Below are 144,179 nucleotides of genomic sequence, written 5' to 3'. Positions count from 1 at the left end.
TTCCACGTCTTCATAAAAGCTTTCGACTTCCTGGTCATCATGACTGCATGTAGGGGCATAGACTTGTACCACCTTCAATTTGTACCTCTTATTAAGTTTCACAACAAGACCTGCCACCCTCTCGTTAATGCTATAGAATTCCTGTATGTTACCAGCTATTTCCTTATTAATCAGGAATCCGACTCCTAGTTCTCGCCGCTCCGCTAAGCCCTGGTAACACAGTACATGCCCGCTTTTTAGCACTGTATATGCTTCTTTTGTCCTCCTAACCTCACTGAGCCCTATTATATCCCATTTACTACCCTCTAATTCCTCCAATAATACTGCTAGACTCGCCTCACTAGATAGCGTTCTAACGTTAAACGTTGTCAGGTTCAGATTCCAATGGCGGCCTGTCCGGAGCCAGGTATTCTTAGCACCCTCTGCAGCGTTACAGATCTGACTGCCGCCGTGGTCAGTTGCTTCGCGGCTGCTGGGGACTGAGGGCCGGGGTTTGATTGTTGTATTCATATAGGAGGTTGTGGCCAAGTACTGCACCAGGGTGGCCAATCCTGCTCTGGTGAGAGAGTGCTCTGGTGAGTTTGTGCAAAAAAAAAATTTATTATACGCAAATAAATCCTTGCTCCCCGAGCAGCTCGGAGTTGCAAGTGCCAGAGCGATTAGCAAGCAGCCACTTTCAGAACTTTCGGAACGAGGCAGTAGCCGGCTATTCAGGAACAAAAATAAGTTCTATTCGATATAATAATGCGTCTTTAACATGTGCACATCATTTTGACGCGGTGAGTTTTCGGGGTTTTGTGACGTCGCGTGACAGGCAGGTGAAGTCGGTGCAGCCTGAAAACACTTGAACAATGGCAGCGGGCTAATGGTGAAAAATTCGTCGAATCAGAAATAATTATTTTTGTTTCGTTTGTTCTAATCATGCATAATCGGTGTGCATATATTATACCAAATGGGGCGTTTTCGTAGTTTTTGTGACGTCACGTGAAAGACAGGCGAAGTGGGGGTATCGTTGAGGGCTGATCGCATGATTAGAATAGACAAGTTCGGAATAGCTTTACGTTATAGGTCCCCTTTCTATGCGCAATGGTAGAAAGTTATCCTTGCCAGCTAACTTTCGCGGAGGTTATCACCGTAAAAGGTGAAGTTTCTTTGTGGATCTTATCAGGAGCACTTAGAAAATAGGCACAGGCCGTAGGCAGCACAGAGCGACAAAGTATATATATATATATATATATATATATTCCACTTCGCTTCTCTGAGAGGCAGGCCATGTGTCGAGTGAGCTCCTGAACAACACTTTGAAATGGGGTGAACGTGGTTGAAAGCATAGATCCAGAATTTCGGTGAAGTACGACGTGATGATAAAGCATTTCTCTCACATTTAGCACTAAATCGCCAATAATCTTTTTCACGACTTTTACAAGTGTTATAACGACGCCGATGGTGCACGCACAGACTTGTTTGTAAAAGGCGTTATGTTGGTTTGCCGAAAGTACTAGACCATCTGCAGGGCTAAACAGCGCGTGGGCTATGATGTCACGAGTATTAAATGAGAGCCTGTGTGTTTATCTCTCTTGCGCGCACAAAGCTTGGACCCAATTTACAAGAGTACAAGATATTGTTATGCTCAAACAATGGCGTGTGCTTAAAAAATAAGCTCGGTTGTGATGCATACAGGGATTTAACTGTGGCATATAAATATGTCCTGTACATCAATCCTTATTCCGAAGGCTCCCGGCTACTGGCCTTGTTTGAACTGACCCTGTTCCTTTCGTTAGCCCAGCATAGTTGACGAAATTGAGCAAGTCTTTTATATATGAACCCAATCAGTACACCCGTACACTCTATGCACCAATGTCTTGGCTGAGATTCATTGAGTGGAACCTCTTGTGACAAGAAACTAAGTTGATTGATTGATTGATTGATTGATTGACTGACTGATTGATTGATTGATTGATTGATTGATTGATTGATTGATTGATTGATTGATTGATTGATTGATTGATTGATTGATTGATTGATTGATTGATTGATAAATCGATCGCGATATTGGGCTATCACTGCTGAGTACCATTTCATTTGCCAACCGTGATGACAGCCAAGCAATACTTACTTTAACCCGCTTCATCTTCCGATAACTGCAATGGCAGCTCCTGCCATTGCAGCTACCGCAAGAATGCTGAGAAAGAAGTCTTGTTTTCATGGCAGCTTTTTTTACAGCGAAAGTGTTTGAGGATAGGGTTCTGTGAAATTGTCATGTGTGCGAGCAAAAGCTATCGTCATCAGCAATGACTCGCGTCAATGCTCGCGCGTTCATCGTCTTCTTCCACAGCTGGCTCGTTGGCGCCCCGCGGCTTAACAGCACGTACGCGCTCGTACCACTGCTCGCATGTTCATCCTCTTCTTAAGTAGCTGCTCCGTTACCGCTCGTCATTCCATCGTTCACATAATTCCCCTTGCGCTCGTGCCACTCCTCGCGCTTTCGTCTCTTCTTCCAAAGCTGGCTCCGATGCCGCTCATCATGCCAGCGTCCGCTGTTAAAAACGGCCCGCTGAGATGCATGTTTTGCCAGCCAGTTGCGACAGCAGCGGCAACCTCGTCTCGGAACGCCACCGTTACGCTCTAGCCTCGTCGCCATTGTGACTAAACGGGATCGGCGGACCAACTATGGTTACTGAGCACACGGGAACGTCTCCTGAGACCCCTTCCCACGCGCCGGCCAAGACGCCAGACAATGGGCAGCGGCGGAGGCCACTGTGCAAGGTCCGCTCTGGAATTTATAGGTGCCGGCTGGTGTCGGGCGTGACCACCTATGGGGACGCAGGACAATGGACAACACGACGGCCGCGTTGCGAGGGTCGGCTCCGAGTGCAGTTAAAGTCGTACGTGTGTGTGTAAACCGTCCCGCGGAGAGGCGGCTTGTTTACGATGGCGTCGAACGTTTTGCCTCACCTAGGGATCTAGGGAACACGAAGTGTTTAAAAACCGCTGTTGTGCGGCTGCTCAACACTCTCTCTCAAGCAGTCATGTTAGACTGATGGACTCTCTCAAGCAGTCGTGTTAGACTGGTACTTTTCTAAGCAGTCATGCTAGACTGATGTAGATACTGTAAATAAACCCATATTCCTCGTTCTCGATTAGAAGCAGCCCTTCCCTTCATCAACGTCCTCAGCGTGGATAAGTTGAAGAACGGCATGGGCCAGCTACCTCCAAATTCATGCCGGACTCCAACCTTGACAACGGGTTATGAGCGATGGGATTGAGCCCCCAACCATAACACCCCATACTGCCCCTCACGCTCGTGCTCGCGCCTTCGTTATCGTATCCTTCCAGAGCTAGCTCTGACGGCTCTCATCATGCTAGTATTCCGATACTGTTTCTCCTTCTGCGAAGGCGCTGACAGCACTAGCCCACTACCAGTCAGTGCGGTGCCTCAGTATATCGCGAAATGAAAACATGAATGTGTATAACGAATGTATAACACGAATTAACGTGAATGCATGAAAGTAAATGGGTATGCCTACCTTTCGTCACGATGACCACCGATTAGACAATAAATGAGTTCGCACCTTTGTTCAAAATTCTTTGTCACCGCTTTGTCGTCTGCTACCCAGCTTCGCTGATCCTCCAGCTTCACAGAGTAGAATGGCTAACTATTTTTTTAGCCAGAGCAGTCTACTCGCCAGCACACAAATCGCTCAACAAGCGACAAGAAGAAGCTTGGAGGCAACTTCAGACGAACACTTACCCCAACCCCGTAGCCTATCACGCCCCGACCAATACCTTAATACATTTAACCATTGTAAGAAAAAAAGCGGATTACTTCCACATTGTGTGGTCGTGCCCAGCGGAAAATCACACAAATCACGAAATAAGTAATACCGAGCAGTGGGAAGCCGTGTTGCTCAGCTCCGACCCTGACCTGAAGACCAAGGTCATCAAGAGAGTTGAAGAAGCCGGCTGGGCCCAGGGGCTCGTGGCTGCCTAACCACAAGGTCACCTGTCAATGCCTTGTGGATGGATGGATGGAGTAACTTTAGAGAAAGGTCCTGCGAGCTACGGGGCGCAAGGTCCCATAGAGCGGGCTACTCCCACGTTGGGACCGGGAGTTGTAACTCCCTGGCCGCATCGTGGGCTCGCTGGACGGCCCAGAGCTGCTCCGCCAGGTCCGTGCTGCGTAATGCGTCTTGTAGCCTGGCGGAGTCTTGATCCTTGTTTGCGTGGGTCCGACCACACGGCCAGAGCAAGTGATGTACGTCTAGTGTTCTATGGCAATTTTCGCAATATGATGTTTTGTATAGGTCAGGCATGTAGTGGTGGAGTCTGTTCTGCGTGGGGTACGTGTTTGTTTGAAGCATTCTGAACGTCAGGGCTTGAGGCCTGGTGAGCTTATTGTGAGGTGTGCTGTATATTCTGCGGTCTAGATAAAAGTGCTTTATGATCTCGTTATATGTGGAGGGAGGGTCCCGATTCTCGCTGGGATGGTCACGACCAGAATAGGGGGCGTCGCGGAAGGTTAGGTCTCGCGCGCTCCTGTGAGCCATCTCATTGAGATTGCGAGGGGCGTCCTCGATATCTCCGAGGTGTGTCGGGAACCAGCAGATGGTGTGATGCTGCAGCGTTGCGGATCTATTGATTATTTGTAGTGCTTGTCTTGCAACTGCTCCTTTCTGAAAGGCTTTGATGGCCGAGCGTGAATCGCTGTAGACGTGGGTGGTAGTCGGGTCTGTGAGCGCGAGTGCAATGGCAACCTGTTCTGCTATCTCGGACTTGTGGGTCTTGACTGTGAGAGCGTTTCTCACTTGACCTTGCTTATTGATCGTGGTGGCAACGAAGGCTTTCCTGGTTGGGTACTGTGCCGCGTCAACGAAACAGGCTAGGATCTTCTTATCACGTATTTCGCGCAGGATGAACGATTTACTCATTCACTCCTTTATGTTTCACACGTTAGTTTGTCTTACAACGTACTACAATTTCTCGCTGCCAGCGTCCGTGCCATCGTCATAAAATTGAGAGAAAGGGAGCGAGTAAGACTATAAGATTGATGTATTTTGTTTTGATTTATCATCTTTCTTGCTTTTTGTTCGAGTTTGTTGCCGTCATTCTTTTTCTTTTTCCTCATGCGCGATTCTTTTTCGCAGCTCCACCGTAGTGGGTAAGTGCCAATAATTACGAAGAAGAACAAGAGCTCAAAAGATGGCATTAACACAAAAGGGTCGGCACAAATCTAGCGAAATTCTAAGGTAAGTGCTCTCGACAGAAGCGCGCTATATTATCATGGAGTATCTGGTGTCATAGCTGTAACGAACGTACATTCTTATCAGCGCCTACAAAGCTTATAGCATCTCATGCAGAGAACTTTTAATGTGTTCACGTAATACCTCGCATTGACGTCGTGCTTGGCCGAATTGTGCGCAAGCAGAGCACTGTTCCCGTAGCCGCGGAACATTTTTGATTTTCTTTAACTTTCACCACATTGCTCTATCTCAAACGGTAGAAGTTTTGTTTCTCTCAATATGGTATACTGCCTAGAGCTGCACATACACATATTTCATGTATGGCTGTTGGTAAGGCTGCACCAAATTAAAGCAGGGCGACAGACGTTTAGAAGTTCTTCGTCTGACAGAATATGGACTTCGTCGTAAAAAGTTAATGTACCTGCCATGTGATCTTCGTGTACACGTTGGCGCCGGTGACCGGCGTGCAAACACTGAGTAGATTAGTCCTGATGAAATCATGCCTCTTATTTAAATAATATGAAACAATTCATTCAACTCCTGCTTTTTTTTCGTGTATGGGAGATGCTTTCAATTTTAACAACGATTGTTAGAACGACAGAATTATTTCCTATTAAGAGACCACGTCTTTCGATCGTGATTTCAGTCAATTTTTTCCCAGTGAACCGCTGCACAGTGCATTTCCACCAAAGTTCTCTCGACGGTATTTTTTTTTCTTTTCTTTCCAGAACTAGCCCAGTCACAATGCAAATACTCAGGGAATCGGAGCTCCAGTTCTCCGTGGACATGTACGCACAGCTGCAATCCCAAAACAGAAACTGTGAGAACATCGTGTTCTCCCCATTCAGCATTGCCGTAGCCCTTACCATGACCCTTGCCGGCGCCCGAAACAACACCGCCGAACAACTCGCCACCCTCCTGCGCGTCAGAGACCACCAGGAGAAGGTTCACGACCTCTACGCGAAATTTCTCAACAAGCTCTCCAAATTCGCCCCGCACGTCGAGTTCCACGTGGCAAACCGGATGTACGGCGACCAACAATTTCCGGTGCGAAAGAGCTACCGATCGCACTTGGAGAACTCGTACGGCGCCACTATCAGGTCCGTCGACTTTGGGAAAGACTCCGACGCGGTTCGAGTCGAAGCGAACGCATGGGTCTCGGAACAAACCGCATCTAAAATTCAGGAGCTGCTACCAGCTGGAAGCGTCTGTGCTGCTACTGCGCTGATCTTGCTGAACGCTATTTACTTTAAGGGCTTCTGGAGGTCACCCTTCGAGGAAGCCCACACGGCACCTCGCGACTTCCACCTCGACTCAAAGAACACCGTGCAAGTGGACACAATGTTCCAGGAATGCGAGAGTTACAAAATAGGCAGCTCCAAGGACCTCAGGGCCCGAGCTCTGGAGATGCCTTACCGAGGTGGCAAGGTGTCCATGGTGATCCTACTTCCAGACGACGTGGAAGGCTTACCATTTCTAGAAAAGCGTATTTCGTCGGAGAGACTCCATACGCTTCTCGGAAGCCTCCAGACGAACAACAGTGTCCAGCTTAGTGTCCCCAAATTCAAGCTCGAGCGTAGCCTCGTGCTCAACGACGTTCTCAAGGCCCTCGGTGTCGTGGACTTGTTTACGCCGGAGGTCGCTGACCTGTCGGGTATCTTCGAGGACGGCAAACCAGCAGTCTCCGGCGCAGTCCACAAGACGTTCCTACAGGTTGACGAAGATGGCACAGAAGCTGCTGCTGCTACAGGAGTGGTCATTCAGCTTCTCTCCGCTGTCATAAACCTGCGGCCGACATACTTTACAGTCGACCATCCTTTCATGTTCATAATCAAGACTAACGAGCCAGATATAATTATCTTTGTTGGCTCAGTGAGGAAACCGTGAAACGTGCAGCGAAGCGTGTTAGCGCACGCTTTTTCTTGATAATTCAAAAAATTCGGCATTTTTCTTTCCTTAGGTTGAGAGTGCTAACTATATAAATTTTCCGGACTCAGATAAATACTACTAATAAAATTGAATTGCCCTTGCAGTCTTTTATAAATCTGTGTCCGCCTTTTGCCGTCGTTAAATTTTCGATGATTGTTGATGTGTTTCACGGTGCGGCATTCGTAATGAAAGACAGTTTTCGTAGATATACTCAGGTTCACGTTAAATAATACCAGGTGGTTCAAGTTATTCCAGAACCATCCACCACGGCGTCCTTCATAGCCCACTGTGAAGTATTTTGGACGTTAAAGGCCCAGAATTGGAATTCGTGTCGTTTTCGCTTGGTTTGATTAACGCGCTGTCGTACAGCCTTGGTACATGAGAACATGCCTGTGCACCATAGCTCATTACGAATGTTACCATTCGAGCGTGGGGCGCGATCTCATTACTGTTTCTTGAAAGGGCAATTTCTGTACACAAAAATTTAAAATTGCGCTAGCTGCCCAGTGCCCTCAGGCACCACTTAAGCAGGAGAAGCCGCCAGGCAGCGCAGCAGTGGGTCTGTTAAGGGCCCCGAAACTGTACAACTGAAGCGAGGTACTCGGCTTTAATGGAGTTCTCGCCGAAGAGCCCCGCTACGAGAGGTTGCGAACTTTTGCAATGGAGGCCCAAGGTGTTGACTAACACCTCATTGTATTCGTCCGTGAAGCGATGCCCACCCCACCTTCTTCTCCAGTACAATATTGAGATCTATGTTCGAAGCCACCGTCACTCACTCCCTGAGTGAATTAGGGTTGCAGGCATTTTCTTACTAAATGCCAGATATGCACTCTGAAGTCGCGATTGCAATTGATTTGATAACTGCTATTCAGTTCCCAAGTTCGCTTGTTCTTTAGGGCATTAAGACGTTCTGTGTTCGCAATTAATTTGTATAAATCATGTCATTTTAACAGCATAAATAAATATTAGCTCTTTCGAGAATATTGATGTTTCGAAATCTTGGTCTTATTTTGGGCAATATCATCGTCATTTGTAACTGTATTTATTACTGCAAACGCCGTCGTTTATAGTGCTCTAAAAATATATTTTGCGGCATCTCTCCTATCTGAGGTGTTGCTTTGTGAAGTTAAACACGGCGTATGAATCTGTGAGCCACAGTTCATGTGGTTGCCTGCTTATTATAGGGACTAAGAAGTCGAAGAAAATAGGGGTTCACTAAATTTCATTTGGCTATTAAAGCGATGCCTGTCTTGGACACTGGAAATTACCTTTAAAATATACTGTAGGATCTAAGCCGAGAAGGCGTAAGGATAGAGTAGAGAATAACGTGAGGAAGACAAACGTGATGTTCAATAGGCTGGGAAGGGAACTACAATTTATGCTTGGCAGTCAGCCTCTTGAATCTGTGCAAAGGCACATTTATCTATGCCAATTACTCTAAGAAGAATAAGAATGGCTGATAAGAATAACTCATCATGAGAAGCAAGTTTACAGAAGAATAGAAATGGGTTGGAGCGCATACGACTGGCATCAGCAAATCAAAACCGGCAGCTTACCATTATCGTTGAAAAAAAACAAAGCGTACAATCATCGCACCGTAACTCAGAACATCTTCATCATCTGCACCCCCAGCGAGCGTAACGCAAGAGCATACGCCACGGTGCAACAGATCCGCATGAAAGATACTACGTATGGGTCACAGTGTACCCGTTCCCACCCGATAATACCTGCAAAGGAGTAGTCCGAGGCATTGACCTCGAGCTGAACGACTCCCAACTCCGAGAACTGATCGTCACGAAACGCAACCACAACGCCTTGGAGGTGAAGAGAATCAAGAACACCACAGCCGTGACAATCCTTTTCCAAGGAATGCAAGTACCAAGTTACATCTACTGCGCAGCAAGCATTGCTCGATGTACTCTCTTTCGCACACACACGGAAGTTTGCTATAACTGTGGCAACATCGGTCACCGCGCGGATGTCTGTCCTAACCCCAACAACACGTGGTGCTGGAAGTGCGGCCTCAAAACGCCACCAGAAAATCACCAGTGTACCCCTCACTGCACCCTGTGCGGCGGAACACACCCCACCGCCGACAAGGACTGCAAGCGCAAGTTTCAAGTTCCTTACACGTGCGACAACGACGCCGCCGCAGACGGAACCGATGCGGCCGCCGCCGCTCATGAGGACCGAGCGGCGCCAGCCACCACGACTTGAGCGCCACCTCGGGAATTTCCGTAGCGGCCACAAGGAGTCGCTCTGTCACGTCGAGCTTGGTGACGCAACCCACCGCCCCGTTTATTAAATAATGGGGTTTTACGTGCCAAAACCCCTTTCTGATTATGAGGCACGGCGTAGTGGAGGACTCCGGAAATTTCGACCCCCTGGAGTTCCTTAACGCGCCCACCGCCCCATTCCAAAGGGTATGCTCATAACATCCATCCATCCATCAATCCACCCGAGCGCTGCAGCACCCTCTACAGCAGCCGCTCCCGCTCCGGGGTGCCCCCTACATCCGGCCACACCGGACTGACGTGGGCCGACCGAGTACGAGGGAAGCAACACCAGCAGCAGCAAGAGGACGTCTCATCTACCAAACAGGTAACGCGGTCTTTATTGCCCGAGCATAAGAGCGAGATATTCACAGCCCTACTATAGGAACTAGCGGGTCTCCGAGCCACAATACAAGTGCTTTCGGCGCAGCTTAACGACGCGAAATAGCAGATTCAAACCCTTAAAACTCCCAAGATACAAACGTAACAGTAAGCAAAGCCAAACGCAAACCTCCTCCGTTCCCAGAGACGGAAGAACGGAGTGATGCACCGCAAGACACCCTAGGCAACATTCTGCGCCTCACGCGAGAGAACCTAGAAAGTATTCATGCCCTAGCGAATCGTGTATAGGTGGTCAAAAACAAGGTCGCCATAAAAATTTAAAACAAAGATAGTCAGCCACAACAGATGGACACGACGACGCACCCTTCGTCACCAATAAATCCCCTGCAAAAACCATCATGGCTAACACGACACGGGATACTTTAGAAATCTGGCAGTGGAATTGCGCTAGCTAAGCGAAACTCAAATCCTCGCTGCAACAGTACCTCAAATTAAACCCAAAAACCTGCACGTAATACTATTACAAGAAACTGTATATGAAACCCTCACGCCTTCAGGGTACAGCTCCGTCTCCCAAAGAGGAAGGGACGCCAGGAGAGGCATCGCGACGCTCGTTAATAGAAAATTCGCGCACGTTGTTCATGACGTCCTACCGAAAAACAGTAGCATCGAGGCGATCCTGATCGAGCTCTTATCTAACCGACTTTTAAAACAAAACGTTTTTGTACTAAACGTCCACAACTCCCCAGCGCACTACAAACAATCCTTCCACACGATCCTTACTAGAGCCACATCATTGGCACGAAACTCACCGCTCATTATCGCAGCTGACTTCAACACGCCCCACCCGTTGTGAGGTTACCCCATGCCTAGTGACAGCAACCTCTCGCGCGCAATGGACGACCTGTCCCTCACCCTGGTGACGGACCACAGGTTCCCCACCAGATTGGGTACGTCGACGCAACGCGATACTACGCCGGACATCACGTTACTCCGAAATGTAGCAAACTGCACATGGACGAACATGCAAGAGAACCGGGCAGCGATCACTTCGTCATACGCACAGAAATAACAAACACGACGGTCCCACCCTGATCGTTCACCCTCACAGACTGAGATACCTTCCATAAGTTACGGAAGGAAGACACGAACGCGTACGACTCATTCGCGGAATTGCTCTCTGCGATAAAGGCCGACGTAACTAGAGCCACGAAAACCATACAAATGGAACTGGAGGTCCCAAGGGTTGACCCTCACCTCGCACACTTACTCGAGGTCACGGCTTCAACACTTACGCGATGGAGAAAGGAACGTCTCAACAGACGCCTGCGCAAACGCATCGCGATCCTCAACTGAGGCATCGACCAATACTCTATTGAACTCACAAGACTCCAATGGCACGAACTCTGTTCGGCGGTCGACGGCCGCATGCGGACCGGAGGTAAGTGGAACCTCCTGAAACGCATGTTAGACGACATCCAAACAAAGGATAATCAAAGCGACGCGCTAGACCGACTTCTACACTCACATAAATAGAAATGGGAAACGGAAGAGTCCTTCCTGGAAGAAATTGCCAAAATATCTTCCGCTAGGCGACCCTCACTCCAACGATTACCCGAGCATAAAGTACGAAACCACTCCCGAACTAGACGCTGCCTTCACGGAACCAGAAGTCCGAGAGGCGCTACACAACCTAACAGCAGGTCGGCCTCAGGACCCTACGGGGTAACCAACCGAATGTTACGTAACTTAGACGACCAAGCCATTACATTACTCACAAAAGGCATCACCCACGTGTGAGAAACAGGGGAGGTACCAACGCAATGGCGCACTGCCACGGTGGTCCTCATCCCAAAACCCGGCAAACCACTTAGCCTGGACAATTTACACCCCATCTCCCTTACTTCATGCGTGGGTAAAGTAGCCGAGCACGTCATTCAAAACCGAGCGTCACGCTACAATGAGGAACATGAACTCCTCCCACACAACATGTTAGGGTTTCGAGCCTACCTATCCACCCAAGATGTCATGTTACTCCTAAAGAGAGATCTTCGGCGTTAAAACAAGAGACGTTCGAGGCATCCTCGCCCTAGATCTCACGAAAACATTCTACACCGTCTCGCACCGCTTCGTACTGGAGTCTGTGGCAGGCCTCTGGCTCGGCCCGAGATTTCACTAGAACGTACGCTCCTTCCTAAAAGCCAGAGAAGCCCGACTGCGAGTCTCAAAACTTAAGTCGGGCCCCTACACGTTCGGCTCCGTCGGAACACCGCAAGGCTCAGTCATCTCTTCATTACTATTTAACATGGTGATGATGGGACTCACAGAAAAACTGCGAGACATCCCGAACGTAAACTGCGCTCTATACGCAGACGACATCACCATCTGGAGCACGGGAGGTTCTTTGGCAGACATGGAGCAGGCATTACAGTCTGCCCTAGATGCCACGGAAGAGTACCTACTAGACGCTGGAATGAAACTATCCTCCAAGAAATAGGAACTCTTACTATTTCGCAAGTCTTGCCAAGGAGTGCGCTACCTAACGCCTCTCGACGAACTTCCGATCGCACTACACACAAGAAATGGACAACAGATTCCACGAGTCAACCACATACGCATTCTTGGGCTCCTAATAGAAGCCACCGGATGCCACGGACACACGAGCAAACACTTAACCGCCAAAACCAAAAACATGATCAGACTGATCCACAGACTCTCGGGGCGCAGGAAGGGTCTCAGCGATGATAACCTTCTGCGCGTATACCATGCGTTCCTTGCGAGCCACATTAATGAAGTCGCCTCTGCCCACAACCTGACGAAAATGGAAAAGACGAAACTAAACACACTCATGCGCAAGAGCATCAACCAGGTCTTGGGCATTCCGCAAAGACCAAGTACAGCAAAGGTTGATCAGCTCGGCTTGCACAATATCGACGAAGTGATCGAGGCCATGACTATGGCGCAAATACTCCGCCTATCCTAGTCCAAAGCCGGTAGACTAATCCTAAACGAAACTAATGCCTCCCCATCTCCCTATCTCGAGCACGCGGTTACCCTACCGAGCGAAATTAGACAACTACAAAGTCTCACCGTTTCCAAGAAACATCCACCCACAACACAACGTTGGTAGCCGCCGGGCCCGCGCCCACGCGATTTTCGACCGCACCGACGTGGGTCGTGAAGCCACCGTATTTGTGGACGCGGCCCAGTACGGCAACAAATCCACTGTCGCAATAGCAGTCGTGGACGGCAACGGAACGTTACTACCATCCGCATCGGATAAAACGACCACCAGCGCTAAAGCAGGAGAGATAGCCGTAGCCATCACCATGGCAGACCCCACATGTATTCACGGACTCGCATGCCGCAATTCGGGCCTACGAAAGTGGCAACGTATCTAAAGAAGTAGCGCGTATACTACTAGCGAGCTCAAAAGAAAGCAAACGATGCCTCTCCTGGTTCCCCGCTCACATGGGGAAAGACATTCACCCGCAAAAACCAAACCTCAATAAAACGGCCCACGACCGTGCGCGAGAACTTGCCCGCCGCCACGGTCAAACGGCCTCCGAGGGGCTGGACATTCAGTTTAATGACCCGCTACTCATTTACCAAGAAATCACCTCACACTATCGAAAAGGCAGAATCAAATAACCGCTCCCGCACGCCAAATTCGAACGCGCGCAGGAGGCCGCGCTTCGAATGCTACAAACGGATTTGTATGTGTCACGAGGCCTACTAAGTCACTACAACTCAGACATCCCGGCAAATTGCCCACACTACGCAGAACGTTATTGTTCACTCTCGCACATGTTATAGCAATGTACCGCCTTACCAAAGGGCCCTTTCTCCAGTGAGCCCAAATGGGAAGAAGCCCTCAAAAGCCCGGACCTCAAACTCCGACTCAAAGTCGTCCAGAAGGCCCAAGAACTGGCGGAGCGTCACCCCGTTCCCGTCCCGACTTGGGCATCGCCTGCGGTTTCGGTCCGAGGAGCTCCCCGCGTGGGATCTCCAACGGCCTAAAACTCCTGAGGACCTCAATGAAGTGCTTCACTGACTGACAATCATCGCATTCTACCTGTGCTAACATATGGGGCAGGAACGTTTAGGTAAACAAGAAAAATTTAGAAGAGGTTAAGGGCCTACAGGAAGCAATATAACAAAAAATATAAGGCATAGCCTTAAGAGAAAGGAAGACTGCGCTTTGGAATAGATAGCAAACGGAGGTAGCCGATTTTCTAGTTGACATTAAGCTGAAAGAATGGATATTCGCAGGTTCTGTAATGCGTAGGGTAGATAACCGGTGGGTCATTATAGTTACAGAATGGATGCCAAGGGAAGGGAAGTGCAGTCGAGGGCGGCAGTGAATTAGGTGGTGTCATGAAGTTGGGAAATTTGCAGGCATAAGACGGGGTCGGCTGGTGCAACACAGGAGTAATTGGGGATCATTGAGAGAGGCCTTCGTCCTGCAGTAAACATAATGTAAATGATGATTATCATAATGGTTATCATAATGATGGCTTATTCATTTAATACATATTTGCCACCCTTAAAGGTGTGAAAACAACCGCTCGAAGAAAAAATTCCACGGAAGCTTTTTCTCACGCTTTATGCGTTCCAACTTCGTACTGATATACTGATATCTCTATCACCCCTGTCATCATCAGGAACGGAAGACAAAATGGACAATTCAAAATATCAAGCCGATATATTTTTCAGTTATAATATTTATTGTTACTAATCCCTCTCTCTCGATTTCAGTTAATTCTTCATTTATTCTCTGTGGCCCCCTGCTTCGCCAATCTCCAGTAGTGGGTAAGTGTCATTCATTGGTAAAGAGAAGAAGAGTGCTAAAGATGGCACAAACGCAGGAAGATCGAGGGAAATCTGCTGACAGCTCAAGGTGAGCTCTATCGACGGAATTTCAGGCTATAGCCTCGAAGTGGCTTCTTAACTTATAGTAGACATCAATTGTTTGCTTAGCTCCGGCAAAGGCCATCGCATCTCGTGAAAAAAAATCCCAGTGTGTCAATGTACTCATTGGCATTACCGTCTGTTCGCCAAATCATGCGTAAACAGAGAACTCCGGGACGAAACCAGAACATTCGACTACTGAACGACTCATTCCGTTCCTCTCTCCCCTACCCCAGATTCTTGGTTTCTTTGAAAACGGTGAGAAGCGGCGAGTCAAACTCACTGAATTTCTACTATGCCGTTCGTGAAGATGGCCCAGAAGTTGAGAGAAGAGATACCGTCCCATTAAATAATACGTCCTTTGCAAGAACGTAGTCTTCTTCATAGAAAAAGAAAGTCATATCATCATATAATTACCGTTTTCACACTTTGACGCTTACGATCACTGTTCATATACATTACGTACGTGCCCCCAAGTGAGTTCTACAAAATTTAAAATTCATATTTCAAAACTTAGAACGAATTATACACATGCATCACTGATTTTTCTCTCTGGAAAATCACTTTAATTATAACAATATTTATTTCAGAGACACAATTATGTCTTTTATAGTAATCAACTGCCATCGAACAAGGGCTGCAGCCAACGTTTCAACAAGGTAGCTTGTCTTCAAGAAGACATGTCTTCTACAAGTCACCTAGTGGAAATTCCACTCGCAGGAATCACTTAGTCGAACAATGTTCATCCCTTTGTCTCGAGTTTACTGTGAACTGCTGTCTTATCAAAAATTTTGCATTGAGATACCGGGTGTTTTACTTGTGCTATGAGTCAATTCGTTCTCAGTCACCGTCTGCGAACCGCGCAGAGGAATTCCTTCAGTGGCTTTTCGCCGTTCTTGTTTCTGTCGTCCTCAGGTCTATCCCAGCCACGGCGCAAATCCTCAACGAATCGGTACTCAAGTTCTCGGTGGAGATGTATACGCAACTGCAGTCCCAAAACGACAGCGGCGAGAACCTCATCTTTTCGCCTTTCGGCATCGCTGTAGCACTTACCATGGCCCTCACCGGCGCTCGCAATAACACCGCCGAGGAACTCGCCAGCCTGCTGCACGTCAGAGACCAGCAAGACAAAGGTTGCGACCACTTTCCGGAATTTCTCAATCGCCTCTCCCGATTTGCCCCGGAGGTCGAGTTCTACGTGGCCAATCGGATTTACAGCGGCCAACAGTTTACAGTCCAGAGCAGCTATCGTTCGCGCCTCGAGAACTCGTACGGCGCAACTATCAGATCCGTCGACTTCGAGAAAGGTCACGAAGCGGTTCGGCTCGAAGCGAACGCGTGGGTCTCGCAACGGACCGCATCCAAGATTCGGGACCTGCTTCCGCCCGGAAGCGTCGACGCCGGAACTGCGCTAATCCTACTGAACGCTGTTTACTTCAAGGGGTTCTGGAAGTCACCCTTCAGAGCAGCCAACACGGCCCCACGCAACTTTCACCTCGACTCCAGGAACACCGTTCGGGTGGACACCATGTTCCAGCACAGCGAGAGCTACAGGCTGGGCAGTTCCAACGAACTCAGGGCGCGAGCTCTGGAGATCCCGTACAGAGGCGGCACGATGTCGATGGTCATACTGCTTCCGGACGGAATAGAAGGCCTGCCATTTCTGGAGAGGCAGCTTTCGTGGGAGCGACTGAGCTCTCTACTCAGATGCCTCAAGAGAAGCAACAACGTCCAGGTCAGCCTTCCCAAGCTCAAGCTTGAGCAGCGCCACGTCCTCAACGACGTTCTCAAGGCGCTTGGTGCCGTGGACCTGTTTACGCCGGGCGTCGCTGACCTTTCGGGGATGTTTGAGGACGCCAGGCCGGCGATCTCTGACATCGTCCACAAGACGTTCCTCCAGGTCGACGAGGAAGGCACGGAAGCTGTGACTGCCGCAGCCATAATGCTGTGCTCCACCCTCAGGAAATGGCGGCCAGCATACTTCGCCGTGGATCATCCTTTCATGTTCATAATCAAGAGCAAAGAGCCCGATGTTATTCTCTTCATTGGCTCGGTGCGGCGGCCGTAAAAGCCCGCCCAGGCTACTCGCAATAAATACCCGTTTTGTAATTAGTAAAATTACGTTTTTCTTTTTGATTCCTTCGGTCCGAAAACCCATATCATACTTTCCAGATTCTTCTATAAAGTGGACCATCCCTTCTAATCACACTATTTTCTGCCTTTACAGACTCCCATAAACCGCATCCGCGTTCTGACATCTTAACATTTTTCGGTGCTTGTCGACGCGTCCCACGGAGTCCCGTTCTCGAAAGGAAAGTGGGGTAACTACCGCCTTACTCGATCGATGTGCTCTTCAAGCTATTGGCTTTTCTAAATCGTAAGCGGGAGGTTGGTAGCCTCTAAAATATGGTTTCATACGAAGCTCATCAGGCAAGCGTAAAGCGAGATTTGATGACTACTTTGTTAGAGGGTGCTTTCAGCACGTAGTAAGTTGTAGTGTAATATCAAGGTCTAAATGGCATTGCCTCAGTTGCTGAAATCGCCGAAGACATCCTGCTCAGCGCATGTATTATAGATTGTCACGCAGTGTTAAGAAATCGCGATTAAGCTTATGCTCATCATTCTTCGTAATTCAGTACTTTTGTTCGCTTGTTCCTAAGAGCATTTAATTATTCTGTGTTCTCAGCTAGTTCATGTTATTATGCAATTTGCACGGCTTAAATAAATATTTATACGCTCGAATATTCCGCCCACTCAACCTCTGCGTTATATTGAATAATATAAATCCTGATGGGTAATTATATTTATTATTCCAGACATTTGATTTTTTTATAAAGTCCGAATCTCTTTCTACAGTAACTTTTGTGCCTCAGGTGCGGCTTTGAGAGGGTAAAACGTGCCAATGGATCAGTCAGCTGCCCTTTCTGTGGATGGTGTTGTGGTGCCCCAGTCGTAGTAGGAGCTGCGTAGACGCATGTTGAGGTAGTCCCAGCGCTGCCTTTAGTGCCGTACGGAGAAGGGTGTCAATCTGGTGCATCTCAGTCTGAGTCAGGTTATGATAGGGAACGTGGTAGGTTAATCGGCTAATTATGAGGGCTTGCACAATTCGGAGTACGTCTTTTTCTTGGAATCCTTGTCGGTGGTTTGTAATGTGCTTTATCATGTGCGTTACCTGGGTAAGTTGTTGGCGGAGCATGTGGGGTATGTGTGGCCTTTTCGTTGTGTTGTATGTGAAGGCCTAGTACACGTAGTCTGTCTACCCTTGGAATAACGTTGCCATTGAGATGCAATGTGATGGCTGGTGGAATATCGGCCTTATTGGGTTTTTTTTTTAGTACAAGCAGGAGTTCCGACTTCACAGCTGCGCAGGTGAGTCCTCCGGCTGTTGCATACCTTGTACTATATTTACTGCTTCCTGTAGTGCGTCTTGAATGGCGCCGTCTGACCCTGTGGTCACCTGGATTGTAGGTCATCTTAACAGCCAATTGCAACGTCTGCAATGAATAATGCAAGGGTGCCACATTCTATCCCGACTAGGATACCAAACACCAAGAAAACCACAACAGGAAAACCGCACACTTCTTGCGCTTAGCATTCGCAACAAAATTCACGTGGCCCCAATTCCCCGTAATATGCACCCTGACCGTCATAAAGGTCGACGAAAGGCAAGAGCACAAGCTTTGGCTCGACTCTTTGGCGATGGCACATCGAACACACCGGTCCTATACACCGACGTGGCCCGCTACCCACAGAAACATGCCCTATGTCTAGACGTACTAGAAAGTACAGACATTCTGAGGGCTTCGGCCACGCTCAACACTGTGGCCAGTGGCACGGTGGAAGAGGCTGCTATCGCCCTAGCCATCGCACACGCTTCAACCATGCCGGTACCGGATGGACCCATCACAGTGGTCACTGATTCACAGGACGCCTGCAGCACTTTGGCACAAGGGAGGGTGACACCCTACACACACCGCATCCTTACATCATTACACTCCACAGCGTTACACAGGGTGCGTATCGCCTGGACACCTGGACACGCTTCTCTCCATGGTAATGCACACGCTAATGCGGTTGCCCGAAAGCTCGCTAACCCGCGCCATTGGAAGAGTTGTCCAACCCAGACGACGCACCGACAGAACCACTGAACTACACTGAAACTCTACAATACTACAGAGATACCAGGAGACACTTTCCTCCACCACATAATTCCCTTAACCGAGAAGATGCCGTCGCGTGGCGACAGCTTCATTTCCCTGCCTCTTTTATCGTCACCTCTTCCAACCCACCCAATATCCCTCATACTGTCCCTATTGTGGAGCAAAGCCGACAGTATATCATTGCACCTGGAAGTGCCCACACCCTCTGGCTTACTCCCCTACTCCTTCACCTTCACCTTCCTCCTGGGAGACTGCGCTGACCAGCTCAGACCCGCAAGAGCAGCGACGGCTGATCCGGCGGGCACGCGAAGTGGCGCGAGCCAATGGGGCCCTGAAACTAAGGGCTCCAGCCTAAGAGGAAGTCGAGCCACCTCATTAGAAATAAATGTTTCTCTCTCTCTCTCTCTCTCTCTCTCTCTCTCTCTCTCTCTCTCTCTCTCTCTCTCTCTCTCTCTCTCTCTCTCTCTCTCTCTCTCTCTCTCTCTCTCTCTCTCTCTCTCTCTCTCTTTTCTGTGCTTTATTGTTCGTTGTAGAGAAAGTCGAAAATCAGTGCACCGGCCTTGCCTAACTTTATTAGGATATTATTAAATAAATTTATTTTATAATTACCTGCTTCTTAACAAATCGTCCTCGTGGTCATTTCTCGGGAAGCATAAAAAAATTTGACTCATACCACTTTTCCTAGGTCTAGAATATTCTTTTTACTTTTCTTATCAAGGACGCGAAATTGTGAGTTGCGTCTTCGTCTAACCTTCGACTGTCTGCTTTCGTTTTTTGTTTAGCATCAGCAATTTTGTTGCTGTTGCGAAGATACTTTAAGTGTGCGTTATTTCCACAAATACGATATAGAGTATCGCGGCGACAATGTTGGCGAAAAAAAAAAAAAACTCCTCGCGGCAGCTTGACCTGCTTTGGCCATTTTAAACAGACGGCCGCAACGTGTACATCACTCTTTCGCGATCGTGTCTGCGAAGTACCACAGCCTGCTGCGCTCCCTCCCCCGCGAAAACAACAGAAATTTCAAACCGAATGCCACGCGCCCTCCCTCTCGAGCAAGCTGCAACCCTAGCCAGAGAGTCGAGGCCACACATGCCAAAAAAAAAACAAATAATAATAATTGAAACAGATATTCCGGTAAAACGATCTTCAGACGGAGTTTTACAGTTTTCAGCGCAAAAGCTTTAAATGGTGCCTGCAGATCGTTTTACCGGAATATCTGTTTCAATTATTATTATTTGTTTTTTTGGCATGTGGTGGCCTCGACTCTCTGGCTAGGGTTGCAGCTTGCTCGAGAGGGAGGGCGCGTGGCATTCGGTTTGAAATTTCCGTTGTTTTCGCGGGGGAGGGAGCGCAGCAGGCTGTGGTACTTCGCAGACACGATCGCGAAAGAGTGATGTACACGTTGCGGCCGTCTGTTTAAAATGGCCAAAGCAGGTCAAGCTGCCGCGAGGAGGTTTTTTTTTTTTCGCCAACATTCTCGCCGCGATACTCTATATCGTATTTTGGAAATAACGCACACTTAAAGTATCTTCGCAACAGCAACAAAATTGCTGAGGCTAAACAAAAAACGAAAGCAGACAGTCGAAGGTTAGACGAAGACGCAACTCACAATTTCGCGTCCTTGATAAGAAAAGTAAAAAGAATATTCTAGACCTAGGAAAAGTGGTGCGAGTCAAATTTTTTTATGCTTCCCCAGAAATGACCCCGAGGACGATTTGTTAAGAAGCAGGTAATTATAAAATAAATTTATTTAATAATATCCTAATAAAGTTAGGCAAGGCCGGTGCACTGATTGTGAGAGGCCCTATAATAAGTTTATAGGCAAAACAAAGCTTGGTATATTACATTGGGCATGAGAGAAAGAAATATGAATGTACAAATGAGAAGAACGCCGTAATATATATTGAAATGAAATAATTTAGCGTGAAGAAATAAGGACTAAAGAACCACAAAATATTTTATTTTTCGAAATTTGTCAAGACAACCGCTTTTGTGCCCCCAATTAAGCTGCAAATTGCAATAAAGGCGTCCCTGTGGCTGAATCCCGGCCAAGAGACGCCCCAACGGAGAGGACATGACAGCGGTACATCATCATCATCATCATTAACATCATCATCATCATTTGACGTGTATAGAGTGGAAGAAGAAGATGCGGGACCGATCGGCCGCGGCAAAGCAGGACTTGGGCCGCGAACACTCCATGGCCGCGCCGTGGCAGGAAGCCGCCGCCGCCGCCTGGCACCAGCCACAGCAGCCGGCCGCCGTCGTGTCGTCCACGCTGCAGAGCGGCGACGACCGCGACGGCGTCAGCGCAGCCGACAACGACCGAGTCAGCAGGGTGTCCACGGTGGCGCAGGCCGGCAGCGAGTACCGCGTGCTGCCTTCCACGACCGAGAGCGCGCAGGTGAAGCCACCGCGTCTCTCTGTTTTTTTTTTTCTTTTGCCGAAGATTCGATGACACCCTTCGGGCTCTCCCTGGCAAGCGAGCGTGACGGAATTTGGCCTTGTGCGTGTACAAAGCGGCGCCCTGGCTCTCCTCTGATTCGAACGTTGCTTCTAACGCCGCAGAGCGTCAAGGTTGAAGCCACTGAAGAATGATCTTGCGATACTTACGTGCCCCTCGTGTATGTGCATCGTTGATGTCGTAGAGTATACCTGACTGCGCTCATCCGAGCGTCTTTATTGATGTCGTCTGCAGGGCTGAACGTGGGTCCCCAGAATATCCCTCTTTATGGACAGCGTTAACAGTCAAAAAAGAAAAATGTTACCATCAAAAAATTATCGTGCCATAGAAAATAAATAAAGGTGTCGGCTGTAAGTGATCCTCCTCTGATTGAAGAGCTCCAGAGCGTCATTGGTGCTTTCAAAGTGCAATGAGATCATATCGTTTTCACCTCTATTTTTCCCGTTGTTTACTTCGGTTGTTTCTCTTTTGTTTTGTTTTCTTTTTGTTGTTTTTTGCATCACCATAGTGCATGTTTCTCTTTTCAAGCTTAGTTCACCTGGTTGGTCGTTGATGTTTTGTTGTAGGTCTGAAAGTAAATGTGTTTCTTATAAGTAAGGCTGTCCTATCCCGAAATTTCTTTGTTAGTACGCGGCCCTTCCCAGCCCCCTGCCCCTTTCTCCTATTCCCCGTTCACGGCCAAGTGGCTACTCCGGCTTCTCTTGAAAAATGTATCTCACTGCGCCACTGCCTATCACACTGCTTTCTGCTTTGTAATGCGGCGATTCCAAAGCCAGTCACGACCATCTCAACGTGTTTTTTTTTTTCTTTTCGTTGGCCTGCACTCGAGTGCATCCGATTTTGATTTTACGTTGAACGAACCTCCAGGGGATGTCGCTGCGTTCGGACTCTAGCGCGACACAAAACGCGAGACGCGGCCACGGTCACAAAGGCGGCCACCAAAAACGACGCCGGAACGTGGACAAGGGCGTCGAAGCTGCCATAGACGCCCCAGGTGAGTATTAGAGCTGCCGGCGCCACTAATGATTACTCGCCGGGACAGTTGAGCGCCTATGGCGTTGCGCTGCTAAGCCTGAGGTCGCGGGATCGAATCCCGGCCGCGGCGGCGGCATTTCGATGCGGCCGAAGTGCAGAAGAGCCCAAGTGCCGGGCATTGAGAGCACGTTCAATAACCCCCTGATGGTCAGAATTAATCCGGAGATCCCCACTACTGCATGCCTCATACAATCATATCGTGGTTATGGTACGTAAAACGGCCGAATTTAAGTTGTTTTTTCAACTAATTATTCGGATTGCAAGCTCCTTCGTGTAAACCCTAGTCGTCCCTTCAGAATATCTGCCCCTTTCATCCTCAAACACCCTGCTCAAACACACACCCCACGCTACTTTCCAGGGCTTGCTCTTTTTGGATAGCGATTGTTTACTAATAGTGCAAGTGCGAGAAATTGACAACACACGAGCGGGAGCACACAGAACGTTCAAGCGCTGGTTCACCGCGCGTACTCGATGAGCTTTCCCGTTAGACGCCTTGCCAACTTCCGCCTGATTTTCGCTGGCCACTCGGAGAAATGGCCACCCAGCCAATTACTCTTATTCAATGTCTTAAGTACCGTACTTGCCTCCATAATTTTGACTTCCAAAACTTCCAGCCAGGCTTAACGTGTCCGAGGGATGGCATGAGTCTGCAGCTTTTCCAGCTTGCGCAATTAATAAACAGTTAAACGCTAATGCGAACCAGCTAGCGCCCCTCAGGACGTTCCACTCAAATATACGTTTCGGTTCGTGGTAAACGCCACCACGAATATCCGCTGTAGCCTACGACAAGTCGTCTTGTCGAAGCACTGACCCATGTGAAGCATCCGGTGACTCGCGTTTTTGCGTATTTCTCGCGAATGCCCCATCCTCTAAAAGCCACTTCTTCTACGGTGAAACGCTATGATCAGGACAATCGCACCTTTCTGTTGCTTCCTTCGACACATACCAGGTATGGAGAAACGCCCGTGATGCGAAGCATGTGAAGCGATCACTCGCCAAACATAATGCGGACTGCGCCTTGCACCCTTTCGCGCGGTGTTTGTTGCAGGAAACATTAGTACATGCGCGCGAGACATATACGTCTTAGTATGAAGCGAACTGTGAGTCGTATTCGTTCGTGGAAGTCACGCTCCCCATCTGAAAAGTGGAAAGACACGGCTTTATTTTTTTTTTCTTATCTATCCTGCTGAGCGCTATATAACAAGACTAATGGAGACGAAGCGGGGGGGGGGGGGATAAACTGTAAGAGTCTACCTAGTGGAGTGTCCATTTCGGCCAGTGCTGATTGGATGCAGCTGTACGAACGAGGAGGAGACAAGCGGCCCCAGCCAATCAGCAGCGGCCGAAATGGACAGTCCACTAGGCGGACTCCTACAGAATACCTCCCCAGATGCGCGCAATGGTTTTCAATGATTGTCAATACTGGTTGCAGAAGTAGAAACCTTAATTCAGGACCGTCTCGGCAACTGGGTCGGCTAGCCGCCAGAATACCGATAAGGCGCTGACGTCAGCCATATCTAGTACACAACTATGCAAGTTTAGCGGTTGTCAGACAATCGTAGCAATGGCGCTGTGCAATCGCGGACTCCAGGTGCAATGTTATCCGCTACTGAAGGGTCGGCGGAATGACTGAGAGGTGGAATTTCCGGCTGGCGTTTTCCTACGGAGTACGAATGCTCGCTATACGATGAGGATTCTTTTCTGTGCTTCAGCTGCGAATGTTTTGTAAAGGATTTCCGGATTCCAGCGACGCACACCAGCGGACGTCAAAACGATCAGGGGAATGAGGTCGTAACAGCGATCGCTGTAGAAAAAAATCATCGTAGGCAAGCGCTAGTGTCAAGCCGGCTCGCACGCCACATCGAACGGTGATACGATGCCTGTTTTAAAGGAAATGTTGGGGCGTTCGCCGAAGCCACCTCCCCTCTTCCCCTCCGCTTACAACTTATCAGGACATGTAGCTATTTTACGAGGTTCAATGGGCTTTATCCTACCACACAAGACAGGGGAGGTGCAACTATGATGCGAGCGTAGCTAGAGACTATATCACCGGGTGAAGTCAAGGCTACCAGAAATAACTCGGAAGATGTACAAGCATGCGCGATGTCTAATTTTAAGTCGTCAATGTGCCAAAGCAGAGAACGAGAGAGGAAGGGAACGAAGCCAGCGGAGGTTCGCTTGCCGAAGCAAGCAGCATTCTCCCTCACGCCCACTCAGAATTTCTTCCTCGTGTTCCTATTATTATTAAAGCTAAACTTTGTTTGCGAGCCATCCCGGACTTTCCTGACCGTGGCTACCGCACGCTATTGCTGCTGCTCGAGATTAGTCGCCGAATAGCTCACACTCGGATGGATGGATGAATGCTATGAGTGTCCCCTTCGGAACAGGGCGGTGGGTCGCGCCACCAAGCTCTTGTTATTATTTTGCCTAATGCCCTACTTATCCTTAAAAAAACACAAAATTTCCATCACCAAACTTTCTGAACACCTATCGGGAACTTTGTCCTTGTGCGCCTCCGTTGTTTGTATTCTCCCCTGCTGTTCTTCCACCAAACTTCCAAACGCCTCTTACTAATCTCTGTCGTGGGCATGGTTACTTTCCCTTTGCTCTCGCTGAACCGAAGGGATTCAAGGAGGCCAGAACTACCTGAATCTACCGCTGGGCAGATATCTACACATTCTAATAAAACATGCTCCATCGTTTTTCTATCTTTACCGCAGCTATCACACGATTCTTCTTTCTTGCTGCACCTCGCTTTAAAAATTCCCCTTCTAAGGCATCCTGATCTCGCTTCGAAAAGTAGTAAGCGTCCCTTTGAGTTATCGTAAATCATTTCTTTTCTAATTTTGTTTTTTTTTTTCTTAAGTAGTTACTCATAGCAGTTTTTTTTTTTCATTGCCGCCAACCATGAGATTGCCTCAGTCTCTCTGACTTTGCGCTTGACGTTCTTTGTTGCCATGCCACTTGCTATACAGCTGGCACACTTGCTGATAAGCACCGTAGTTCTTTTCCTTAAATAATTTTAATAAATAAGTAATTTTACTGTGAGCTTTCCTCACTTGAAAACTTGTCCAGCCCACATCACCCTGCACAGCTTCATTTGTAGACCTCCTGTGAATGCCCAAGTCGAGGTGTCCCACTGATCTTTGGTTGCCATCGAGTCTTGATTGTACCCCTGACTTCAAGCAAACAACCACATTTCCAAATGTAAGTCCTGGAACCATTACATCTTTCCACATACCCGGGAGCACCTCGTACCTATTGTATCCCCATAGCGCTCTGTGTTTCATTATGGCCGCATTTGTCTTCCCCTTTGCTGGTATTGTTCCTTCCGGTGTTTCCATAGATGTATTGCCTTCGTTTATTTATATATCAAGGTATTTATATTCTGTTACCCGAGGTATTTCCTGGCCCTGTATCTCCACTGTTTGTTCACTGTTCTCATTGAGTACCATAACACCTGATTTTCTAACACTAAATTTCAAACCTAAATTGTTGCCTTCCTGTCCACAGATATTAACCAGAAGCTCCATATCACTTTGCTTGATTAGCTAGCAACACAATACCATCCACATAAAACAAACCAGGAAGCTGCTGCTCTATTATTGTGCCGGCCTGCTTGTATAAGAGATTAAACCCGATATTGCTCCAGCAGCTTTTCGGTTTCTTTTTTTTTTTTCTTCGCTACGAGCATGTTGCTTCTTTTTTCGTATTTCTGTCGCAATTACACTTAGAAACTCAACATATTCTCACTCTGGTTGGCCATTTTCCAAGTACTTTCTCCACTCTAGTGGTTGCATGTGTTATTTGTTCAGCGTTCAACTTTGGACTGTCCTATTGTTGGCTCCTTGCTCTCTTTTCCAATTACATATCCCATTTTCAAAAATATGCGCTTAGCGTCACTCCCTATGCTGCTATACGCTTCCTCTTCAATTACCATTCCTCTCAACTTATCACTCGGCTGCGGAACGACGGCGCCGTCTAGGAGCGATGGATCACACTACATCGCCCGCAGCAGTGGACGGTAGAGGGGGCAAGCCGACCTGCGCATACGGTTCGTTGACCGTTGGTGGAGAGGATTAGCGGGCCGCGACACGGAAAGCCACGAGTAGACGGGAGAGAGGTCACCAGAGGAGATGGCCTCACGTTGCGCATGCCTTGTGCCGCTTGGCAACCGCATGGACGGTCTCATCTGCGCCTCCAAGGGGAGGTCGGGTACTCCGAATCAATGGTGCAGAAATAGCCAGCTTGCCTCTATCAAGCCCTATAACGTTACTTGCGTTCAAAGGTGCACTTCATTGCAGACTTCACTCGTTCCGGGCATTCTTCAGTCAGGCGACAAGGTGCGCGTGAACAATGCCTCGTAAGCTTCGCTCTACATATGCTCGAACAGGACCGACTGGATCTGCTGCGTTTTTGCTGTAATAATTCATTTTCTTCTTCTAAAGTCCTCTACGCATCTTTTCTCGACTGTGCCAACAGCCACGAACAAGCTTAACGTGAAAAACCCCTGCTCCACGACCGTGTTCTGCGCCGTCCTGCTCCTGCCGCTGGTGCTGCTGGGCGTGTCGCTGACTTTGCTCGCGGTGCGAGGCGGCGGTGCCAGGCGCGCGGCCCAGGCGTTCGTCGGCATCTCAAACACGCTGCACGGTCTCTGCGTAGAGGGCGCCGACGACGACCGCAGTCGCAGCGCCCTCTGTCGCGAGACCCTGAAACGACTGTCGCACTCCATGAAGGCGGACGCCGACCCCTGCGACGACTTCTACGAGCACGTCTGCGGCAACTGGAAGCCCCGGTGAGGCGCGGCGGGTGCCAGTGTAGATTGCCAGTTCTCGGCGACAATCGGCTGGCGCCACGGTGGCCGGCAATTTCTGAACCGACGGTATGCGCTTGGGGATCGCTGTGTCGCCGAGTGCTGTCCCAGTGCGTTCCACTAGCATTCGCTTTCGTTTGCATACCACAATGCCTCAGCTAGGTGTCCTCAGAGTCCACCGGTGGTTCAAAGAAGTGCCGGCCGCCATGCGGGCTGGCTATTGCGTTTGGATTGCTAAGCATCCTACGTACAGGGACTCTCTATGCACGATTTCATTCGCCATGTGACTGATTCTGAGATTTACAAGGGCGAGTGAGTGTTTCAGTATTACAACCATGAAGTATATACAAAAGGATCATTACAAAGCACAATTAAAAGCCAACAGACAATGAAGACCGTGAGCACAATGAAGACGCTGGTATAATCTTAGAATCGTTCACTAAAACTAACATAAACTTAACCGAGTGGAGAAGGCTGTTCGCTTTATTTACAATCATTTCGGACTCACCTCAATAACACATTTACTAGAAAGATGTAAACTTGAACCCTCAGTGCAAAGAAATCGTAAGCTCCGACTAAAATTCTTGTAGCAAATAAATAAAGGGTACCATAAAACTGACATCGCAAAGATTATCCCCTTTCCTTCCGGATAAACCACAAGGCAGACACACCAGTTGATTATAACCCTTTTTCGAAACAAAAGCAACTGTTTTAAATATTCCCTTTCTCCACGAGCTGTCAATGGTTGGAATAGCGTAACAAAGATTCAAGTCCTACAACCTTTGTGTCACATTTATCGTAATGAATGCTCTTTTCCTTTTTGTACATGACACTCAACGGTGTTGCTTCCGTGCCATTACTTTTGTTTTGTTGAGTTGCTATAATATGTACTTACTTTGCGACGTGATCTATTTATAACTTCGGCGCTATAAAGTAAAATTATTCCAATTAGGTTTTGGTCCAATCTCCTGACGTCAGATCTACGTAACCTCCGACGTAAGCACCGGGCGGTGACTCGCAGCGTTGTTTGACCTGCCAAATCAAACGCTATCCTCGTTTATAGGAGGTAACTTTTGTTTGATTTCAAAGCAAATAGTAATGTGTACTTCAACAGGTTTTTCAGATCTAATTGACTGACAAGAGGCCAGGAATACGCTGAAGTGGAGAGGATTTCAGTGCGGCCGAGCTAGCGCAGTTCAAGTAGATAACCGGATGATGAGCGAAATGCCGGCGTGTGGGATTGGACTGCTTCCCCTTTCTTGGCTCGCGGTGGCTGTTAGAAAACCGCAGCGGTTTGCAAAAGCTGGCTAAAAATATCACTAAGACGGATCCTCGGTGAAGAAGCGTTGGTAGAACGATGTTGTATATGTGTCGAAAGGGCTCGACGAGCATATACTGCGGCGTAAAAATGTTTATTACGCACAAATAAATTCGTTCTCCCCGGCCGCTTCAAGCAGCCAGTGCCAGAGCGATCGGTGGTCTGCCATCTTTTATTCCTTTCGGAATGGGGCAGCATAAAGTTTCTTACAATAATTATCAGACGGAACTGTGGCGCTGTAGTCGATAAGCCGCCATTGGAATTATGGAATGTAGATGGATTTGTCTGATCTTCGTGCTTGCAGATTCAGACGTTCTTGTGGCTTTGTTCACGGGAAAAAATGTTCCAAAAGCCAGGGGAACTCATACTTCAAAGGGGCCCAAGAAAATTTGTAGAATCATAGTTCATCCGTCGTAATCAATCTTCATGCAATTCTAACCGTAGCCCCCTGCCGGATGTCTACGGCACTATCATACATAAATAGGATGTATTTCTCATTTGTTGTCATTTGTGTACTGACGATGCCACCCGCCTAGGTGGCGAAACGTCTAGGTTTTTGTTATTTTATGGTTGAGTAAAGGCAGTGAAAACAACACGTTGAAGTAGGCTTTGTTTATTACGCTTTATCTGCCCTTGTTGCAATGTCCTAAAGTTTAGAGCTATTTGTAGTTTCCTATGTGCTGAATACTTTGTGACCACGCACAATCGCCACTACTTGCGCCTGTTGAGCTAATTGAGGGGGCGAAATCGAAACGCACCTAGCCTCTCAACACACAGGGTAGTCCACAAGAAATACATAAGGGCATTTTGTGCCGGTTGTTGATGCAGGAGTCCGTGGTGTTATCCAGGTCTGACCCCAGAGCCCCCTTCTGTTCAGTATATATATATGGAAACCATGTGCCTAGCGATCATTGAAAATCGCAGTATTCCCGGCTTCAGATTTGAAGCATCCGAAGTTGGAATTTTGTCCTGTTAGGATGACGTCGCAGTATGTTGTACAAATAAAGAAATTGTAGCTGCACTTATCGCAGTAGTGAATGACGCACCTCTTTATACGACAGGTCCTAAACGGGTTCTTGTTTTCCCGCGACACATGCGATCTTTTCTTACGGCTAACGGGCGCGTTACCTGGCTATGTCGCATGCACAGGGAATATGTTCGCTTCTCCCTGTGGTTTTATCAGGGAGGTTAATTTAAGTATGCGGTTCTTGTTTGTTACATTCTCGAATGAAAACCTTTTTTTCAGTGAAACGTAAAGAACTATACAAAGATGTATGTGATGTAGTTCACTCTGTTCCACTGTACAGGGTCATATGCAGTGGAGGCCAAGGGGATGACGTTCTTAAGCGGGTAAAAAGAATGGAACTAACAAGAGGGACGAAGTCTTTATTTTTTAAACTTCACACTGGTATACTGCCTGTCAAAACCTTTTTAGAAGACCGCGATTTTTACTTACCTCGGGGGTCACATTGCTTCATCTGTAAGACCCGCCGTGGTTGCTCAGTGGATATGGTGTTAGGCTGCTGAGCACGAAGTCACGGTATCGAATCCGGGCCACAGCGGCCGCATTTCGATGGGGGCGAAATGTGAAAACACCCGTGTACTTATATTTAGGTGCACGTTAAAGAACCCCAGCTGATCGAAATTTTCCAAGTCCTCCACTACGGCGTGCCTCATAATCAGAAAGTGGTGTTGGCACGTAAAACCCCATAATTTAATTTTTCATCTGTAAGAAACAGAAACTATAGATCATGCATTTCTACATTGTTGGGACAGGGTATACTTTTGGGATGTACTTCAGAGGACCATTAAGAAAGACAGGATATTAGGTACCTACCTATGGAGAACAAAGGTGGACTGCCGTTTGACCTTAATATGCTAATTGACCTTCACTGCCTATGGCGCTACAGCACGGCGGGGTATCATTGCGAGCCGGATGCTCGGCCCGCACGAGCGTGTTTTCGAGTATCCATGTCCAGATTTGTAGAAATTTAGAAAGCAGAGTGTGTAGCGGAGTGATTGTCGAGTGTGGAACCCTTGAAAGCGCTCAAATAATCTGAAAATAGTCAGTCCAGTACTACCGACACTTGGTGTTGAAAACTTGTTGTTTTATCTTGTTTCCACCCCCCAACTACTAGTTTTTGTTTGACGTAATATTGCAAAGCACGCAATGAAGAAAGAAAGGGCGCCCGTGGCATAATGGTTTGAATATCAAGCTTCTGTGACAGAGGCCCTGTGTTCGAATCCTGCCATCGTACAATCTTATTAGTAATTGTTTATTTTTTACGCGGTACATTCTTGAAGATGACGCGTTTTCGAAGTCACGAAACCATTTGAAGCCATAACGACTAAGTTTAGGCAAACACATGCACCAACCATCATTCCCATGCTTGCAGAATCCGCCCCGCTTGCAGCTCCCGTAGACACTAACGCCAGACATCCCTCTAGCGGAAATCGTCTGAAAGTGTATGCGGGGCAGGCTCCGGCTATTCCGAAAGAAGTTTTGTTCGATACATTAATGCACCTTTACTGCGTACACGTCATCTTGACGCGGTTAGTTTTCGTGGTTTTGTGGCGTCTCGTGAGAAAAAGGCGAAGTGGGCGCTGCCCGAAAACATTTCACCGATAGCGGAGGGCTAAAGGCGGAAAAGCGGTGTAATCGGACATAATTATTTTTCTCTTGTTCGGCCTAATCATGCATAATCAATGTGCACACGTCATATCGTATGGGGAGTTTTCGTGACGTCGCGCCACAGACAGGCCAAGTGGGGGTGCCCGAAAAACTTTTGACCAGTCGTGGAGGGCTGATTGCAGAAGTGGGATAAAGACTGTTTGGAATAGATTTACGTCAAAGCACCTCTATTATAACCTATTTATGTATTTGCCACCCTGCTAGAATATCGAATGGGTATTGCAGTATATATAAACAAAGAATGAATGAATAAATAAATAAATGAGTAACATTGCTGTATTGTTCGCGGCATTTTAATGGCTGATTCTGATATTTCTTATTGATATTTTCCCCGATGTGTCAAGCAGACTTGTATAGGTAGGCTTACTCAAGAACAATTAGAAGCCGACAAACAATAAAACAATTGAAAGTATTTCCTTAGAACGGCTCTACTGATGGTCCTTACTAATGGTTGGTACTAATGGTTACTACAACGGTAATTAATTAACAAATAGTTAGCTATTTGGTAGGAGGTATAGCTAGCACTAAAACATAGATAACATCCACCTGAACAAGCAATTAGGAACAACCGTTACTACTAATAATAATAATAACTAAAACCACATTACAGGCCAACACAGATAGATAGATAGATAGATAGATAGATAGATAGATAGATAGATAGATAGATAGATAGATAGATAGACAGACAGACAGACAGACAGACAGACAGACAGACAGACAGACAGACAGACAGACAGAGAGACAGACAGACAGACAGACAGACAGATAGATAGATAGATAGATAGATAGATAGATAGATAGATAGATAGATAGATAGACAGACAGACAGACAGACAGACAGACAGACAGACAGACAGACAGACAGACAGATAGATAGATAGATAGATAGATAGATAGATAGATAGATAGATAGATAGATAGATAGATAGATAGATAGATAGATAGATAGATAGATAGATAGATAGATAGATAGATAGATAGATAGATAGATAGATAGATAGATAGATAGATAGATGTGCGCCACACACACACAGGTACCCCAACCGGCCGTCATACCTGAAGGAGCACCTGGAGTCATTCAACATGCTCGTCCACGAGACACTGCTCAGCCTGGCTACCAGCGCTCCTCCGCACTGGGTTGTGCGACTAGCAGCAGCCGTCCACCAGATGGCGGTCTTCCACAACAGCTGCTACGCGATGGCCACGGGTCACAGTCGGGGCGGCGACGCCGCGGACGTTGCCTCGGCACTCGGCGAGGACGTCAGCTCGTGGGTCCACGTGGTCTCGCACGAAGCCCTCCTCCACCTCGCAGTGAGAACAGCCCAGGACACTGGTCTGCCCTCGTTTCTCAGGTACGCTCAGATTCATTAGATCGTACAATAACTAAGGGATGAGGCTGTCGTGACTTTAAGTTAATTTGTTGCACAAATGTCTTGTTGTATTCCCTTGAGGCTTGATCAGTGCGCCTGTACTATGTAGACCCTTGCATATGAAAGTTTTGTGTTCTCGTTTGCACTCTATGGTATCCCGAACATCCGGGCAACTGAGCCGAAAGTAATAATAGGGGGGCATGACTTCTATCTTGCCAGAATTAAGTCCGAATTGTTATAACGCCTATGTGTAGCTATATCATCTCTTCATATGGGCTAAAAATATGTCACTACCCAAGAAAGGCGAAACATTCCACCAATCTCGAACGCAGCATTCGAGTTTCTCTTGACAATAAAGCACAGGGATTTTCTCGTCCATAGCTATTTAATGACCTATTCCTTCTTCCTTTTCCAATCTTTATTACTTTCGTTCTGTTCTCGTTCACGTAATTATCCAGCGTCACCAAGGGACGAGGTACTAAGTACATAGACGTAGGCGAGACCCTGCAGTCCACCCTTCGTTTTCCACACAAGGTCAGCGAGTTCCTGGTGCAAACACTGACAGCGTTCAAAGTGAATTTCAAATTCCACTTCTACCGGCTCTTCGAGGTGGATAAAGACATGACCAGGATATTGGAGTCGTCAGAGAAAAAAGTGCGGTAAGCATGCTATCGCCCAATTGGTCTACTTAGCAAATGACTTTGTTGCGTGCTATGGATAGTACAGAAGCACTCAAGCGGCTCATAACGCTTTGGCGCTTGTGGGCGTCGAAACTAAATCTTGCAAGCACCGAGCTTCGTCTGCAGTGCTGCAGTACAGCTTCCACTGCAACAAAAAACAACTCTTCGTCAATGCTCTGCGGACGTTTGCAATCATCGTGGAGCACTCACTCTTCGGAATAGTGTGTCGTGTTATGTTTATTGGTAAATAAGCGGTAGTGTGCGTTGACTTCCTGTAAGAACTTGCAGTTTTGCCAACAATTCTAAGATATGCGCTAATATTCAGCTCTCCAGATGTGAGCGTGGGTTTCGCGAAACTCTCGCGCACTTAGAACCACGACGAAAAAACAGACGAAAGTCAAATTTTGAAGTTGATTTTTGACAAACAAACAGCTCCTGAACAACAAAAATGATCGCATGACGAGCATGTGTTTTCTTTCAGGCTGAGAACTAAGAGCAGCTGGTGTTCGCCAATATAAACTGACCAGGCAAAAAAATATAGAATGTATACGCGATTATTCTAAACAACCGCGCGAAGGGTCACTCCTTGCGTATTTTCTGAACTTCTGAATAAGCTCCCTGCATCCCTGGAGAGCACGTTCTTCATTTTATTAATGGCATCTCTATTAATCAAATCATCCTCAAATAAAAGTCAATACCCATCTTATCTGCTGGTGTTTCAATAAACATTGATTTCGTTTGATTGACCTCGCTATAAACCGAAGTTCTGTTCATTTTAAAAAAAAAACATGTGGAACGAAGGACAATACGAAGCAAGAGGACAGAACAAATGCACCTGCTTTGTCTTGCCACTCGTGTTCCACGCCTTTTCGCCTGGACCACCATCAACTCGCCGAGTTTTCCACTATTTTTGGTGCTCTTCCGTCTGTTACTTCGTCGTTGTTCAGCGGCTGTGTCAAGCAAATGGTAACCTGAAACATGGAACAGTACTACGTAGAGAACACTTACCCACTTCAATGTGCACATCCTCTACCATCAAAAATGAGTGGGCCTGTTAACATGAAAACCATAGGGCAGTGTAGTTGAACCAAGGAGTTTGTTAAGAAAGCTTCATCCCTTCCACCCGCCGTGGCAACTTAGCGGCTAAGGTCGACCACTTGCTGCTAGGCAAGTGGTCGCGGGATCGAATCCGGGCCACGGCGGCCGCATTTCGATGGGGGCGAAATGCGAAAACACCCGTGTACTTATATTTGGGTGCCCGTTCACAACCTCAGGTGGTCCACACTATTCCGGAGTCCCCCACTACGGCGTGCCTCATAATCAGACCGTGGTTTTGGCACGTAAAACCCCATAATAAATGAAATCTTCCCTTCTACCTTCTTTCGAAATAGGTTCAAAATATATTGACCATTTGCGACAACATAACTTATCTTAAAGGCTCGCATGTAGCGGTGCCTAATGTAGGCCCCTGAAGCGACAGTATATATTTCACAGTGTAGAAGCATAAATAAAGCACAAGATGGCGAAGAGTACCCATTTTTATTAGCATAGAAGTAAAACCGTGCACTTCTGGCACGTTATAATGCATGGATGAGCTTAAGCCGGCACGTACACACTAAACTAAATGTTCTTCAGCGCATGCGGGCACATCCATTATCGCGCATTAAAGGCGCTTAGCCTAACTTATATTTACTGAAGTTCGCAGTGCGCGCTGTGTATGTCCTCGTCGTATTGCGCAGTTAGTTTTCTCGATCAAGTGCCAACGCACAAGACACCGGGTCCTTCTTGACATTGTATAACCTATCATTTTCCATCGCTGCTTTCTGCCCGCAGTATGACGACGCGACGGGAATCCATCCGCCCGTCAATGCGCATCCCTCCGACGACGGATGCTCTTCGTTCGCTTGGAAATACGACCAGCCAGATCTTGGACAACTTCCGGGGCGACCCCGCAGCAATCGCCGCCATTGGCAGGCTGCGATCAGAACCTCTGTCCACTGCGGGTCTTTACGCTCTCAGCGTGCTGCTGGCGCAGGTTCGGAATGACGGTGTGTTTGACGCGTTATGTGTTGACCCGGGCGCTGTCAGTTGCTCCACGTTTGCTCTGAAAGAAAGCAGCGACTTCCCGTGGCACAGCCAGGGGTAGCACACCCGGCCACGTGCACCCACTCCCACACTACCCCCCTTTTCTCAGAAATTAGTGTTAGTACGAGGTCTGCCCAACGCTTCCCGCCTACCCCGTTACATTCCCCTTCTTGGATTGAGCGCGAGCACCGCTTTCCCCAACCTTCCCTCCCCCACCCCCAAAAGAACCGTCTTGATATGCCACTGGCGACTTCCCCACTGATGTGAGGCAATTAGCCAAGCGCCCTATTTCGATGGGCGATGGCACGAATCTGTGTAACTGAATGACCAGCGGAGTTTCAAAGAAACGATTTTTCCCAACAAGAAACACAACTAACAATCAAAATTTGTCCTTAATTAGTATATGAAAAACGCCCCTTTAGGAATGTACTTGAGCTCAGTACTTCTCTACTGCAAGGTAAAGACTTCATGAGCGCTTTTGCTATTTGCCTACACAATATAAAGCTAAATTTTTAGAAAACGACGGAAATTGTGTTGCGCATCCCCAAGGTTTCCAACTCGGCATCCTAAACTCTGCATGTGACCACGTTCCCGTTAAATATAACACAGAAAAGAGCGAGAATTTCATCAGAAGGTCCCCATCATTTGCACTCCGGCTCCTTAATCTGAGCATGTGACCGCATTCCTGTTAAATATAATACAGAATAAAGCGAGAAATTGAACGCTTTGAGCGGCTGTTGAAGGGCGAGAATTGAGGGGAGGACAATTTCTTTCTCTATCGATGAGAGTTTTGTCCCACATTGAGGTTTTTATTTATTACGATAATAATTTCCACAGTCAGACACCATGTTCTAACATACACTTCAATTCAATTCACTTCAATTTCACTTCACCTGATTTTTCATGTTGGACATGTAAATTCCATGCAACGTAGTTTGGTTTTGCTCATTGACATGACCTCATTGACATGGTGCTACTTTTCCCGTTCTGGCGTTTTCTTTACAAACGAATCCATACACATGCTCCAATTCCAGAAGGAATACGGCCCTTGGAAACGATCCCCGTTTTCGTGTGCTTGTTCTCCGCGTTCATCCGCGCGTTAACTGCGTCACGGAACAAAGGTTTCCAATTTTCCACTAAAGCAACGGAATCGCGCAGGTGATTAAGTACCGCCTGCTGCTCCGAGAGCTGTACGTTCCGAACCGGTCCGACAACGTTCGCTGGTGCCTGCAACTGACGGCCGAGCACTTCGGGGCCCTCTACGCCGAGTGGGTGGCGCGCAAGTTCCAGAAGCACGAAGCCGTGGCCACGGTTCGGGGCCTGTTCGCCGACATCCGGGTGCTGCTGATGCGAGACAACCGCGTCAACCGGGGCGTGCTCGTCGACGTGGGTCACTTGAAGAGGACGGAGTTGTTGTTTTATGGTACTTCACGTGGCTGCACACGTCTAGTCAGAGTTCCCCGTCGGGGGTGTTCGATGAGCCGCAACATCTCTTACTCGATAGCTTGTCTGGGCGAGCGTGGTAGTGAAATGCGTAGATTGTAGTCATGGCGCGAGTAAAAAAAAAATAGTGGGGTGTATCGTCTTAGCAAGCCTTCGCCCAATACTTTATTCTCTTTGTCATTAGTACCTGGCATGCAGTATTTATGAATATATTCATGTTAGAAAGCGCTGCCTTGCCTTTTACCTGATTCAGGCACGTTTTAATGCTTAAAAGCTTGTTTTTATACGGCTATCTGCTTTCTGGCCTAATTTTGTTCTCGATAAGAGAAAGCAAGTTCTCAAACATAACATCAGCGGGTTCAGCTGCCAATTCTGTGCAGGCTGGCAGCGCTGACTAAGCAGCATACAATAATAACGTCATTCGACATTCAGGTGCGACCCTTACGTTGTGACCCGCAGGGCAAGACAATATGAAGGCAATAGTCCCGCCAGCGCCGCAGTTTCACGCCCGGCTGGGCGACGCCTTCCTCCCCAACCTGGCCATCGCGCTCCGCAGTCGCGTGGGCCGACGTCCCAGCGACGATCGCTCGGCCGACTACGTCCTCTCCGGTTACCTGGGCTACGACGGCGACTCGTTCGTCGTGACGCCCGCCTACCTGTCGGGACACGGGGTGCTGGCGCTGCGCGTGGACGAGGTGGACGTGTTCTACCCGACAGTGGCGGCGCTGATGCTGCGAGCCATCTACGAGGACTCCGCCTTCTACTCGCCCTCCTCGCTGACGAACTACACGGAGGAGTGCTTCAGCGAGTCCGTGTCCTTCGCGCTGGGAAGACACGTGGCGCCCCACGCGGTGGGTTGCACAACTGTTCTGACGCGAGAGACGTGTAGAAAAAGCACGGTGTTGAACAATGTACATACATACATACATACATACATACATACATACATACATACATACATACATACATACATACATACATACATACATACATACATACATACATACATACATACATACATACATACATACATGCATGCATGCATGCATGCATGCATGCATGCATGCATGCATACATACATACATACATACATACATACATACATACATACATACATACATACATACATACATACATACATACATACATACATAACGAGATGTTTTCACTAAAAAAATTATGGGGTTTTACGTGCCAAAACCACTTTCTGATTATGAGGCACGCCGTAGCGGAGGACTCCGGAAATTTCGACCACCTGGGGTTCTTTAACGTGCACCTAAATCTAAGTACACGGGTGTTTTCGCATTTCGGCCCGATCGAAATACGGCCGACGTGGCCATGTTTTCACTAGATCTGCATAGTAAAATTCCGCGGTGGTTACGCTGGGACGCAAATTGAAACACGTCGACTCGTGCAATTGTTCTGCGAGAGTCAAGATGAGCCCGAAGTGTCTGTTTGGATGGGCCGAGGAGACTTGGAATGCACGTGTGTGTGAGTCCAACTAAGCCTGAGGAGATGTAAATTTGTGTTGATCAACTTGGATCAAAGTGGAGATCTAAGTGGAAACGAATCCAAGTGGGTGCAAGTCCGCGTCGGAGTTGGAGTCAGATTGAGCAGGAGTGTCAGTATGAATAAAGCCCCACTCAGTCCTAGAGATTACGAGTGAGTCGAGGTAATTCCAAGAGAGGGTCAGTGTTTGTCTGAACGAGTTCAACTAGGTGTGAGCGTTAATGAGTCCAGGTGTGTTGGAGTGAGCGTGAGCTTGAAGCCGAGTAACAGCGAATTATAACCCGCGTGAGTATGAGCGAGGTCAAGTACCTCCAAATCACACGTGTTTCCGTGTATATTAAAGAAAACTGCATTTATGCATAACACAACGTGTCCTCGAGTGATTCTGACCGTGCGTTAACACACGGTGTTCGTGGAAACCAGTAAGCCGGATTGAAAGCATATTTAGAGACTTCAACCTATTAAATAAAGTTTTACGGTATAACGTTACAGTATATATACACTAAACGCTGTCAGCAAATCTTTCCCAATAAATTTCTAAGTGATGCATCGATCGATGCACCAGATTTAATACAACTGGGTGACTAACAGTGCCGATCAAGCTAAAAACTAGCATTTATGTATTTATCATCCACGCATACATATGTCGAGACCTCAGTTCGAGTCCTGGCGCCTGCAAAGCAAACCAATGTTCTGGATTGTCAGCATTGAGGGATTAAACTGAAGGTTGCTCTTCACGGTATCGCGCAAAAAAAAAAAATAAAGTGCAATTATACCCAAAAGGAACAGAAATGTTAACTGGAACGACACTGCGCGTGCAGAGGTGACAGGTACGTATAGGTCTCACGACGCTATTTTACTTTCACAGAAACAAAAAAAGAATGAGTCTTGATGGAGTATCGCAATAAACACTGGCGAGGTTCGCCGCCGTCCCCAGGTCCTGCCGTTCATGGGGAGTCGCTGGGCGACGTTCTTCGCGTCGTTCCTGGCGCGACGCAGGGCGGCCGACGTTCAACGCCGATTGGGCGACCGCGGCCGCGCGCACCTCTACTTCCGGCTCGCCTGCTTCCTCGGATGCGGAGACGCCGCGTTGCGGGACACCTGCAACGACGTGGCCTACTCGAGCGATGACCTGGCGCTCTCGCTGGGCTGCCGCCGGGAGCGGAGCGTCAAGTGCGACTGCGGCCGCCTGGACAACTGCGAGACTCATGTGCCGCGAGCGTAAAGAGAGAGAGAGGGAGAGAGAGAATTCTGAACATAAACTCACAGCGCAAACGCCTAAGACGAACCGCGAAAGGAAGATATGACACACCTTTTGTGGTTCGTCTTATAGGTACTCGCGCTGTAAGTTTAAGTTCACAATTATGTAACAACTAAGCCCGAATGAAAGTGTTCGAGAAATAGAAGACGGGAAATTTCTGGCAGGGAGGTCAACCAGAAGCACGTCCGGTTTGCTACCCTGCGCTGGGGGAAGGGGGCCGCTGGCGAGGCGATCGCCCGTTAAGCGAAGGCGACGCCGTGTATAAGGGCGCTCGCTATACGGCGACCGTTCGGATGGCGCGCGAAATAAATAACGCGACGTTCTCGCTGATGGGATTCTGTGCGCAAGGACGACGGTCGCTTCGATGGAGTTGGAGATTTTTCACGCAGCGTCAACGCAGCGTCGTCACAATGACAGGCGACAGCGGCAAACATGCCCTGTGAGTAGAAGAAAAAAAAAAGGGGGGGGGGGGTTAAAGAAGCATGTCAAGTCCTGTGTATTTAAATGTAATTGTGCATAAATTGCCGAGACTTTTGATTTCTTAAATCCAGACCGCATTGTATGGATACACTTAACTCTGGATTTTTGGGTGTGATTGAGCTACACCCAGACAAAGTTTCCGGAAGGCACTGGGCCAACAGCCCGCTTTCAGACGGTGAAGTCTGGACATCTTATCCAAAAACTCTGAATTCATGTCCTTCGCAAAGGTGTCACGACCGTCTCAGCCTATCCGGCATCCAGGAAAGCAATCTGATGCGAAGACTTATCTATTCGCCGATGACCACGAGGCCTACGAGGGGAAGGGAACAAAGTAACGCGAGCTACATATCGTGGAGTCTAGATTCACTTTCTGTATGTAGGACCGTCGTCAGAATAACGCTTATCGAGTCATTGCGCGGGCTTTTGTTGGATTACGGTGACAAGAAAGAAGTGAGCCACGAGTAAATGACAAAATGTGCAGCCTACCAAGAAAAGTGTCACTTTTCGCTCGAAGGTGAAGCACTGAAAGCGATGGCAAAGTTTAGGGTCACGCTCATTGCTTTTCGGGTAGCTTTGCGTGATGAGGAACAAGCCAGCAGCGCTGCAAGCAAAGCACCTCAACCCGTCGTGGCTGCTTAGCGACTTCGGTGATGTCCTGCTAAGAACGAGGTCGCGGGATCAAATCACGGCCGCGGCGGCCGCATTTCTACCGGGTATATTTCTGTAGTCCCTCGAGAACATTACGCTTCCCACTGATCAGAAAATCGGGAGGGTGGCTCCACTCCATAAGTCTGGTAACAAACACTCGCCTTTAAGTTATTGCCCCATTTCTCTTAATAGCATTCCACGCAAAACCTTCCAGTGCAGCCTGTTTTCAAATCTTGTTTCTTTAATTGAATCGAACTGGTTGGCTGGTAATAACTTTATCGAATTCTCCTGCAGATTTTTGGCGATCCGGGCGCAGGTCTCCCACGACGGGACGTCGATGGATGGATGGATGGAAGCCAAAAGCGTCCCCTTTGAAACGGGGTGATGGCAGTTGCCACCGTGCTCAGCTTTTTATTTTTGTTTAACTGTGTTGTAAGTTATTAAAATTCGCCATTTTCTTTAAATACGTCTTTCTGCACTTTTAACCTTATGTCACCTCTGTTTTTGAGCCACCAATCTTCCAATCGCTGTTTGCGAATTTCCACCGCATATTTATTTGCATGACTATTGTTGTCTCTAAACCCTAGGCCGTCAGGAATCTTGACTGTGCCCGCATCGACATCGGGATGGATACCATCACATTTTAGTATGAGGTGTTCTATTGTTTCTACAGATTTACCACACACAGTAAATGTATCTTCTTCTTCGTTAAATTTCTTTTTATAGCTGCGCGTTCTAAGACATCCTGACATAGATTCAAAGAGTAGAGAACTGCCTCTTGCGTTATCATAAAACGTTTCCTGCCTGATCTGCTGTTTCCAGTATCGATATAGTTCCACACTATGCTTCTTTTCCATTGAAGTTATACAATTTTTACCTTCCGCGTTGTTAACCTGTCGTTTAATGCTCTGTCTTTCTGCGTCCTCGTGTCTGGCATGCTTACTGGTTAGCTTCCTAGTTCTTTTCCGCCATTGTGAGTCAATGCTCTTTCTGTAAAGGTATTTAAATACCGTAGCTGCCCACCTGTTATCGTCCAATTTGCTCAGGCGTTTTTCGTATAGGATTTTACTATGAGCTTTCTGTGCTTCGAACGATGCCCAGCCCATATCCCCCTGTACTGCCTCGTTTGTTATTTTCCCCGTGGGCACCTAGTGCTAATCTTCCAACAGCTCTCTGATTTACTTCTAGTTTCTACTGAACTTCTGCCCTGAAGCACAGGACCGCATTCCCGAAACTAAGGCCCGGCACCATTATTCATTTCCAAATACCTCTCAATACTTCATACTTGTTATACCCTCGCAATGCCCTATGCTTCGTTATCCCGGCATCTCTTCGCCATTTTGCTATGAGAGACTGTTCGTGTTTTTCCGCGTACATCTGCCCTTTGTATATCAATACCCTGAGACATTTGTATTCGGCCACTCGGGGTATTTCATGGCCTTGTATTGTAAGCTCCTGATCAGTTGCAGCGTTGAAAAACATCCCACCGGACTTAGCTGCGCGACAAATGAAACCTAGACTGTCTCTTTCGTCTCCACATTAATTAACCAGAGTTTGCAAATCTTCCTAGCTATCTGCTAACAGTACAATATCGTCCGCATACATTAAAGCAGGTAGCCTTTGCTCAACAACCTTTGCGCCTAATCTGTACGACAGATTATACCCTAGATTGCTTCCTTGTAGCCTTCTTTCCATACTGATCATATAAAACATAAACAGAAGCGGTGATAGAGGACAACCTTGCCTTAATCCCTTGTGTACCTCGACAGTTGTCGTACTCTTAATTCCTTCCCAGGTTATTTCAACATTATTTTCTCGATATATTTCCTGTAGGAAATCAATCACCTCATGATCGATACCTTCATCTTTTAATATGTTCCACAGCAGTTTCCTGTTCACGTTGTCGTATGCACCGCTTATGTCCAGGAAGGCTAAATACAGAGGTCTATTTTCCGCCTTAGCTATTTCTATGCACTGGGTAAGCACGAACAGGCTATCATCTAAGCGCCTACCACTTCTGAACCCGTTTTGAAGTTCTCCAAGTATTCTATTACTTTCTACCCATGACTGCATTTTTAATTTCACCGCCTGCATCGCCAGCCTATATATAACTGATGGTAACGTAATTGGTCGGAAGGATTTTATGTTCGTCTTATCGCCTTTCCCTCTATAAATCAAATTCATTTTACTCTGTTTCCAGCTGTGCGGAATTTGCTTATTTGTTATGACTGCATCCAATGCTTTTATCAGCGTTTCCTTGCTTCTTGGGCCAAGTTCATTAATTAACTTGATTGGAATTTCGTCTACCCCTGCGGATGTGCATTTTGGAACATTTGCTTCCGCCTTTTTTCCAGTTAAGATTGGTCAGTTCTAAGCTGTTTTCTATTGTGCTATCCTGCGTTGCTCCCTCATTTGGGGCGATTGCCCTATCGCTTTTCCTAAATGACTCAGCTATAACTGAACCAATGTAGTTCACAGCGTCATCTTCCTATAAACATTTTCCCTCATGGTGAATCTGTTCCTGCTTTCTGTGATTCGCTTTACCCAGCCAGCTTATATGGTTGCAGAATTTTCTTGACACCCCTTTAGTTGCATCGCGAACTTCAGCCAGCCAGCGATCAGAGGACTGCTTTATTTTAGCCTGGTCGAGGACTTGCACATGTTGTTTGTTTTGTCGATAAGATTCGATTCCCACTTTTGGCCTATTTCCTCTTCAGATAACTGCGCCCTCTTTGCTCCTCTGCGTTCCCGCGATATCAGCCGACGTTGTTCGATGGCCTCCCTAATTTCCTTATTCCACCAAATTCGTGGCTTCCTCTTTCCTCTCCAGTGGTTCACTCCTTTTACTTCTTTTATTTTTGCACTAATCAGTAGTTCTAACTGACTATAATCACACTTTTCCATGGGATGCTTCTTTATTGTTTTCTCTATGCCGCCCGCTATTTGCGCTATTTGTTCGTCATTTAATTTTGCGTACTCTTTTTGACTTCCCTGCGTTTCTCTTTTGAGAGAGTCGAGATCTTGTCTCAGCGCCGCCTCGTGGGCCTGCTGGATGGCCCACCGTTGGCCGCCGAGGTCGAAGCTGCGCAGAGCGCGGCCCACCTCAGCGATAGGGTACCGGAGTTTAACTCGTTCGTGCGCTGGGCGTTGCATACCCAGAGGGTGTGTGTGAGTGCAGCTTTGTCCTATTTGCGTATATCGCCTTTACAACGCGGTTTTCGCCAGACATTCTCATGCGAAACTCAACTAGTATGCTTCACTCTCCGCCTTCATGCTGACCTCGGTCGTTCTTCTTTAGCTGACTGTACATGCTTAGATTTTTCAAAAGCCTTAGATACAGTATGCCGTGAGCTACTTTTGTATAAGTTGCAGTCACTAAATTTTGATTCCAAACTGCTTGCGTGGCTTGAATGTCTTTTTTTTTTACTAAATCATTCCCAGTTTGTATCTGTTAATAACACTCAATCTCCTCCGAGTCCTGTTTCCTCGGTTGTACCACAAGGATAGGTACTTGGCCCTCCCCTCATTCTAATCTACATTGACAACTTACTTTGCTGCGTTTCTTCCCATATCAACTTTTCTGCAGATGACTGTGTAATATTTCAAGAAGTAACCCGTCCTAACCATACTGCTATTCTACAGTCAGACCTCGATGCTGTGTCCGCTTGGTACAAGACTTGGCGCATGGAATTAAACACTGAAAAAATGCGAAGTTATGCGTGTGACTCGATCTGCTAATACAACGGTTTCATATCATCGTGACAGATTTCCTCTCGAAGTAGTCTCGTCACATACATATATATCTTGGCCTCATTATATCCCCAAAGCTAACCTGGAATGATCGCACTGGATCTATAATCGCCAGCGCCAACAAAACACTTGCATATCTTAGCCGGAATTTCACTGACTTCGGCTCTGGCTCCGCCAAAACCGAAGTCAGTGGACCGTCACGGTGCATACCTCCCACGCGCGAACGGCGCATGCGCCCTATGATAGCACTACAGTACGATGACGCCGACGTGAAAGTTGACGGCGCGAATGTGCCTCAAGTGTCCGCACCATTTGCTGTTGCGATAAACAGAGATAATCGGTATCGTTATTATCGGAAAGGAACGAGCACAATCCGCCATCGAGGGCATGTGCCATAGTATGGAAATCAGCATCATCATCCTCACCCCCACCACCACCATCAGACACCTCCTTCTGAAGAGAAGGATCACGCAGCTTCGCTCGCCACGCATTAAGACCATTCCATCCGGAAGTAGAAAATATAAAGGAAGACCAATTGTTCTTTAACACATACAGAAGCTCTTCGGCTATGTTCAGGTCTTCCTAAATTCGTTGCTAATAATGTGTTATACCAGGAAGCGCGCCTCCTACCTTCTCTTCGCACGAGATTCCGCATGCTTATAGCTAAAACCTACTTAAGAACTTATAATTCTCGTTTACGACGTACACAATATGTATTTATTACTGAGCCAAATGAATTTTTTGATAGCACGTGGCCACGGTTGCGTACTCCACGAGCTGTATTTGTGCAGGCACAATTAGCACCGTCGAATCTTCGCCTTAGGGAAATCATTCCGTCTGATGGGTCCACGTTGCGGCTCAAAATTGAATTTGCAGACATTTTTAGCAATAACGCAAAATTGCTGCCCCCAACATATTCGAATGCCCTTTTGCAAGACTATTTGGGCCATTTCCCAATACACGTAATAGCGACTGATGCTTCTTCGCGTGAAGGGAAGGTAGGCGTGGGAATCTACTCACCATCCCTCGAGTGGTCTTTTTCACTACGCCTGCCAGAATACACGTCAATTTTTCAGGCCGAACTTCTGGCAATAGTTCTTCCTTAGCGAAAGTTACCCCTTCTTGTTACAAAAGCTTTATTCGCACGCATTCTCGTTCTGTATGCAGCACGTTTAACGCTTCTACAAATTCGACAGACTTGAACACGTTTTATACATTAGCTCGCCACACCTAAGTTTAATTCATTTAGTATGAGTACCAGGCCACGACACCTTTATCTTATAATGGAATAGCCGATTCTTTAGCACGAGCTTCTTTAAACGGACCCTTCATATATGTGCTGCCGGCAACTGCGCACATCACTGCAGCTAGATAAAGGCAGTTTTCTTTGGCCGAAAATAAAAAAAGCCTCTCACTAGTAACATCTACGGACTTTATGCATCTAAATGATTCTTGGAACCGACAATGGTGTCCCAACGGGCCATTCGAAGTATCATTTACAAGGTTTCGTTGCCGTATTCCACCACTACTTGCACAGATGTGGTCTGGCGGTAGGCCCTTTATGCTATTTCTGCAATCAGGCGGAATCTATCGATCAATCTTTATTGTCGTGTCGGCTGTTTTCTAGAAACCGAAAACGACGTTTATCAGTTTCGCTTCGACATTTAGCACCTTTATGCAGTACTGTTATACTCTCACTTGGAACAACCGTATTAGGATACAGTCACAGAAACGTTTGCCGAGCCGTCTATAATTGCCTCTGTGACACAAAAATACTGCCTTATATATGTTTATCGTTTCCCACGATTGATTTATTTCTCCTTCAATAAACTATACATTTAGAAAACTCAAAGAGGAAAAACACAAATTCACAGTTATAATATAACTAATATTATTATTGAAAGCTTAACTTGCTCAATTTTACGTCTATCTTTTACTTAATGCAATTTATTAATAAGTTCGTGTTACTCTCCCTATCTAGGCAAGGCTCCACTACCTTATTATACCCTACTTTATTTGATTTATTATAGGTTTAGTTCTCATCTTCGATTTTTCATTCATTTTCCTTTTACTTACTTATTTATTAACTAAGTTATCAGATTTTTTTCAATCATATTACCGCCCGGCTCGTGGCCTATCCGCCAGAGTGGGCTTGTGCCACTAACTGAGGCTTCATCATCGTCACCATTCAGTGTGGCCAATTCCCCTCGCAGGTACGAGCCATGTTTTGAGGCAACAAGAAGAAGAACAAGAAGAAGACCGAGGACAGCCTTGAAGCCATATGCGTCAGCATGCCCGACGGAATGGCCAAGAAGAAGCGACATAAGTCTTCTTCCGTTGCGGCAGACGTCACCGCGAAAAGCAGCCGCAAGAACGCCGTCGGTCTCGCCGCAGGCACTAATGACCCCAGCGGAGTGGGCAGCTACGGCACATCGACGGCCTCTTCACCACCTGCACCGCAGGCCAGACCGCACGCCGGACCCTTAGCCGCGCTACCGGGGACAACGGATACCGCAGGCGCCGGCCTGGTGGACAGCCGCCACCCGTCCGCGTTTTCCTCGCCGCTATCACCGACCACCGGCAAACTAGAAAACAGCCCCTCCGGCACACGGCAGCCGTGCACGGTGGGTGCCCCGACCTCGGCCCCTCAGTTCCCCGGCGCCGTGACGCCGCTCGATCACGTCGTCGTCTACGGCCACGGCAAGTTCCAGTGGATCATCCTGTTCTGCACGCAGCTGGCCGTGTTCTGCACCGTGGTCCAAGCCCTGGCCATGCTGAGTCTGGCGCGACCCGTCGACCATTGGTGCAAGCCGCCGGCCGCCTACGCCAACCTGCCGCCCGACATGTGGAAGAACAGCAGCATCCCCGTCGAGGAGGACGGCTCGCACAGCCGCTGCCTGCGCTACGAACCGCCGTTCGCGCCGTACGAGCGAGGCGTCGACCCGTCGACGAAGGTTCCCTGCAACGCCGGCTGGGAATACGACGTAAGCACCCGTCAGTCGCGCATTGAAGCGAAGGAACGCCCGTTTCGTGTGATCCTAATGAGCACGCGTTCGGGCTGAGCGTTAAAGTTTGTACTTTGTGCGACGGATCTATGCTGACTAAGCAAATGTGTAAATGATTATGGGACTGACTTCTTCCCAGATTTTTACATCTAAGTAAAAAAAGCAATTAAGTCCATAAGTTCGCGTATAACAGAGTCACTCTTTTTTCCCACGTTGCTAATCCATGCCGCGCAGCATCGTACCAGATAATATAGCTTAATGCGACCGATACTTCGGTTTCTTGATATTGCACAGCTCACAATTAACTAAGTCGACTTCTATAGATGGGAGGCTGCACCGTAATGAGGTGAAATATGTGCGGCAAAATACTCAAATCCCCTTGGCAATCGCGTGTGTTCGGAGAACAGCCCGTGACAGGTTCTCCAGCGTTTCGCATGCACAAGCGTTCTCCTCGAAAGCGCGAATGCATGTAGGGCAGCACCCTCGGCTATTGGTTGTTGAGAAGGCAGCGCAAGGATGCATGCACTGCGAGGGCACGGGCATTTTGTATATGCAACTTACACAAAGCAATAACTTCGAATTTTGAAGACTGCATCTCCATACCGTCTCGTCGAAAACGAAAGAAGCCTTTCACGAAAAATATGCCCAACTGTTCGACAATATTGTGTCTCTTCCAACGCTCCAAAGTGACGCCCACATTGACCATCAAAATTGCTCATTTATTTTCTACTGCAGCACCCATCCCGCACACGAGTTCACTAACAGTAGAAAAAGTTATACTTAGTGCGTTTCTGCTGGTTCGTAAAGCATCTTGTCTGAAGCCTTTCGCGTGTCATGTGTGCTTCCGAGATGTATATTTAAGCGAAACTTCACTTAGGACAGCCAGTTATACTTACTCTTTCCACTGGTTCATGCTACCATGTTGGAAGACTATCTCTTTTCGAAAAAAGCGACCATTTGCGGCCATTTCCGACAGGTCGCTTTGTGACCGCTGTCAATCACCGGTGTGAATGAGCCTTAAGTCCTAGCACACAGCCTCCAAGATTTTTCAACGCATCGGCCGCAGCCCTGGCGGTGCCTCATCTCGGAGGTCATGCCAAGGAGCCGCGCGCTCTAGGTCCTGCGGCACTTCCGGTATTGGTGGAGTTTTGTTGTTGTTTCTCTTTTTGTTTCTTTTTAACTCTGGACATCGAAAAAAGCCTACTTTGCAAGTTTGTCGCGATGTTTCCGCTCCTGTTTCAAACGTTAAATCTTTCACGAAAGGTCTATATATCTACACTAATTTAAAACTAGGCTTTTTATTTACATTGTCCCAAATTTTGTTGCAGTTGGCCTGTAAGTGAAGCGGCGCTTAGAAACATAGCACATATACAGAGATGGCAAGCGCTGGTTTTTTTTTACTGGTTACACCTGTTCACGACCAGTGTCCTTACTGTCCTGTTGTCCTTTCTCTGGTCTACGGAATCTCATTTTTTTTTCCTGGAACGCTAGAAATGTCTGAGACGTCCTTGTTCCAACTAGCCCAGCTTTTCGCATCAAGTTTTCTTCATAGTTATCACATCGAACTATTCTGCATTTCAGCATTCAAAATTCAAATGCTCTGTTCGCTAATGTGTGTGATCAAACGACATTAATATGCGTTTCACTCCACCTCGGCATGAAATGTTCCTTAGAATTCGCGAGAGCAAGTTAAAATAGGGGCGCACACTCGTCATTCATGGTAAGGAGCACTGATCGCACCATTCGAGCTGGATCCCACTCACTCGATACGATGCTCTGAGAGGATATTTTCCCCTCGTGAACAATGAATTACGTTTGTGCTTAGTTTGTCCGTAGTATACTTCAAGACAATTTTATCTTCCGTGTATTTGTATTCCATTTTCTATATACTGATATCTTGAGACTGTACACAGGTTGTCTGTGCGAAGTGTACAAATATGTGTCAACTAGAAGCGTAAGTCCGCAGGCGGCCTAGGAAATCTTGTAGATTCACCTGAAAACGCCTATCGACTTTCGATATCCTGCCTGAGCTAAATTGTTGGGAGGAGTGTCCATCAATGCAGGTCTTTGTCGAAGTACCCCGACGTCTAAACATACATTCATAACCCACAGGGCCGTAGAACGCGTTAGGCGCTGGTTCCTTCCAGCTTTGTACTACGCTGTAAAAGCTTCCTCTTCGGTTCCCTTCGAACGGCAGGGCATGGGTTATGCTGCAGTGTATCAATACCTGTCAAAAGTCAATAACTGTCAACAATCAGTCAAAAGTCAATAACCTTTCTCATTAAAAGTTGTCCTGCACCTTCCTTTCCATCCTTCTGCGCTTCAGATATAAGCCCCATGGAAAGGCTGCGGCACGAAACGAAGATGCCGCATTTATCCAATGACAATGAGTGCGTCTCAGTCATGCGCCAGGCCCGCAAGCAGCCAACGGCTTGGAATGTGGGAACGAATGAGAAAAAGGCTCCCAACACCAACAGGTCATTTAAATAGTATATCAGGAAAACGATTTCACTGATATATCGAACGAAATGCCTCCTCCATGATGGGTTAAATGAAATGCACCAAAAAGGATTGAATTGCCCCGGTCGATTGCGGCACAGGTATGGCTATCACTCGCCACGACAACAAACGGTTGCTCGCCTTCCACAGTGTGAAGAATTTCTCAGCAAGGAAGCTGCTGAGCAAAGCCAACACGTGCACGAAGGATAAGATAAGAAAGAAAGACCAGGATGAAGCGATCCATTTTGTGCGTCCCTAATTGTCTATGTCCTTGTTCTTTTGTTGTTGTTTCTTTAGCGCTTCCTTGCCAGTACTCAAGAAAGAAACCAACTAGCTCAAAACAAAGCTTTGTTGCAACACGTAGATCCTGCGAGGCGCACTCGCCGCTGCATGTTGACCTGTCACTAACTGCAGTGTGTGTTCACAGCGGGTTTAGTAAATCGAATCAACACTTTCACTCTAGAAATAATTTACCCACCACGCCTGCATTGGAGATTTCAGTACAATGAGGTGCACCCTTTATACAGCCTCGCGATTCCCGCCTGTGTGTATAACTGATTAAGTTTCCAGCATGAATCCTTCATAGCACCTGCTGACTATAAACCGACGATCCACAATACGGAGTAATAGACCAACGAATAACAATAAGCGGTACCGATTTCACTTTGTTAAGCCTGTGCGGTAAAATTTTTTTAAAGGCGTCATCAATGACCTCATACCAGGAACAAGCACCGCAGAACTTATGGCAGGAATGCGAGCACCGGCACGATACACCGTTCTTCACGCCCGAATGATGGGTCAATCTACCGCGGCAGTCGTATTCTTCGAACGACCGCACGTTCCCTACTACATCATCTTCTAGAGCGTAGACTTCCGCTGCAGACCATATCGCAAGTCAGTGCAGTACTGCCGCACCTGTGGCAACACGGGACACCGCCAAGACGTCTGTCCGAAACCGATCCCAGATTTTTGCTACAAATGCGGCAAGACTCGACAACCACAAGACCATGACTGCAAACCGACCTGCAAGCTCTGCGCACGAAACTGCAAGTACAGAGCGCAAGAAGAGACTGAAGCCAAGGCCTCCACCCTACAATATACGGCAACAGCACCTTAACAGAAAGAGACAACCGCTGGAGCTCCAGCAGTGAAGAGTTCCCGGAGCTCGGCACCTCGACTACCAGCTCGAGCAGTGTCAGTGCGAGCAGCTCTCCCAGGCGCAGCAGCTCCAAGCCAATACTGCGAAGTGCTTCGCGCTCACGTTCCCGCTCTGGCTCCCGCTCAGTCGAACGCACGAGCTACGCCGACGCGGTAAGCGGCTCGAGTGACTCGGGTCGTACGAGCAGCTTGGATGCATCGGCCGAAGCCGCAGTCACACGGGTCCTAGAAAACAAACAGCAGAACCAGCAGGGCAAACTGCAGAATCAGCACAGCCAACTGCAAAGCCAGCAAAACCTCATAGACAAGCTACTCCGCAGTCAACAGAAACAGCAAGAGCTCACCGATAAACTGCTTCAAAATGCAAAGAACAACAAGAACTCACAGACAACCTGCATCAAAAATGCCAGGAGCTCGGAAACATAAACAGACAATCGGGAACGATGTTGACCAAAGCCGACGTTGATGCCGTAGTAGATGCAAGGTGCCTGATATTTCAAGAAGCCTTTATGAAGAACATTCACGCCACAATGGAAACAAATTGTCCAATCAGCAGTCGAAAAAACAGCCACTACCACTACCAGGCCCGTAATTTTTAAAAAGTTCAGTAATCCTTGGATGGCCTTGAAACTCGATCGAGCGTCTGGCCAATGGCCTAAAATAACGTCCTCCGACAACGGTGCGCTGTCGAGACGCGTAAGGTCGTTGTCCAACTTTTCACGCTCTTCCACGTACTTAGGGCAGTCACAAAGCACATGACCTATAGTCTCAGTCCCATTGCACACCTCACAGTGTGTGGAGACTCGGTGTGTCGCATGAAGTGCACGTATCTGCGCGTAAACGCTACCCCCAGCCTTAGTCTGTGCAGAAGACTGGCACAGCTGCGTTGAATTTTCAGTGGTAGCCTAAAATTCATGGTAGGGTCCAATCACTAGAGTCTTCTGTGGCGATTACCCGGATTGTCCCAGTGCTTTGCTGTCTATTTTCGTATGACACTGATGAGGAGACAGTTGGCGTCCGCTCTTGAAAAAGCAACTGAAAGCAGTGACTCTCGTTCTTCGAGTGCTTTCTTCGCTTCGGCGTCGGCCAGTTCGTTGCCCTGTATACCGCAGTTACTGGGAATCCACTGAAATGTGATGTGGTGGCCGTTTTCTTGCGCTAAAGTTTAGAGCTCGGCAGTTTGAATAGCCAACACTCTCTAAGCGCTTTCTTTCAACACCACCCTAAGTAGTTGCAGAGCCGATTTTGCGTCACTGAAGACAGTCCATATTTGAGGAGGCTGTCCCGAAATATATTGAACGGCCTCTCTGATTGCCACTAGTTCCGTAGATGTTGTATTCGTCTTGTCATACAAACGAAACCGTCGAATGACTTGATGCGCAGGCACGATGAAAGCTGCACCAGACGCATACGACGAGACCGATCCGTCTGTATGCACGCTCACCGAGGAGTCATATTCTTTCAACATATATTCAAGTGTTAAATTTCCGAGGCAGACAATAGGTATTCGCGATTTTTTAGAAATTCCGGGAATAGATAGACGTACCGGTATTTTGAATATTACCCATGGGGGTATACGTGGAAGGTCAGCCGGGGCAAAGTATGCTGGTATGGCAGATTCTTGGCATTTAACGGCTCTTGAAAAAGTGGAGTCCGGTCGTATATCGGGAAGTGTCGATAAGGGATGGCGTCCATGACGGCACAGCAGTCGCATGAATGCTCGAAGAGGTTCGCATCGCAGATAGACAGGTAATGGGGTGACGCGAGCCTCCTCCATTGTTCCGTGGGCTGAGGTGCAACGTGGAACACCGAGACATGTTTTCAGCATCTGTGCCTGGGCACTTTCCAGCGTACGCAAACATGACGGGCTCATACTTTATAAAACTGGCAGGCTATACCGAATGTATTCGACGTAGAGAGCCTGGTACAGCCGGAGTAGCGAATGCTCAGATGGACCCCACTTCATACCGGCCAGAAAGAGAAAAACTTGAGCAAGCTCAGTTAATTTTTTCTTTAACATTACCACATGTTTAGACCATGATACACCGCGTTCAATGACAACGGCAAGGTATTTGTGGTGGGTGACATATGGGACGGCATTTCCATTGATCATAATTGGATACCAACACATAAGCTTCCGTGTGAACGCTATCGCAGCCCACTTACCTGGGGCCAGTTGCAGTCCTTGGCACTGCACGTACTGAGACGTTAAAGAAACAGCTCGCTGCAATCTGGCACGAATTTTCGGTCGCGTGACTGCGGATGCCCATATGCATTAGTCGTCTGCGTAGGTACTGATGCGTACTGTATCAGGAATTATTTCCGCAAGGTCAATAAGGGCAACAATGAAAAGAGTCGGGCTGAGAACTCCTCCTTGAGGCACTCCACAGACCACAGCGTGTCTTGTCGTTTCGCCATCATTCGTAGACATGAAGACTGTGCGACTATCTCGGTAATTTTCAATCCACATGTAGAGACGGCCTCCGATGCCGAAATTACTGAGGGCATCAAGAATGGCTTTGTGCAGTACATTGTCATAATCTCCTTTTATGTCTAAGAAAACAGCTCCTACAAGTCAGTGTCGCTTTTTTTTTTTCGTGTTCGATCATGGACACGAGATCAATGACCCCATCTGTTGCAAGCCGGCCACGTCTAAATCCGGTCATCATTTCAGGATAAAGCTCATTCTTTTCCATGAACCATTCTAATCTAGTGAGCACCATCCTTTCCATCGCCTTACCGACACAGCTAGCTAAAGCTACTGGCCGGTAAGATGACATTTCGTAAGGCGATTTTCTTGGTTTTCGGAGGGCCACCAAACGGCTGGTTTTTCACTGCTTCGTGACTGTACTGGATGACCACGTGGCGTTATAGTACGACAGCAGGACTTTCCGACCTTCCACACCAAGGTGGCACATAGCAGTATACGAAATACCGTCAGGTCCAGGTGCAGAAGATCGTCTCGACGCAGCAAGTGCAGCTTCCAATTCCGGCATCCTGAAAGGAAGGTCAAGACGATCATCTTTAGGAGGTAGCACGGGTCGACCCAATGTTCGACATGCTGAAACATCGGTACCGGTGACTCTCTTACAGAAGTCTTCGGCAACCTGCCCTTCCGTCAGAGATTGGTGAAGTGCTAGAGCACGGAAAGGATGTTTTTGCTGAGGAGGGGCACGAAGGCTTCGTACTATCTGCCAGATCCTAGAAAGTGCCTTTCGAGGATCCAAAGACGAACAGAAGGTCCTCGACCGTTGTTTTCCCATTTTTTGAAGGTGACGCCATATTTTTCGTGGAGCTCGTCGACATAAGACAAGGTCTAATGACGAGTGAGTTCGCCTAACCTTTCTTTCCGCTCTACGACGGATCGCTCGGAGCCGTTCATATTGTTGCGTGTGGAAAGACACAGACAGAAAAGGCTATTTACAGGTTATTTACACTGGAGCCAGGCAGCCAGGCCGACACTCGCTCGCGCCAAGCGCACCGACCAACTTCATCGTCGTTCTCGCGGCGGCTCGTTTCTTGAGCATCGCTCGATGGTATCGAAATACTACCTCCCGCCCCCCCGGCGGCAAAGGCACCGTCACGGTGCTGTTAAATATCCAAGGCGCGTGGAGAGTTATAGGGCTTGAGTCGGGCGATGTGGACAATGTCATTGGTTGTCACAGCGGAGGACGTAGTGGGCGTGGCTAGAACGATTTCATAGGTGACATCGGTCACTTTGCGGAGCACGCGATATGGACCTGTGTAACAAGAAAGGAGTTTTTCACATAGGCCAACTTTACACGAAGGTGACCAAAGCAACACGAGACTGCCGGGCACAAAATGGACATCACAGTGACGGAGGTCGTAGCGTTGCTTCTGCTTGTCTTGAGACACTTGTAGACGAGCACGCACAAGTTGCCGGGCGTGGTCAGCATGGGCGATTGCATCACGGGCATAATCGCTAGTTGAAGCTGTGGCGGACGGAAGCACAGTGTCCAATGTTAGCGTTGATTCGCGGTCATACAAGAGGTAAAACGGGGAAAAGCCAGCAGTTTCGAGACGGGAAGAGTTGTATGCAAAGGTAATGTAGGGTAGAGCCAGGTCCCAGTCACGGCGGTCGTCGGAAACGTATTTGGATAGCATGTATGTAAGGGTGCGGTTCAAGCGCTCAGTGAGGCCGTTCGTTTGGGGATGGTAGGAGGTGGTAAATTTATGCCGTATTGAGCAGGCACGCATGGTTTCGTCGATGACTTTCGCCAAAAACGTACGGCGAGACTAGAACGCACCCTTTCGCAACTCACACACATCGTCAAGAGGATCTCAAGCCAAAGAAGCAGGCTCAAGGAGCAAGACACGCTAAGAATAATACAAGCACTGCTCACCAGCCGCATCACATACGGCACGCCGTACCTGGCTTTGAAGAACGCTGAAATAGAAAAGTTCAACATCATGATAAGGAAGGCAATCAAAGTCGCCCTGGGACTCCCCGCCATGGCCTCTACTTCACGACTCCTTAAGATGGGCGTCCACAACACGTGGTAAGAGCTCGCCGAAGCGCACAAAAACAGCCAGCTGGAACGACTCAAGCTCACGCCCAAAGAGAGATCAGTACTCCGACACCACCTGAACTACAGCGAGACGTATGTCGCAGACACGGACAAGAAAGAACGAATCCCATCGGACGTTCGAGAGTGCATTTGCATCGCACGTGTCCCGCGCAACATGCATCCCATATACCACAAGAATAGAATACAGGCTAGAGCCAACGCCATCGAACGAAGTTTCAAGCATGACGCGAATGCCCGCTACACCGACGCTGCAAGTATCCGCATCGAAACGCGTACGCTCTCAGCGTCGTAGACTCCCGAGGCTGCGAGCTAGCATCGGCAGCCATCAAGGCACGCCACCCGGAAACGGCTGAAGAAGCGGCAATCGTTCTCGCCACCACCACTTGCGGTGGTGGGTACCCGGACACGAGAGACCAGAGGGCAACGAGGCGGTCCACGCCACTGCCCGCGAGCGCGTCAGCCGGGCTCCACTCTCCCTACGCGCTCTCCGACCCGCGACAGAAGAGGCATAGGCCGTACCCACCAACTATTCGGCCATATTGCAACATTACAGGCTCGAGCGTTGAGTGTACCCTCCACCTCACCTTAAACTCGGCAGAGAAGAAAGCCTGATCATTAGACGCCTGCAGAGTAATACGTACACTCACGGAACGATGATGCATCGCCTCTACCCGACGCTCCACGGCTACCTCTGCCCACTCTGCAACGTACCCGACACTCTGGCACACTTGCTCCTGGAATGCCCGTGGCAGGAAGGCAGCGAAATGCAACCAGAAACGGACGCACAATGAGCAAACCACCTATTCGAAACGTGGGAGGCCAAGCTAACCGTCGGGGACCTGGAAGACCAACGACAACTCGTCGCCAAGGCCAAGAGGGCAGTCGAAGCCAATGGGTTCCTGGACTAAGGAGCCTTCCCGCCTTAGGGCGATACCCCGGCCTCGCTCGGGACACTGTTTCGTATAATAAACGTTTATTTCTCTCTTTTTAATTATGTAGTTTTACGTGCCAAAACCACTTTCTGATTATGAAGCACGCCCTAGTGGAGGACTCCGGAAATCTGGGTCAACTGGGGTTTTTTAGCGTACACTTAAATTAAAGTACACGGGTGCTTTCGCCCCCATCGAAACGCGGCCGCCGTGGCCGGAATTCGATCCCGCGACTTCGTGCTCAGCAGCCCAACACCATAGCCACTAAGCAACCACTGCGGGTAAGCCTGTGTGGTAGATGATGCGAAATGAACCAGCATAGTCCGCACCGGGGCGGCTATATTGTAGTTATTTCATTCTGCCTTTATTCTAATCTCCTGACGACGAATTTACGTAACCGCTGACTCAAACTCGGGCGATAATCCGCAAGATTGTTTTAACAGCCCAATCAAACGCTCTCCTCGTTTATAAGAGATGACTTCTGTTTGATTTCAAAGCGAATAGCATTGCCTACCGTTAGACGTCTTCTTTAATTCGCTGACGACAGGCGGGAGTACGCAGAAAAGGAGACAGGATTTCGGTGGAGCCGAGCTAGCGCTGTGAAAGCAGATAACCGGGTCAGGAGAGTTGTTCCAGCTTCTCCGATTAGCCCGCTTCCCCTTGTGGAACTTTTGCTGGCTCGCCGACGATTGTGGCGGCATGCAACGGAGCGTTAAAAAATGCCGCAAAGACAGAGGCTCCGTGAAGATGGTTTTGGCACAGCAACGTCGCATACGTGCCGAAAGGGCCCGGCAACGTTATACTGCCACGCAAAATTTTTATTACAGGCACAAAAAGAAATCAATTTTCGCCGACGGCTCCGAGTACACAGCGCCGGAGTGATCAGTGCGCAAGTTACCTTATGGTACATTCCATTATTCCATGCTAAACTATAACCACTGCTCCATATCTGCAGGTTCCGATCCACACCTCTGTCATATCCCAGTGGGACCTAGTGTGCGAACGACATTGGATATTGAAAGCGATGATGGCAAGCTACATGGGCAGCACGGTCGTCGTCATGCCGTTCACGGGTATAGCGGCCGACCGAATCGGCCGGACTCCGGTGCTGGCCGTTGCGCTCTTTGGCCTGATACTCGCCGGCACCACGGTCGCCTTCGCCGCCACGCTGCTCATGTTCGCCATACTGCGAGTTCTTGTCGCCGTTTCATCCGCTGCCCTGCTCACGGTGTCCTCGGTGCTCCTCTTCGAGGTGACCGACTCGTCGCGCCGCGTACTCTACATCTCCGTCGCCATCGCCGGCGGAGTCTCGGCCGCCAACGTGTACGGCGAGATCACGTACGAGCTGGCCACCGAATGGGCACTCATCCAAATGCTCAACATGCTCCCCAGCGTGCTGCTCGTAGGGGCCGTGTACTTCATCGAGGAGTCGCCGCCCTGGCTCCTGGCCACGCATAGGCTCCGGCGGCTCTCCAAGGTGGTGATGTCGGCGGCCCAGACCAACCGCGTCGACCTCGTGCACGTGGCGAAGCGGCTGGAAGGCCTCCGCAAGGAGGACAGGAGGTCCAGGTGCGACAGCACCAACGAAGGGGTCAACGAGGCACCGCCGCTCGAGGTGCTGACCAACCCCTCGTTTCGCTCCGAGACACTGGCCGCCTTCGGCTGCTTGTTTCTGGTGATGAGCCTCTTCCACGAGCTCCGAGGTAGCCGCGACGACCGATCCGTCTACTACGCCCAGATCGCACTGGAATGCCCCGCCGTGACGTTCAACGTGTTCTTGCTCGAACGCAAGGGACGACGCATCGCCACCGCCATCTGCATGATCGCTCTCGGCTGCCTCGTGGCGTTGCTCGGTGCCTTCTGCTTCATTTTGCCGGGTAAGGCCTGCTACACACACCGTAGCTTTAAAGGGACCCCCCACTGAATCTGTCTTCGCAATTGGATTAGCCTTCCACCACGTTTATAATAATGCATTTGAGATATGTATACACACTGTGTCTCACAGTGGCACGCATTCATTATAGAAGATTGGGCAATAATCGGAACTTACCGAATCGCCTTAAGATTATGGTTCCCCGCATATGTATAAGAAATACTAGAAAAAAAATAAGGACGCCGTGCAACAATTAAGAGAACTGTGTCCTTTAGAGATAACCATTAGTCGACATATGTACTGGTATTAAGTCGCAATACCGGGTCTTTCATAAAATGCAATAACTTTTTTTTCTTCGCTTCCCTAACTTTAAGGAATTTCGATCATTCTCGCCGATACTTTCACCTTCGCCTGACGCAATGCTCAACCAACTAATTTGATCATCCGGTTTTGTTCGACCAGCCAATAAGCGCGCACTGAAAGTGACATCACCGAAGGCGGTCGTCCGAGAATACGTCCCCTGAAGAGCCGAAAATCGCAACTGTCGCGCCCTTCGAAGACGCTCACCCATGCATGACGTGACTGTTTGCGCCTTACCGTCGGTCGAACATGGAGCTAGCGCGATCGCAGCTTGATGAGGACAGTAAGCTCCAAAGTGTGCAAACTTTTTATAGACGCAGGATTGCTCGTGCATCACCGTCGGGCGAGCACGAAGCTAATGATATCACGACTGGTAAGGATGCCTCCTTCGCGCTGGCTTAGCCGGCGTAATGTCTCATCACTCGTGGCCATCTGCTAAGGATGCGAAAGTTACGATCTTCGGACACTCCGGTGTCTGCCTTCTAGGTGAAATCAGCCGGAGTTTGCAGCGTATGCGCAGTGATTACACATGTCCAAGGAGTCTTACTGATTCGAAAGCGTCGAATGGCCCAGGTGCCGTTTCGTCTGTCGTTTAGAGCAGACGACAGACGAAACGGCACCTAAATTCCCATTGGCTGCGACGCCACGTCACGAGGTGCGCCTCGACGGAGCAGAGCGGGTGAAAATAAAAAAGGAGCACTACTGGCGCAGCAGCGCGCCATGTGTACTGTATAAGAGGACCTGCCTTTGACGAAGATAGGTCCTCTTCCGTTGGCCAGCCTTTCTGAGACACGTTAGCCTTGTTTATAACCTTTATACCACAGTATGCTACTCCATCTGTAAGCTCTATTCTCGATTTTGGATGTCCATGTGGCAGTATTGTAATTTACCCTTCAAAGAACCCCAGAGGAGTCTTTCAGGAAACAAAGGAATGTGAAGTGACGACGCGATGTTTCGACAAACTATACCTATTGCAGATCCCTCGAACGCCAACGGTTTCGTGCGCCACCTCGAGACGGCGGTCCGCGTGGTGGCGCTGCTGGCCGTCGACTCGGCCGTAGTCAGTCTCAGCGTCATCACGATCGAGATGTACCCGACTGTGATCAGGGCCAGCGGCGCGTCCTTCGGCTACGTGAGCGGTCGGTTGGGTTCCATCGCCGCTTCTTTCGCGAGCTCCGACTCTCGCCTGGGTCGCGGCATCGAGCTCACAGTGGTCTCGCTGCTGCTGCTGGCATTCGCCGCTCTGGTCCTGGTCGTGATGCCCGAGACCACCAAGATACACGCCAAGCACACGCCCCCCGACGTTAGCGCGCGCAGGGACGCCGAGGACAAGTGGATGCTAGACGCGCCGCTCAGGCTCGCCCGAAGTAGGCGAGCGTCGAGCTTGGCCCACCTGAGGCGCAAGGGCTCGGCCGCCTCGCTGTCCAAGTTTCCCGAGCAACCTTGACCAACCGCGTGCCTATTTCAACTTCGACGAAGCTCTTTCTTTGACTCCAGCGTAAGCCGTGTGTGCCATTGAACCTACGGCAATGAAAGTGCTAAGCGCGTTTGAAATAACCATGCGAGTAGTATATTTCCTTGTAGCCATGGACATCAGCTCCTTTGGACGCAGTTATAGGCTGCAGCCATGTTTGCGCGAGAATATTGTGCACGGTTTCTTGCGAACAACCGAAAGCACAGTCACTGGAGCATGGCACAAAATGCTCCAGGTGTCTGGAGGATGGCATGACAGACATCGTCCGTTACTGAACTTTCTAACGGAAACGATTTGTGACTGTCATCGATTGTGCTCGAATGTGTTTGTTGTGTACGAAAGAACAGGACACGGTTGTACCTTCTATTAGTGGTATTCGTACAGCAAAGAATTATCAAGGTTTGTGTGCGCTTTCTTTCTGTTCTTCCTTTTACGATATTGAAGGTAAACTGGAAATCACTGCCCCGGCAATAGGTCTGCCCGTAAGATTCGCTTTTTTTTTCTTTTTCGTACCAGAGCTCACTGTTTTCTTCTTTCTTTTTTTTTCACAAGGTGGGTTCAGTTCTCACGTTTATTTGGGAAGTGCTGTAATGTTCTCTGCACCTGAGGTGATTCCTGGGCTGTTTCTTGAGCTATATACTCCCTGCTTGAACAAAACGCCGTCGCTAACGCCTGCATCTCAAATTATGAAATCTCGATGGTCATGCTGTCAAAAAGACTGTACCCCGCGTTTGAACTGCACGCTTGAAATTGCGAAGTTCTGAACGCATTCATTTGGTGCCACTGGAATCTGCTCAGAAACGCCTTGACGTTTTCCTTGCTAGCTTAAAAGCTCGGCCTTGAGTGTTTGCGAGACTTACGAAAGGTCTGCTGTACTGGCCTCGGAAGTATATAGCCTACGAACTGGACACGCTCATATGATCGAAAAATAAAGGTTCGGCGGTCGGAACTGTGTAACGTGAGCTCATGCCTGCGCTTGCAAATACATAGACACGAAATGCGACTCCAAAGGAGCGACGATTGGCACCTCGCGGTTCCGCACGAACGGTAGCCGTGCCACTGGGTATGGCCGATGTCAGTGATCTGCTGACGCCGCGAAGAAGAAGCGTTTTATGGGACCAGTCTTGCGCCTATTGCCTGTCAAATACCGCAGCGAAATTTGGTAGTCATCGCGATTAGGAATTTGTATCTGAGGAAGGTTACACAGAAGAAAGCTTTACGAAAAGCACATGGTGGACATCCAGGAGAAGAAAAAGGCTGGCTACGCGAAAAAAATGGTCTGGCGTCACATGCCCTACAATGCCGGAATTGCTGGCGATATGGTCTTAGTGCTGGCGGTTGTAAATCTGGTTTATGATGCTGCACGTGCGGTGAGGGTCACTATAACGGCGATCGTATGGCCCAGCGTGAGAAGTGTTGCCTTTGTCATAGATAACATGCCATTGACAATTCAAACTGCCTAGCTCGAGTGCAAGAAACGCACGTGTTAGAAATAGTTAACAAAAGGAGGTGTTCTAGGAGAGAAGCTATTGCCACTGTTAAGGAGAGGGCTCGGAGGTACGCTGGCGTTACACCACGTGAACCTTATTCCTCAGAGGCGACTACTTCGCAGGAAATTGACGGTGCACTTGAAAAAGCAATTGCAAACGCAATGGAGCGATTAGTGGTCAGCATCTCTGAATGCATATCTCAAGTGGTCAGTACCCAGACTGCTAATCTTCTGCAGATAGCACCAGTACTGACGCCTCTACACTGTCAACTAATAGAGAAGTTAAAGATTTAAATACCGTTGGCGCGTTCCCCCTTGCGCACAGCCACGAGACTTCCGTGTCTTCGACGAATCCTGGCCAACAGCATACGCTAGACTAGCATGTCTCCAGAGATGTTGAACTCGATGCAAGGGTTCAGAAGCGGAGCCGCATCCAACTGAACCGAGCTTCTAGTTCTATGCCCCCGCAGAATAAGTACAAAAAGTCTTCTATGTCCCCTCAGAATAACTCGAAATAGTCTGCACTCAGTAAAGCTCTCAAAGAGAACATCTTGGAGTAGGTTTTTTCTACTGGAATACTATCCTCCAAATGGTTTCCATAAGAGTACTGCAATGAAACTGTTGTTCGATATTCACTGCTTATACGAATTCAAATTGTCTTAACGTTCAATTCAATTCCGATATAATCTTATTACAAGAAACTTGGCTATAAATTTCATTTCATATATAAATTTTCTTTTCAAAAAATATCGTTCATTCCGATTATATTGATCTTCGAAAGGGGGTAGTTTACTCCTAGTGATATCATTCGGAATTTGCCATAAGGCAAAGGTGGCTCTAAAGCTCCTGTCCGCCGGGTTTGAAATACTAGCGTTACACTTCCGGCCTGTCGGACATTCTTTTATCACAAATCTACAGTTTTTTTTTTTTTCGGGCGTTCACAACACATGCGCTTTGGATGCTATAATTAAGCTATAATGCTATAATAAGTGGGGAACTTTAGCTCCCATTATATTATATTGGCTTTAAAAAACAGGCAAAAGTTACCCTCGCTTGTGGGATTGGTCCTCTGACAACAATCTCACATCTGTAAATTTAGGACCCCCTACTTTAGTCAGAGGTCGGGCTGCTTCTGCCCTAGACTTAACTTTCGCAAGCTAAAGCCTCTACCTGTCAGCCTTGTCGACTGTTAGTTATGCCACAAATAGCGATCACGTGACCGGTCATTTTTGACATTATAGGTCCAGTAACCTCCGCAGTTTCTAATGCACTTACTTTCATAATTTCAAAACGTCTTGCGATCCTTATTGGCTTCTCTAACTGGTGCTAGTCACAAATCCAAATCAGTGAACCTTTGTTCTGGTTTAAAAAATTTCCGGGAAAAATCTGAATTTGTGGTACAATGAGCTAAAACAAGTTCTTCTCCTTGATGAAATGATACTTCTTCGCGTGACTACAGGCGAAGGAAGGCAAGTTGGAAGAAACTGTTACGTAATCAATGCCATCAAAACTGGATGGATTATAACTTATAGGCAGGTACATTTAGACGCACGGTGCTGAAGGCAAAGAATGAATATCATCATTTTGAATTTCTTTCTAAATCAAATAATGAACGCGCACTGTATATCTTTCTGGCGCGCCAAGAAAATGATTCCGCGGCCGATAAATGCAGAATCCGCAGTTTTGTGCCACGAAGAAATGAAGGACTCATTGGAGGTAATCGCTAGAGAGTTAGAACGTCGCTTTTGCTCCCAACTTCTATTAGCTCCGCTGATATCACCAACTGAGGAAGATTTCACAGAAATCTCCAAGCCTGAATTATCAGATGTTTTACCAATATTTCCCTCAGCGGTTCCAGGCCTTGATGGAATCACTGCGTCCATATTGAAAACTATATAATCACAACATTATTTGTTAGGCATCGTCAATCATTACGTCAGAATGGCATGGAGTGGAAAATTGCCAAGGCCATACCCTTGCTTAAGAATCCGTGTGACGGTTAGGTGTTATAGAATATTAGACCCATCGCGTTAATTCAAATGTTGTAAAATTGATTGAAAGAGATATAGATATTCGTGTGAAAATTTTTCTTAATAAGTTATCAATAAAGTTCGAAACGAATTGGTTTCAGATCACAGTGCCCATATCGCCGTCTCATGTTGACCTTGAAAGACGTATTGGCATGGTGCCAAAAGCAGTATGCGGCATTAGTAACTGTAGAGATCTCAAAAGTGTATGATAGTGTTGAGCATATGATATTGCTAAATCAACTTCAAATCCAAAATACCTTCGAGCGTGGATTGCAGAATTTTTAAGGAACAGACAATTTTATTGCTTCTAAAGCGGCATTTCTTCGGCAAGGTACGCGCAGACAAGAGGCGTTCCACAAGGGGCAGTACTTCCTGCAGTCTTATTTAATATTCTAATGAGTTCCATCTCACTTCATGATGACGTACATACTTACGTGTATGCTGATGACATTGCGTTTTTCTCGTCGGCAAATGACATCCAAAAGCTTTACCAAATATTACGTACATACTTGTATGTTATAGAAATGTGGCTTCAGGCGATGCATCTCTGTCTCAACGTCAACAAATGCCCGGTGCTCAAATTTCCATTGAATGACCCCATATATATATTTCTCTCTCTTATCACCTAGCCATCATCCCACAAGTAGAGACTGTCATGTATCTTGGCGTGACATATGACGGTTATCTGTCTTGGAAGGCACACAATGACCATATTGCACCAGAGGGTGCTCGTGCCCTTGGTTTGCTACGTAAGCTGAGAAACAATCGATCAGGAACGCGAGGAAAAACGTTGTTACTAATATACCTTATGTGCGCTCGCCCGGTATTGGAATTTAGGTGCGTGTTGTTGTTGTTGTTGTTGTTGTTGTTGTTGTTGTTGTTTTTGTAGCCTGTGCCACGTGTGGCTCCTACCCACGATGGGGGATTGGCCATGAAATGGGTGGATTACTACAAATTAATATGGAGCATAAATTTCCTACTATCTACGGGAACAGCATTGAATAGCGTTGTGCTCCGGAGAGCCCCTGCTTATCAACTTCGTCGCCGTCTTTTCCCCGGAGAGGCAGGCCTTGCGACAATGTGCAGACATACCTAAATTTGTAGCAAGTGAAGTTTTACATCTGGAAGCTAGCATCCCTTCTCTGGTTACGCGGTTTCGGTGGTCAGCTGTACAATAACTTTTTAAGGCTATATGAATTCCCTATAAGACGTTCACAAACAGTTTCACAAACACTCGTAGATCAGTTAAACGTCCAAATTCGGAAGGTGCGTTCTGTTTGTTGCAACACCAATTCCATTAAGGTTCCCAGTTCGATTATATATTCCCTAAAAATGCAAGGGCATAATCTTACCGCATGCTAACGTCTATCTTAAATGATTACTTTTTGCACATAGCGATCAAGACGGTTATTGCCTCGGGACGTTCCCAAAGCGTAGAAAAGTGTGCAATTTAAATATGTTTTTCATATTCTCGATTGGTGGTTTTCTCTCTGACTCCCAAACTTCATACCGATCTTTCTAGCAGAAACTTTAGCTGTAATTCTAGCCCTCGGTTAACTAAGTCCATCAACCCGCTCTACAGTGGTCGTGAGGGTTTATTTAGTGTATTTCCATTTTAAACAAGAGATACATTCAACAGTCTAGCGTGACTCCCAAATGGAGCACGCAAGACGAAGCATACAACATGCGAGCACGAGGCTTCAAACACATTGCTTCTCGAGCACGAGCACAAAGCTCAGAGTACGATCACAGAGCCCACTCTAGCAGCCGACAAACAGCCGCTTATAAACACTTCGTGTTCCCTAGATCCCTAGGTGAGGCAAAAACGTTCGACGTCATCGCAGCCGAGCCGCCTTTGAGCGGGAGGGCTTACACACACACACGTACGCACAGCTTTCACTGCCGCCACCGAGGCCAGACGGGCTTCGCAGAACTCGGGCTTTACTTCTTGACCAAAGGAGTCGCCTCTTATTCCCCAAGCTGAACCCCGCCGCGTGGCCCCTGGTTGTCCATTGTCTTGCGTCTTGAAAGGCGCGTGCGACGTTGCCGCCAGATATATTCCTTCGGGAACTCCCTTGTTCACAGCAGACCAGGTCGGCGGTGGCGGGTTCAGTAACAATAGTTGGTCCGCTGTTCGCGTTTAGTCACAACGGCGCCGAGGGGGTGTTGAAGCGGCACCTCGAGGTCCCTACGAAATGAGTCACCGCAGCAATTGTGGTAGGCTTCCATGGTTCTCTTCGGGGAAGCTCGCAACGCTCGTAGCTGCAGCTGGCTGAGAAAACTGTTGCCACCTCGGCAAACCATTCCTAACAGCTGCTGCATAAACTATATGACTCATGAAGAAGGCGTGGAACAACCTGAGGAGGTTGTCTTCCTTTAAGCCTCCACGCCTATTCGAGACTCTGTTGATGAGTCTGATCATGTTCTCAGTCTTGGCTGTGAGCTTGTTGAGCGTCGTATTGTTACTGCCATTGGATTCGATGAACATGCCAAGGACCCGAATGGTGTCTACTCTGCAGGGATGGTACAGCCGCTTTTAGTGTGGAGTTTGATGTTTATTTCAGCCAACGGTTTCCAGCCTCTAGGTTTGGGACCTCTCCTGACTGGTCTGTAGAGGAGGAGCTCAGACTTTCTTGGGGAGCATCTAAGCCCCGCATTTTCCAGGTACATCTCTGTTTGATCTACAGCCTCCTGTAAGCCTAATTCAACAGCTTCTTCGCTTCCTCCGGTGCACCAGATTGTGATGTCATCAGCGTAGAGCGTATGATTGATCCCTTCTATGTTGGAGAGCCATTGCGATAGTTTCACGGCGATGTTAAAAAACGGTGGTCAAAAAGCAGTCATAAGCTGGAATCTATCTATTATTTCCCCACATACCTACTCACAGATCTTGTTTACATTATTCTTTTTTCTTATAGTTACATTGAACTTCCCGGTGATTTCTTTTCAACGTCGCCCGAACCCACGAGGAGGATTGCCACTGTGTAAAGTTTTCTTCCTCGTCTTAAAAGAAAGGATGAAGAGAAGGAGTAATGTAACATAGCACGCCCTCCTCTTTCCTCGCACGCGCAGCCGAGCTAGCCTATACCTCGAGCCCATCGGCTGCTTCTCGAAGCTGTCCCTGCCCTCCGTACCGGCACCCGAGGACTCAGCGTGCACACTGTGCCGAGACCATGGATCGCATCAAGTGCGGCCCCATCGTTGAGATGCTGGGCGACGACATGGCACGCGTTATCTGGGACCTGGTACGCGACAAGCTCATCGTGCCCTTCCTGGACATCGATCTCAAGGTACGCTGCACCGACCAGTCCGCAAAAACGTGGCGTTACCGTACACCTTCCATTTGGAACGCGGCTTTTTCCCGGTTCAATAATGATTCGTCTTGCGTTGTTTCCTAAGCTTTTCTTAAGCGAATAGCTATACAATTGGTTCTTAATAAGTGTTTTTTCGGTCGTTTGTACGAATATATGTGATCGACATTGCTCCCAGCTATTTCCAAAAGCTTCTGGTACTTCTCAAGAAGCGGTGTCATCAGCGGAATGAGTGATGCTTCGAGAAAAAGAAAAGGACTAAGAAAACGACTTAAAAGGAATATAGGTGGGTGAGAGTCAGCTCGAAGGCAGTACTTCTGAGAATCGAAATTTCATCTTTATATCAGTGGTTCATGATACGCCCAGCATTGACAGCCCGATGCAAAGTCGTTAACTATATTTCGATGTGCTCTATACTACAGTTGTAACGGTATAGTAGCTATATAACGCTTCGTCTCGTTTAACGTAGACGTAAAAAAAAACATAATAAAGCCTTCGTCGATTCGTTGGCTATTTCACCTATGCAAATTACGAAGCATTCAGTGGCAGGACTGTCAACTTTCCCCTGAGGTTCTTGTTTTTCGTGCCATATTCCATTTCCACGCTGCCTCCTTAGATACTGGCAGGCTATTATTGCATGTAGGCCATATGTAACGCCCATCGCTGTGAGAAAACTACCGCAGAAAAGCTGTCGGTGAAATCGCGCCGAGTGAGCTCGCGACGTACCTGCGACACACCGTGCGTGCGCAGGTCTACGACCTGTCCATCGCCAACCGCAACGAGACGGACAACATGGTGACGCTGCAGGCGCTGGACGCGCTGAGCTGCTACAACTGCGGCGTCAAGTGCGCCACCATCACGGCCGAGCGCGACGTGCTCGAGATGTACCACCTGAAGCGCATGTGGAAGTCGCCCAACTCGCTCATCCGCAACTCCCTAGGGGGCGCCCTGTTCCGCGAGCCCATCATCTGCGCCAACGTGCCGCCGCTGATCAAGCAGTGGCGCAAGCCGATCATCATTGCGCGGCACGCCTTCGGAGACCAGCACATTGGAAAGCAAGTGTATACACCCACGCGCCAGACGCGGCGCCATAGTGCGACGACTGGCCAAGTTTCGGGGGAATAGCGTGCTGTACTTCCACTATAATATATATATATATAATCACCGACTGTAGTCGGCGATAACCTATGCACTCAGTATACGAGCTCCACACAAAAACCCCACTGGGTCTCTATCTCATTTTTCCACTCTTGTTTTCCCATTGGTTGCGCAGGGTAGCCGACTAGACGCTTTTAGTTTCGCCGTGGAGCGTTACCAGAAAACTCAGCCCAGCTGTGCGCGCCTCGCGTTGCCTAGCAACCATCTGCGAGAACACCGAGCCATGTAACCTCCTCGCACCCCACGCGCGTAGGGCGGAGTCTTGACGTCAAAGGCCAGTAAAAGCTAGGAACAGCCGGCGCGCCGACACACCTCTTGCCTCCCCTACTCCGTGCGTACGTGCGTACGTGCTGCTGCCATGGGAAGACCGAAGAAAATCCCGACGCCCGAAGAAGTGGCTTACCAGGAAGAGCACCGCACTGCCAAGCGAGAATCGACGCGCCAAGTCGAGCTGAACCGGAACACCGCGCCGAAGCTGCGGCTGAGAGGGGGCGACGCCGAGTCGATGATCTCGAGTTTCAGTCCAGGGAACGCGATAGTCGGCGCCTGAACGGTCGACGTCGCCGAGAAAGCGAACCTGGCCGGCGACTGCTCGAAAACTTCCAGCGTCAAGCTCGCCGGGACAACTTAGCGAAACATAAAAACAAATTAGCCAAGCCTACCATAACCTCGCAAAACAAAGCAACAACACAGCCGAGCCTACCGACAACTTAGCAAAACCTAGCATAACCTCGCAAAGCCTACATACAACTTAGGCAAGCCATGTAAAAGCTTCCCTCCAGCAAAAATTTTTTAACCCTCCTTGAGCGTAACCACGGCCGCTGTATAAAAAGAAACAAGAAACGTGCGGCCAGTCGCGTCAGGCGGGCTTCAATAGGAGCGAACGTGACAGCCGTAGTTGCATTCTCGGCCGCTTGCTTGGGCCGAACCATTGAGTTTCATACAACAATTATTGTAAGAAACTACATGGGCCGAACGGCGCTAGCTGTCAAAGATGGGACGCGTCGGCTTCCGCGGGCGACGGCGTTCCACGCGTGTAGTACTGACGCATTTTCTATGCCGATCCCATAGAACAGACCCCAACTGGTGGCGCTGCGGCTGATGACAGCGTTCTCGGTGCACACGGCATGCCGCACGTTATTTTTATTTTTAATTTATTTTATATTCGGCGGCCGTGGCAAGAATCACTTTACTCGTTTGCGTGAGCCTCGTGATTCACCACCACCTCCTGGCCGAGTTTGTGCAAATCGATAATTGCTCGGACCTTTTGTTGAGCATCGAAGTTCAGAGGCGCAACATTTTCTTGCGAATGACCATCGCCCCCTTGCCTGAAAGCAGCTGCAAAAGCCAGTGTATAACACTTCCATTGGCACAAAACTAGTCTTCACAAAGTCCTCTGCGTCTTTCCACAGGGATTTTGTAGCGACTGGCCTGCATAAAAGATTCTGGGGTTTAACGTCCCGAAACAGCATAGTGGGTTATGCAAAACGCCGTAGTCAGGCGCGTAGCCAAGATTGTTTTTCGGGGCCGAGATGAGAAGGGGGGAGGGGGGGGGGGCAAGGAGGGCTTCAACAAAGCAGGTCACCGCTGTGGACGGACTGCATGACAAAAAACGACCTCTCTCAATTACCCCTCAAAAATCGTTTCAGGGACTTCGTGGTTCCGGGCCCGGGTTCCCTGGAGGTGCGCTTCACGCCCACGATCGGCTCGCCGTACCACGTACACGTGTTTGACTTCCATGACACCCACGGCGTGGTCGCTGCAATGTGCAACACGGACAAGTCCATCACGGAGTTCGCCTACAGCTGCTTCCAGTACGCGCTCAGCCGCAACTTGCCGCTCTACCTAAGCACCAAGGAGACGATACTCAAGAAGTACGACGGCCGCTTCAAGGAGATCTTCGAGCGACTCTACCAGAAGAAGTACAAGCCCAGTTTCAAGGACACGGGCATCTTCTTCCAGCACCGCCTCACGGACGACATGGTGGCAAGGTGCTCGCGAATAGCTTCCATATTGCAAACGATAGCACCGTATTGTCGTCGACATAGAAGACATCATTCTATATGCAGGCACGTGATCGCGTTTCGAGTCGGCTTTTATTACAAACTGGTATGTAAGGGACGTTAAATACTTTTTTTGAGTGGAACATTTAGCTCGAGGCCAGCTCCGAATGTCACGTATACTATAAACACGTAAAACGCAGACATGATTTTATGAGACAACCGCTATACCGATTTGAGTGATGTTCTGGGTGCTAAATTTCTGGAGACCTTAGAATACATAATTTCAATGCAAGGCCCAGGATTTTTTTTGCTATACACTCCGGAAATTCGAAGTTAAAAAGAAATACAAGCACGATGTCGACAAGCCTATAATCTGCGCCAGAAACAGGTATCGCATCTGTCAGCTAGATAATGCATCTGTAGATAATCTACAGCGGAGAAATGTGCTGCATGAACATACAATTTAATTGAACATGTTGTAAAGTCGCTTAGAAAGATTTTGTGAAAGTCCCATTGACCAGCTAGTGGCATAGTTCAGAGGGGGCAGGTAATGCATCAATTTTGTCCGCTTTAGAGGCACTATTAGGTATAGTTAACAAAGATCTCACATCTCATTTTATTGCTCAGTCACAGAGTTGTAAACTTGATAGTTTCGTTCTTTCAAATTTTGAAATTTTCGACAATATTTGTTAAAACTTACCACCAGAACGGAGAAAAGCGATTCATCCGTTTCCGTGTATTTATATAGAAGCACCCGAGCTAAAGCTTCCCCCTAATACCACAGTTAGATGCGGAAAACAGCACCTCTATGTGCGTAAATATTTTTTTAAAGGGACACTAAAGAAAACATACAAACCCGATCTATATCGATGTTATTTGTGTAGAAGTCTATCGTGGTTTTGTGTCTGACAATTACCACTATTGTACCTATGCGCTTTCGATGCTGTCCCTCAAATTTCAACTGCTTGCGCTATATGAAACCGTCGAGTTGAAGTAATCACCGCGTGACCTCCCTCTCTATGCCGCGCTCTCCGCGAGCCAGCCAGTGCTGATGTCACACGAGAGACACCATAGTCCGCAACAGTTGGCACCAGTCTTCTTTTCCGTTTTCATCTATTTCCCCTCTTAACAAAAGCTCCGTTCCCGCTAAATATGACGAATTCGTCATTACAGAAGTATATCTAGCTGGACTATAGACGATATTTGGTCTTCCATGCCGCGCAGGTCCCTGCGAATGGAAGGGGGCTTCGTCTGGGCGTGCAAGAACTACGACGGCGACATCCAGTCGGACTTCGTGGCCCAGGGCTTCGGCTCGCTCGGCCTCATGACGAGCGTGCTCATCTGCCCCGACGGCAAGACGCTCATCGCCGACGTCGCGCACGGCACCGTCACCAGGCACTTCCGGCGCCACAAGGCCGGCCTCGAGACGTCGACCAACTCGATGGCCACCATCTTCACGTGGACCAAGGGCATCCGCCACCGGGGCAAGCTCGACGGCAGCCTCAAGCTCGAGGCCTTCGCCAGGACCCTGGAGTCGGTCACCCTGGAATTGGTCGAATCCGGCTACATGACCAAGGACCTGGCCCTGTGCGTCAAGGGCTTCGGCAACGTCCAGCGCCAGGACTACCTGAACACGTTCGAGTTCATCGACAAGGTGGCCGAGCAGATGACCGCCAAGTACCAGCAGGTCTTCGCGGAGGAGCGCGTCTGAAGGACGCGCGCGACGCTGAAGTGCCACACGCTAGCTGCACTTTCCCGTTTGCGTCCCCGATTTCACGTGCGAGTCCAGCGAGAGTTTATTTCGCGGATAGCGTCGTTATTTCTCGTGTTTTTACATTTTTGAATGCTTCCTTTTACGTGCAGGAAACGAGAAGCACGCTGAAAAATAATTAAACGTTCAATTAATACCTGCAGGTTTACTGACTAAATAAATCTGCGGAGCTGCTACTTTACCTATTGTGCTTGGTACAACCCAATAAAGCGCTACTGTCGGCTTGTCTCGAGGCTTTTACGAGTGCGTAGGCCCCACTGTAGCTGCGCCGAGATTGTGGGTGATCAGCACCGGAATGAGAATGACAGTGAGTGAGTGAGTGAGTGAGTGAGTGAGTGAGTGAGTGAGTGAGTGAGTGAGTGAGTGAGTGAGTGAGTGAGTGAGTGAGTGAGTGAGTGAGTGAGTGAGTGAGTGAGTGAGTGAGTGAGTGAGTGAGTGAGTGAGTGAGTGAGTGAGTGAGTGAGTGAGTGAGTGAGTGAGTGAGCGAGCGAGCGAGCGAGCGAGCGAGCTTTCATTCGGTCCAGCAATACGTGATAAAACGCGCACCCGCCTAATCCCATGACGGGCCTGACAGGTCTAGCCTGCCGGCCCCATCGCGGGCGCGCTGGACGGCCAGGATTTGGTCTTCAAAGACGGGACTTCACAGGAGCGCGTCCCACTCTTCCGTGGTGAACATCGGGCCCAACGACCTGCACTCCTCAAGGTAAGAAGGAAAAAGTGGAGAAAGAAAGGCAGGGAGGTTAACCAGTTTAGCTCAACCGGTTTGCTGCCCTACACATGGGAGCGGGATGGGGGGGGGGGGGTGAAAGATGGGGAGGAGAGAGAGAGCACGTAGCACAGCACACACATCGTCAGTTAGTCCGTGACTCTTGCGTGGTACGTGACATCACTGTCACAGCCGCTTGTTCAAGCCCGTCTCTTTCATAAACCGGAGTAGTCCCTTCGTCGCCTTCAGCTGCGATGTCTTCTATCAGCGATGTGTGAAAATTGTTTCAACTGACAATGGTCTACTGTCAAGTGTGCCAAAACGGACGCCAGGGACTGTCTCTGAACATTATATTCAGGACAGTCGCACAGAATGTGTTCCAGCGTCTCCTCGCAAAGACAGGCATTGCAGGAAGCGTTGTCAGCCATTCCAATGCGAAATGAGTTAAGAGTTCGTGAATGCCACCCCTAGCCATAAGCGATAAAGCTGCACTCCAAGAGCATGTGAGACAAAGCAGCAGCCTCAACACAGGCCACGCAAGAACAATTCGGGTTAATCTCAGGATATATGCTGTTAAGGGACGCCGGATTTGGGTAGGGGTTAGTTTGCAAGAGACTGAGCGTGAACGCCTGCGGCCTAGCTGCTTAGCTTGGAATGAGGCGGCGGGAAAACCCTCTAAATAAAATAAGTAATTTCATTGTGCGTGATAGGAGAGTCTCTTCGACCGGGAAGAGAGTCGCCCGATCCGAGTGCAGCGCGGTCGGTAAAGCCACGCGCAGCCTCGTGGGCATACTCGCTGATGTTAAGAGGAACCCCCTCAATCGCCCCAACGTGGGCAGAGAACCAAAGGATGGAGTGCATGGAGCTGTCGCTGTGCTTGGCACCTTTCAGAATTTGAACTACCTACCTACCGGACTACCCGGCCTTTCTGGAATGTCCTGTCGGCCGCTTTCGAATCGCTATACAGCCTGTCTCTCCGACCGTCTTGCATGGCGAGTGCAATGGTCACTTGCTCGGCCACTTCGGGGTCCGTCGTCCGGACCGAGGCACAGTTGATGACTTTGCCCAGCGTGTCCACGACCGAAACCGCAAAAGTCTTGCCGTCTCGGTACGCGACGGCGCCCACGAAGCTTGCTTTGAACTTGTCCTTGTATATTTGCTTCAGTATATTCGATGCTCTTGTCTTGCGATGACCCGCGTTGTGAAAGGGATGAACGTTGCGGGGCGACGGGGCGACGACGATCTGCTCTCCTATTTCTCTGGGAATTTGGGTGTCGGCCAAGTTCTTGGTGGAGGCGAGTCCGATCTCCTCGAGGATCCGCCTGCCGGCCGGCGTGGTGGACAGCCGAGTTAGCTGGGCCCGTTCCTGAGCCTCGGCTATCTCCTCCATGGCGTTGTGTATGCCGAGCCCGCAAAGGTCCTCGGTATGCGTTCTGACGGGCAGCCCGAGGGCTCTCTTGACGAATTTTATAATGAGGGCATTGAGCTTGTCCCGCTCGGCTGTGAGCCAGTTGAGCACGGCCATCGTGTAGGTGAAATGACACAGCACAAAGGCGTTGATGAGCCGAAGCAGGTTGTCCTCCTTGAGGCCACGATGTCTGTTCGTGACCCTTCACACGTGTCGTAGTCAGGCTTCTATGGCTTCGTGAAGGAAAGAGTTGGAGGGAACGACAATTGACAATTCGAAACATGTCATAAAGAAATTGCGGCCAAAACTTTCTTAAAGGGCCCCTTACCAGGCCCCGTAGCAAATTTTAGTTCCACAGTGGGAGTTCTTACGCGCCCTCTAGGATAGTTCAGCCGCAATAATTTTTCAAATTGGTTAATTAATAGCCGAGATGGAAATATTTCACTGCCGCGAAGCCATGATTTCAGCAGGCGGGCTCCACTGTCAAACAAGACTTCTCCCTACTCGCCCCGTCTAGCCTCCGCAAGCGAAATTCCTTCCCTGCGTGCTCCCATACCAGAGCTCGAGGATCGCCTGACACATACGTCATGGGCCCCGCCTTCATTTTTCCCCCTCGCTTTCTTGCTGCGCGGTGCACTTCCGCTGACGATGTTGCGCGCAAGCTGTTGTGCTTGTCTCGTTTCGCACAGCGCACGATATTGCGCACTGTGCGCGAGAACACCTGACTAGCGGTACAAGTCAGTGCTACACGAACACCGAGGCAGACACAAGCGCATCACAGAGCATGATCAGCGCTGCAACACGGTAGAAAATGACATAGTTTCGTTGTCTGCGCGTGCGACTGAACTGCGTGAGAACAAGCAGACGAAACGGAAGTAAATCTCTCTTGCTGCGGTGCGAAGTAAAACAAAAACATGCAGACATTCGGTTCGTGTGTTTTATTATTTCTTTAAACTTTTAATTCGTCTGTTGAACCAACAGATTACACAAATAACATATGCTGCCTGGAATAATTCTCATTCACAAGGAGAAGGGCAAATGGCGTTTGGCTTGAAATTTAAGCTCTTTCCGCGGCGCGTAGCGATTCCGCATAGCAGACACGATCGTTAGCGCCCACTGTATGCATGGCGCTTGTCAGCTCAATATGGCCAGACCTGGTGAGGGGCCCTTTAAGGATCGTGATCGGAAGCGTTGAATCATGGCTTCTTTTGAACGTTTGCAAGCTGAACGTTCTTGCTTCTGTCCTTCCGTCAGAGTAGTGTTGCCTATCCCTGTCTGGTTTGGTGCATGACGTAGAGACGTCACTCACCTTTGGCCGGGGCATGTTTGAAGTCCTCGCGAGAGCAGGAGCCATTGTGAAGAGAGGCGAGGGGCGCTCGGCGTCCACTCACTGCACCAATGAGCAGACACCTCTGCACCATGGATGCACGTGCCAGTGGCACAGGAGCTGCTAGCGGGTGCACGGGGCGAAGCTTCAGACTTTGTTGCGGGTATGTGGCTTTCGTGCCCATAGGACCCAGGACTCCCCAATTATTGTATGGCCACGTGACTCACCTCAAATGAACCTTTACTATACATAGTTATTAAATATTTAGGCATTTCTTTAGATCGCTTTAGTTATGTTTTAAGCCCCTGTGCAAGGAGCAAGTGGTAGATGCATTGCTGCATGCACTTACGCTTACGTGCAACCAAGTCCACCTGTATTTCTGCCAGTTTTGAGTTCCGCTGTACGCCGATGAAGGACTGCAAAGGCTCAAGTCAGTTCCGCACGTGGAAGGCTCTGGAGCACAAGGCAAATCATCATCCGAGTCAGAGTCGCTGTTTGACGGTGGGAGAACTTGCTCAATTATTCTGTCATTGTTCAGTTCGGCACCCAACGAAACTGCGCGGTCAACGTCCGCAAATTCTTCAAATCTAACGGCGGCAGGAATCCGCATGCTGCAGCATAGCAGGTCATCAATGATGCCTGCACTTGAGCTCGTTGTGGTAGCAGGAAGTTCAGCCTCTTCAGCTGCAGAGTCGAGCTCATTCGAACTGCAATTCAAGACTCATTTGGAGTCGGACTGTGAGGGCACCGTTGGTGCCATTTGATATGTCCTATCTATAACTTCACGAGATAGATTTCTTGGAGTCAGCAGAGCACTGTATGGAACGCAAACTTAACAAACAAGCACAGCATGGCAGAACGCGGTTAGCAAGGCAAACTAAACATATCAAATGGCGATAGCGGGACATACACGGGGGTGCTGGAAAAGGATGTGATGACAGCGATGTTGATGCGACCTCACAATTCAGGCAAAGCCTCCAAAATTGGCACTTGCAGTTAAACCTCAGAGGCATAGAGCGGCAACTAAGGGCAAGGCCTGAGACATTACCATCTAGCGTGCAATCTCTGAGGCGCCTTGACGTCTGATTGAGGTTGCCATAGGAGATAATGGCTGCAGTGTGAGTGTATGCTACAGCCACAGACGGAGTCCGGATAATCGAATCGTAGAGCTGGTGGCTGCCCGAAATATCGGTTGTCTTTACACATTAAGTCCATGGGGCCATTGGAGGTGCTGCAAAGCTGTCTGAAATACTGAGCATGTCTGGATTATCGGCATCCGATTCATCGGTTGGCTACTGTATTGCCAGAATCAAATTGAGTATTGAATACTTTTCACATAGTTTTCTAATAATGAACAGCCGTTTTCACATGAAACATTGTTCCCATCCTAATGTTCATAAGATCAGCAAGTTTCTGTCATTACATTGCACGTCATGAAGCGTTCAAGCACAAATGAAGCATGCGGAATAAATAAGCAGTTTGTTTACACACACAAGACTCCTCAAAGAGAGTGAATGATTGCTGTAGGGCAAGCAAAGTCTGGCTCCTTAGGTGATGCAGCCTGCTCCAGTACATAAGGTCTCATATTTTGTGGCTGTAGTACTATGCCTGCAGGAATAAAATATATTTTACTTTGCTCAAATTTTACATTTTCTTAGTTGACACTCTGTAATATTGAAACACTATTTGAAAAGTACTTGAACTTGTGAATAATAACTGTTTGAAGGGCACTGTTTGATTCATCATTTGAAAGTTTCGAATATTCACACACCTATAATAAGTAAACCAGAAAATAAGCTGTCATTTTTCAACATTTTTGGTCACCTTGCAGTTACCTGACCGTTTAGAATGTCCCATTTCTTTGGAAAAAAAAATACAAGCGCTACGGAAAATTATGCGCATCAATTTTTATTTCCTATACAGTTTTCTTTGTTTTTTGTTATGACAGTGACTTATATACATCTATATATCAGAGGCTCTCACTTAGGATGCTGTGGAGAGAATTTACACAGGTGCGGGCAGCGTATGCTGCTGCTGCTGCACAGAGGGATGAGCAAAGCTGACCACGAAGGAAGCGCGCAACCTCAGGACAGATTTCTTATGACGCTCGATGGTGGAGTTTGCAGAACCTTGCGTGACAGCCGCATCTTGCCACTCACAGGATCGCGACCAAAGTACTTGACAGTGATCTCTTGGCCCTCTTCCAGACCCAGGACACTGGGATGGCTAACCTGGGGCGTATTATGGAAGGATGAGAAATACAGACATAAGCGATAGAGTGAGGTAAGGAGAATAAGTGAGATACTGTTTATGATGATTTAGCAGTGGAGCAATGAAAGGATGAGTAAGAAAAAGAAACCAGATAGTTTGACTGTCAACTCAAACCATCTCAAACAGTGGAGAGTCAAGAGACTGTCCTGTGCTTTGCTTAGATGTTCAGAATGTTATGCTGTTACACGAATGCAAGTAATAAACTAAGGATACAAAATATAAACACAAGCTTTTGGTAAGTTGGTGGTACTTAATGATGCAACAGCAGTGCTTATTACGCCACAGAAGCGACAGGGACGAATAGATCTGTTTGTTGCGTACTGCAACAAACAGATCCCTTTCACTTCTGTCACATCTTCCAGTACAAATCTTGAGCGCTCAGCTTACAGGTTACAGCAGCAATTCTAACGTATATTTTGCTCTTGGAAGAAGCTTTTCAAGGCGCTGATGGCAATTTGTAAACATTTATGGCCACCCCCAAAATACCCCAGCACTTTCTCCAATATGCTGCTCCCAACAAGCACTTTATTTCTAAGACTTTCGTTTTGATATGCGCAGCAGTTTGCAAACACAAAATTCCTTAGTCCCCCAGCAAGCATCAAGAAGCTTAATTAGCATAAACTTGATAATTTTCTGCAGTGGCCCAAAGGCACGTGCAAATTTAACATCTATCCCAGCATGTGCCTACCATCCTACCTATTCCTGCAAAGCTTAATCTTTAGATGCCTGATATAGTTCTGAAACAGTGAACTGTTAAACACCACATCGAGCTTAAAAGTACATTAACCTAACTTTGATAATTTCCTACAAATCACTTAACCCACATTTACCAATGGTTCCGTCAACAGATTTTTGTTGTCATTTGGAGTGAACATTCTCAGCTCCATATGTCACAATAACAGCTCCATTGCAAAAACAACATAAATTTTTACAAATTTAGGTAATTTAACATTTGGGAACTGTTCAATGGGTAACACATCTTAAATGGCTAGTTGGTTCATCATTACAGCAGGGAATTACTATACGAATGCAAATGAGGGACATTACACAAGAAGACACACAAGACAAAAATTTAAATTTTGGTGTTTTATGTACTAGCATCACGATACAACCATAAGGCATGCCATAGAGGGGGACTTTGAATTAATTTCGACCACCTGGGGTTTTTTAACCCGTTCAGTATCACTGGCATATAGGTAAATTTCCACATTTCTTCCCTGCCATTCCACTGACATACCTGTACGTTATCCACTCTCTCCCCTTGTATACCAAGAGTGCCTTTTTCACTGACCATGTCATTTCTTTCAATTTCGCATAACCAAACCTAAACCGCTGTGTTTATTTGATTATATCCAAGAAAAGAAACCAACGCTAAGGGCGCATCACCTTTAAAAAACCTGACATTAAAAGATTTAATGTACACTTAAATGTACCGTATTTGCCCAGTTCTAGTTTGCCTTTGAAGCTAACACGCACCCAATAAGGAATTATGCAATTAGCATACTCAAGCAGCTTTGCATACACAAAATGTAAACTCCACTGCGTGCCCACTGCAAACTTTTTTTTTGTGCTTTCCTTGCACTCATTTGTAAGCATGGCCATTTGCGTCCCCCAACTTTGAGTGCGCAAAATGTAGAACTACCATATTTTAACAAGTTTAAGCAAGAAAATAAAAGTGCACCCAAGTATACCATGCCCCTTACTTACAAACGAAAAATAGAACACGGACCTTACGTTCATGGTCAGAAAAAAGAGAGACATGCCGAATTTACTTTCACAGAAGAAACAAATTTATAAATGAGATTTCATAACGGAAGCAGTGCGCGTCATCATCACTTGTGCTTCATTGGCCACACTAGCAAGCACGCAGGTTCGGTATTCTCTAGCAATCACTTTTATGTACTACAATTCCTTTCACGAGACTTTGCATGACTCTGCATCAGATGTGTTGAAGTACACAGCCAACAGTGTTCCCCGCACTGTGCGCAGATAGTGAACATGGCACAGCACCAAAAAGCCAGGAACGCTGGTGGCCATGTACCTGATGCATCCGGTGCTGAGTCACCTGAAATCTCACAAAAGTGATAACATCTCCAAAAGTGATTGGCGGAGAGTACTGCTCCAGGTCATAGTCGAGCACTAAATTGACCCACAGAACCTTCCACGAAAACATGCTCTGTCACCAGGTTATGACAGCAATGACACTGCATTTCTGATGGTAGGCGGTTGCCAAGCCAGGGTGGGCAGGCTGTGGCCAACGCCAGGATTGCAGTTTCTGTTTCGCATTCAATAGTAACGCACAGGCAATTTTCGGATCCATTTTCTCGGAAAAAAAGGTGTGTGTGTTAGGTTTGGATAAATAGGGTAGATAGTACATGAGCGATTTCACATTTCAGCCTCATCAAAATGTGGCTGGTGTGGATGGGATCCTAGCTGCAATCTGATGCTCAGCAAGGTAACGCCACAGAGCCACCGCAGCGGGTGTTCGTTATGTTTGCTCGGCTCCTGCACTCTGAAATGCCAGTCCCATTTCGTTCCCATAAGGTCATGCGTATGAACCTCCAGTCTGTTACACCTGCCCTGGCACCTTACACCTGGCACTTACACACTTACACCTGGCAGCAGGATGTTGTCGCTGGAAACAGTTAGTTTGCAGGTTTTCATTATTTTATTTCAATGTTTTCAACTTAGCGAGTTATCAATAGTTTGCTGCTTCCTATTTTATTTGAAATAATGCTTCATGCGAGAGCAGCTTTTGCATCAACCACAGTGCTGGCACAACAGTTATGGGCAGCTATGTTTTTCGGATGACAGATTTTTTTTTTTTCTGCAGTCCGCTACAAAACGCATCGATGAGGTTCTGCTATACATGCCCAACAACATTTGCATATGAGGATGGGGCCACTGACCTTTCTCTGGTCGAGCTGAGAGTTGTGAAGAAGCGTCGGCGTCATCGTTGGGTACAGCGTCACCATCACGCCCGACTCCCTGCAAGCAAGCAAGGTTGAGCAGCTTTCAACCATTCGCTCATCTACACGACTTTGGAATATCATGCTGCAACTAAACATATGCTCGCTCATGTATCTCACAACTTCTCCGTCCCGTAGTAAGAATGAGAGCAGTATGTTAACCCTTTACGGTCATAAGGATTGAAACAATTTGCTACTGTCAAGAGTTCCAGTCAGGAGCCATATTGAACATATTCAACACCACAAAGAGAAAAGCGCTCGGGCAAACAAATGCAGGGTAAGCGATCTTTTCGAAAATATGTTTTTTTGTTTTCTGAGCCACTCAACAGTACGAGAGCACTGTGTGATAGCACTTATAGCACTGTCCTGGATGAATGCCAGTATTTGCACTACAGGTCTGGCGAGTCCTCATCGTCCCTTTCTTCCAAAGCGCTCGCATCTGAAGACGTTTGCTGACCATGTGAAGGTGGAATATCTCCTCTTCAGTACAAAATTAACCTTCTGACACACCAAACTCTCCTGAGTTTCGTCTATAAAGCTCATTTCAGAAAATGTCGCCATCTAGTCAATGCCTCGTGCCGAAAATCCCGCACGAAAATGCCTCCAAGTGCCGTTGAATAAGTGGTGCGCTAATGTGGGGACATTGCAAAAAGCACTTCTAAGTTTTCGAAAGCTGGCGCAATTAACCCAAATAATTCGCAAACGCAAGCATACATGCCTCTTGGGTGCTTCCTGAGATCTGACCGGGACTGATATTTTTGCATTACAAGAAGGGCCCGACACGTCTACAAATGGCCAAAAGCTGCTTGAAGCTCGTTAGTGATTATATGGCATACCAAAAAATAAGCACGTCATTTTTTATGCATTGGGCTGTTTAAGAGTCAAAAACTGCCAGAGAGGCCTCTGTTTCGTATGGAAGAAAAAAATGTACTGAGCATACATGCCTGTACAAAAGTCTTTAAAATATGAGTACGTAGTCGAAAGAGCAGAAATGCAGGCTAGTTGGGTATTTGATTAGCGACCGGATTATAGGCAAATGCCTATTTGTTCCCGCACACCAGGGCCCCACCTGTTTGCTATACGAGCCCGAATTATGCGTTAAGGAGTGGTTTAGAACTCAGTTTATTGTGCCTGTAAATGCTTATTTCAGTACATTGTGCCTCTATACACCTATATTCGCTTTCAGCACTACAAAACGCTTTCTTGGGCACTGTTTTTGATTCGAAGGCACATTCGGTTACTTCTTTAAAAACCTGGCAGCATTCACAAGCTGTTTCTAATGGCAACACCCCTGGCACGCTTGGGTTGCCCACGATAGTTGCACTTCTGAGGGCCTTTCACCAACTGCCTGGCAGTGTCCGGCAATGGCAGGGCGAAAGATCGCCAAAAGTCCATTTCGTCAGTGAACATGCAACTCCATGTTACACTACAGGTGCGAATTTGAGAGCAGAAGGCACAGCAGTTTAAGAATAACGTAGAGCAGACTTTAGCTTGGAAATACTGCTGACTGTATATCGCACTGCCGGTGCGTTAGGCAGAAGCGTGCAAAGTTTGCCGAAAGTCATGTCGACTGCAGTTACGTGGTCGCCTTTTTTTATGCCTCCTCTTTTTTTTTTTTGCAGCCAATGGCGTGCCGTGTGAACTCTGCAATAGTGCAATAGATAAGCGATAAACTGTGGCCCTCGCACAGCCTTTCCCTGCCCCGCTCGTTTTATTTGAATAAGTGCATGCAAGAAAGATACTCCCGTGCTCCAACGTGTGATGATAAAAGAAACACTCGGCCAAGAGTAAGGTCATGGCAATATACAAAAAAGTGCCTGAGAGTTCTCGGGAACAGTTAGCAAGTCGTGACCCGGCTGCTTCACCATACCACAACTTTGATGCTTCCCATGTGTGTCACAACAGCTGTCGAAAAAAGTTGGTGCAAAGGCGCAGGCTCTCTTGGAAGAGAAACATCAAATCTTCACTGCTCAAAGAAATTTTGAAGATTCTTACAGGCAAACACTCAAGAATCATAAAGTGCGTGAAGTCGTCAAACACACAGAAACACAAAAACCCTCCGTTCACCTCTGTTGATGTTGAGCGTGTTCAGCCAAGCAGAGGCAAAATCATGAACCCCGAAAGCTACAGCTGATAATCATGCGTTACTGTTCTTCGATAAAGTTTACAAAGGTATATACACTGCTCAACATTTCTTTTCTTGCTGGAAAATTTGTCGACATTTCAAACCATTATGCACAAACTTTTAACTTCTCTCAATAAGCATTCAGCAGCTTTCCTGGCATATTAATTTTATGCTTTCTCCACTTGATGCGCCATAGTGAGGAGAAAAGTTTGGCTAATAAATATATTATACCTGTTCACCTTGTTATAATAAATGCATTGAGCATTTTGGTTGCAGTATGTAGATTGACAAAAAGCGGCATCTCGTGCGCCCAGCTAAGCCTTGTGAAAATATGGCTTGCACAATGTGGTTGCTGCCCTTACGACTCCATCATTAACCTTACTGTGAAAATTGGCCATGCATGGACGTCCAATACATAAAGCAGGTTGTCATTTGCAAAAAGTTTGGAGTGCCTACATAGGCCCATATTGTGCCTGAAATGGGGCATTAATTAAGTGCCTATTTTAGGCACCTAAACCCTACGTTTTCAATGCCTGTAAATCAGGCCTCTATTCATGATGATCTAATAAGATCATGTAAAACGAAGAAAAAAAACATACGAGGCACATATGTGGCATGTCCTTTGTACATTCATTCTTTCCTTTAGGCACTGTTTTTAGAAGAGCACATGGTCACAACAGGGAAAATGCAACAAAGTGCGGAAATTACAAGCACTACAAAGCTCGTGAAGGTACAGTTAAAACAACAAACAGGAGCCCAACACTACAGCCTAAAGAACACATGCCTGTATACATTTCAAACACCAAGAACACCAAATTTCATGGAGGGTATTGTCGTCATTGCCAACGTATGCCATAATCTTGCTACAATTACACTGTTAAATGTTTTTTTTCTCATAAAAAGCGCAAATTGAAGAGCACATTCATCTAGTAACAGAAAGTGAATGGCCACAAAGTGAAACACAATATGATGACTATGAAGCAATGCTCTGTGTCTTTGCACAATGCCTTGTTTGCACAGTTCCAATCTGAAAGTACATTTCTAAATATTAAAGCTCTCAGACTAGCTTGCTGAGTACTTTACAAGTGGCATTTACTGGAGATGCTCATATATTGTGATAGGATAGGAGAATTCCCAATTATAATAGTATTAAATAAAGCCCTGGCAATACAATTTATGTATGCATGTGTGTGTGTGCGTTTGTGTGTGTGTGTTTTTTTTATTTATCTATTTATTTATTGGCTGACCGACTGACTGACTGACAATCAATCGCAATGTGAGAAGAAATACAGAATTCGTTTTTGAGCCACGATTACTTGTGATGCACAGAATTAAATATGACCTGTTTATATGAAACAAGTTGTTCTCTCATTGAACATTTAGTCTCAATGAACAATTTTTATCAAGGCATGTGCGTTGAGCCAGTAAGACCTCCTGAAGGAAATCTGGGCGAACACTTTTCATATTGCTCAAGGGGGGACAAAATACGCATTATTGCATTCCGCACCAACTGGAATGCGGCCACGGCAGCTGGGAGTAGTACCTGTGACCTTGGCAGTGAATCTAGGTCCTCCTCAGACCCAGCATCTGTTTTTCATCTTTTTTGTACATCCCAAGACAGAAACGGTAAGTTAAGTATTATGGCGCAACGGGAAGCTAGACGTATGCAGCACTATATGTCAAGTATTTCAATCATTTTCCAGCTACTGGTTTTCGAGATAATTGTTACTTTGAGACGTACTGCTGTAATCATCACCAACAACAAGAAATCAATGGGCAGTACATTTAAAATGCAAGCAGCTGACACGCCAATCTACGATCGTCAACAAATCACCATGTGATGTTAAGCCTGTCTTTATGCGTTCACGCAAACAGCAGACACTTTTGTCCTAACAAATTCAAGATGGAGATTCTTTGTCCATACAGTAAAACCTCGTTAAACCGTACCCGCTTAAACAGTAGTTTCGTTTTAAAAGTAGTAAAGTCAAATCCCCGACTCAGCGGCCATTGAACATAAGGTGTTTTGTATCCGCATAAACCATACCAGCTTATTGCGCACGCATCGGTTAAAACGTAGCATTTCAACTTTTCGTCGCGCAAACACGGCGGTGCGCCGCCTCCATCGGGCGGCCCGGCAGAACAACAAGCCTCGGAGATCGGAAGAACGGCCTCCAAGTGCCCTGTGCATTTGCACGTGAAGCCACATCAACATCAACATCATTTCGACGCCATGCCAAAGAGCGTTATGGCGTCGTCCAAGCGAAGACTCACATCGTTCCGAAACTCGGATAAAAAAGACGCCGGGTGCTCAGCATAGAAGAAAACTTAGACATCGTCCGTGCTATCGAACGTGACACGAAGAAGTCGGTGCTGGCATGCAACAGGGATCTGCTGTCGACTACAGTGTGTGGCACTTGGAATGCGAAGAAGTTGCTCGGCAGCGCTGCTGCGACCGCGAAGACATGTCAGCTACGAGGTTCGACTTTTTGCCATCGTTGCCTGTGTTGTTGCCGAAGTGTCGAGTAGCGACAGTGATGAGGACGACACGGAAAGCGACAGCACGGGCGATTCAGGCCTGACAGTGGCATAAGCTGGGCGTTACATCAGCCTCCTGAATGCAATCGTCGCGGTGAGAACAGAGGCGCGATAACATAACTCTATTCCAAATGAGAAGTATTCCAAACTCTGGCACCCGGCAATGAAAAAGGCACCCCCGGGACTTCTGCAGCACTACTGCGCACGTGCACGACGAATACGTAACGACAACGTGGAATCTGCCATGGAAGTGTTTGCTGAGAAGAGAGGGCTGGCTGAAAAGCTGGCATGCAGCTTCAGTAAGTTTGAGGCTGCTGTTGTCGTCATGCTAGGTCGCCGCGGCATCAAACGAAAATAACATTTTTGCTGCGCGAAGTGAATAAATACTGCATGTTTTTTTCCCCTATCATCGCACTCTCTCTGAGTTCCGTTTTCGACAGGTAAGTGGGCGATCTCAAGCTATTTCAGTTAAACAGTGCGTACTACCGTTTAGTACGTACTTTTTCCGAGCTCTGGCCAATTACGGTTTAACGAGGTTTCACTGTATACACAGAGCTTCTCCTGTGAGAATGTACCTTTCCACCTGATCAAGCAAGCAGTAATTCAGGTTCGTGAGCAACTAATTGCTAATAAGAATTAATTTTAGAATTTTAGAATGTATTCTGTCACTAGGATATTGTTGGGTCTGACAAGGATATCCTAGCCAAAACACTTATAAGCGAAAGGTTTTCTAAATATGCACTTCAAAGAACTGCACACAATATGTCACCACAAATAAATATGAATAATTTTTCTCCAGCTTCTCCAGAGGCTTCATATTTATAGGCATGGAATCTGGTAGACTTCAGACCAATTTAAGGTGTGAAAATTCCGATAAAAACTTCTATAACAGCAGTCACTCGCAATCAGTCCGTCAATGCCATAACCGCTCACCTGATTTCAACTATCTTGGCTGTGTACACCGCTCCAAACTCAAGAGTTGGCTCACGCTGATAAAGACGGAAACAAAAATAGTGTTACAGACTGCAAAAAAAAGCAGAAATACCAAGAAAGCACAGAAACATGCAGTTTAGGATTAACACCCAATTTTAGGATTAAAAAAGAAAAGCATAATTCGTTGCCCATATTGCCTACCAATTCCTAATATTGTCAACGTAAAATCAAATACAGTCAAACCTTATTATAATGAAGTCACGTCCAACATGAGAATACCTTCAAATGATATTTGTTATAAGCATGTATTTATTACATGCTTGTATTATCAAGAAAAATTTGATTTATTCGGTTAATATATACAAAACGTCGTCATATCTAGAGGGGTGAAAATACTGAATAACAGGTTTTGAATCGAATACAGAATCCAAACAAGAAGAAGAAAGCCGAATATTGAATCGAATATCATCAAATGTTTGACAAATTTAATGCTTAAATTACAAATTCCTGGCAAGAAAATACGGTGCTGAACATGTGCGAGAATCTCCTAGTATTGCATAACCAGAATGTTCCAAGCTATCAGTAACTTGGGTACACAGAAATCAAGACATGTATACAGTACAGTCTACTACCCTCATTAAAGGAAACTCCAAATTGGTATGCCAGCACTGATTACTGCTCATTTTCAGTATGTGAAAGTCTGGAAAATATCTATAGAATGTCTGTTGAATACAATCAAGTGCTTTTTCTTTTCCTTCTGAGGCTAATGAATCGATGATGTTCTAGTGTACTGAACACCAATGAGGTTCTGAGTTTAATCCCTTATTGCATAGAAAGTTTCTATTTCCAGTTTTTTCTTTTTTTTCAAAATACAGAACGGCTATCCCAACTTTACAGCGCATGGGTTATTGTTAAGCCAATTTGCGTGACAGACAAAAGAACCGCGCATCATGTGACTCGATCACAGCTTCGCACGTAGTTGGCGCTGATGGTAAACAGGCCCTACCTGCGCCGTTTCACTGTCAGGATTGGTGTGCCTTACCACCTGACAAAGATGCTGAAATCTGGAGGGGCACGGGAAGCTCCCGCGATGCTGCTGCCCCGCCCCCTCTCGTTTTCCCGTAATCCGTGCAAATGTACGCAGCCGAGACATGACACTTTCGCGCCTGCCGTGTAAATCCAAAGCTAGTCTTGTGACAAGCTGCTTGAAGCTACAAAAAAAGAACAAGGTGCATCTACACACAGCACCGGAAACAAGAGGCCGCCGTACGGTGCGTCGCAAAAAGGTGGCCACAAGCAACTTTGTTGCCATCACATGCACTCGCTTCCCTCTGCAAAGTAGTTCGTCGGCTTTCCAAGTATCGCGCGGCGTCTGCAAATAGATTTGTGTCAATTCAGCACTAACCCACAACTTTAGCCACCGGCACCCAATAAAGTAGCGCCGATTAGGTCCAACTGCCTAGGCAGTGTGGCCGTGATGAAAATTCACCGCTGGCCAAAGTGGCCATTATGGCATGCTTGCTGCTGACATATTTATATGGGTGGCTCATCAGTGATCGGTCCCGAGAACACATGTACGGGTTTGATTGACGGTTATCAAAGGGACGTGAAGTCACTTTTGATGGCTATTCGGCCCGATCTTTGCACGCGCTTTCACACTTCCCGAAATAAGCACTGCTTTTGTTGCCGCTCCCTCTGTCTGCGTGTCACATTGTCGTTTTGACCGGTCCTGCCAACCTGGACAAACCTTATCGTACTGATGGAGGCGGCCCCGGCTGATGTGGCGCTGTTCTGTAAATTGCAGAGTTTGGGCGCGGCAAGTATAATACCTGCATCGGGCTAAGGTCGGGAAGCGCATGCAGTAGGGCAGCAGCAATCATCACCGAGACAAAGTCCGCGCCCAGGTCAGCCAGAATAGCATGTCCGGGTTGCACTCATTTATGCAGCATTGAACCTGAGGAGCTTCGTGGTGCACACGACATGTAGCATTACATCGGTCCGTAGGGCTAATATTTTAAATACATAATTAACTGAACGTTCACTATTCAATTTGATTTGATGATATTCAAGTATTTGCACACCCCTAGTTATATATGTCTTGCATAGCAACATTCGGCTACATGTTCTTTTTGATACAAGCTGGCCAACTATCTTATTGTTATGCCAGTAACTGATCATTATGTGTTATTCATCATGCTAATAATAAAGACTGTTACAAATACATTTATTACGCTCTTTGACACAACCACGAGAGAAAATGTTTTATTTTTATGCTATAAAATACTGCAGCCAGTTATTATTAGGTGAATATCATATTCAAGTCATTCTTACTTTTTACACATTATTGCCACAAGTTGTGCAATGACACTAACTAGCCATACACTGACTGAATCTTCTCAAATAAAGCTTTTCAGCTGCGAATGATTTTGAGAATTGACATGTACAGAAGAGGTTGGAGACTGTTAGCAATTTTCAATGCCTTCATGAGTCTAACAAATGCAGAATTTTTGTCAGAAGGTCTAAAAAGAAAAAAAAACATGTATGCGCTTTCTGCAATACAGAAGGCATGTTGTACACAATTTCTTGCTGCGCTATATGCAGCCTACACTACGGTCAAATCAGGGCAACACGCACCTCTTCCTTGAGAAACTGCTCGACCATCTCTTTTGCTTCATTCATGGCGTCCTGGTTCGGAGCAAACATCTCGAAGCAAGTGTCATCGATTGCTGACAGCTGAACGCCTGCAGGAAAGCCAGAGGGGAGGAAAAAAAGAGTTTTATAGAGCAACGCTCTGCAACACTGAAAGCTGTATAACAAAAAAAATGTTGTCATCAACTTGAAAGTAACACAGAGCAACGAAGAGAACCTCAATCTCGGTTTTTCAGAAATACTAAAGCTCTGCAGTTGTTTAGGGATCAAACCCATGGTCATGAGTTTTCTTAGTAAGGTCTTTTCTGAAGCTATTCTTTTTCACATTATGTCAATGGTCAGAGCGATACGTTGCAGGCATTGTAAAAGTTAGGTCAGCTGGCCGTGAAGAGGATAAGAAGTGCGGCATAGCATCGAGTGAAAGGCATTGCTACAAAATCGAAACCTGGAGTGGTTGCCCTATTGTCTCGAGCTCACCAGAAGGCTAGAAAATGGCAGCGAGAAGTCTAATTTATTGGAACTCAAAATGTCGGAAACCTGCAAAAGCAAACCAATTCTGCAGAAATCCGCAAGGTGGAGAAATTTTCATGAACAAAATTTTCGCGTGAATCGATTTTCTCTTTTTTGAACCTTGCTCCATTTAGCATATTTCCACGGAACTGATTTGTTCAATCAACTGTGCGTCAGGTGTGACTGCGTAAAATTAAGTACTACAGTCAAACCAGGATATATCGCACCCAGGTACACTGACTTATTGTCTATATCATAAAGTTGCAACATTCCTTTGCAAATTCCGTGCAAAAGTATATAACTGCACTATGTGCATATCAAACTTCTGTTCACGGCCCCATTCGATGCATTGAACGCTGTGCCGTGCTGCACCCCTGCAAGCGCGCTATCCCTAACAAGACTGCGATCACTTCTCATGCCATCAGAAATATTCATGGTGGCGAAACAGCACCATTTTTGGGAGAGGCTGACAAGAAATTGAATATTATGGGCAGTACATGCAATGAAGGAAAACTCAGCATGGTGCATGTCTCACAATATGGAAGACTCGTGCAGCAAGGGTCTTATTTGCTCTCTGAAATTTTGAATTTGCTTTAGTAAGCTTCACCGCGTCACAGCCACGTAATGCAATGAAGCATGCTGACAGCAGAAAGAACTAATAAAGCGCACTACTTGCGGCCGTTTGTTATTGGAAAGAGGATCGCCAGACAGCTTTAAGAGAACGGCCTCCTTGTCCGTTCACACATTCCACAAGAAATGAAAGGCACTCCACTCTTTTCACCGAGTGGCTCTGGGCATAGGATCGGTAAATATTTTCACATTCTCCAAAGACTGCCCGAGACGTTCGGAGTTTTCAGATAAGCTTCAGACAGGCATATTTTATACGTTGAATTAATAATATATCGGAAGTATTTTGTAATTCCCTTCGAGCTCAATATATCCGGGTTCCAATGTAGATACATCCTTTTAGATACTTGCTTTATGTTCTTTTCAGTGTGCATAAATGAGGGGGGAAAACAGCACACGAAAAAGACTTCATGCACCGCAAACATAGCCGCTCCTTTCTACAAAGCAGCTAACTGGATTGGCTTGATTTAGGTTGTGTCAACCTTGTGGCCAGGTATACAAAACACAGCTTGGTTAGGGATCAAATTCAAGGTAGTATGCAATTTTGTGATGTATAAGGGCCTTCAGGGCTTTGAATATAGTGTTATGATATTTAATGTTGTTCAAGGGTTACAAGGACCATTATGAGCCTTGCACGGTCGCTTCTTACAACGTGGTGGTGTTGAGAATTATGCTGGGTTCCTTTCATAATGATTCAAACTTTGCTGTCTGCTATCAAAATATGCATGCTTTATAAAACTCAATCTCTTTTTTTCTCTCCATCTGAGGGTCGACATCACCAGGTGCAGATTAATGCAGCAGCAGGTTATACATGAAAAAATGCAGTACACCTTAACTAGAACAGTTGTAATAGCTATAATACTAAAAAAAATTGACTGTTTCACCTGTTTCGGCAGTAAGCTTCTTCAGGTTGTGACCTCCGAGACCAACGAAGCGTGCCCGTTGATGCACTGGAACTTCTAACCTCTCTGAGCGGGAGAAAAAAAAATGTTTTCTTTATTTTGCATGTGGACAAGGCAGTTCAAGCTTCCTGAAACAATTGCAAAAGAATAGGAAAGAAGTTTTCATTTCTTACGGCACATTCAGAGAGCGTATGAGAGTGCTCTGACCATGCTACGAAGGCAGTGAAAAACACTTTTAACACTATATTATGAGAACAACTCAATATGGAAGTGATGATCCTGCTTTCTCATCATCGTCTATGCTAGCAGTAATGCTTAGCTACTCTTTTACATGAGCTTTGCAGTGCTGCCAGAGCCCTCTGGAAAGACCGCCTGAAAATGCCATACGTGTTTGCTTAGTCCGACTTAACGCACACAACTACGGCGCCATGCAGGACTTGTACAAAGACACATGCCTTTATCATAAATGCATGAAAACTCGATGCCTCTTTATATTTCAAACACAGAATAACTTTCAACACGGAAAGTTACATGCAACATACTGATAATCTCCTTGAGGTATCACAGGGGAAAAGTCACCATTTAAGATGACCCTCAGAAATATTACAGCTGCCGACTGCCATTGATTTGACAGCAAAGGATTTGATTCACCTTTTGATTTAGCTGTGTCAGAAGTAACAAAAGAACATCCACCTGCTGCGAATGCTTTTTCATTAAAACTCTCAGACAATATCAACCTGCTTCACAGTCCTGTCGAGACTGGATTAACGGAAGTCCAATGCACCATTCACATGGCCTCAAAATACAGGAATGCCTTTCTACAAAGCCACGCGAACTGTGACTTTGCAACTAGGTTGCCTAGTCCAAAGTGTGTGGCAAATGTACAATAGACCCTTTAGACAAGTGACAAGATGGCTTTGCCGCAATGCACATAGCCCGAAGCATGGCTGCGAACACATTGCTAAAATACTGATTAATCTGTGGCAAGTGCTTTGTCACTGTTTTTTTGCATTCAGTCCAAGAGATTTAATACACAAAAGCACGAATGACACACAAACAAACCAGTAATCACCATTTTAGCAGTGAGCTGGCCACCATATTTTGGACAATTGTGCATAAGGAGAAAGCTAGGTAGGCCGTTTCCTAAACTATGTATTTAACTGACCTACAACTCTTCTCTGCTTTGCTAGTACAGGGTTTATCAGACACCGAATTGTTCAGCTTGGACAGAGCACCTGCAGCAATCCATTTTTATAAGCCATGTGAGGAAAACATGGAAGAAGCATGAACCTTTTCTTTTATAGCGTCATCAAATGAAGGAACTTACCAGAGACAGGCCAGTTGTCTTTTTTCAGAGTCCTCGGCTTGCTGATCACTTCGTTCATGATCTTGAGGATCTCAGACTTCCCTTCTGAAGATTTAAGAAATGATCGAATGTGTGTTGAAATGCCATTTTCTTCTTATGCATGGCATCAGAACACAGTGACAGCAGGTTAGGCTGTGGGTTTTTAACATCCCGAAGCTACTCAAGGGATATGAGGGGTGGTTCACCGAGGGAGACTCTAGATAAATTTCGGCCAGCTGGGGTGCTTTAACCTGCATTTAAATCTAATTACTGCCCAAGTACTTTTGCATTCTGCCCCCGTAAGATTGTGGCCATCTTGGCCAGGAACCGAATGAGTGACAGTGTGAAACTCAAAGTAAAAAAAATGTTTTAAATCCACTAGAATCCTCTAATGAAATATAGAATTATATTTGTACTACTGATATAACGACCACTTTTCGTGGAACTACGGAGTTCGTTGTAAATGAGTTCAACTCTATCTACAAGTTTTCAGCACACTGACTAGAAGAACAAAGATTTTTCAAAACTTTGTCCTAAGGCCCACTCCCCCCTTGTATGCAATCTCAACCGGAGTAAAAACTATCCATTCTAGCTATCAGTCAAATAACCTCAGCAGACTCAGCAGAAAATATTTATGCTAGAGTGGCAATAGCTGTGCAAGCACCGCAACCATAATGCACACAAGAATGGCATACACAGTGTTCATTTTTGAACATTTTAGATTTACAGGTGAATACCTCTTCTTTAAAGGCTACATAACACTCTCCCCGTTAACAACATTGTTGAAATTATATTGTTCCTTCATACATTCACACATTACATAGGCTATAGCAATTTACGGATTAACCTACTAGACGATGCTGAAACACCTTGAAGTAGCACAGAACACAGCACTATGCGCTGTTCTCTTCATATAAAAAACAGACTCAGTTTCATATGCTAACAGATTACTAAACGTACAACCCATAACAGTTTGTACCAATTATCATGTTTTATTACTTGCTTACAAACTTCTACATAATGCTGGTCTATGCCCATCAATAATGTTAACATATCAAAAACCCACATATTTGCTACATTCTACTTCAACTGTACCATTACGCATACCCTACATAAGAACTAACTGAAGATTATATTCATTTGCTTACATTGCTGCGAAACTGTGGAACACTTCTATCGTACAGCATCACACCATTCACACCATTTTATTTCTACAAGCAACTTGCTTGTGTTTGCACTGAACTTATAATAGTAACCTTGTTAATGATGAAAAAACGTATTGCACACATTTGTAACAAAGCTCCTGTAATATGTACCTGTATTTACCGTATTTACTCGAATGTAACACACATTGTTTTTCTGATAAAACGGGTCCGAAAATTGTGTGCACATTAGAATTGAGTAGGACCCTAAATATGCGTTACCCTATCGCCATTGGCATTTCTATATCGTAACCTCATATAGGCCTTGAGCATAGCTGCCGAAGCTTCCACCATGTGCTGTAGTATGTGTACTTAGGTTAGTCTGCCACCAATCTTCCCATTTTCTGCGTTTGCTCGAACAGTGTGGAAGTGCTGACTGCGAAGACATGCTGAGTTCATCATGATGCCGCAATTAGAAGGAAAGTGATCACGTGTGCGGAGATGGATGAAAATTGCGCCACATCACAAGTGTTCGGAGTTCCCGAAACTTACGTGCGGGACTGGCACAAACAGGAGAGGTGCTCTGCTACGGAGGCTGTTGTGTACCGGCCGGCCATGCGGCCCACATCTCGTCAAAGCGATATGCGATATAGAGTGTATGCGTCTAGGCACACCAGGCTGTGTTCTGGTTGCTTAGCTCGCGTTGAAGCGAGAGGCCACACAAAGGTCAATTCGCTTGCTCCTGCTACTGCACTTCCCGACTCCAGCGTTTTTATACAGAGTTTTCGCAGTCATTGAGTGAGAGGTGTTCATGTTTGCTTCTGTGCGCGTGACACCATGCTTGTTAATTTAGTTATTAACCGAGTGTGTAAGAGTTTACACGGCCGATAAAACAACTATCGTTACTTTTTGTATAGCTGTCTACTAATTTCCTATCGCAATCGATGCTTCGCATTTTGGGCAAAACTGCAACTTTCTTTATTTATCGCAACTTTAGCAGATTGGGAGTAAACCTTTGTTTGTCCAAATGAGAGAGTTGTATTTCTGTATGAAAGAATGAAGTGCACTGTACTGTAGTGGACTTTTTTTAGGTCACGGCAAAGAGGTGCGCATTACAGTCGAGGGCATTTCCTTTTTCCTTTTTTTGGGGGGGGGGGTTTCAGAAAGTGGGTGAGCGTTACAATCGAGGGCATGTTAGAATCGAGTAAATACAGTATTTGTTTGCCTTGCAATTATCTTGTAATCACTTATGTTCAAAAACAAACTCCTGCTTCAACCCTTCAAAGGGCTCTGGGATCCTGCCTGTATAAAAATAACATGTCATTATATGTACCATAAATAAACAAAATTGATTGATTGATTGATTGATTTCCATTACTCCCAATCAAATGCTTGGTGAATAGGACCAAACTTACCAGTTGCCTGCTGAATGGCCTCCATGACAACTTTCAGAGGAAGCCCAGGAATCTTGATGTCAGCCTGTGTGTCATCAAAAAGAAAGAAAAAAAAATTAAAATAATATTAACTGAGTAGATTTAGCAGGTGTGGGAAGTGCAATATCTGCATACTGAGCTTAAAAAGACCTCTCCCCAGATTTAGGCGTGGCAAACAGAAAAGCGCGGTGCATAGGTCAGCACTGACGATTGCACTGGCAAAGTGTCAAACCACTGCACGGCATGAAAACCGCTGCAATTTCAAACAAAAGCCTCCGTGCACTTCCTCTTCATGAAAAGGGTTCTACTTAAATTGAGGATGACGCAACAAGCTATGGAAAGAAGAATAATGGGTGTAACATTAAGGGATAAGAAAAGAGCAGATTATGTGAGGGAACAAACGCGAGTTAATCCCATCTTAGTTGAAATCAAGAAAAAGAAATGGGCATGGGCAGGACATGTAATAAGGAGGGAAGATAACCGATGGTCATTAAGGGTTACGGACTGGATTCCAAGGGAAGGGAAGCGTAGCATGGGGCGGCAGAAAGTTAGGTGGGCGGTTGAGATTAAGAAGTTTTCAGGGACGACATGGCCACAATTAGTACATGACCGGGATTGTTGGAGAAGTATGGGAGAGGCCTTTGCCCTGCAGTGGGCTTAACCAGGCTGATGATGATGATGATGATGACTTCCTTTTGAGGGAGCCCTACACCCAGCCGGATAACCGAGGTCACAAGCATAAATGCCTCCACATCAAACGCACTGCCTGCAATGTCGCCAATTATGGCACACGTGACTTCGGTAAATTGTCCAATGCAGAACATGGAAAACCGGCATTGGCAGCATACCGCACAAGAAAAATAAAGAAATAAAAATAAATGGAAGAGAAGAAATTAAAGAACTAAGGGACATGGTCGCTCGTCTGCAATACAGGGGAAGGCAGAAAGGGGGATGTTGCTTTTGCACGCTAGTCAAAACATGCTTTAGGGAGCACGGGCAACGTTCCAACCTGTCTAAATACTGTGCTCTTCCACTCATGGCCATCCAGCTAACAGCCCAAGCCACGCATTTCTGTTGTACATGTTTGCATTGAAGGGGCAACTTAAATTAATTAAATATAGGATAGTTGTCAAATTAAGGTGTTTTGCAGTAAGTATTTCAGCGTTCCTAGGTGACAATCCCAATGGGGATTCGGCTCTCAACCACACTTTGAATAGCTTCACGCGGACCGAGTGAGTGCAGTTGTGACAGGTCACGCGTGATATCGCGATATGCTATACAGTAAAACCTCGTTAAACCGTACCCGCTTAAACAGTAGTTTCATTTTAAAAGTAGTAAAGTCAAATCCCCGACTCAGCGGCCATTGAACATAATGTGTTTCGTGTCCGCATAAACCGTACCAGCTTACTGCGTACGCATCGGTTAAAACGTAGCGTTTGAACTTTTCGTCACGCAAACACGGCGCTGCGCCGTCTCCATCGGGCCGCCCGGCAGAACAACACGCCTCTGAGATCGGAACAACGCCCTCCAAGCGCCCTGTGCGTTTGCGCGTGAAGCCACATCAACATCAACATCATTTCGACGCGGTGCCAGAGAGCTGGCGTCGTGCAAGCGAGGACTCGCGTCGTTCCGAAGCTTGGATAAAAAAGACGCCGGGTGCTCAGCATAGAAGAAAAATTAGACATCGTCTGTGCTATCGAACGTGACATAAAGTCGGTGCTGGCACGCAACAGGGATCTGCTGTTGACTACAGTGTGTGGCATTTGGAATGCGAAGAAGTTGCTAGGCAGCGCTGCTGCGACCGCGAAGATATGTTGGCTACGAGGTTCGACTTTTCGCCATCGTTGCCTCTGTTGTTGCCGAAGTGTCGACTAGCGACAGTGACGAGGACGACACGGCGATAGCACGGGCGATTCAGGCCCGACAGTGGCATAAGCTGCGCGTTTCAGCCTCATGAATGCAATCGTCGCGACGACAATAGGGGCGCGATAACGTAACTCTATTCCAAATGAAAATTATTCCAAACTCCGGCACCCGTAATGAAAAAGGCGCCCCCGGGACTTCTGCAGCACTACTGCGCACGTGCACGGTGAATACGTAACACCAACGAGGAATCTGCCATGCGAGTGTTTGCCGAGAAGAGGGGGCTGGCTGAAAAGCTGGCACGCAGCTTCAGTAAGTTTGAGGCCGCTGTCGTCGGCGTGCTAGGCCGCCGCGGCATCAAACGAAAATAACGCTTTTGTCGCGCGAAGTGAATAAATACTGCATGTTTTTTCCCTTTCATCGCACTCTCTGAGTTCCGCTTTCGACGGGTAAGTGGGCGATCTCATGCTATTCGGCTAAACAGTACTACCGTTTAGTACGTACCTTTCCCGAGCTCCGGCCAACTATGGTTTAACGAGGTTTCACTGTATATACAACCTCAAGTCAAATCATGATTCAGTTTCTCGTATAAATCCACTCTACAGAAAAAAACTTCAACCAGCATACCTGGAGCGCTGTGATGCCCTTCTTGGTACCGGCCATCTTGAAGTCCATGTCACCCAGATAGTCCTCGATACCCTAAAACAAACAGTAGGCACAGGATTTGAATTCCAGCCATAAAGTGACAGCTTTAAGGCTGGCATTTGCATTATGGCTGGCACCTTTATTGCTTGCGACAGAAAGTTAAACATAGTGGTTGCGTTCATTCGTGTCATTTTGCCCCTCGCATGTCGCACGTTCCTCTGCAATATGTAACCATGCAAGAATTTGCTTTTTCTTTATTTCAGGAGGATTTTACCTAATGCTGACACCACTTTATGCTGTCTTGCCTGAAGCATTATGTTATTCACATGCTTAATCACGTTAAAGAGAAAACAAGGAAGAAGAGGCAAAGGTGTGCACTGATGTCATTTCATTTACAGCGTGCTTGCTAGATGGCGAAAATACTCCATCCAGGCAAACAGGGACGCTTCGTATCTGTACCTTCATAACTTTATAACAAGGTGGATCACATCTGTGCCTTGGTGGCACAAGTCAACTCGTCAATGCACACAATAAGTGTCAACTGACAAGCAAGAGCATATATACTATGTTAAAGGCATGGAAAGAGACCTGAAATATCTATTGCAATTCCTTTCAGTCATAATTTTATGCAAAGACCTTTGAGCTTTTTGGTCAGCAAACGTATACAATTCAGTGCCTGCTGACAAAATTAAGCTTATCAGTGCTCAAAGATACAGCAAAGTTAGGCCTCGCCACGATGAAACAAGCAGTGCTAACTCCTCACCAAGATGTCCGTGAGCAGCCGATAGTCGGCGAGCTCGTAAGAGCGCTCCGGATCTGGCACAGTCACGAGACCGATGGCAACGCCGGCCGCAGGTGCCGAGATGGGTACTCCGGCATCCATCAGGGCAAGGCTCCCCCCGCAAACGCTTGCCATGGATGAGGACCCTGCAGCACGACAACGAAAACGGTGGTGGCAGGTATGTTCACGACAGTTGGCCAACGTGTACAGTCGGCATCAAAAGTTTACGAACCGGGAAATCCAAGGAAATGCTTAATATTCTAGTAGTTTATGAGTGTAGTCGGCAAAATCGTATGACATTAGGTTGGTGAACACCAGCACGGGCTAAAAATCTGAACAGCCAGCTTCATACCTGGGCTGCCAATGATGCCATCAGTTTTTTTTTCTCAGGTTTCATGGTTTAGAAACTTTTGACCCCAACTGTACAAAGCCCTCGCAGTCAATACATTTAATTAAACGAGTTCAGCCATTAACATTTACGCCATACCATCCTTCCTATTTTTTTAAGATCCTGCATATGTGAACACTCATTATGGGTCTAGGTATTAGTAGGTGTTAAATTGGGTATTAAATTTCGCTCAGAAAATTGTAATCGACGGCTCCAAATCAATTTTGAGTGCCTGGTGTTCTTCAACGTGCCTCTGAATGCAAGCACACCAGCATTTCTGCATTCTGGCCCCACATCAGCATGAACGTCAAGGACAAGAATTGAACCTTTGACCTTACACTCAGCAGGGCCGAATGCCACAGACACAGACACTGCTGTGGGAAAGTGCATGACCAATAATAGCTTAGATTTTTTATAAATAAACGCTTAAACTTTGCCTGCAATGCTTTTTAAAATAAGCAGTACACGTCACATTCTGCTAATTCGACCCTGACGTAACCGACAAAACTGACTAAATTATTCAGCAAGTCGAACTGAACAAGATGAAGAAAAAAACACCATAACAGAACACAGATTCATTTGACAGTAGTTGCCGGAGTCTAACACGCTCCCAAATTGAGCATGTGTCTGCTTTATGTGTCCAAAGTAGAAAATTAACCTAGAAATGACATTAGAGCTCCTAAACGACACCAGGTTTTTTAATATGGCGATTGGTTAGCTAGTCAGCTTCGCCGCAATACAGCCGTGTTATGCAGTGAAGTGTGTGAGCGTCACGAAGGCGGTTTGGTTTCATATCCGATTGCACCGCACAAGCAATTTTAGGCCCAATTTTCTTGGAAGACAATAGACGCGCATTATAATTCGGTAAATACCGTAATCAGACATTTGCGGCTACATTTATTGTTAGAATATCATCCTAGGGCGGGGCTAAAAAATTTGAAGGACACTTAAGCTTCTCCTTTAGGAGTGGAACTCGATAGCATTCAAAGATGCCCGATTGCTTTTCACGCTTCCGGGCAACTGCAGCTTATGTAACCATGATGTTTACCGGGAAACGCTTGCGGCGAATGCTACGCACGAAGGCGAGCTTTCTGGTAGAAATGCGGCCTTTTGCGTGGGCCAATCTCCCGTTATTGTTTCGCACTTTTAATATTTCAGTCTGAGAAAAACTAACATAAAAGGTGTGTGCTGTTGGTGTTCCTTCTACATGACATTTGTTTGTAGGCTGTCATTATCAAAATTCCGAGGAATAACTTTGTAAAGAATAAAAGACAAGGCATGAGCTACTTTGGTCATAGAAGAGTGGTTGGGTGTGCGTGATTCGAAATGATTTTTACCGAAAGAGTGGTCAACGCAGGACAGGGTACGCCTAACATGGGACGCCGACACCGAATTTCCTGCGACACGGGGCCCTTAATGCTGTCGCGTTAATAGGCATTTTTGAGGGGAGATGACCAATGTCCAACGTATTCACTGTCCCCTAAGCTCCGTCATAACAGGTGCTACCACTAAAGGGGTCATTATTGGGGTCGCTATAGGGGTCAGGTGCATGCTGACTGGTCAAGTTCAAATTATCGGGCGGATTCCAATTTTAGCATCGAAATAATGAACGTTTGGGGTTAAAGGGACACTAAAGGCAAATACTAAGTCGACGTGAACTTTCTAACTACCATTCCAGAAACCTCGCAACGACTGTTTCGCGACAACAAAATACTTCGTTTACGAGAAAATTGCATTTGAAAGGCCCGAATGCCTTTTTCGAAATTCAAATCTCCCGCCACCGAACCAGGGGAGTGGTGACGTTGCATACGCCTCACCACCCTTTGCTGCCGTCGGTGAGTAAAACCCCACCCAACAGACAGCGGTACCGAGCCAAGACAGAGTGGTGGATTCGCTGCTGCAGCTGCTTTTTGGTCAAGTGGCGTAGACCATTTGGGCATCCTATGACATCATATGGAAGTTGAATTCTCTGCTACTTGCAGTTTGTATGAGTTTCACGAACCAGCAAAACCAGCGCAGAAGAGAGAGAGAGAGTGCGATTGTGAAGAGGAAGAGGTGCTATTTTCTGCGTGATAATGAAACTAGTGAAACGCGAAAGTTTGGGCAGTGCGGAGTCGAGCGAAAATGAAACCTTTCGACCGCCCCCGTCATCGTCAAGAGTAATTTAGAGGAGTTCTTTTTTTCTAAAAAATGAAATATAACTGGAGAAGTAGCATTTTATTTCATCTTATAACACAATACAAGGATGTTTTTACAACGAACGGTTGAGTACTAGTGACAAAATTTAACTGAGGAGTGCTTTCGTCATCAGGCAAGTGCTTCAATGTCCTGAGGGAGTCTCTAACCATGTCCTGCATTTACCTCAATTTCTCGATTATTAACTCCTTCCCTACCGTGGGGAAGATAGGCGTTTCTTGTAGGTTACGCCAGATTTTTTTTTTCTGAAGGAACTACTGCACTAAATACATGTATATTGTGTAATACACAAACTAAATGCAAAATGAAACCATATTTATAAAGTTTTATTAACGAGATATATGTAATAAAGAAGATATAAATTGCCAGAATAAAGATTGTGGGATAAAATATAACAAAGTTTGCAAAGACACACTTGATTCTACTGAGAAAAATGTGTCACAAAAATTATTAGAGATACAAAATGTATTGCCGTCTAATAGGCACTATCTCCAAAAAAGAAAAAAAAAAAGTTTTTGATTGAACAGGTACGCCATTACGAAAATTTAAGTGCGAGCACTACAGCTTGGGGTGCTGGGGGCTGCGGCCACCGATGTTTCGGGCTGGCTTGCGTCGTCGTTGCTCCCAGAACCAAAGTCCGACGAAAAGGCAGCATCCTCAGACTGGCTGCTGCTTGATACATTGATAAAATCAGCCGCAGACGCAGCGGAATCACGAGATCTGCAATCTTTCGAAGCACATGCGCCAACTTTCGGAGGCAGCCATTTCTTTATTACTGCTTTGATGATCGCAAAACTTTGGAGTGCGTTCAAAAATTAATGCCCGGCAGGGAAAAAGGGAACAGCTTAGAAAACAAGAATATAGTTCGCCTCCTTCATGTCCTATGATGCAGAGTGCCCTTGAGCGGCACAGAAGGTCTCGAAAGCGGCGTTTCAAACCATCGTTAGCAGGCTAATGATGCCCAATGGGCGCGGTATGGAAAGAGTTAAGGCTCTGTTCGTGATAATATTGATGCCTTAGAGATTCTCGCACACTAATCTATCCCTTTAGCTTGACTTCATATTTGCCTTTAGTGTCCCTTTAAAGAAATGCATGGGCGCCAGTCGTGACCTTCAGTTGGAATCGAATAAACCCGAGTCAAATAAACCGAAGTCTACTACTATACACACAACTAAAGAAACATTGCCAAAGCCATTAAGGCTGGTAATTGCCTGATTTTTTTTAATGAACTGCCTCTAAGTAGCACCTTAGCACACGACATAGGAACCTCATGGTATATCAGGTCTCAGACTTGTGAACAGAATGCTGATCTTGCTGTTGCACTTGGGCTGGTTGTCAACGCATGTTTCTTCCGATTGGTGATAACGGCAGCATTTATGTGTTTCAGTTTCATAAAGGCATGCTTTTTGTGACTCATCTGCTCATATTTCTTCAAAGAAATTTTGCACGGAGGTTACTTAGTAACTATGATATTGAAATGAGGTTTTTTTCTTGCAGGCCATTTTGGACTGCAAGAAAAAGTTGGAATTTAACAGATCCGACCTCCCTGCCTAATAACATCAATCCGTGCCGAGATTTCCCTAGTACAAATAGACCCTTTCCATAATTTGGAATTGCATTTTTCTGCACTACAGATTTTGCCAACTACTAGTTGCAGCACCGGCCATTGTTCAAATGAAGATCAAGTGCTAGGTGCTCATGCAGGAGTGCCTTGCCCATCATTTCATCCCGAGAGACACCTCGTCAGTTTCTATGTCATAATAGTACAAGCAAACTGGGCCTGTACAAGCATTTGCAAAAAGTGACTACATCCCCATACTTATTATTCGTTATTCCATTATCCATTATTTATTCATTATTCATCATTCCATCCATTATTTGGGAAAACTACCTAGCAGGAAAGGCAGCCTTATAATTATGAAAAGGGTCTATTAGTACCAGCAGTTCAGGTACTGCAGCATGTCAACAGTGAATGCCAAAGACATCATAGAGGAACATGTTAAAGGCAACTCAATTTTAGAAAATATGTTATACCCCATGATATAACGAACGGCCAGTTCTCCCAGTAACCTTGTTTTCAGAAAGATGCTTACAGCAAGCAACAACCACTCACCATTCGATTCAAGCACCTCTGAGGTCAGTCTGATGGTGAATGGAAAATCCTTTGGCACAAGTGGTCGAAGAGCATTCTCGGCAAGCGCTCCATGGCCAAGCTCTCTCCTGCCTGTGGGTCCACTCCGGCCGATCTCATTGGTTGCATACGATGGGAACTATTTGAAAATGCAGCCAATCAGGGCATTGCATGGTGGGATGCTATATGGCTTTTGTAGACGAAAGGAGGAGCATTCAAGAATTTTCACAGACAAAATACAACAGAAACACAAATGCAACACAGATGCTGCATTTTGCCGTGGTTATTTTCCAGTGAACTGTTTCAAGGCACACAGGCTTCAGAACTGCTTTGATAGAATGTGAACACATGACACTTTGCAGAATAGTCCAATCACAAGCCAATCACACCTCTGCGAGACAACTTTGGATTCAAATATGCAGGGGCTTATGGTAAACTTGGGTGGTCAATCTGAACATCCCATTTTGGGCTCAGCTCTTTGTACAGAAGATTTTAAAAAGGTTGTCTCACAATTCAACGACATTAATGAAGGTTGCATATTACAGTAGACCTGCCCTGTGCTCAAACCTAGGATGCCTTCTTCACTGAGCAAGGCAACTTGATCGTGAAATTCATCATCACACCTCCTAAGAGACCAATCAATTTAACCTCAACTCACACTGATGTACTGACTGAACGATTGATCGATTGGGTATTTTTGTACAAAGGAGAAACAAAGGCTGTAAGAGAAGCCTTAGTAATAATTTTGACCACCTGGGATTCTTCCAAGAGCACCCAGAGCATAGAGCGCAACTATTCCTGCCTTCCAGCTCAATCAAAAAGGCGGCCGCCTCGGAAAGCAATCGAACACGCAGCTTCATGTTCAGCAGTGCAATGCGTTAGCCACTACGGGTGAATTTAATTTATTCCCACAAACACGTCACAAACGAAACATAGAAACAGACAGCATTATCAGTGCCATTCACTCGCACTGAACTAGCAAGAAAAGGAATTCGCATGAAACGTTCTATTTGATTACTCAAACAACGCCTGCAAGTACCACACAGGCAAAAACAAGAGCAGCTGTTTCACGTACCTCATAATGGAGCATGAAGTTCTTCTCCTTCATTCCACTATCCCGGGAAAACGTGGAAGTAAAGAAAAAAAACAGTCACACAGTCAAGCCATACTAATCTTCTTATATGACAAAGTGCATCTAATTCGCCGGCACACATTCACAGAACCTAATAGATTGACGACCTCAAAGCAACAAAGTGAATTCTATGTCTCATACAACTTAACTGTGTTCTGGAGGAAAATATGGGTCAGGAAAGATATGACAGAAAAACTGTCACTCTCAAAATGTCTCAAAATATATTCACATAATGCTGCTGCTGCAGTAACTGCATTATCATACTGGTTTAAGGAGACAGGTGCTTGTTTTTTAGGAAACTGCCCGTCGCAGGGCCTAAACATCTGCAAACTTGGCATCGGATTCACCAGATGGCATCAGCGGCTGTGTAGCAATCAAGATCAAACAGGCGCGCTGCCTACAAGTACTTGCACTCCATGCTGACAAAGCCCACACAAGCAAAAAAAATCTGAATTTTATTGCGCTTGAATGAATATTATTTTATTTGCATAAGTGTTCAAGCGTCCTCGAGTTACCGAAGCCTTCAATTTAACTAGGACTCAATTCTTGGGTCCCATCAAATTCTTAAACTAAGGTCTGCATTTAGCACTAATGAGAGTCGGACACAGTGAGCTGCAGAATTTTGAAACTGGAAAGGGAAAAAATTTTAATTAAGATTAAATTCTGAGGTTATGCATGCCAAAACCCTCATCTGATTACAAGGCAAACCATCCAGTGGGGCACTCTGAATTAATTTTTGCCACCTGGGCTTCTTTAACGTGCATCTAAATCTACGTACACCAGCATTTTTACAATTCGCCCCCATAAAACTGCAGCCATCAGTAATGTAGCACCATAGCCACCAACCTGCCGCAGTGAGTTGTAAGAGCAAGTGTGGCTATGCAAACTCACCCTGTGATCACCGAGACAGGATCCGATCGCAGGACTGAGTGCAGGGAATCGAATGCAACGGTGCAGAGAACCTGCCAGAAATTGATTAAACCACACATCAGCCATTGGGCAAGTTGGTGTCAAAGCGTGCTTGAGCATGCGCACAGCAGCAGACAAGAAAAATATATATATATATCTTGCAGTTGGCCATAGTATTTTCGTCTTGTCTCCCCCATACGTAAAAAAAATACGCAAAGCTGGTTCGTTGTGTTTGGTAGGCAGTGCGCTTTAATATCTCCTCTGACCTGTAAGTATCACAAGTGCCAAGTTGATGATCTGTGTAGTACCTATGCGTTCATACTTTTATCTCTTTATGGTCTGCAACAAGATGTCTATATTTACTATTTATGCACATTCTCTCTTTCTTTCGTTTTGACTCCTGCAATTGCCCCAGTAATGGGGCTGACAGTATTAATTGATTATTTAAAGAAAAAGCGTAGGCCAAACTTCGCGGCAATGCATTTGGCGCTGCCACGACGCCACAGCCAAGAGTGAAAATTGTACGCATCTCGCACGTCAATGTTATTCTGAAATTTTCTTGACTAGATGGCACGGAGATAAAACAAAGAAATAAGCACACACAGGACTTCAGAGCAATGCACTATGTACTAAAGCAAAGCCAAACCAAATGGCAAGTTTTGTGTGTAGCTTACATCTGAACTATGCTTCATTTCTCTTCAATTTCAGGCACAAGTCACAGATGCACAAATGTTACATGTCATTTGTTGTCAGGAGAAATGTGCGATTGTCGCAAAAATCACAATCAATGTGACACGCTGTAAGTCAAACGACTTAACTACAGATGCAGCCGTCTGAAGTCGGGGCCTTCTGGAAGCTCACCTGAGTCTGTCCTCTTTGGAACAGGGCTGACCCATGAAGTGGCTGGAACAGGTCAATCTGACAAGATATGTCGCGCAAGGCCGTTAGACTTCGGCCGTCAAACCTGTATGGGGAGAAATGCGAAGGTTCAGCAACAACATGCAAGGTGCTAACTAAGTGAACTACGCTTTCACCACATTCAGCGATGATCTAAATACAGCATCAAAGTCAATTAAGCTCTGTTGTCAATGAAAGCATGTGTCTACAGAAACTATGAAAAATACAGTATAACCTTGTTCCTCTGTTTTGGAACAAAACGTGGGAAAGAACATACTAAACTGGAAAACGCACGACTCAATGTCACAAAAAAACATTGGCAGTCTTAACTGTAATTGATATGTATGAAATGTGAAGCCTTGCACGAATCGTTGCAGCATAAGATGCCGACACACACTGAGCTGATGGGGCCCCAACAGACCGAGACGCGCAATGTTGTTTTTGCAGTGTTTGCAAGCTTACATTTGTGTTCCTTAAATTTGTCCTGGGTCAGCAGCTTTTTCAGGTAGCAGCATTTCGGTGGGAAGTTTTGACGCTTCCAGTAGGAGGGAATGGCTGCGGCACGAGACACCGACGCACATCGAGCTGGTGAGGCTCAGGCAACCCAAGACGTGCTTTGTTGTTTTCCTATCGTGCACTGTTCTAAGATGGTGACGGGAAACCGAAATGAAATCAAGCTGGTGGGAGATGGCAGAATACAATGCCACCAAAGCGATACATGATGGTCACTTCGCACACTGTATGCAGCACGAAATGGCGGGGTGTTCGGGTTACCGTCTAAGAAAAGCGTGCAGCAAGCTTCCAACGGCACCACCCCACACGTGCTGTGAAACAAATAGGTAAAGAGACCGTATTTACACGATTGTAAGTCGACCCTCCCCCCCTCCCCCATATTACATGTGACAGGGGGAAAAAAAGAAGGAAGAGCATACCCGCCGGCGCATTCCATAACCAAAATTTATTAGTAGCTGGCACAGTCACTGGACTACTCCTCCTCCTCACTAGTGCTGCCATCGTCATTACTGCTACGGTCCCAAAGCATGTCGCCGTCCAGAGAAATTCCACATTTGCATACATACATAAGTCCACGCCGAAAGCACCCAACAACACAGAGCCGTCAGGGAGGCTCGGTTGGCGTAAGTTCGCGGCCTTCTGCCGCCAGCCACTCGTACTCACGGGCGAGCAGGTCCTTATAAAAGGCGAAGATCCAGGCTTGTCTCATGACCATGTCGCACGTCACTGGCAGGGACCGATCACACACTTCGGTAACATACGCCGCAAGCTTGGCCTACAGCCTCAGAAAGCGTCCTGACTTCGGCCCGCGGAAACGTTTTCGCTAGCCGTCACAGATGAAAATTTTGCTTTGCTGCCGTCGCCACTCTCGCACCACCCATTAAGAAACATCAAACTTGCGGCCCACTGTGCAGTTATTTGTTTCTTCAGCATAAAGGATGGCAGCCCTCTTCAACGCCGCTGTCAATGAGCAACAAATGTTTAGTGGACTCAGAGCACTCATGACGACTGAGGAAGCAAGGAAGTAGCATGTGGCCGGCAGTCAAATCGAACGCATGATACTAAAGAGCTACAGGGAAAGAGAAACACGCCAGTGGCACGTGGTGTCTGCTCTTCCATGAACTATCGATACTCCCCGCAAGCACCGCTGTTCTGAGCATGGTTCTGAAGGTGCCACCGCAAATGGAACAGCGGCTCTTCCATGAACTATCAACACCCCCACATGAGTGCTGTGTGCTGTAAAACACTCAAAAATGTTGAAAAACCCTTCCGAAAAGCGAACAAACTCGCGGGATAGCGGAAAGCTATGGGTGGGGGCCGTAGAGCCAACATAAAATTGGAACTACGTTGTAGCTCCTCTGATAACTCGTTGGTCTCGCTTTTTTTTTGCAGTGCTATGTTTTGGTTTCGATTGCAAGTCAACCCCCCCATTTCAGACTTTTAAATTTAAAAAAAGAGGTCGACTTACAATCATGTAAATATGGTACTTATAACAGTAGGGTTGGCACTAATAGCTGTGAATGTGACATGTGAAAACTTTCAAGGAAATTTGCTGGTACTGGAAGAGGAAACTATGAGTGCATGCCGGCATTTTTTCGCGACATGGGCAGGTGAGAACTGCGGGGAAGCTGCCTCGGTGGGCACCTACTGCTTTCGATCGCACATGCTTCACACCGTTTCTTGCTCACATGAAATATGATGTCCAGAAAATGTGTCATACAATTGCATTTTGGTGACGTACTGAATGCATTACTACAGGGAAAGAGTAATGCACTTACTGAATGCAGATAAGCATGCATTGCCTTTGTTAGTTATAGACAATTCATGCTCCCGAGCCCGGTCGTTGACATATCTCCCCGTTCGTCCCGCATAGGACTTCCCACATTACAGCGGTATCTCGTATATATAGAAGGTGAAGGGAAAAAAGGATATGCCTAGCCCTGACCAAAAAGGATGCAAAACCCACAATGGTGCCATACGTCCGCAAACTTCCCCACAACTTGAAGAAAGTCGCAACTAGGTTTGGTGCGCCAGCTGTTTTCATGGCACCACGCAAGTTGGCTGGACTGCGTTCGTGCATAAGCCGCGTTGACAAAAAGCGAGGATGCAGAAGTCAGAATGCAGGAGTCAGAAAAACCACACTAGACCGTACATGAAATGTGCGACGGGCGTCATATACGAGATACCGCTGAAATTTGGGAAGTCCTACGTGGGACAAACGGGGAGATGTGTCAATGACCAAGCCCGGGTGCATGAATTGTCTAGTATTAACAAATGCAATGTGTATTTACCTGCGCATTGCTTGGTTTGCTTGGCAGGCAGATGCCAGCCACTACTGCGTGAAATTAAGATACTTAGCAGGAGTGGTGATACGTTAGCAAGAGAACTTTTGGAGGCACATCACATAAAAGAGAGAGGCACGAGTTGTATTAGCGTCTGTTTTTCTGTTTGACAACGAGATGCAGCTGTTAAACACGTCACTGTAATCGCTCTAGACAATGCTGATGCATGCATGCGCATTTGTTGATTCTCCCTGCTCTGCTGTAAGAATAAAATCAGTTGAAATTCAGCACTCGACCTATCATTTCTTACTTGCCCTCCTCAGTCTTTATTTTCCTGTTGGCGCGACAATGTATTCATTAAAGAGCCTTTAGTTCTGTACAGGGTGAAAAACTCGTTACAGTGTACGCAACAGCCAAAACGTAGTTAACAACTTTTGGTGGAAACATTTCACGTCATAGCCATTCAAATTCCAATAGTACCTGCTCATGTTAAGGAGGCAGGCTCTACTAACACAGAGCTAATTTCTCGCCTTCACGCGTTTGAAACTGCAAGATGTTAAAACCAGAAAACTACAGAAGCTGAAAAATGCCTGGTCACCTTTCTTCATTCGTAAGAACTTGCTGCCTAAAGGTTTCTTTGACTACTGATGTGAAGGCTTCGTTTAACAGGTAGCTCTCAGTTCCTGGAAAGCTTTCTGGAAAAGAAATAACCATGCGGAAACGCTTGTATCAGTATAAGACAGCACCTTCCTGCAGTGAAGGCTATTCACATGTTCATTATTTCGTACAATTACATTTATATATGATGACCCAAAACACCACATCTAGTAGTGATAAGTGTTGCATTAACAGCATCCTAGATTCTAAACACATTCACAGTATCAGTTCTTAAAACATTTAGCTACATATTGCAGAGCCCTTAATGGGACACTAAAGGGGCACACTAAATTTAGAACATTATACTGCTTGCCTAGAAACCTCACAATGCTCATTTTTCATTCTGAAATTCACTAGTTCAAGGCATACTAGTTGAAGGTATTCATTCTCACACAGTTGACAATGTTTGTACGTCTCATGATCATAGACTACCAAAACAAAAGTTTTGGTAGTCTAAAACAAACGGCACAAGAAAGCATAGAACAGACAAAAAGAACAAACAGAATACATCAAGATGGGTTGCGTAAAGGGTGAGAAGAAAACAATAACTAAAAGACAGAGAGAGAGAGAGTGCAAGAAAGAAAGCACGAAAGGAAAAGGCCCTTTGTTGCGAAAGGTGAACGAATAAGTCAAAGAAAGGCAGACAGATGAAGTCATATAATAAAAGACAATGGTGATTTACAAGAACACTAAGCTGCATTTTTCGCACCACTCACAAGATTACACGTGTGCATTTGTTGCTTTTGCCTGCTCCCTGTTCTAAGCGCCATTCACAAAGTATGCATAAACAACAGCTCGCCCCATCTTGGGTCCATTCAATCAGCACTGCACTTCATGAACTAGTTCCTGTCAGTTAATTTCTAGTTCCTGCTCGTGCAAAACAGGCATGGCGCCACCGGTACGAGCCTCACATTACCTTTCTGCACGCATTGCTGTTGGCTCATCTTACTCGAAGCCTGCACCGCACGAAACTCATGACAAAGTGGAAATGCCACCATGTTGAAATCGCAAAATGAAAAGAGAAATGCAGTACCTCCTGAACTAGTTCAGAGTGTGCAGACTAATTGACTCGATGGTTCATATCTTGCTACCAAAGCCAAATGTCGTAGTATATTTTTTACTTTCAAAGTTCAAAAGTTTATCCGAAGATACATTAGCATTAGCAGTGTTCATACACTCACACCAAAATAAACAACAAGGAGGTCCTAAAGCTCAAGGCTGTAAAAGAAAAAAAGAATCCACAGCCACTCCTTACCTTGGAGCTTCTCAATCACGTCCTCCTTTACTGCATTCAAGGCCTCGTCTCGAGAAACCTGCATGGCAAACCAAAGGTGACAACTATTCCGGAAAACTGTAACTCACACTTATGCTAGGTCACCCCAAAAATTAAACATAGAAATAACGTTAATGAATGCAAACACTAATAGCATATGAGAAATTTGCGTTCTGGCATCATCGTGGTAGTGGCACGGGCTGCAATGACTGCCCGGTGCACACTGACAGACCGCGTGACCACCGCCTGCGATTTCTGCGATATAACCAGATGGCCCGCTATAAGCCCGAAGTGGCAATGCCCTTGTCGTGCATATTGTGTGATGGGTTTTAACATCCCAAACCAATACATGGCCTATAAGAGAAGATGCAGCAGAGGGCTTTGGTTTAATTTTGACCACCTGGGATTCTTTAACATGCACATAAATCTAAGTACTACACAAGGGTCCTTTGCATTTCGGCCAGCCCCTTTGGAATGCGACCACTACGCCTAAGAACCGAACCCACGACCTCATGATCAACAGCACAACAGCGTACACTAAGCCACCACAGCAGGTACGCATTTTGTACACTGGCAGAGTTACAAGATGATGTTATGAACTACATGTTGCACTACCAAGAAACTGAAGTTTCATACTATCATTGATGGCATGACAGCTGTCTATAAAAATATGAGACAAAATTTCTGTGCCGGCACATATTCCTTAAAGGAAGAAGAGATTGGATGCTACAAGAAGCAAAAATTACAAACTTTAACCTAGGACGCTGCTCTCGAATGATGAAAGGACGCGACTGCGTTTGCTAGATTTCACATGACCCAGAAACGGACATATCGGAGCCTACAGGAAACATAGTTCTGCACACTACCCCGAGAAAACATGTTTGACGCTGTGCAAGAAAATCTGTGGGCCATGCAAGACAACCTGTCCTGCGCAGAGTCACATGAAATCTTGTTAAAGTAATTGTATCCCTGAAAGTTATTGTTCAAGCATTTCACGCCTGACTTAAACACGATGCAACAGTTTGGCTTTCTTTCTTGCTTTAAACAGGATCACTACGCAAGCCTCGGAGCACAAGCCTAACAAAGAAGAAGCCCCCATGTTCTCCCCCCCCCCCTTCCCCCAAGAATTTGAAAATTATAAACAAAAACAAGCAAAGCCATACTTTGTCATGGTTGGCATCTGACAGTATATCTCGGACACGAATGCCAGCCAACCTGCAACGAAAAAGATGCACTACACTTTACATTTATCTCTAGCATTTCAATGGCAACAAACATAGGTCAAATGCAAATTTTTCTATATTCCAAAAGGGTAGACGTGTGGGCCATCGTTAAGGAGTGGAAATAGCCCAAAATACAGCAAACTTTTGAAAGAATGTGCGTTTCATACAATTTGTTCGTCCTGTTCTGTTCTTTCAATCCCTCATGCTTAGCACTATTTTTGCTTTTTTATTGCTGAAATTCACATTCAGACCCTTTATGTCTTTTCTCGCTGGATTATGCGTCACACTGACATGACGTCTGGTGCATTATCAAGCCCAAGGAACACAACCCTCCTTTATGAGCAATCTATAGGTTTTAAAGAAAAGAAAGAACACCACACTGGCGAACAAGTTATTTGAATTCTAAACAATCACTTTGATGAGCTACGAGGAAAAATCTTTCTTCAGGGTTGGTTGGTTCATTTAGCATATCTGTAAACACACTGGTCACCTCCGAATATAGCCGTCACTCCCAATTACACCTGCTGTAAAATGAAAAATATAAATAAAAATAAATGAAAAAATAAATGAAATGAAATAAGCAAGGTGCCTTAGCTATCATCATGCACAAAGTTACACTTCTTAAGTGAAGCCTCATACAAGAATTACGCCAAATTGTATGTTTTTTTGCAGAAACCAGCAGAAGTCCCCTGTAATTTTCTGTTATTATCTAATTAATCAGCCTGGAGTTATTAATTAAACAAATTTTAATTGTTATATTTACCACAGATACGTCAACATTAGGCGTTAAAACACATTCAAAAACATCAATTTCCTTCGTCCAAGGCATGCTATCTTTCGCACGTCTCTTATTCCCACATTTAAAATGAAAATCCGTGAAATAATAAATTTAATGTCAACCTGGCCTGCTGCCTGCGTGCGCCATAGCAGTGATGCTCTCAAACATGTTGCAAAGGAACTAAGCACACTCCATGATTAATCCAGCAGTTGCGGCACTTTGACAGGGTGCTTATCTCTGTATGATCATCAACTTCTTGCTAACGGTGACTACTGCATCTTTGTGCAAGAATGCTTGTGGCATTGGTAAGCAGGCTGCCGAAGCCAATTCATCAAAAATCAATCGCAATGCACGTCATCGATTTGGGGCGTCACGCCAACCAAAACGGGGAACGTATGAAGTAGCCATCTCGAAGAAGGGCAACACGTCATATCTATTAAAAGTCTACATACTGCATCAATGGAATGCTGCCCACAGTGCTGCCCACATGTTTGTGAGCAGCACTGCCGTAGCATGCAAGCATGAAGCTGCAATGCTTTATTTTTTCAATATTTTCTGGGCTTTCTTTCAAACACGAGAAAAAGGAGTCATGCAATAAATAGCGTGCCACAGACAACTGAAATTGATAATTCAGCACCTAGCACTGACGTATCTACCATAGTTATAGTAATTAATATAGTTAATGAAGAGCTATGAACAATCCAAAAGACACTGAAAACTTCTTAAGGTTGCTGCTCAAAGCGTACAGTTGGTTTCATCCACAAAGGCTTCAGCTTTACTAAAACTTGGTGCGTGACAGCTGGGACAAGCAATATAGATAGGCTTTCTTCTTTTTTTTATTGTTATGCACAATGTGCATAAAAAGACACAAACCACAATGTTGAAATCTTTTAAAGAAAGCAGCCTGAAACAGCGCAAAGCAAAGCAATGGCAACAATCTTGTTTTGTGCATGCAGTCACTGCTGCTTCCACAGTTGTGTAATGGTGCGGCTTCACGGGAACGAGCAGTGAAGCCACGCTGCAGGGCAAAAATCATAATAACCCACCCCACCATATTGCAATAGGTTGTTTTTCATTGTTAATATTGGTTACAGGAGCAATACCACAGGATATAAAGATAAATTCTGTGCTTTCTAAGTGCCAAAATCACAACCGTATTATGATGCATGCCATAATAGCAGACTACGAATTAAAGGGCCTCTGAAACGGTTCGGACAAATTTTGTAGACGTGTAGGGTTCAGCTTAAGTAGAACATTCACACCACAATTTAAGTGAAGTGTTACGTATTAATGGAGCTACAAGCGATTAGAAGTTATCCTCCTCTCTAGCCATGCTTTTCCTCCTCAACTCGTTCGCCAAGCGAGCGGGGCTAAGCTCCGCCTTCACTGGTTCAGCGTCACGATGCGACGTCACATCGTCCACGTCCGGTTGTTTCGGAGCCCGCCCCCGCCCGCGTGAGACCTCTCCGCTAGCCGCTTGGCCGTCGACCCCAAGCGAGAGCTATCGAAGCAGCGTGCGTTGCGAGCATTCTGTCGTAGCGCCGAACATGTCTGGTATTCCGTTAACCACACACTAGCGGTAACCACAGGCAAGCTGGTCATTTCGGCAAATGACTGGAGGCATAAACTCAAGCTGATGAAGGAACTTTAGCGTAGACGTACGTGAGTGGATTGCACGGTCCATACACTTGTTGGCGCAGCGCTTAACCAGCCAAACACAGCGCTAATATTGCTCTAACCAAGTGTAAAACATTTTAAACATTTATAAAAACAACATGTTGATGATTACACTCCTGCAAAAAATACACGCCAGCAACAAAGAAGAATACACTTCGTTGCTGCTACTGCGTATGGTTGAGCTCTGTGCCACCAGGTGGCTGCACCGTGCAGACCATTCACATTTGCCCTTCTGCTCATCTCATGGGTCATCCCGTTACGGCACAGTCAAGCGGCCAAACTCTGTCCCCTTGCGCTTGCGTTTGCCCTAATACCGGACTCGCGAAACGCTATTGCGTTAGTAATCTTCCGGTGTAAAGTGCAAACGCGCAAATCCTGGCACCGATCGGATAGCGGCAGTCCGATGCCCAGCAGCCAGTTCGCTCATACGCTGCCTTGCAGAGGGACACGATGTCGCAGCTTGACACATTGCCACTCGCTACGTTTGCAGTCCACAAGGCAACAAAGTCGAATCATAGTGCTCGCGAAAAGACTGAGACCGATTCTGACCGCGGAGCTCTCGTCAAAATGGAGTACGTTGTAACACAAGCAGACGACACTTGCTGTGTGCCGGAAGTGCTCAAGTGTACTGAAAAATTATTCTTGTGCATTCTCTTTATGTTACTTTCTTTTCATAAAAACAAATTAGCTAACATTCCAACTATTATGAGGACCATTTGTTTACCATAAAGTTGGAAAAATTATCGATCACGCGCCCTTGTCAGCCAATCGGATAGCTCGCCCCACTGACGTCGTATGGGTGATTTCGGTCATATGGGTAGGGGCGACTTAAAATTCCGCCGAGCACTGTGCTGCGATCGGCAGCAATGTGCATGTTTAAAACCTTATAATAAATTACACGCTTTACGCGGGGCACTTAGATGTGTCAATTAATGATCAGAAGGACCTACTCTAACGACTCAGTACGTTTGTAGAAAATCGTCAAAAGCGTTTCAGGGTCCCTTTAAATTTAACCACCTGGGGTTTTTTTAAAGGGACACTAAAGTGAAAAACGATTTCTTCTGCATCAGTAAATTACCTTTCTACAACATCAAAAACGCCACTCTTACAAAGATAAGACGTTTGGTAAGCCAGAAATAGCGCAAGAACGAAATATGGGTGGCGACACCTACTTGAGTTCCCGCACCTGGGGGTTGTGACGTCTTGGATTTTGATGGCATCTTCTAGGGCCTACTAATTATATATAGCGGTACAGATTGACTACATTGTGTTCTAAAGGAGCCAAATATTAAACATGGCAAGTTTCAAGAACCTTTACTCAGCCAACGCGGCCCAAATGCGAAAGCATACTTTGGAATCCCTGACGTCACGCTGACGTACCGGCGCTGGGGTTTCGGCGCGATACTGATACTTGGACCTTCATTTTCTCATCTAATAATCAAACTATCCTTTTGAAATGACTGCCTGCAGAGTTCTGAAACAATGCTTCATTAGTCTAACCTGATTTATTGTTTCCCTTTAGTGCACCTAAATCTAAGTACACTAGCGTTTTAACATATCGTGGCCCCCACGACCATGATCTAACCCGCAACCCCAAGCTCGGCAGTGAAACACCATAACCGCTGGACCGCCGCAGCAGGTAAAAAAACTAAACAAATGCGAGAACAAAGCAAAGAAATGTGAGCAAAGTACGCTGTGCCCAAATTTTTTTCACGTAAATGCCACTCGGTTTCATTGTTGCACCTTTGCACTGCCTTTTAAACTTATGAACTGGAAAATATTTCTGCATGCACTCACAGCCTGGCAGCGTCAATGAGATCTGCTGAAGGAACAAACAGCTTCTCCACGGTGCGCTTGGGCCGGCCGCAGGCACTCTGGAACTCCTTGATCTGGCGGATGATGAGTTGCGTCTCCTTGACACCGCAGCGGATGGCCTTCTGGAAGTCCTGGAGGAGCACGTTGTCCGCCGATGCTTCGAGCATGACTGCAATGAGAACCTTGGAACCTGTTGTACCTATGTTTCATTCGAGGAAGAAGCCATAGACTGAGGCTGCCTCCGGTTTACCTATTCAAATATACATGTAAAGAAAAGGAACACTCTATTAAGACAACTGTTGGAACAATCTGAGTGAAATGTTGCAGTTGCGAGATAAAGTTAGATGCCAGAAACTCCAGCAAGCGGAATTTTGTTTAAGGACATGCATTTCTTTTTTAACACTGCAGTAAATGGGGAAGTTTCAAGAAAACGGACGCACGAGGTTCACAAATCTATAACTCTGCACCAAGAACAAGTATTACAGTACTGTGAACTGCATCTGTTACTCAAGCGGACAAATGTAACATTATATGAAGTTTACAGTTTACATGGAATTGCTACATTTACAAGGCTTTTGCAAAAGTTGTATTCGCAAATTAAAGGGGTGTATAATACACCGATTTCAGCCGCTTCAGATGCACTATTAGGCGCAGTTTACAGAATTTTGATATCGTCTTTTATTGCCAAGCTACACATTTGCACATGTGATACCTGAGTGTTTTGAACATTTGCAATTTGTAAGAATTTTTCTAGAAAAGCTGACGGCAGAAATTACAAAATCCACTTCCTACCATGTGTACATTTCAAGTTCTTTTAAATGCAATAACCTCCTCAAAACCTTATCAAGAGAAATTTGCTGAGCAAAACAATTTCTCCAATCCTATGTACAGTCAACGTCTAATTTTTCTGAGTCCCTAGGTTAACACACATCTCCAAGTTTAGCGCGGCCGTGGCTGCTCATGGATTTGAGTGTAGCTGAGTTCACATACAGTCTGTACGCCCTGTTTTAGGGATAACCTGCCATGTGTGCAAAGATTGGGCAAGCTGAGATGGCATGGCATGATGCGCTGTCTTCCTGCATGTTTATACTGGAAGCTGCGTAATATCGAGTTTTGCAGAAGCATTGAAGTAAGAGGCAGACGAAATGTTCGCTCCCCACTGCCGGCGCTTTTCAACGTAGCATCATCCCACTGTGAGCAGCACTATCATGCACAGGGATGGAGTGGACGCGAAAATGTGACTAGCTTCACTTTGTACCACCAATGTGAGGATATCAACGCAGCATGAAACCGTATCTTTCGTCACTGACTCTGAAACTCAACAAAATGAATTTCAATGTGTAAGCATTCTTAGGGTACTTCACACGCTTTCCGGAGGCTGTCTATCTATGCATGTTTGCTTGTATCTACGTGTGTTTGTATCTAGCCGTTTTTATCTCTAAGTGCTTTCATTAACATAATTACACTGCCCATGCGGGAGACAGAACACATAGCGATGACTAAACGGCTGCAAGAGTTGAGCACCATTCCGTACCGTCTGGTACGGAATGTGCTGAATGTACGGAACACTGAAGTCTCAACAGCCACAGATCCTGCCACCACAGCCCCAGCCAACAGGGTAGCTCAGTCCAACGGACAATTCATCTAAAGGTTTCCAGATGCCCACGTAACTTAAGTGCTTCAATTGCCTTTTAAAGTCACAAAAAATGTACAGTATCACTTGACGCACCTATAAATTATTCAGCGAGCTACAAGGATGACAAAAGGGCTACTCACCAACCTGGTTATGCTCAGCACCAGCCACGACAAGGTTGAGAACACTCTGCGTCATCTGCCGCCGTGTTGGGTTGATCACCACATCACCATCGATCAGGCCCACACGAACAGCACCAATGGGCCCGTTCCAAGGCACATCGGAGAGGGACAGTGCTGCTGATGCTGTAATTACGCAGAAAGCAATAGCATACATATTTCTTTTTTAATGTTGGCATTGAACACACACCTTTTGGGGACTACATATGCACTTTATTAACAATGATTTACCTTTAGACATAGCAGGCAAGCAGCAGGCTTGGAACAGCACAGACTGATCGGCAACGCATCATTTTGAGATCACAGCGAGTTTTTCTGCGACTCTGCTGTTGCCGATTCGGCCTGTTTTAGCAATATGAATAAACTTGTTCGAAGCTACTACTACTCTAGCATATGACATCTTGGGCTGCTACAAACAAGGGCACGCTGGTAACAACACAATTTCTCTCTTATTTTCTTTTGTATGCATTTTTTTTCTATACTGCACCACCGCGTCTTTCCACCTATCTTTAAAAAAACCTGACACAATGTTCGTAAAATCACGTAAGGATTCCAAGTTCGTGAACTTCACAATAAATTTAGCAGAGTTGGCATTGAATATATGAGAGATAATGTACATAAAGGTCCTCTGGACTCTTTCTGACCAATGGGAGTTCTTTAACGTGCAACCAGCGCTCAGTAAATGAGTCCTTTTATATTCCAACCCTATTGTAATGCTGCCACTACAAATAAATATGGAACACCGAACTCAGGAATCAAATATCATGGCAATTGGACTACCACGATCGAGAAACACCTAGGATAACGTAAGATAGTGTTCTACCATGTTTAAAGCCATCTCTAAGATTAGCATAAAGGAGTATGCCAGCAAGATCAGAAGCCACATGAAATTACAGTTAAACATGGACATAACGAACTACAGTGTAATCAGATTCTCAATATAACGAAGCTTTTACAACTTCTTGCCCATAGAACACAATGTAAGTTAAACCTCAGTTATTATAACCCAAGTATGTTTACGTATATGCGATTTCAATATAACAAAATTTGCAAAGGAATATTGACGCAATAAATGGAAACTGCCACGGACGGAGAGGGTCACAAATGGTTGAATTACAAGCATCTGCTTGCAAATACACCTCTCAAATCGCACATCCCACGACAGAGAGCGGCTGCTGAAGTGGAGCAGCGTAGTGGCAAGACCCTCCTACCATCATGTTTAAAGACCCAGTTCGATGAGATCCTATCACGCCTTGCGCGCTCTGCGTGCAAGATAAAGCGTGCAAGGGCAAGCAGAGTGAGAAGGATACTGGCATGATCTGCATGCAGGGAAGGGGGCGCGCAGTAATGCGATCAAGAACGCACAAGTCGAGGGAAGGGGAGGGGGGGGAGGGTTTCTCCTCGAGCACAGCCATCGCAATCTGCAGCAGCGGCAAAGATGGCCAAGCAGAGATTTCCTTGTGCACTGTTTTCCTGTGCATTTAGTGCTGGAAGTGACGTAATCTCGAGTTTTGGAGATGCGTTGAAGCAAAAGGCAGGCAAAGCATTTGCTCCCCTCTGCCTGCGCTTTTCATGACAGCTTCATCCCACTGCCGGCAACACTATCAGCTGTGGAGGCAGAGTGGAGATGGAGTGGAGGCGGAGTGGATGCGAAAGCATCGCAGACTTTGCTGCGTACTGCTGATGTCAAATATAGTCAATAGGGTATGAAACCACATCTTTAGACGCCTACTCAAATTCAACAAGATGAAAGCTTTCTCTCAGGTTTTTTTCAGATGCCCAATATTCGGAAAATGTTGCAGCCCCTTCCATGTAATAAAAATTTGTCGGCAACTGCACTTATTTGCCTAAAAGGTCAAATTTCAACAGAACCGAATTTCGGTACAACAAAGTGAGTGCCAATTTTACAGACTATGTTACATGGAGGTTTAACTGCCCAAGCAAAGCAGGACTGCAGCCTGCAACATAAGGATATGCACTGGTGAGTTACAGTCTAGCATAGCTGTATTGCATTGCCATGAGTATGAGTATGAGTATAGGTCACTCGACCACATGAGTATAGTGCCATGCAAGACTGGCTATGTAGTGACAATGGCTACGATATAGTACCAGATTAGCGCACATCTTCTTTATGGAAACAAAGTGCTTCATGAGCGGAGGTCTGTCAGTGGCAGCAGCTGTGAATCACGCCCACGCATCACCCGCACGCTGCCTCTCGTGATTTCCCGATTAGTGAGGCTGATGCGCCACATTTCGCTCTGTTTGGAACGTGCCGCACAAGACATACTGTTCGTGCCAGCCAATATATCGCGAAATGAAAACACGGATAGCACTGCGCTAAAATTTCACATTAGGGAGTACCGTAATCATCGGTGAATTTTTATATATCGAATTACTTACATAATGAACCTTTCTGTGGTCCCTTTCAGATTCAATATATCAGGGTTCAACTGTACACCCCGAACAGTTTTCTGTGAAGCTGAACTTGGAGTTGCATTCACAGCGCACCTCACCTGCATTAAGGCTCACAATGTCGGGGTCATTGATGCCGTCCACGGCAAGCAGGTTGCAGACCAGCTGGAATATTAAGACAGCAATGTTTGAAATGTGAAGTTTCACATCCTGAATATATACAGCAGGTTATGAGGGATGTTATAGTGATGGGGCCCGGATTAATTTTGACCACCAGGTTCACCCAAAGCATGGTACACAAGCATTTTTGCATACTGCCCCCATAGACAGCAATGTTGCCATTATTCAATCACCACAAGAAACTCCCGGTAGCAAAAAATATATATATATATATATATATCATGATTCTAAAAAACAAAACAGCCCACCTCATGGAATTTGTTCTTGAGAATTGTGCCCTTTGTGAGGACAAACTTCTATGGCAGTAAATAAGTTTGGCATCAGTGAAATCACTGAAGTCTGATAATTTTTTACATCTTTCTTTTAGACGTTGGCTCCAGGCAGAGGCTTCTCTCGTTTGCCCAGCGTTCATCAATTCAAGTCCTTCAAATTCGATTTAGGTCACACTTTTCCTACATGCAAAACACACGCAAGCTTCCAAACCAACGCTAACACCTATAAATGAGAGACGGCAAACACACCTGTGTCTCGTAGAAATAGCCAGCAGGGAAGAGAGGCCTCAGCGATCGATCTGCATTACAAAACAAAGAGAAAAAGAAGAAAGCGGCGTCCCGCTCTAGTCAAAAACTGAGGAAGGTGCAGCAAATGTAAGCACTCTGTTACGGCAAGGAATCTGCCTGAAAGCAAGAGGGCATAAGATTTGAGACATGTTTTCACCAGCAGTGCAGGAAGGAATGTGAAAGTCATGAAATCACCACACAAAACTGTCAATAGTGAAATGAAATTCTGAGGCTTAATGACCCAAAGCAGCAGACACACTACATATGAAGGATGCCATATTGGACCACCTGACCACCAGTTTCGTTCCCCTGGTGGTGCTTAAACAAGACACTAAAAAGAAACATTAAATCAATTTACACTGATAAAGCATTGTTCCAACTCTATTTTCTATAATTCTGCTGTAGAAGGTTAACTACCAGAAGAGAAAATGAAGGTCAACATTCCATTCTTGAAGTGTTACACCAAAAGGGAACTTAACGCTTAATTCTGATGGTGCATGGATTCCACAGTAATTTTGTCGTATGTGGGTCACTACAGCTCAGTAACAGTCCTTGCAAATTATTAAGTTTAGAGTTTGACTATCTTTTACGATATACATTGGAGATCATCTTTAGTGTTTAAAAAAAATTTACCTAGGCCCTAGCAGGAGCCATCTAAATTCATGATGTCACAACAAACTGGTATGGGAACTTAAAGACAGCGTCACCACCTTTCTTTAGTTTTTTGCACTCTTTCTGGCTTGCCAGGCCTCTCCTTGCAGCAACAGTGGCCTCTTTGGTATTGTAGAAGGGTAACGTCCTAATGCAGCTCAATTTACTGTCCGCTTTAATGTCCATGCACCTAAATATATGTAACCGCCATGACTGGGAATCGAACAAGCTGCCTTGTGCTCGGCAGACAAACTGCATAGCTACTGAGCTACCGTACTGGGTCAAGGTTGAGATTAGATTAGATTAAATTTGGTGTGGGCATCCAGTGGGGAGTTTGGAGGCCTTTGCTTCCTGCCATGCTTCATTTCTATATGGGCTAAGGGGCTATGAGTAATGAAAATTTGTTGAAAGGACACTACCGGTCATAAAAAGATAGAAGAAGAAGAGAAAAACAAACAGCAGACAACGCGGTGTCACATGCAAGCTCGAGGCTCAGACCATGCACGTCGCTCGTGTTGCAACACATCTTTCATACGCACCAATAACTCTGCTGGTCAAAATTTCTTTTTCCGTGGGACCTAGTTCTCTCCGCAGAAAGTTTGTCGGTATCCGGCCAGCAGCTGCAGCCTTTTGCCGGTAGTCGACCTGAGAAGGAAGAGAGTTTGCAGGAAATTAATGTTAAAGGAGCACAACAAAATGATGATGGATAATGACAGCCCAGTGGCATATTCGTTGAAAGTGCAAAAAAGAAGATGACAGTCCAGTGGTATATTAAAGGGGCCCTGAAACACCTTTGCTTCATAGGAAGCAACACACTAGAATAAATGAAGTGTCTTTCAATGAATGCATTCCCAAGCAAATTTTTGTGGAGAAGCTAGTATGAAGGAAGATTACTAATATTGTCACGTAGTAGTGACGGTGGAGAAGGCAGCAAAACTGCAATTCTTGAAACTAGTGTTTTACTGGGCGAACTTGTGCCCTCAAAAGCAGGCTACACTCAAAGAACAACGACAGCGGCGAATACACTCGGTGATCGTCGAAAATCTGATCAGTGGGTCAAGCACGTCGGCTCTTATACATCAGTCGTCGAATGTTCCAGAGTAATTGCTGGGACCCGCATGTCTTCCACAAAGTTCTACACTATTCGCGTCATGTATACATGCAATCAGATTACACTAGGTTCAGTGACAGACAGCAGATGGAACCATCGATAACATTCCAGAAACTTCCGATATATGCAGGCGCGTCCTGCGCTATACGATAACATTTGTTAGGCGATGACAAGTGGTCACCCGGAAAAGATAAACACGTACATGTGTCAATATGGCAGGCATTACAAAGTCATGACCAGCAGCTTACCGCTATCCTTGAAAAGAAAAGTGACCGGTCACTGCATTCTACCAATGCTAACACATGAGGCGGATATTTGGAGGCTAACAAAGACTATTGAGAAGAAGTTGAGAATTATGCACTGAGCAACGGAATGAAAAATTACAGGTGTAACGTTGAGAAACAGGAAGACAATGGCATGGATTAGAGAGCAAATGGTGTAGCCAATACTCTAGTTGACATTATGAGGCAGGAATGGGCTGGGCAGGCCATGTAAGGCGGCGTAGGACAGATAACCGATGGTCTACTAGCAATTACAGAATGGGTACCAAAAGAATGGAAGCACATCCAGGGATGGCCGAAGATTAGGTGGCGTCACGAAATTAGAAAAATCACAGGCATAAGATGGTGTCAGCTGGCACAAGACAGGGCTAACTGGAAATCACTGGGTTCGTACTGCACTGGACATAAATATGCTTAGTATGATGATAATGATGAAGTGCAATGCTTACTTTCCACATCAACACAATGTTTCCTTTCAAGTGGAGTGGCCCCAACAGCAATGCTCTGCCCACCACTTGTTTCTCTCTCTCCTAATTGCATCAATGCCAGACTTATGGTAATATTTTCCGGGTGGCATCTGACAAAGGTGCAGGGACAGGACAGGAAGGACGCGTTAACTGCTGCTTTTAAAAGCTGACGTCTTTAAAAGGACATTAAAGGAAAGTATTAGGTCGAGCTAGATGGTTAGATTATTCTCCGAAAAGTCTATTACCATTTCCTGCTCACCAATACATGGCTTTGTTGCGCAGAAAATTCTCGCAAATGACCTCAGAGCTGTTCCTCAATTTGAACTGCCAGTGCCAAAACGGATGAGTAGACAATCTCTATGTGCCCTCCCTCTACACCATTCTCTGTGAATCAGCCAGTGCTGACATCACATGATAGGTACCATTATCCACAACAGGTGGCACCCCTGCGCTTTTCCTTTTTGGTCATTTCCTCGGTAAAAAAGCTCTGTTCTCAATATGAATGACGAATTCGTTATTACGGAAGCCTAATCTTCAATCTAGCTTGACTTAATATTTTCCTTTAGTGTCCCTTTAAACACATACTAACCTAGGCCTTCACTGGTATGAAACACCTCTCTTTCACCTTCACCTTTCCAAAACAGTATTATTCTTTTTTAATTATGGGGTTTTACATGCCAAAACCACTTTCTAATTATGAGGCACGCCGTAGTGGGGGACTCCGGAAATTTCGGCCACCTGGGGTTCTTTAACGTGCACCTAAATCTAAGTACACGGGTGTTTTTCGCATTTCGCCCCCATCAAAATGCGGCCGCCGTGGCCAGGTTTCGATCCCGCCACCTCGTGCTCAGCAGCCCAACACAATAGCCACTGAGCAACCATGGCGGGTAAAACAGTATTATTGTTTGGTTAGAGGGCAAAGATTAATTTCTAGCCACAGGACTTGCAACTGAGTTTTTATACTGAACTTTCTCAAATGAAGAAGAGGCACAGGCAAAAGAATGCCCTGAAGAAGTGCGTGTCCAAAACCCCTGTCCCACAGCTTCAACTGAGCAGCTTTAAGCTGGCAGGCGCTTCAGATGAGGATGAAAGCAAGACAGCCAAAGCCTGTCCTGTGCCTACCCTTCTTTTGTCCTCATTTTTTAGTGTGGAGAAAAGCAGCTGGTCGATTTTGGTGCAACCCACTTAGGAGAACAAGCACTGTTGTTCAATAAGAAAAATAAGGAAGGCTAGACATTGCATAACAGTGAAACAAGAGGAAGACATACAAAAGTACCACTTTAGGGACAAGAATTATTATAGTGTATCGAGCATGTGAAATCACAGGAGGAATTGAGCCAAATAAATTCAGAATAACACAAATTCACTATTTTATTCTTAGCAGTGACATTTCAAGGTAGCGCTTCCTCCAATACTGAAAGAATTAAAATCATATTCTGTAGTTTTACGCACCAAGATTACTACCTGATTATAAGGCGTGCTGTAGTGAAGGACTCAACAGTTAATTTTGACCAGCTGGGTTTCTTTTAATGTGCACCTAAACCTAAATAAAAAAATTATGGGGTTTTAAGTGACAAAACCACTTTCCGATTATGAGGCACGCCATAGTGGAGGACTCCGGAAATTTCGACCATCTGGGGTTCTTTAACGTGCACCTAAATCTAAGTACACAGGTGTTTTCGCATTTCGCCCCCATCGAAATGCAGCCGCCGTGGCTGGGATTCGATCCCGCGACCTCATGCTCAGCAGCCTAACACCATAGCCACTGAGCAACCGCGGCGGGTCACCTAAATCTAAGTGCACAAGCATTGTTGATTTTTGCCACCACTGAAATGTGACTGCCATGGCCAAGACAGAACTCGCGACCTCAACCCATAGCCACAAGGCTATAGTGGCATGTATTTTTCCCAACGCTTCCAACTTGGTAACATCCTGGTAACAGTAGAAGTGTGGTTAAACTATTACGTACCACCAGAGGTAAAAAGGATGCCGATGAGGATGGTTTGTGTTTGCTGACCACGGTGACCATAACCGACGTGTCGCCGATTTGCGCGACTGCGGAGCCATCGGCAAATTTGGCCAGGCGCCCCGCTGACAACTTGAGCGTTTGACTGCAACATTTGAGCAAATTGTTACTAAAAACGCACGAGTGCCGACCAAAACCCACTGCCTAGAAACTTAAAGTATGTTTCATACGTAGTGAACAATCCTGCGTACACAACACAGAGGCAACACGAGAGTTCTTCACAGGGCTATTTGGTTTACACTGAACACGGCAAACACAGACCGGCTGTTGTGTTTGCACATCTTTTGACACATCGTCTGCACCGTTTGCCATGTTTTGACAGCGGCACACCGTCAACATTTACCAGTAGTGTTTACATATTGTAAACTTGTTTTGCACTCTTACCCACAGGTGGATCACAGAATCACTTGGTTTTTACTGAAATTAAAATAAATAAAACAGTTGTTGTTGCCATTCACCGGCAACTGCTACTTTCTTTCACTTGGCTATTAAATATGACCACTTTTTTTAAATTTATGGAATACAAATCCTGGCAATAGACAATATTTAAATAAAGAATACACATCGCATCAAAAGTAAAGGTTCCCTACCTCGAAAAGTTTCAAGTCTCTGTATGTCTGAAGTATGCCAGTTTGTTACAAATGCATGATTAAATGACCATTAAACAGGCACGAATGAGACTGAACTACACATGTGGGGTCGTTATATTCCTCATACGTGCCACCATCTTCAAAGAAGCAAGGTGCTTTTGTTGCTTTGTGATGCACTTCTGATGGCCCCGGGCCTAACACCTTGGCAAGTGAAAATGCTTGATGTGAATCAAATAAACGCAGATCACATTCATTTAAGGCATTGTCCAAGTGTAGTATGCTTGGGACAGTCGAGGAGTAGGTGGTTTACGTCCTTGTCGTCGTGGCCATGTGAACATGTTGGAAAGGACACACACTTATTTTGAAGTAGTAAGTGCTTGGTGTAAGCAGTTTTGAGAAACAGACAATGTAAGAGGGTGTCAATGCATAGTGGAGGCTAACAATATATTATAGTTAGTATTCAAGATAAGGGTCAACTGCATATAAGACTGATTGCTTTGTGCTCTCCGTGAACAAGTTCAACAAAGGCTTGCCCATTTTCTTAGCATGTGAACATCAGCACTGTACCTGGAAAATGACATCCCAGTACGACACAACATGAGTCAATCTGACCAAGACAACCTTAGCAGTTTCTGGGTTGATAAGCAGGCATGATCACTTGAAATACAGCTTTTATTTTTAATTTCGCTGTGACATCAACGGCCTGAAGCAGGCAAGTCGGCAAACAAATATGAAACAACATGAAACCGAGAGAGCGAGTACGCAACGCGATGAGTGCATTCAGTGTCTGACCTTATGAACAGTTTTAACGGCTGGAAAATAATATGTGCATTGACGACAAATTGCAGACTACAGAAGCCATTAAAACAGGAAGAAATAAATAAGCACAGAGAGCATGAACGGTCAGAAGATGGCTCAATGCGAATTGCATCATCTGAAAGAACCAGTGTCAAGACCTCTCGAAATTTGAGGGCATATGCGTAGTGATGCTTGCCATGTTGACGCTCAATTTAACGACGCGTCAATTCTAAAAAATAATAATACGTAAAAATTAAAGATGGAGCAGACGATACGAAACATCGCAACACTGTTTAAAGTTTCGGTTCACATCATGTCAAGCGTCAGTACACGTACAGCGTAATAACACCGCCAAATTTCGAGCGTATACAGTCCTGTTACTCAAGAAGAGCTGCGCTAACCGTACAATCTCACGCTCAGCGCAGCTCTCGTTGCGTCATTGGGGCATAGTTCAGAGCCAAAGCTCCCAGCACCAGTGTGCCTATTTGATCACAACTTCCAAGCACGACTCCGTGCTGAACACGCGCGCCTGTTCAAGTTACCTTCCAGTTAAAGACTCCGCTGAGTAGTTTGAGCAGGTTCAAATGCACCGGCTGCAAACTTGCGGAGGAACCTAAACTGCGAAGGCCGAGCCAAGCAACACAACACCTCTACACCGTGACACGAGTCACTGAACGTGTTTCTCGCGCAGCTGGCAACAGGCTTACGGCTTGTGTAGTCATGCCACTTAATCAGAGCAAACTATTCCACGTGCGATTGCAGCGAATTGGGTTCAACTCGCCGTTACGCGACTCACTCGTTGGAGAGCAGCACTTCGGTGTGATGCTCGCCCAGTGTGGGCGCTCCGTGCGCGTGCCTCGCATTGCTGAGCCTGTAGAGTACGCAGGGACGTCTTCTGCCGCAGTAGGCCAAAACGCACCCTACTCGAGACCGACACAGGCGCTGCGAGATGGATTTGAGGCACGCCGCGGGCACCTCCATGCTCGCTTCAAGCGGCGTACCTGCGCGCAGCCATGTGCGCCGAAGCCGGCTTCAGGCCTGTCTTATCGCCTACTGGGATACATTTTTGGTTTTCTCTCAACTGTGGCGCTGTATGCTAAATATTATCACACAATTGTTATCATTTAGTTGCTCACAAAGTGTTTTCTAAGTTTAAAGTAGTGCACTAAATTTTGTATAATAATTTAAACGAAAAAGTGTGCAATTTTTTTTCTGGATCAAAAATTTAGTTTTGAAAAAGCAGGCGCCATGCTTTGTGGGACTTTTGCGTTGTTGTGTGGTACGTTCGATTCGCCTTCACCACCTGAACCAATACACGAAGTGTTGCACTCTGTCATTCGTTTCAGCCATGGAGGAAGGAAAATATTAGGAGGGAACATCACGAAACATGATTAAACCCAAAGCTCGTGGCCCAACACGTGGTCGCACGTCAAAGTGCGCGGTTGGTTTTAGTAAAACGTTGGTTTGTTCCTGCCATGGTTCCCGCTCTGCAGGCAGTGCCAACGTTACTAGACTAGGCTAAGTTCAACCTCCGCAGGCGCCGCGTATCGCGGGCGCCCCATGCTTTGGTTTGCCGCCAGAGGGCGAGAGCGCCGCAGGTAGCTTTACGCAGGCCAGCTCTGCGCTGGCGAACATTTAAGAGCGTTGCTGGCGAAGGTGATCGGGTCCTCCGACTTCGCAACTTACGAACGCAACAAGTGTTTTCACAGATGCGTTTTCTTTTAATGTTTTTATGGTCTCGCATTTAGCAGATTCATTAAAAGCTTTGTTTGCGTAGCTGTGAAAATGCTGCTGCGCGATGAAGGCCTTAGTCCAGCGCCGCAGCAGCCCACACTGCGCTTTACAGTGAGCTGTTGCTGATGGGTAGCTGTAAGTAGCTGATTTTTTCTTCTTATTTTTTTTTATTTTCTTATTCTTCTTAAAGTGCCCAAGAACAGCTTTATATCTTAATATTGTCGTGTCGCACTTGTGTTACACAATTAAAGGGCCCCTGAAACGGTTCGGACAAATTTTGTAGACGCGTAGGGTACAGCTTAAGTAGAACATTCGCACCACAATTTAAGTGAAGCGTTACGTATTAATGGAGCTACAAGCGATTAGAAGTTACCCTCCTCCCCAGCCACGCTTTTCCTCCTCAACTCGTTCGCCGAGCGAGCGGGGCTAAGCTCCGCCTTCACTGGTCCCGCGTCACGATGCGACGTCACATCGTCCACTTCCGGTTGTTTTGGAGCCCGCCCGCGCGAAACCTCTCCGCTAGCCGCTTGGCTGTCGACCCCAAGCGAGAGCTATCGAAGCAGCCTGCGTTGCGAGCGTTCTGTCGTAGCGCCGAACGTGTCTGGTATTCCGTTAACCACAGGCAAGCTGGTCATTTCGGCAAATGACTGGAGGCATAAACTCAAGCTGATGAAGGAACTTTGGCGTAGACGTACGTGAGCGGCCTGATCGGTCTGCACGGTCCAGACACTTGTTGGCGCAGCGCTTAACCAGCCAAACAAAGCGCTAATATTGCTCTAACCAAGTGTAAAACATTTTAAACATTTATAAAAACAACGTGTTGATGATTACACTCCTGCGAAAAATACGCACCAGCAGCAAAGAAGAATACGCTTCGTTGCTGCTACTGTGTATGGTTGAGCTCTATGCCACCAGGTGGCTGCACCGTGCAGACCATTCACATGTGCCCTTCAGATCATCTCGGCTCATCCCGTTACGGCACAGTCAAGTGGCCAGACCCTGTCCCCTTGCGCTTATGTTTGCCCTAATACGGGACTCACGAAACGCTATTGCGTTAGTAATCTTCCGGTGTAAAGTGACGGCCACAAACGCGCAAATCCTGGCGCCGATCGTATAGCGGCAGTCCGATGCGCAGCAGCTAGTTCGCTCGTACGCTGCCTTGCAGAGGGACACGATGTCGCAGCTTGACATATTGCCAGTCGCTACGTTTGCAGTCCACAAGGCAACAAAGTCGAATCGTAGTGCTCGCGAAAAGACTGAGATCAACTCTGACCGCGGAGCTCTCGTCAAAATGGAGTACGTTGTAACACAAGCAGACGACACTTGCTGTGTGCCGGAAGTGCCTAAGTGTACTGAAAAATTGTTCTTGTGCATTCTCTTTATGCTGCTTTCTTTCTATAAAAACAAATTGACTAGCATTCCAACTATTACGAAGATCATTTGTTTACCATAAAGTTGGAAAAATTATCGATCACGCGCTCTGGTCAGCCAATCGGATAGCTCGCACCACTGACGTCATATGGGTAGGGGCGGCTTAAAATTCCGCCGAGCAGTGCGCTGCGATCGGCAGCGATGTGCATTTTTAAAACCTTATAATAAATTACACGCTTTACGCAGAGCACTTAGATGTGTCAATTAATGATCAGAAGGACCTACTCTAACGACTCAGTACGTTTGTAGAAAATCGTCAAAAGCGTTTCAGGGTCCCTTTAAAGAACATAAGACCGAAAAACAAAACAGAATATCTCAAATAACAGTGGAACAAAGGGCAACAAAAAATTGAATTATTCAGAGACAGAAGTCAGATAATGAGCAAATAGTAGAACTGGATATATCAAGATCATCAGGCAAGTTATGTTGTTGTGTTAAAGACTTGTTATAGCGTTAGAGGTGCAAGATGAATCAAGATGAATTAGTAGCTGTAATCAGCTGTTTCTGATTAGTACTAACTATTTGTTAATGCGAACGCATTGTATGGCTCATGAGGCGGTGTTAGCGCGACCACACGACCGTCCAAACAGTTATGGGAGCCCAAGTGAGCCAATCGAGGCAGTTGACGACATCAATTCAGGCAATGTTAATTAAGACAGAGTGGGCCAATACAGAGTGAATTAGGCGACGTTAATTAAGGCACAAGTAAATAAAATAGAGTTCTCACTGCAGGAACGGAGCATAAATATATGCATTCGCGTCACCAAATAAAATAGGATGATACGGGCCGTGAACCCGTCAATATGCATACGGCATTGAAAACGCACAAGAGCACCCCAAAAGGAACCGAGACTGCAGCAAAGCACGCATGTATCAAACAGCTAAAATACGTGAACAGCTGCGGATCGACAGTGGTTCTACGTCACGTCCGCGCCGTGCTGACCGAGCAAAGAGCGACAGCAGCGCCATGAGATGCGAGGATCGGTGATGGGTCCACGCAGTCGCAAGGAGTTTGAAGACTGAACCTAGTCTAGTAACGTTGGGCAGAGCCACGGCAGATCAGCTGAACAAGCGCGCACCGAATAAAAACTACTGGCGTAGTTACTGGGAAGCAAACGTCTCAGCAAATCTCGATTCTTGCTCCGTGATCGCGACGCAAGAGGTCACGTGTTGGGACACTACCGAGCAAATGTATGGGCTTCACAAAGCGTTCGCTTGCCAAGGCTGGCTGCGTGACGTAAGGCTCTCTCCGCTCTCTCCTAACCTTTTCCTGCCTCCAAGGTTTTAGCGGTGCAGCAATGGCGCCCTTTGAACCACGCAGTTAGTGCAGGACTGGTTCACGACTTTGCTGGTTCCGCCTCGGTAGAGGGTACTTTAGTCTCGGATTCTCACATTACAGCGTGCGCTGCAACGTTGCCTCGTAGTTCTCAGATCATCTTGATTACGCCACCGCATAAGCCCCTCCAAAAATAAAGGATGTCGAAAGAATTTGCGGTGGAAAGACAGCAATGCATGATTTCGTCGTTTCAATAAAGACGACGCGCATCGGAGACCGACCGACATGGATAAGAATATTGCGTGTTGAGCAGTGACGTAGCCGGGGAGGGGTGGGTCAATAACCCTCTCGAAAATTTCTGGCGAACCACCCCTCCTTCCTACTTTCCTTTGGAACAGAAAGATTCAGGGGATGGATGGATGAAAGGGAAAGCTTGAACGTGAAAGCGAGGCAAGGGCTAGTGGCGGCCCGAAAGGGGGGGAGAGGGAGGGGCTTGTCAAGGGAGTGATCCCTCTCCCATGCACAGACCATTGCAGCACCACTCATGGCGCGCCTCTACCTCGTTCGGGATCGTGTTAGCCATAACTGCTGAGCCGGTATCAGCGGTAAAGATGGGACAAGTGCGTGCATAAAATTTAGGGGGCACTGTTGCTCCCCACGAGGCCTTCGTGTCGTCGAAGAGCTTCTCGTTTCTGGTACTTGACCGAATCGTCGACAACGCTGCGCGCAAGAAACTAATTCCGAAAATACTACGACTTGCTTACCTAGGAAACGTATAAGCACCCCCCCTCCCACACACACGCACATTTTTTTAAGCGCAGCTTTCTTTGCCTCTTCCTTCGACTTTCCCGATGCTGCTGTCTTGCACGCCCCATCGGGAGTGGTTCGGAGCGTGTCTATACATGGAAGTAGCGTGGCTGAGAAGAAAGCAGACGCGAGAAACTCGTTTGACCTCTGCACCGCGTCGAATGTGCCCAGTACTATCTGGAGCTCCCTGGGCGTCGCCACATTAGCCTCTTAACAGCTGTAATTATCCGTACCCTCTCAAAACCATTGCGGAAATTGCAACGCCTACATTTGTACCAACGTGCAATTCCAGAGGGAGGCTAGGTAGAATGGTTGGGAGGAGGGGGAGAGAATGGGTAAGAACCGGCGCAGTCGCGAAATAAGTGAATAACATGATAATAATAATAATAATAAGTGAGACAGTTTTCAAGGAGAAAAAGTCGTAACAATGAACAGAAACAAAAGTCTTTAGAAAAAATATTCGCATTTCCAGAAATTTTACAGCTGCTATCTGACGAGAAGGAGAACTGTTTGTCCATTAACACCCGTTGAAATAACTATTATCCCTTGCTGCCCCATCACCGCTCTCCTACCACTATGGACAGCCCTCCTGCCTTGCAACAGCCGAATACAATCGAACGCGCTGAATTATCTTGCGCAGCTAATTGAAGATACGCAGGGCTTTCGAAGCATGGCCGGGGAGATCACGTAGTCGGTTTAAAGAATTAAAGATATAGTGAACGTGCTGTTCCATTTTCCGTACTTCGTGTTGGTGTAACAGGTGCAGTTAGAACGAACGAACGAATGAAGCGACAGGCGTTCATTTCACAAGCTGCATTTGAACAGTGAAGCCACGCGGACACCAAATATACAAGCTAATACCCTCAAACTTCGTACCCATTCCCCTTCTATGAACCTGCCTGCAGCAGACTTGTACGTAATGAATTACACGTAATAATGAATTACTAGTAATCGATTAAATTTTTTCGCCCATTTTGCAACTTATTGATTGCTTATTTGTTTACTCAGTGACACTCACTGTAATCCAATCACTTTTCTTCAGTAACTAATTACACGTAAACAGTTTTACTTGATTCACGAAACAGACTGTAACACGGGACGGATATCTGAGCTCTTAAATTTGGCGGTAACTCCAGCAAAATTCCCACGTTCTGCACCTTGATCTTAGCCAAAAGACCGAGAAGCTGATAAGAACAGATTCACATGTTCAGTTTTTATTCACATGTTCCGAAAATATAGAGTGGGTAAGCAACCAAAAAATTGACATTTGTAACAACAATAGGACAGGAAAAAAGGCCACGGCTAATTGCAAAAATCTACAGTTAGTCAATGTAGGCACGCTTTTTCATGGGCATATAGGTCCTGCCCATTATTGGGCATCGGGGTCACATCCGAGGCGCTTCCTATCGGGGAGCAACGTGTTTATTATAAATTGTCCTTGACGCGGTGATCACTTCACTCATTACCAACTTTTTGAATAGACGAAGGTAGGATCGCGAACAAAGGCGTCGCATGACGGAATCATTGTTGGAGTCCCAAGAACCAACAGCACCGACGACGATGGCGTCCACTGTCACGCGCTGGTATCTTTGTGCTCGATGTAGACGCATAGGTTCATGTTTGGCGACTTTGGCGGCACGGGCTGCGGAGAAGGCCTCGGGCCTGTTGTCGAAGGGACAACAAACATCGAGGACGATCGCCTCCTCTCCGCGCACCATAACGAGATCTGGACGCAGGTTGGTATTGCCAACCGGGCGATTCTCGTATGCGATGGTGAACCGGTTTCGGCTGGAAGTACGTAGTCGCGCCACTATGCTGTTGTGCCGGGCCGTGTACATGGCGCCGTTTGTCATGCAGTGGCAGAGCACGTGGGGTAGAGTCTCCTTCTCGTACCCACACACTCTGCAACGCTGGTCCCGTCCAGTTATCCATGGGCTGGCTCAATTCAGGGGTAGAAGGTTGAGCCTAGGCTTACGGATAAAACGCCAGTCTGCAAACCGGGTGAAGGACCCGGTATGCATAAAATCAGAACTGGCAGGGTCGGCGGCCACGCACTGCATCACCTTGCCCTGGTTCGCTTTGCAGTGGAGAGCTTCGTCCCTGGTCGCTGATCGAAGGGCGTACAGCGTCCGGATAACCTTCCTGCGGTGGGAGGAGGTGAGGGTTTTGTCACCGCAGGTTATCCGGACGCCCTCAGGGTCCAGCTGCCACAGCACATCCAGACGGCGAGACGCCTTACGCGCCTCCGTCCAAGCCGACCGAAGTCACCGTCCGTGGACCCGCTGAGGTAGTCCTCGACGTCCCACTGCTCCGCCGGCCGGCGAAGACGCTTAGAGACAACCTCGAAAAGGCCCTGCGACGCCATATCGCGAACCTCGAAGCCGGCAGACGTAAGCTGCTTGAAGGCGTTGTCCACCCGGCAGAGGTCACTGAGCTCGGCAGCGAGTGGAATGGCTGCAGCTCCAGACCGTGGGCTTCCGTAAAGGCACTCATTTGAAGCATTGGATGGGAGATAAAGCGTCCGCTTTAATAGGGGACTGAGCGTATCATCCAGCCGTTGCCAATCGTCCTTGCCTAGGGTGCCGCATCTCATCATGAAGTTTAGGCCCGGGAAGACGAAGGTCCGGATTGCATCCAGGCGCTGCCAGGGGGCCAGCAGAGATGATAGAAGTGCTGTGCCTCGCTGGATGGCTTGGTCGATGATGTTGACGTTATCAGTCCGCACCCGGAAGCCCACAGGTCGACCCAGGAACTTCTGGGTGTCGAAGTCTGCATGGCAGGGATGGCAGCACTCGCGACCTTGAATACTGATGGCCTCGTCCCAACCGGATGTGCCCCACTCAGATGGAGTGAGCGACATTTGTTGGGGTTGAGAGCAAGTATGATCTCGGAGGCGAGAGCTTCAATATTGTCGATGCGGGCTTGCAACATCCCAGGACTGGTCGCCAAGGGGGTTAAATCGTCAGCGTATGCCAGGATGTTATGCTGACGATCACGCCCCTGTATAGCCCGGATGATAAGGTCAACGACGAGATTGAAAAGAAGCCCGCTGAGTGGACACCTCTGACAGATCCCGGCCAAGATGGGCATAGGTGCCGTGATACCGTCAGCCGCGACGACCCTTGTACTGTTGTTGGTGTACAAGTCGGCCATGAGTTGGATGGAGCGATCACCCGCGCCGGCTCCTCAAAGGGCATCCAACAACACCTGATGGGGCACGGACCCATAGGCGCTGGAGAAATCCAGGAATGCGACGCAGATGTCTTCGTGGCCGCCGCGGGCTTTGTCAAGGCGATCCTGGAGGACGTAATTGTGTTCAAAGACGCCGTCGTGCGGAAGAAATCCTTTCTGGCGCTGGGAGAGGACGCGATGCTCCCCCAGCCAGTCCTGCAGACGTCCCGCAAGGCATTTAGCATACAGCTTGGCAGCCGTATTGCCCAGAGCGATAGGGCGCCAGTTGCGGGGATCGGTCTCGTCGCCTTTCTTAAAGAGGAGGATGGTGCGGGAGGTCCTCCAGCGGTCGGGTGCGTGATGATGGTGTAGACACACATTGACGAATGCTGAGAGCAACCTCCCTTCAAGGTCCACCGTCTTCCAATGATGGTAAGTGAGCCGGTCTTCCCCAGGCGCGGTGTTCTCTGACCAAGCGACCTCCTCAGCAGTGAAAGGGTCGAGGTTAACCTCATCTTCTGCAGGAGTTCGTGCGAGCAGGATGGAGGAATTAGCAGATCGCTGGGCCCAGGTGGTCTCGAAATGGTCCTCCAGGATAGCAAGCGGGATAGGACATAGCTGGGAAGGACCTTCAAAGTCGGACGGCCCGTCTGCCGTTGCGCCTATACAACTTCTGTATGTCCCGCGCATTGTGGGAATTGATGGGACGTGGCGGACGGTCACCAGGGGTTGGAGGCAGCTTGACCGCGGTGGTCACGATGTTCAGGGCTTTGCCCCAAATCTCCATGGCCCTCTCCCAACTGCCAGGGGTAGGGGGCTCCCTGGCCAGGGCTCGTAGGGAGGAGGCGTGGTCCCGCAGCAGGTAGGTGTTGTCTGGCAGGCCGTCTTCTATGGTGTCAAGGGAGGATCGGTCAGAAGCTGTTGCCCCACTGTCAGGTGGATCCGGGACATCAGGCTGAGTAGAACCCGGTGTGCCAGTGAGGGGGGACAGTGAGGTATCTGCTGACGGCGGTGTAATCAGTTCATGAGACGGCTGTTCAGCCGTGGCGGGCGTTGATGGTCCGGGATGGAGTTCCGGATGCGCAGCCGGGGTAGAGGCCGGGGGGTCATCTCCTGCTGCGGATGTAGGAGCAGGCGCACGAGGAGCTCGTCGAGAAACAGCACGGGCCCGGGCATCCTGCTTGGCGTGCCATTGGGTGTGGTTCGTGAGCCCTCGGGCAGAAGGGAATGAGGCATCCCAGCGTGGACACTGGTGGCTGGCCCGGATGACAGGGGCCTCCAAGCTCCGTTCAGCAAAGTAGGCGTGCCCGGAAGGTCGCTGTGTGAGCTGGGCTTCGCAGAGAGAGCACCGGTTGTCCTTGGTGTTGATGCGAAGCCCGTGCTCCAGCTCCAGGTGGCGAATTAAGGACTGCCAGCGAGACGTCCACGATGCGCCTCCATAGGACGCTTGGCAATCCGGTTCGCAACATGTGATAATGCTCAGAAACGGGAAATACAGGATGAGAGCCTGCCCCTCTCGAGAGGGTTGCCGAGCGGGACCAGATGTGCCGGAAGTGGCTGGAGATGCTCCCGAGCGTGCCGTGGACGACCGGGTCGAAGCACCCGATCTGCTTGCTGCCCTGGTACATCGTGGAGGCTGGTGTTGCTGCGTGGGTGTAGATATATGGCCAGTGCGACTACTAACAGGGCTCTGTGGCCCTCAATTCAGGTCCGTCCATTGGTGGGCTAGGGCCGCCAGGTGATGTGACCACCGATAGAGCGGGCGGTCAGGTATATGGACCGCTGGCTCACCCAACACCGGGAAGGTCCAGGTAGGGCCCAGGACAAGGCCAAAGTACAGCCACGGCACCAGGGGACCCGACAGACTTCTCGACCCGCGGTCCAAGACAGTCCGGGCGAGGGCAAAGGCCACCGGATGGTGTGCCCGCCAGGTGATCAGGCAGGAAGTTTAAAATGCGCTGGCTCACCAACCACCGGACCGAGGGCTAGCTACAGGTCTGGGAGTGCCAGGAACCGCCAGGAGAAACCGGGCCCCGGATAGTACCAGACCACGGCCACGGTCCCAGGACCACAGGAAGCACCCTGACTCGCAGCCCTGGCCCGTCCAGGCGTAGACGGGGGTCTTCGCCGTGCGAGCAGGTAGTAGAGACAACTGGCTCACCAAGATGCACCGGACCGTGGGCTCGTTGCGATTCCAGGGACACCCGGGACACCAGGAAGGTAGGCCGGGCAGCAGGATGGCACTAAGAGCATGGGCTCATACCCTCCTAGATCCGCTCATACCCCTGAACGGTGGGCTTCGGAGGCCGCGACCTGTAAAAACGCGCCGTGCAATTAGCCTGTAGCACGTGGGACGAGTAGAGATCCCAGGTGCAAGGGAAATAACCCTCGTAGTAGTAGCTTCTCGGCCGAGAAGCTACTACACGTTCATCTTAGCCAAAAGGCCGAGAAGCTACTACACGTTCATCTTAGCCAAAAGGCCAAGAAGCTACTACACGTTCATCTTAGCCAAAAGGCCGAGAAGCTACTACACGTTCTTCTTAGCCAAAAGGCCGAGAAGCTACTACACGTTCATCTTAGCCAAAAGGCCGAGAAGCTACTACACGTTCATCTTAGCCAAAAGGCCGAGAAGCTACTACACGTTCTTCTTAGCCAAAAGGCCGAGAAGCTACTACACGTTCTTCTTAGCCAAAAGGCCGAGAAGCTACTACACGTTCTTCTTAGCCAAAAGGCCGAGAAGCTACTACACGTTCTTCTTAGCCAAAAGGCCGAGAAGCTACTACACGTTCATCTTAGCCAAAAGGCCGAGAAGCTACTACACGTTCATCTTAGCCAAAAGGCCGAGAAGCTACTACACGTTCATCTTAGCCAAAAGGCCGAGAAGCTACTACACGTTCTTCTTAGCCAAAAGGCCGAGAAGCTACTACACGTTCTTCTTAGCCAAAAGGCCGAGAAGCTACTACACGTTCTTCTTAGCCAAAAGGCCGAGAAGCTACTACACGTTCTTCTTAGCCAAAAGGCCGAGAAGCTACTACACGTTCATCTTAGCCAAAAGGCCGAGAAGCTACTACACGTTCATCTTAGCCAAAAGGCCGAGAAGCTACTACACGTTCATCTTAGCCAAAAGGCCGAGAAGCTACTACACGTTCTTCTTAGCCAAAAGGCCGAGAAGCTACTACACGTTCATCTTAGCCAAAAGGCCGAGAAGCTACTACACGTTCTTCTTAGCCAAAAGGCCGAGAAGCTACTACACGTTCTTCTTAGCCAAAAGGCCGAGAAGCTACTACACGTTCATCTTAGCCAAAAGGCCGAGAAGCTACTACACGTTCATCTTAGCCAAAAGGCCGAGAAGCTACTACACGTTCATCTTAGCCAAAAGGCCGAGAAGCTACTACACGTTCTTCTTAGCCAAAAGGCCGAGAAGCTACTACACGTTCATCTTAGCCAAAAGGCCGAGAAGCTACTACACGTTCTTCTTAGCCAAAAGGCCGAGAAGCTACTACACGTTCTTCTTAGCCAAAAGGCCGAGAAGCTACTACACGTTCTTCTTAGCCAAAAGGCCGAGAAGCTACTACACGTTCTTCTTAGCCAAAAGGCCGAGAAGCTACTACACGTTCATCTTAGCCAAAAGGCCGAGAAGCTACTACACGTTCTTCTTAGCCAAAAGGCCGAGAAGCTACTACACGTTCTTCTTAGCCAAAAGGCCGAGAAGCTACTACACGTTCTTCTTAGCCAAAAGGCCGAGAAGCTACTACACGTTCTTCTTAGCCAAAAGGCCGAGAAGCTACACGTTCTTCTTAGCCAAAAGGCCGAGAAGCTACTACACGTTCTTCTTAGCCAAAAGGCCGAGAAGCTACTACACGTTCTTCTTAGCCAAAAGGCCGAGAAGCTACTACACGTTCTTCTTAGCCAAAAGGCCGAGAAGCTACTACACGTTCTTCTTAGCCAAAAGGCCGAGAAGCTACTACACGTTCTTCTTAGCCAAAAGGCCGAGAAGCTACTACACGTTCATCTTAGCCAAAAGGCCGAGAAGCTACTACACGTTCTTCTTAGCCAAAAGGCCGAGAAGCTACTACACGTTCTTCTTAGCCAAAAGGCCGAGAAGCTACTACACGTTCTTCTTAGCCAAAAGGCCGAGAAGCTACTACACGTTCTTCTTAGCCAAAAGGCCGAGAAGCTACTACACGTTCTTCTTAGCCAAAAGGCCGAGAAGCTACTACACGTTCTTCTTAGCCAAAAGGCCGAGAAGCTACTACACGTTCTTCTTAGCCAAAAGGCCGAGAAGCTACTACACGTTCTTCTTAGCCAAAAGGCCGAGAAGCTACTACACGTTCTTCTTAGCCAAAAGGCCGAGAAGCTACTACACGTTCATCTTAGCCAAAAGGCCGAGAAGCTACTACACGTTCATCTTAGCCAAAAGGCCGAGAAGCTACTACACGTTCATCTTAGCCAAAAGGCCGAGAAGCTACTACACGTTCTTCTTAGCCAAAAGGCCGAGAAGCTACTACACGTTCATCTTAGCCAAAAGGCCGAGAAGCTACTACACGTTCTTCTTAGCCAAAAGGCCGAGAAGCTACTACACGTTCTTCTTAGCCAAAAGGCCGAGAAGCTACTACACGTTCTTCTTAGCCAAAAGGCCGAGAAGCTACTACACGTTCTTCTTAGCCAAAAGGCCGAGAAGCTACTACACGTTCATCTTAGCCAAAAGGCCGAGAAGCTACTACACGTTCATCTTAGCCAAAAGGCCGAGAAGCTACTACACGTTCATCTTAGCCAAAAGGCCGAGAAGCTACTACACGTTCTTCTTAGCCAAAAGGCCGAGAAGCTACTACACGTTCTTCTTAGCCAAAAGGCCGAGAAGCTACTACACGTTCTTCTTAGCCAAAAGGCCGAGAAGCTACTACACGTTCTTCTTAGCCAAAAGGCCGAGAAGCTACTACACGTTCATCTTAGCCAAAAGGCCGAGAAGCTACTACACGTTCATCTTAGCCAAAAGGCCGAGAAGCTACTACACGTTCATCTTAGCCAAAAGGCCGAGAAGCTACTACACGTTCTTCTTAGCCAAAAGGCCGAGAAGCTACTACACGTTCATCTTAGCCAAAAGGCCGAGAAGCTACTACACGTTCTTCTTAGCCAAAAGGCCGAGAAGCTACTACACGTTCTTCTTAGCCAAAAGGCCGAGAAGCTACTACACGTTCATCTTAGCCAAAAGGCCGAGAAGCTACTACACGTTCATCTTAGCCAAAAGGCCGAGAAGCTACTACACGTTCATCTTAGCCAAAAGGCCGAGAAGCTACTACACGTTCTTCTTAGCCAAAAGGCCGAGAAGCTACTACACGTTCATCTTAGCCAAAAGGCCGAGAAGCTACTACACGTTCTTCTTAGCCAAAAGGCCGAGAAGCTACTACACGTTCTTCTTAGCCAAAAGGCCGAGAAGCTACTACACGTTCTTCTTAGCCAAAAGGCCGAGAAGCTACTACACGTTCTTCTTAGCCAAAAGGCCGAGAAGCTACTACACGTTCATCTTAGCCAAAAGGCCGAGAAGCTACTACACGTTCTTCTTAGCCAAAAGGCCGAGAAGCTACTACACGTTCTTCTTAGCCAAAAGGCCGAGAAGCTACTACACGTTCTTCTTAGCCAAAAGGCCGAGAAGCTACTACACGTTCTTCTTAGCCAAAAGGCCGAGAAGCTACTACACGTTCTTCTTAGCCAAAAGGCCGAGAAGCTACTACACGTTCTTCTTAGCCAAAAGGCCGAGAAGCTACTACACGTTCTTCTTAGCCAAAAGGCCGAGAAGCTACTACACGTTCATCTTAGCCAAAAGGCCGAGAAGCTACTACACGTTCATCTTAGCCAAAAGGCCGAGAAGCTACTACACGTTCATCTTAGCCAAAAGGCCGAGAAGCTACTACACGTTCTTCTTAGCCAAAAGGCCGAGAAGCTACTACACGTTCATCTTAGCCAAAAGGCCGAGAAGCTACTACACGTTCTTCTTAGCCAAAAGGCCGAGAAGCTACTACACGTTCTTCTTAGCCAAAAGGCCGAGAAGCTACTACACGTTCATCTTAGCCAAAAGGCCGAGAAGCTACTACACGTTCTTCTTAGCCAAAAGGCCGAGAAGCTACTACACGTTCATCTTAGCCAAAAGGCCGAGAAGCTACTACACGTTCATCTTAGCCAAAAGGCCGAGAAGCTACTACACGTTCTTCTTAGCCAAAAGGCCGAGAAGCTACTACACGTTCTTCTTAGCCAAAAGGCCGAGAAGCTACTACACGTTCTTCTTAGCCAAAAGGCCGAGAAGCTACTACACGTTCTTCTTAGCCAAAAGGCCGAGAAGCTACTACACGTTCATCTTAGCCAAAAGGCCGAGAAGCTACACGTTCTTCTTAGCCAAAAGGCCGAGAAGCTACTACACGTTCTTCTTAGCCAAAAGGCCGAGAAGCTACTACACGTTCTTCTTAGCCAAAAGGCCGAGAAGCTACTACACGTTCTTCTTAGCCAAAAGGCCGAGAAGCTACTACACGTTCTTCTTAGCCAAAAGGCCGAGAAGCTACTACACGTTCTTCTTAGCCAAAAGGCCGAGAAGCTACTACACGTTCATCTTAGCCAAAAGGCCGAGAAGCTACTACACGTTCATCTTAGCCAAAAGGCCGAGAAGCTACTACACGTTCATCTTAGCCAAAAGGCCGAGAAGCTACTACACGTTCTTCTTAGCCAAAAGGCCGAGAAGCTACTACACGTTCTTCTTAGCCAAAAGGCCGAGAAGCTACTACACGTTCATCTTAGCCAAAAGGCCGAGAAGCTACTACACGTTCTTCTTAGCCAAAAGGCCGAGAAGCTACTACACGTTCTTCTTAGCCAAAAGGCCGAGAAGCTACTACACGTTCATCTTAGCCAAAAGGCCGAGAAGCTACTACACGTTCATCTTAGCCAAAAGGCCGAGAAGCTACTACACGTTCATCTTAGCCAAAAGGCCGAGAAGCTACTACACGTTCTTCTTAGCCAAAAGGCCGAGAAGCTACTACACGTTCATCTTAGCCAAAAGGCCGAGAAGCTACTACACGTTCATCTTAGCCAAAAGGCCGAGAAGCTACTACACGTTCATCTTAGCCAAAAGGCCGAGAAGCTACTACACGTTCTTCTTAGCCAAAAGGCCGAGAAGCTACTACACGTTCATCTTAGCCAAAAGGCCGAGAAGCTACTACACGTTCTTCTTAGCCAAAAGGCCGAGAAGCTACTACACGTTCTTCTTAGCCAAAAGGCCGAGAAGCTACTACACGTTCATCTTAGCCAAAAGGCCGAGAAGCTACTACACGTTCTTCTTAGCCAAAAGGCCGAGAAGCTACTACACGTTCATCTTAGCCAAAAGGCCGAGAAGCTACTACACGTTCATCTTAGCCAAAAGGCCGAGAAGCTACTACACGTTCTTCTTAGCCAAAAGGCCGAGAAGCTACTACACGTTCTTCTTAGCCAAAAGGCCGAGAAGCTACTACACGTTCTTCTTAGCCAAAAGGCCGAGAAGCTACTACACGTTCTTCTTAGCCAAAAGGCCGAGAAGCTACTACACGTTCATCTTAGCCAAAAGGCCGAGAAGCTACACGTTCTTCTTAGCCAAAAGGCCGAGAAGCTACTACACGTTCTTCTTAGCCAAAAGGCCGAGAAGCTACTACACGTTCTTCTTAGCCAAAAGGCCGAGAAGCTACTACACGTTCATCTTAGCCAAAAGGCCGAGAAGCTACTACACGTTCTTCTTAGCCAAAAGGCCGAGAAGCTACTACACGTTCTTCTTAGCCAAAAGGCCGAGAAGCTACTACACGTTCTTCTTAGCCAAAAGGCCGAGAAGCTACTACACGTTCTTCTTAGCCAAAAGGCCGAGAAGCTACTACACGTTCATCTTAGCCAAAAGGCCGAGAAGCTACTACACGTTCTTCTTAGCCAAAAGGCCGAGAAGCTACTACACGTTCATCTTAGCCAAAAGGCCGAGAAGCTACTACACGTTCTTCTTAGCCAAAAGGCCGAGAAGCTACTACACGTTCTTCTTAGCCAAAAGGCCGAGAAGCTACTACACGTTCTTCTTAGCCAAAAGGCCGAGAAGCTACTACACGTTCTTCTTAGCCAAAAGGCCGAGAAGCTACTACACGTTCATCTTAGCCAAAAGGCCGAGAAGCTACTACACGTTCATCTTAGCCAAAAGGCCGAGAAGCTACTACACGTTCATCTTAGCCAAAAGGCCGAGAAGCTACTACACGTTCTTCTTAGCCAAAAGGCCGAGAAGCTACTACACGTTCATCTTAGCCAAAAGGCCGAGAAGCTACTACACGTTCTTCTTAGCCAAAAGGCCGAGAAGCTACTACACGTTCTTCTTAGCCAAAAGGCCGAGAAGCTACTACACGTTCATCTTAGCCAAAAGGCCGAGAAGCTACTACACGTTCTTCTTAGCCAAAAGGCCGAGAAGCTACTACACGTTCATCTTAGCCAAAAGGCCGAGAAGCTACTACACGTTCATCTTAGCCAAAAGGCCGAGAAGCTACTACACGTTCTTCTTAGCCAAAAGGCCGAGAAGCTACTACACGTTCATCTTAGCCAAAAGGCCGAGAAGCTACTACACGTTCATCTTAGCCAAAAGGCCGAGAAGCTACTACACGTTCTTCTTAGCCAAAAGGCCGAGAAGCTACTACACGTTCATCTTAGCCAAAAGGCCGAGAAGCTACTACACGTTCATCTTAGCCAAAAGGCCGAGAAGCTACTACACGTTCATGTTAGCCAAAAGGCCGAGAAGCTACTACACGTTCATGTTAGCCAAAAGGCCGAGAA

General features: G+C 46.9%; 6 protein-coding genes across 6 annotated transcripts; 5 read left to right on the top strand and 1 right to left on the bottom strand.

Annotated features, from left to right (window-relative positions):
• Positions 1–5,984: 5,984 nt before the first annotated feature.
• LOC142588831 (iris-like) lies at positions 5,985–7,127 on the top strand. The gene has a single exon (XM_075700649.1). It carries the CDS (start codon positions 5,985–5,987, stop codon positions 7,125–7,127), a length of 1,143 nt encoding a protein of 380 aa, XP_075556764.1.
• A 7,510-nt stretch (positions 7,128–14,637) lies between these two features.
• LOC142588830 (ipis-1-like) lies at positions 14,638–16,789 on the top strand. The gene is made up of 2 exons (XM_075700648.1): positions 14,638–14,684; positions 15,611–16,789. Exons 1-2 carry the CDS (start codon positions 14,638–14,640, stop codon positions 16,761–16,763), a joined length of 1,200 nt encoding a protein of 399 aa, XP_075556763.1. The 3' UTR covers positions 16,764–16,789.
• Positions 16,790–21,004: 4,215 nt separating this feature from the next.
• Positions 21,005–39,492, top strand: LOC142588829 (uncharacterized). Its single transcript, XM_075700647.1, has 9 exons — positions 21,005–21,259; positions 22,187–22,313; positions 26,837–27,149; positions 32,215–32,532; positions 33,009–33,209; positions 35,064–35,265; positions 36,474–36,738; positions 37,218–37,609; positions 39,205–39,492. Exons 1-9 carry the CDS (start codon positions 21,005–21,007, stop codon positions 39,490–39,492), a joined length of 2,361 nt encoding a protein of 786 aa, XP_075556762.1.
• A 7,180-nt stretch (positions 39,493–46,672) lies between these two features.
• Positions 46,673–60,227, top strand: LOC142588828 (solute carrier family 22 member 7-like). The gene is made up of 3 exons (XM_075700646.1): positions 46,673–47,390; positions 57,503–58,424; positions 59,758–60,227. The coding sequence occupies exons 1-3, from the start codon at positions 46,698–46,700 to the stop codon at positions 60,225–60,227; spliced, it is 2,085 nt and encodes a 694-aa protein (XP_075556761.1). The 5' UTR covers positions 46,673–46,697.
• Positions 60,228–66,872: 6,645 nt separating this feature from the next.
• On the top strand, positions 66,873–72,150 carry LOC142587109 (isocitrate dehydrogenase [NADP] cytoplasmic-like). The gene is made up of 4 exons (XM_075697998.1): positions 66,873–67,063; positions 67,835–68,139; positions 69,892–70,233; positions 71,470–72,150. Exons 1-4 carry the CDS (start codon positions 66,947–66,949, stop codon positions 71,954–71,956), a joined length of 1,251 nt encoding a protein of 416 aa, XP_075554113.1. The 5' UTR covers positions 66,873–66,946; the 3' UTR covers positions 71,957–72,150.
• A 5,194-nt stretch (positions 72,151–77,344) lies between these two features.
• PNPase (polyribonucleotide nucleotidyltransferase 1) lies at positions 77,345–127,982 on the bottom strand. The gene is made up of 23 exons (XM_075699188.1): positions 127,743–127,982; positions 125,502–125,643; positions 122,213–122,318; positions 120,984–121,033; positions 120,384–120,447; positions 117,835–117,996; positions 116,041–116,227; positions 111,729–111,780; positions 110,548–110,605; positions 109,234–109,330; positions 105,805–105,907; positions 104,926–104,996; positions 103,978–104,014; positions 102,885–103,041; positions 98,170–98,333; positions 97,389–97,460; positions 94,881–94,944; positions 92,306–92,389; positions 90,961–91,044; positions 88,925–89,031; positions 86,291–86,346; positions 80,638–80,716; positions 77,345–77,688 (listed from the first exon to the last, which is right to left on the bottom strand). Exons 1-23 carry the CDS (start codon positions 127,925–127,927, stop codon positions 77,542–77,544), a joined length of 2,328 nt encoding a protein of 775 aa, XP_075555303.1. The 5' UTR covers positions 127,928–127,982; the 3' UTR covers positions 77,345–77,541.
• Positions 127,983–144,179: the final 16,197 nt, after the last annotated feature.

This window comes from Dermacentor variabilis, chromosome 7 (assembly GCF_050947875.1).
Source record: "Dermacentor variabilis isolate Ectoservices chromosome 7, ASM5094787v1, whole genome shotgun sequence".
Taxonomy (NCBI): Eukaryota; Metazoa; Arthropoda; class Arachnida; order Ixodida; family Ixodidae; genus Dermacentor; species Dermacentor variabilis.
The sequence above is the reverse complement of the archived record's forward strand: the minus strand, read 5'-3'. Positions and strand labels throughout refer to the sequence as shown.

Bases quoted from the DNA above. Each gene is read 5' to 3' on its own strand.
- LOC142588831 (XM_075700649.1), top strand. From the start codon at position 5,985: ATGCAAATACTCAGGGAATCGGAGCTCCAGTTCTCCGTGGACATGTAC.
- PNPase (XM_075699188.1), bottom strand. From the start codon at position 127,927: ATGGAGGTGCCCGCGGCGTGCCTCAAATCCATCTCGCAGCGCCTGTGT. The intron at 116,228-117,834 runs GTGAGTAGCCCT...TTCTCATTGCAG, and splicing joins TGCTGAGCATAACCAGGTTG to TCATGCTCGAAGCATCGGCG. The intron at 110,606-111,728 runs GTATGGCTTTGC...TTTGCCATGCAG, and splicing joins CAGATGCCAACCATGACAAA to GTTTCTCGAGACGAGGCCTT.
- LOC142588829 (XM_075700647.1), top strand. From the start codon at position 21,005: ATGCGGGACCGATCGGCCGCGGCAAAGCAGGACTTGGGCCGCGAACAC. The intron at 21,260-22,186 runs GTGAAGCCACCG...ACGAACCTCCAG, and splicing joins CCACGACCGAGAGCGCGCAG to GGGATGTCGCTGCGTTCGGA. The intron at 33,210-35,063 runs GTAAGCATGCTA...TTCTGCCCGCAG, and splicing joins TCGTCAGAGAAAAAAGTGCG to TATGACGACGCGACGGGAAT.
- LOC142588830 (XM_075700648.1), top strand. From the start codon at position 14,638: ATGGCACAAACGCAGGAAGATCGAGGGAAATCTGCTGACAGCTCAAG. The intron at 14,685-15,610 runs GTGAGCTCTATC...TGTCGTCCTCAG, and splicing joins AAATCTGCTGACAGCTCAAG to GTCTATCCCAGCCACGGCGC.
- LOC142587109 (XM_075697998.1), top strand. From the start codon at position 66,947: ATGGATCGCATCAAGTGCGGCCCCATCGTTGAGATGCTGGGCGACGAC. The intron at 67,064-67,834 runs GTACGCTGCACC...GTGCGTGCGCAG, and splicing joins TCCTGGACATCGATCTCAAG to GTCTACGACCTGTCCATCGC. The intron at 70,234-71,469 runs GTGCTCGCGAAT...CATGCCGCGCAG, and splicing joins ACGGACGACATGGTGGCAAG to GTCCCTGCGAATGGAAGGGG.
- LOC142588828 (XM_075700646.1), top strand. From the start codon at position 46,698: ATGCCCGACGGAATGGCCAAGAAGAAGCGACATAAGTCTTCTTCCGTT. The intron at 47,391-57,502 runs GTAAGCACCCGT...CCATATCTGCAG, and splicing joins ACGCCGGCTGGGAATACGAC to GTTCCGATCCACACCTCTGT. The intron at 58,425-59,757 runs GTAAGGCCTGCT...TACCTATTGCAG, and splicing joins CTTCTGCTTCATTTTGCCGG to ATCCCTCGAACGCCAACGGT.